Source organism: Physella acuta, unplaced genomic scaffold, assembly GCF_028476545.2.
Source record: "Physella acuta isolate Inbredline_101_S28 unplaced genomic scaffold, ASM2847654v3 ptg001465l, whole genome shotgun sequence".
Lineage (NCBI taxonomy): Eukaryota > Metazoa > Mollusca > Gastropoda > Physidae > Physella > Physella acuta.
This window is the reverse complement of record NW_026732980.1, coordinates 32,482-170,000: the sequence shown is the minus strand read 5'-3', so window position 1 is coordinate 170,000 and position 137,519 is coordinate 32,482. Positions and strand designations below refer to the sequence as shown.

At 34.4% G+C, this 137,519-nt stretch overlaps 8 protein-coding genes across 20 annotated transcripts in view; 5 read left to right on the top strand and 3 right to left on the bottom strand.

Annotated features, from left to right (window-relative positions):
* The window catches only part of LOC131928125 (uncharacterized), a 16,810-nt gene extending 14,048 nt beyond the window's left edge, over positions 1 to 2,762 (top strand). The window contains exons 17-19 of the mRNA XM_059284061.1: positions 20 to 190; positions 716 to 884; positions 1,773 to 2,762. Of these exons, the coding sequence (XP_059140044.1) occupies positions 20 to 190; positions 716 to 884; positions 1,773 to 1,918 (486 nt within the window). The 3' untranslated portion in view covers positions 1,919 to 2,762. The remainder of the gene's footprint in view (positions 1 to 19; positions 191 to 715; positions 885 to 1,772) is intronic.
* Positions 2,763 to 4,203: 1,441 nt separating this feature from the next.
* On the top strand, positions 4,204 to 12,292 carry LOC131928122 (ras-related protein Rab-11A). Of its 2 annotated transcripts, XM_059284055.1 has the most exons (8): positions 4,236 to 4,318; positions 5,840 to 6,008; positions 8,489 to 8,702; positions 8,923 to 9,034; positions 9,767 to 9,850; positions 10,463 to 10,656; positions 11,409 to 11,489; positions 11,653 to 12,292. In XM_059284055.1, the coding sequence occupies exons 3-8, from the start codon at positions 8,657 to 8,659 to the stop codon at positions 11,799 to 11,801; spliced, it is 666 nt and encodes a 221-aa protein (XP_059140038.1). In that variant the 5' UTR covers positions 4,236 to 4,318; positions 5,840 to 6,008; positions 8,489 to 8,656; the 3' UTR covers positions 11,802 to 12,292. The 2 variants fall into 2 exon arrangements, with proteins under 2 accessions (XP_059140039.1, XP_059140038.1); XM_059284056.1 differs by lacking the exon at positions 5,840 to 6,008 and having other exon boundaries at positions 4,204 to 4,318.
* Positions 12,293 to 16,240: 3,948 nt separating this feature from the next.
* Positions 16,241 to 22,606, bottom strand: LOC131928120 (dnaJ homolog subfamily A member 1). Of its 2 annotated transcripts, none has more exons than XM_059284050.1 (8): positions 22,516 to 22,606; positions 20,257 to 20,424; positions 18,965 to 19,183; positions 18,653 to 18,731; positions 18,273 to 18,500; positions 17,953 to 18,183; positions 17,645 to 17,820; positions 16,241 to 17,192 (listed from the first exon to the last, which is right to left on the bottom strand). In XM_059284050.1, the coding sequence occupies exons 2-8, from the start codon at positions 20,386 to 20,388 to the stop codon at positions 17,040 to 17,042; spliced, it is 1,218 nt and encodes a 405-aa protein (XP_059140033.1). In that variant the 5' UTR covers positions 20,389 to 20,424; positions 22,516 to 22,606; the 3' UTR covers positions 16,241 to 17,039. The 2 variants fall into 2 exon arrangements, with proteins under 2 accessions (XP_059140033.1, XP_059140032.1); XM_059284049.1 differs by lacking the exon at positions 22,516 to 22,606 and adding an exon at positions 22,350 to 22,509.
* Positions 22,607 to 29,758: 7,152 nt separating this feature from the next.
* Positions 29,759 to 45,357, top strand: LOC131928118 (uncharacterized). 5 transcript variants are annotated; one of them, XM_059284045.1, is made up of 21 exons: positions 29,759 to 29,785; positions 32,394 to 32,672; positions 33,024 to 33,404; positions 33,526 to 33,637; positions 34,076 to 34,172; positions 34,471 to 34,543; positions 34,730 to 34,760; positions 34,932 to 35,064; positions 35,607 to 35,698; positions 36,129 to 36,217; positions 36,330 to 36,500; positions 36,632 to 36,811; positions 37,041 to 37,160; positions 37,598 to 37,709; positions 37,962 to 38,169; positions 38,534 to 38,718; positions 39,234 to 39,308; positions 39,490 to 39,576; positions 40,094 to 40,245; positions 40,490 to 42,726; positions 43,356 to 45,357. In XM_059284045.1, exons 2-21 carry the CDS (start codon positions 32,418 to 32,420, stop codon positions 43,606 to 43,608), a joined length of 5,043 nt encoding a protein of 1,680 aa, XP_059140028.1. In that variant the 5' UTR covers positions 29,759 to 29,785; positions 32,394 to 32,417; the 3' UTR covers positions 43,609 to 45,357. The 5 variants fall into 5 exon arrangements, with proteins under 5 accessions (XP_059140028.1, XP_059140030.1, XP_059140031.1 ...); XM_059284047.1 differs by having other exon boundaries at positions 29,782 to 29,841; XM_059284048.1 differs by lacking the exon at positions 29,759 to 29,785 and adding an exon at positions 29,797 to 29,855 and having other exon boundaries at positions 40,118 to 40,245.
* A 456-nt stretch (positions 45,358 to 45,813) lies between these two features.
* On the top strand, positions 45,814 to 74,967 carry LOC131928124 (MYCBP-associated protein). Of its 4 annotated transcripts, XM_059284058.1 has the most exons (25): positions 60,867 to 60,883; positions 61,828 to 62,050; positions 62,233 to 62,378; positions 62,602 to 62,696; positions 63,576 to 63,643; positions 64,506 to 64,615; positions 65,564 to 65,726; positions 66,313 to 66,432; positions 66,828 to 66,891; positions 67,199 to 67,281; positions 67,744 to 67,865; positions 68,437 to 68,588; positions 68,771 to 68,888; positions 69,213 to 69,320; positions 69,507 to 69,579; positions 69,802 to 69,888; positions 70,081 to 70,181; positions 70,348 to 70,494; positions 70,792 to 70,905; positions 71,363 to 71,484; positions 71,579 to 71,685; positions 72,032 to 72,100; positions 73,469 to 73,548; positions 73,942 to 74,175; positions 74,685 to 74,966. In XM_059284058.1, the coding sequence occupies exons 2-25, from the start codon at positions 61,969 to 61,971 to the stop codon at positions 74,796 to 74,798; spliced, it is 2,679 nt and encodes an 892-aa protein (XP_059140041.1). In that variant the 5' UTR covers positions 60,867 to 60,883; positions 61,828 to 61,968; the 3' UTR covers positions 74,799 to 74,966. The 4 variants fall into 4 exon arrangements, with proteins under 4 accessions (XP_059140043.1, XP_059140040.1, XP_059140042.1 ...); XM_059284060.1 differs by lacking the exons at positions 60,867 to 60,883; positions 61,828 to 62,050 and adding an exon at positions 45,814 to 46,014 and having other exon boundaries at positions 74,685 to 74,965; XM_059284057.1 differs by lacking the exons at positions 60,867 to 60,883; positions 61,828 to 62,050 and adding an exon at positions 57,848 to 58,015.
* A 298-nt stretch (positions 74,968 to 75,265) lies between these two features.
* LOC131928121 (paired amphipathic helix protein Sin3b) lies at positions 75,266 to 93,969 on the bottom strand. 4 transcript variants are annotated; one of them, XM_059284051.1, is made up of 30 exons: positions 93,934 to 93,969; positions 90,847 to 90,895; positions 90,625 to 90,746; positions 90,158 to 90,320; positions 89,700 to 89,872; positions 89,119 to 89,320; positions 88,525 to 88,608; positions 87,673 to 87,909; positions 87,443 to 87,529; positions 87,166 to 87,321; positions 86,880 to 87,044; positions 86,649 to 86,729; positions 86,310 to 86,428; positions 86,072 to 86,202; positions 85,563 to 85,660; positions 85,321 to 85,437; positions 85,034 to 85,191; positions 84,608 to 84,688; positions 83,883 to 84,066; positions 83,356 to 83,473; positions 83,021 to 83,134; positions 82,492 to 82,706; positions 81,919 to 82,099; positions 81,344 to 81,513; positions 80,691 to 80,873; positions 79,689 to 79,861; positions 78,812 to 78,966; positions 78,272 to 78,580; positions 77,777 to 77,907; positions 75,266 to 77,663 (listed from the first exon to the last, which is right to left on the bottom strand). In XM_059284051.1, exons 2-30 carry the CDS (start codon positions 90,871 to 90,873, stop codon positions 77,403 to 77,405), a joined length of 4,395 nt encoding a protein of 1,464 aa, XP_059140034.1. In that variant the 5' UTR covers positions 90,874 to 90,895; positions 93,934 to 93,969; the 3' UTR covers positions 75,266 to 77,402. The 4 variants fall into 4 exon arrangements, with proteins under 4 accessions (XP_059140034.1, XP_059140037.1, XP_059140035.1 ...); XM_059284054.1 differs by having other exon boundaries at positions 88,525 to 88,560; XM_059284052.1 differs by lacking the exon at positions 93,934 to 93,969 and adding an exon at positions 93,577 to 93,596.
* A 29,278-nt stretch (positions 93,970 to 123,247) lies between these two features.
* On the bottom strand, positions 123,248 to 136,128 carry LOC131928126 (meiosis-specific nuclear structural protein 1). Its single transcript, XM_059284062.1, has 12 exons — positions 136,021 to 136,128; positions 132,696 to 132,845; positions 132,077 to 132,151; positions 129,395 to 129,522; positions 128,537 to 128,639; positions 128,262 to 128,357; positions 127,460 to 127,593; positions 126,782 to 126,998; positions 126,179 to 126,286; positions 125,708 to 125,830; positions 124,611 to 124,871; positions 123,248 to 124,118 (listed from the first exon to the last, which is right to left on the bottom strand). Exons 1-12 carry the CDS (start codon positions 136,021 to 136,023, stop codon positions 124,011 to 124,013), a joined length of 1,506 nt encoding a protein of 501 aa, XP_059140045.1. The 5' UTR covers positions 136,024 to 136,128; the 3' UTR covers positions 123,248 to 124,010.
* An 828-nt stretch (positions 136,129 to 136,956) lies between these two features.
* LOC131928127 (uncharacterized) overlaps positions 136,957 to 137,519 on the top strand; it is a 6,117-nt gene continuing 5,554 nt past the window's right edge. Inside the window, exon 1 of the mRNA XM_059284064.1 lies at positions 136,957 to 136,975. The gene's annotated coding sequence lies outside the window, so the exon portion shown is untranslated. The remainder of the gene's footprint in view (positions 136,976 to 137,519) is intronic.

Here is a 137,519-nt window from a genome sequence, read left to right as displayed (position 1 = left end):
GCCTATTTTTTCTATGTAGTTTTTGCCAGCTGACAACAATGAAATCTTGGTACAGTTCAAACTTTTAGACAAACCAGCTATATCTGGGGACGTACAGAACCCATTGCCTCAGTCACCCAACTCACAAATCTTTGCAGAGCTGACAAACAAGGCAAACACTGGCGCCTTCTACTTTGATGTTCCCAATGCTGTAAGCCTGACATGTTTTTTCTGGTGTTATCTAGTATTTAAGTTTTAAAATCTGATCAGAAAAGTGATTAAAACATATACCTGTGTAGACAAATTGGCACAACATCTGTAGTTTTCTCCAGAAGACTCAATCAGAAAAATAAGTGATAATTTTGTAACCCTTTTTACAATAATAAAATATTTTTTTATAGTCAGCACAAAGTTTTTTACATTCCATTTTAAAAATCATACTCATATTTAATTTGTTTTGAAGAAATTAATTTATTTTACACTGTGTGAAGTTCCTTTGTAAGTAGTAAAAAGTAATGCTCTTATATTATCCACATAAAATAATAAATATATTATTTTGGAATATATATTACAACATTATTAAAGAAAGGAAATTGCTGTGAAAAATTTACCTTTTAGAGTATTCCTATTAGTGTTTTAGTTTTATTCATCTAAGAGCTTTACATTATTTCTTTTTAAAGCTTTAGAGAAAAAAATTGTTTAAAAAGTGTTGCTTGTAAAAATTCATCCTTTTCAGCTTGGACAACCGGGGAAGGTGACTGTCACGGTCAAACAAAACTCAGTGGTCATCATCACTGTCCCACAAACCAACTCGGGGTCATCGAGGGCATTGTCCCGTTCTGACACAAGTGCTATACACATAGCCTTGAACACACAAAACAAAGGCTCTTCTGGCTATTCGTCTGGTAAATCTTTTAGACAAATACATAATATTTATTGGTAAGCAAGGGTCTGCGAGGAAGAGTCGATAAAGCTCATGGTTGCTAAACAGAAAAGTCTCGAGTTATAGAACCCTCAGGCAGATGAGGCTCGTTAGCTGGGGACAGACACTCTTCTAGGAGAGACAACTCCAAAATCAAACAACTGCTACCTTGTAGTTTGTTCTTGGTTGGAGGCAAATCCAAAAAGAAAAGCAGGCTGAAATCGGAGACAATGGCCTCAATGGCGCATAACCAGTTGACACGTATACTTAATTGTGTTGGATGGGATCCCTTCCAACACTAAAATTAAGAACAAAGAAGAAGAAGAAGATTGGTAAGCAACATGCTTACCAATAAGTATTATGTATTTATTTTAGCTCAACAAGAAGTACACATTTGTATTTATTATTTTGGGCATGGATGTGTATTAAGACATTGATACTTAAACCATATTGCCTGTGTGCTAAAAGTACTGAAACCCAACATGTGGGTTAATTAAAGTGACAAAAGTATTTTGGGAAGCTTGTTGAAATTTTACAAGCGACTTACCTACTTTTCATTTTAATATTGACAAGCTCATCGGAGTGTGTCTGTTTACACAGTGATGTATGAATGTGTGAAAAGGGTATTTGACTATTTAGACTGAGATTTATGTTCATGTAGATCTTTAAAGACTACAAATATAGTCATCATATAAAATGTTCGATCAAATCAAACAAGATTCAAATAAACAAAGTTTGACAATTTTATAAAGCTATTTGTTTATTTGAGTAAAGTATTCTTAAAATGTAATAAGTAGCCTATGTAATCTCTCTATAAAGATTATAGCCCTGACTTTTCCAGTATTTTCATATTTCTTGTTTTTCTCTCCAGGGTCTATGGCAGGTATTGGCATCGGCATGCTTGTGCTGGGAGTTGTGTTAGGTTTTCTGGGTATCTTCCTCTTCAAGAAGTTCAGGCGTGTTGGCGTTGACTCTGTGATGAGCATGCAGCAGCTGGAAAATGAGGCAGAGTCCTAGAACATTCTTTAGGGGATTATATAATAAGAGACATTGCATAGTACTTAGACTATGTAGGCCTACTGCGCTAAGATTTTACTTTGTGTGATTTTTATGTGCCATAATGCAAGTTTTAAAATTAAAACAAACTTCTGTTTAAACTACAATTACAAGTATCTTGTCTAAAAAAAAAGGTTTTTCATTTTATAAAATGTATCTTTGCTTTAGTTTCAAAAGGGAATAAAGAGCCTTTTTTTTAATATACTCACACAGCTTGACAATATTAACTCATAACTAAAGTATATTGTTTTATACTGATAATGTTGTAACAAGCATACTATGCATCTGTTTAAAAAGTTGTGTTGTTGTATTTATACATTTTTAAACTTACTGCTAATTTATCTAAACATCTTTTAATATAAATAAATTGTAAAATCATCAATAATTTTTATTATTGGTTAATGTTGGTTGTCTGACTACTGGTTAGATGTGTTTGTCAAATAAATTTTATGGGTTTATGAAATTAAATTATATGTTATAAAACTGATCCTTGTTAATTTGTTTTAATCTAATGCTTTAGGATGATCATAATACTGTTGTTGTAACGTTTTTAATTGTTTGAAATATATATTTAGGGGGTTCCCAGCCCACTAATGGCTAATATTGTAAAAAAGCAATTACTTTTGAAACAAATAAAAATTGTATTAAGAGGGTGGGAAGGCTGAATTGTGACATTATTTATGAATAATCCATATATGAAATTCAAATTTTATTAAGATGAAAGTATTATGAAAATGAAGTAGAATTTTGTAAACCACATAAGGGCTAGACCACAGTGTATTTTATTAAAAACAACATGCAATAGGGCTGGTAAGTAGGTCACCAACCAGTTCTATGGCTCATGCAGGTTTTATTGAGCCGTAGAACAGGTTGGTGACCTACTTACCAGCCCTATTGCAAGTCAATGCAAGATGCCTTTTCTTCTATAATAAAAGTTGTTTTAAATGTTCTTATTTGGACTTTTTTCTAAAGCTGTTAAAATGTGATTTACATACACAATAGTTAAGAATAGTCAAGACAACCTTGATAAACGAAAAAGGTAGGTTGATGTGCCAATGTGGTTCAATGACAGTAGAAGTAGATTTTACATGTTTCTTTAACCTCTGTGCTACACGTGAAGGGATAGTGTGGTCAGCACTTTATTGCCACACCACAGAGTTTCTTCAAGGCATTTCTTAATAGTGGGGGGGGGGGGGGGGCGAAGAAAGTCTACTGCCTGCCAAACAAAATGGAATTTATATAGAAAACATATGTTTTTACCAATATCCCACACCCCCCAGTGTTTCTTCCAGAGTTTTTTCTCCGGGGGAGGGGGGGCACTTGAAATTTTCGGGTGGGGCGGTAGACTTCCTTCGGTAGGGGGGGGGTGACACTGTTAAAAGTATATATGTTCTATATAATTTTCATTTCATTCGGGGGTGGGGGTCAGTAGACTTTCTGCCACCCCCCCCACCCCTAAAAATTTCAAGTGCTTCCCCCCCCCCCCCCAAGAAAAAAGTGCAAGAAAATAGACACTGATTACCCAGCTATTACTTTCCTTAACTTACTAAATTGAGTCACATACTCATCAGTGGAAATCAGGGATGCCCTCCTAATTCATGATGTAGCTGCCCAATTTATGATAAACACATTATATGAAAATCGTGATATTACTCAATTCACACTATGGTATAGACCTGCCTAACTCAAGCTACGTTCTGACGAGGACCAGAGTTTCTTCTAGACATCTCTTCCCCCTCCCCCCCCCCCCCCCGAAGAAAGTCTACCCCCAACCCCCCCCCCCCCCCCCCCCCCAATGAAATGGAATTTATACAGAGAATATATACTTTTAACATTGTCCGCCCCGAAACGTTTGGTTGGTTCGATTTACAAGTTGTTGTACCGTGAACATTGCGCCATGCAACTCCCCCTTACCCCCCCCCCCCCCAATACTTATTCAATTTATTCAAAAAACGCCCTTAAAACGGTAACAATTGTAGGCACGAAGGCCTTTTTTCACATTGGCCGTTTTATACTAGTATACATACTGAGATACTCCCCTTACACAGTTACACTTCACACCCCACATCATATATAAAAAAAAAATTTAATTATTGTGGACTTCTTGTTATGAATTGAGTCAGAGATGTCTGTCACTTAAGCTGGTTGTTGTTTTTTTTTTTTTTTTTTTTTATTAAATGTTTTGTTATTACATATTTTTTTAAATGTACGTTTTTTTAATTACCGAAACAATATAAAATGTTAGCCACTGTTCCTACCTTATTTGATTTCAGAACTATAAATAATCACTTCCGCCTCAATTTAATACATTAGATCATCATTTCCACAACAATCTTCCAACTTGGAGTTTCCAGTGAGTCAGTGAGTAAACTTAATTTGTTATTATTTTTAAAGATTGTAAAGAGATAACAGCAACTTTTCTTCTTGTAAAACTTAAAGTAAACAAAACTTTGTATTGTTGTAAAAATGAATGAAAACAATCCAGACGCAACAACTTGACTGAGTTGTTGACGGAAACTGAAGCACACTTTTTTACAGAACACCATTCTTAAATCTTATAACTTGCTTTGTTTACAGTTTACAGTTTGTTTTTAAGTGTAGGCCTATACATTTGATTTAGATAATTAGTTCAAGAGAATAGTTTTTAAGGTAGTCCCATGTCACTTTATCTGACTGATAGTGATAGAATGATGGATTTAATTTTAATTTAGAGTCAGGTTCTATTCCCAGTCGACTGTGAATAGCTTTATAATAATAATTATATTAATACGGCGTAAATAATTAATTAGGGCTATTCACAGTCGTAACTGTTTTTGATAGATTTAATGTAAAAAAAAAATTCCTGTATTAGCATGAAGATAGTGGACATGTGGGTGGCAATCGTGCCTGAAGGTGCAGGTTCAAACCCATCATTCATCATGTGACATATCGCTTTGACAATTAATGTATGCTCCTTACTATCAAAATATTGGTAATCTATCATTTTAGGTACGTAAAAATCGCCCGCGACTAGTAATGTACGAAAAAGTTACCTCATTGTCAAGGCTTTAACCCCTTTACCGTGAAAAAAAAAAAATTTTTGGAAACCGTGTAATTGTTTTTTTTTTTCATTATTTGATTTGTTATGTTGTCCTGACAAAATAAAACATTTTGACCTATTTTTATCATCTGCTGTTGAATTGGCTGTTAGATTAGCCTCCCTCTACATTGTTGTTGATTTCCAATGCTATTTTCGTATCAAGACGAGTTAACTCGGGACGCACGGCACACAGATGTCTTTTTTATCTGCAGACGAGTTAACTCGTGATGTACGGTTAAGCCCAAGATTTTATATGACGAGTTAACTCGTGACACACAGTAAAGGGGTTAATAGAAGTATATTATGATATATTTGTGTCAAATATTATAGATAAATGAATAATAAACCTAAATCAATGGCTAAGTATATCAATATAGGCAAGAAATTAACTTTAAACAGCAGTGTTTGCGAGCAGGATTTGCTATATAAAAAGCGGCCATCTATAAGTTAGAGTAGCTTCCCCTGAATCTTGCGCTATAAGTTAACAATATAAAAAAAATAAACAAGATGGCTGCTATAGTAAATGGTTGCATCTGTTTGAAACATCGCTAGTCTTCATTTATTACTGAAAAGTTTTAACTCAGTTGTTTAAAAACATATACATAAATGAAACAAGGAAATATTTTTGTATTTTTCAATACATAAATCCTCCTCAAAATGTGAAATAATTATTAAAATTTAAGGAGTCATCTGTTTTTCACATTACTAGTCGCGGGCGATTTTACGTACCTAAAACGATAGATTACCAAAATATCTTATCCCAGTTATTCATGGAAGGGTTACTTTTGATAATTTTTTTTCAGACATAATTGCTTGCATATATACACACAAAAAGAAACTGTCCCTTAGAGATTTTTGTTAAGAGAAAAAACAACTTTGGAAAAGTGTGATGGAAACTGTGAATGATAGCTGATTAAAAAGTACCTGCTATTTCACCTGATATTTAGGCCTATTATATGCGAAATTTAAATGGTAATTGATAACTGAATAGCAATATGAACAACCAACTAAACTGATGCATAATTAATATTATTTATTTAATCTTTACTAGGCTTATATCTATTAGTCTAGTATACTTTTAATTAGAGTGCATAATTAATCCTCTATGACCTACATAGCCTGTAGCAGATAAAAATATAACACAATAAAAATAGCACTGCTCTCTTAATCTATACCTCACACCCTAGTCACTATAAATGCTTTTATTAGTGTAAGATATTATTCCGTCGTATTTAGCAAGAAATGACAGCTGACTGGGAATAGCCGTATTGGGGCTATTCACCTTAGATAGGAATAGCCCCAATACAGCTATTCCCAACTGGCTGGGAATAGCCTTGGCCATCTGGAAAAGCTTGAGTTTTGCATTTTATTTTATTATTTTATTGTAATTGTTGAGTTTAGGGCCTAGCCAATGTAATATACACCTAAGTATAAATTAGATCTATTAACCTACAGACGATTCTAGCAGGAAAAAGATGAGCAAAATGCTACAATGACTTGGTTTTTCTTTGTCGTCCAAATGTTCTTCTCCTACTGAAGAGCTAAAACACTTATAATCATTAACAATGAAAAATTATAGGCGTAATTAGTAAGTATTTAACATGCAACTAAAATCAATCTATTCAACACTGGTTTTTTTTTTTAAATAGCTAAAATTGATAAGCAACGGTAAAAAGCACTTCCAACACTGTGTGAGTATAAACAACAAAATCTAAAGGTGACATACCAAACTGTCTAGACCAGGGGTTCTCAACCCTGTGCCCGCGGGCGCCATGGCGCCCGCTAAATGATGTGTATGTGCCCGCCTCTCACTATTCGACAGAGACAGAATTTTTTTCAAAAACATTTTTTTAAGATATGATTTATTTTTATTCATTTGTTACAGTTTTAATTTTTTTTTTGACTGCCTAGGTTTATTAAATATGTTCGATACTTGTCCCAACTTGTCTAGCGGCGAGCCAGACTGCACTAATTACATTTTGTAAATACATTTCGCTGTGTGTATGCATTTTGAAAAAAATGCCAAATAATTTTATTATTTTGAAACAGATTTGTTTATTATTTATTAATGCATTATGACTATAATATAATAAGAAAATAAATTATGGGAAAATGTTAAATGACAAGTTATGGAAGGAGTTTGTCGATTTAAAATTGGTGGTGCCCGCCACCCTACTGATATTTTAGAATGTGCTCTAGACAATAGTCACATTTAAATCAATAAGCTTTGTTAAAAAGTTGTATTACGTTACTGGTAGTAAACTATGAACTTATTTAATTCAATTAGGTGTATCTATAGATTCTCACTAAATTCCAAATTAAATTATTAGGCTATTTCCTACTTAAACTAGTTTTAACCTATCCATTGCAAAGCATATCCATTAGGTCAGACCAAATATAAGGCTGATTTAGACTGAATAAAAATCATTCTCTCTATCAAGTTTCAAAGTGTTTTTTATATTTAGCTCTAAATTATTTATCAACATATTTTAAAAACCATGTCATTGTTAAATATTCATATTTAAAAAGTTATTTGTAAAAACCAAATGTTAATAAAAATGTATCAGAATTATGAATAAGTATAGTAAAATAGACTTGACTTTACTAATAAAATATTTTTCTCAGCCACCATTAAGTATATTTTTTTATATTTATTGTAAGCTTCTCAGTTACAAAATCTAACATTATTGGCAATCATTAGGGAAGAAGTGCTGGTTAAATTATTATGGAGTTTATATAATTTAAATTTAATAGAAATAAATAATATATTTTTTTAGTAGCTGTAAAGCCTACTATTATATGACATGTCAGACAGATCATAGAGTCCATTTGACATAGAATCATTATACAATACATGGGTTAGAGACTGGTAGTTGATAGACAGAGTTCACTGTTTCTTTCTGACTGAACATAGTGCTGATCAAATTATTTTGCTGAAGTCCAAAAAAAGCAACAAATTATCGCTGTCTTCGCAACATCTGAAATGGAAATTTACTTAAAAAGATGGAAAAACCTCTACACTAAAAAAAGGCGTTTCCAAACTGTAATATGTCTTAAGCCTAGAAATGATAGTACAAAATCAATAATGTCTAGCTCTGTGGCTAGCAAAAATAAAAGAGAACAGAGTTTCTTCCCTTTCTTCCCTGTATGCTGTTGAGATACTTCAGTCATGTATAGCTTCTTTTTTCCTGTAATCCTTATGACAAGACAATTTTGGCAGGCTGATCAGGTTACTCAATAAGGAGGTGGGAGTGAGGTAGTGGTGGCTAATCCTGTACTAACACCTAGAATGTTGCTTTATTTTTCCAACTTCTTGCTTTATTCTTTGCAAGACTATTGACAGGAATTCCCTTCCAATTTGTGTGACTTTGGTAGGAGCATTTAGTTATTGTAACAACATGATAATTCACCTGCTGTAATATTTCTTACTGAATTTTTTTTTTTTTGCTTAGGTTCGGACGCTTCAAGTTATCAAGTCATGATTTGAAAGAGCAATTGTGAATTCATGAATTGTTTTGAAATGAGCTTTATATTATAAAACACATACATTATTTATCTGCATTGACTTCAGCAGTTGAATCAGTTGTTGTTGTTTTTTTTAATACTTCACAAAGTTTAAAATGGGCTCTACTGGGACTGATGATCAATATGATTATATTTGGAAAGGTGAGTGTCTTAACTTCTTCGCTAATTTACATAAACCTGTATGAATAAGCCTGGACCCATTCTGAACCAAGTCAAGTAAAGTGTTCCTGATTGTTAGTTTTTGTTTACTTATTATTTTTTTTTAATTTGTTACAAACAGCACTTGTGCAATAAGACTACAGTGCCTCCTGTTGTTACTAAACTACTGAAGAATAAAGATTATTTTATATATCCTTAACAGTTGTTCTAGTTGGGGACTCTGGTGTTGGTAAAACAAATCTCCTCTCACGTTTCACGAAGAATGAATTTAACAGTGAAAGTAAAAGTACCATAGGTGTTGAATTTGCCACAAGGTTTGTTTCTTCACTTTTTTTAAAGCCTAAACTCTTTATCTAGCTTCAGTGCATTAAATAGTGATTGGTTAAAAGTCTTAAGATTGATTCACAGAATTAACTTTAAAGTCATTGCTCGACACAGAGCCCACAGTTTTTTGAGGATATTTAACTGAGCTTATATGATCAGACAGACTTTAAAATTAGAGTAAACTTACCTAAAAATGTGTAAACATCTTAGACAAATTACAAATTAACTAAAATGACATCAAAAATGTATTTACCCTATGGTCGAGTCGGTAAAGCTCATGGTTGCTAAACCGAAAAAGTCTCGAGTTCGAACCCTCTGGCAGATGAGGCTCGTTAGCTGGGCACAGCCACTCTTCTAGGAGAGACAACTCCAAAATCAAACAACTGCTGCCTTGTAGTTTGTTCTTGGTTGGACAAAGGCTATGGAAGCAAATCCAAAAAGAAAAGCAGGCTGAAATCTGAGTCAATGGCCTCAATGACGCAAAACCAGTTGACACGTAATCCTTAATTGTGATGGAAGCATGGTCGAGTCGGCAAAGCTCATGGTTGATAAAGTCGAAAAAAAGCCTCGAGTTCAAACCCTCTGGCAGATAAGGCTCAATCCCTCCCAACACTATAAATTAAGAACGAAAAAGAAGAAAGAAGATAACTGCATGTCTGTGCTGTTGTTTAAATAAATAAGTAATGCATTTTTACCTTTTATTATTGTTATTATTATTCCAGGCATGTGACAATCAAAGGTAAAACTATCAGAGCCCAGATCTGGGACACCGCAGGTCAAGAACGATACAGAGCTATAACTGCTGTGTGAGTACACCACTGCGTACACACTTTTAGCATGTACAATGTATACACTTTTGTATTCTTTGTTGGAGTTTAGTCATCCTTCGTTACACAGTTTAATTGTATGTTTAATCATTTATATAAAATATGCTGCAATGGGATTTATGAGTTGCTGCTTACACACTTATGTCATGTACTCTATACACATTTAGCCTCTATCGATTTAGAGATTACTGCATATAAAAAAGTAAAGCAATGAATTGTAATCGCAAAATATTTTTCAGTGACATTTAGAAATTTAAAATGTACAATGGCATAATAATTAACCACCTTTTTTAATATTTTCATACATAAAGTTTATTAAAACATAAAATTGACATTTACTTTTAGTATAATACAGCGTTTGCACTTGCGACACACATACTACACATGTCTAGAAAAAAAAACTTCGCAATAAGTGAGTAGGCTCCCCTATTATCTTAGGCCCTGAAGCAAAGTTTTTCTTCTAGACATGTATAGTATACATGTCGCAAGTGTAAACGCAGTTTAATGCAACGACAGTTTGGTTGTGTGCTTTTTTTTGTCAGTTAGATTTGGCAGACTTTATAAAATTATTCATACAACTATTTCCAACAGATATTACAGAGGTGCTGTTGGGGCACTGGTGGTTTATGACATCACAAAGAGCCAGACGTTTGAGAACCTGGTCAAGTGGCTGCAAGAGCTGAAGGAGCACGCTGACACCTCGGCCAGAATAATGATCGTGGGCAACAAGTCAGACTTGAGGCACTTGAGAGCTGTCACGCAAGAGGAGGGGCGCTTGTTGGCAGGTACGGTTGGGTGGGTGGTTGGCCGGTTTGGTTGGGTGGTTGATGTGTAGGGTTGGGTGAATGGTTAGCAGGTTTGGTTGGGTGGTTGATGTGTAGGGTTGGGTGAATGGTTAGCAGGTTTGGTTGGGTGGTTGATGTGTAGGGTTGGGTGAATGGTTAGCAGGTTTGGTTGGGTGGTTGATGTGTAGGGTTGGGTGAATGGTTAGCAGGTAGGGGTGGGTGGTTGGCAGGTTTGGTTGGGTGGTTGATGTGTAGGGTTGGGTGAATGGTTAGCAGGTTTGGTTGGGTGGTTGATGTGTAGGGTTGGGTGAATGGTTAGCAGGTAGGGGTGGGTGGTTGGCAGGTTTGGTTGGGTGGTTGATGTGTAGGGTTGGGTGAATGGTTAGCAGGTAGGGGTGGGTGGTTGGCAGGTGGGTTGGGTGGGTAGGTGGCAGGTTGGGTAGTTGGTGGGTGGGTAGGTGGCCGGTAGGGTTGTATAAGCTATTGGTAGGTATAGGTGGTTGGCATGTAGGTAGCTAGTAGAAGATAGTGTTTATGGGTTATTAGGAGGTAGGGTTGTTGGAGGTATGGTTAAATTGCGCTGAAACTTTGTTTTAAGGTTATTTCATGGTTTAATAATTGAAACAACTTTTACATGATGGATATAGAAAGTCCTTACTTTTAAATACTTGTTCATTTTTTAAAAACAGCTATATGTATCCTTTATGATGTTTTTATATTTCTAATTATATTATGTTAATTTATTTTTTTAGAAAAACACAAGTTTTCATTCATTGAAACATCAGCATTGGATGCTACAAATGTTGGTGAAGCATTTAACAATCTCCTTGTTGGTGGGTGATATGTTATATGTTTACTCATAAAAAAGTGTATATTATTTTATTAATGCTTTAGCTTCATAACATAAGATACTAATTTATTTTTAATTTATATATATATATATATTATGACATTTCATTATTTTAAGATTTTGTTTCATTTATTAAACTTTTTCAGATATCTTTAAATCCCAAGTTGAGGACTCTAATGCCATCCCACCCTCCAATTCCTCCACCCCTAACCACAGTGTCCAGAACAGTAGCCGTGTACACCTGCCAAGAGAAGAAACAAGTTCAAATCAACCTGAACAACAATGTTCATGCTGAATTGATTTCATTAAACGATCTTTCAGTTGATTTAATCATATCATTTGTGTGTGTGCAGTTTTGATTGCAGTATGTAGGTTATCTGCATGGATGATATATCTTTTATTCTTATTTTAGGTTAAATTAAGAGTAATTTCAAACCCAAAGTGTTAAAAGAATATTGTATAACATTTCACTTTTTCCTTGCCACTCAATTTTTATTATACTAAACAAGACTTTTTAAGATTTCTTTAATGTAGCTCTATTTGTTTTATAAAGTTTCCTTTTTTAAAATACTATTTAAATTAATTCTACATTTTTTTCCTCGTCTTTACTCTGAATCAGTAAATTTTTTGTGTTTTATTAAGAAATAAAGCTATTGACGTTTACAAATTCATTTTTTAAGCAGCTACAAAATTCTTTTAAAAGATTATTTTTAATCTCAAAACCATTATGGCTTTGCCAAAATCAGTATGGCTTTATCATTGATTATGGCTTATTTTCTCTGCATAAATGCAGCTGTTTACTTGCCCTATTGATGCTGTTGTATACATTTTTATCTCTATATTTATTGTTTGGGACATGGTTACAACAAACAGGAGTAAGTGTGCAATTCCATTTGTACTGCTGGAGTTTTGCTGTTAGGTTGGGCTGGTTATTTGATGTCAGTCAAATCTGTTCTTTATCCATTCATCATGACATAATATTGAGAGAACTTTGGAAAACATTTATTACAAATCTAGTTAATTAACATTCTGAGATCTGTATTTATTTTTATAGATATAAAAAAAGGTTTAATATACAATCTTTTTAACATTTTGTCGTCCCCTATTCCCCCGTCCCCTTTTTATTTATTAAAATAAAGATACTTTTCTGTAAACAGAAAAGTAAGTTTTATTAATAAAAAAATAGTGATTACAAACTATCTTTAATATTGCTAATATTTGAACCAGTATAACTAATTCAGCCCTGGACAAGGGTTGCAAATTGTCTTTAAATTACTATTTGTCCAAAATATCATTATATAGGACTAGTATACAGACAGAAATGGGTTAAAAAAAAGTTATGTCCTGCACTGTAGGACATGCAGCAGAGGGTTAAGTATTTGACCTGAATGTTTCATGGAAATAAATTTTGGCTTGAAATGTTTTACAGTTTTATTTAAAAGCCAAAGGTACTTGAAGCTGTTTAACATTCAGTAAACTTTCCTCTCAGGAATTTAAAAGTTTGGATCTATTATTTGTTTATTGACTTGAAATAATGATCATGTTAATTTTTTTAACGCATGGTAATTGTGAATTTGTGTTTACCTTTCAGTCATTTAATTTATTTATCCACCACTAATTTGATTATTTTTATGATGGATAACAATTAGCATAGTGATTTATGGGTTGATGGTTATAATTATTTTTTTTATAATGTACTTAGTTGTTTATTCTATCTTTGTTGTAAATATTAGCTTTCATTTGCTTCGATTGTGTGCATTTCAAGATGTATTATGTAACAACTATTTAATGTAAATATTGTTCAAGGGAGATATTTAGACAAGAAAAGTTTATAAGTAGTAAGGGTCGTTTTTATTGGTAACTTCACCCTAAGACTAGATCAGAATTGCAGAAATTGTAACAGGTAACTAGAAATATTCTCTAAGTGTTTCAAACATGAAAGATAAGATATAACTATTTCTTGTTTCTAGGGAATAGACAATCATGTTAAATATATATATTCTTTTTTAATGAAATCCTAATATAACAATGGATTATCTGCTCCTGGTTTAAGATTGTGCCTTTTTAATTAAATATAAGCTTTCTAAGATATTTTCTGCATACCAAACAAAAATTTAAAATGCTGGTACTGTAAAAAAAAAAATTTATTTACTGTAACTTTTTTCTGTAATTTGTATTTCTTTTTTTTTTATATTAAAATGTCCACATTCATATATTGGTAAATTGAAAATTTTTTTTTAAAGTAAGGAACAATCAGGATACATGTACTCTCTGAGCATTGGTTTCTCAATCTATGATCAACATTTTATGATAATCAAGGTCTCCGTTAGTATGCTACAACATATCAATCATTGTTCTACCTAATGCTGTGTTGAATGCTCAATCATGGGAAGAAATTTTTAAACCAGTACCCGTCCAATTATATTTTGGCTACTTTTAGGTGTTGTGTAAAAAGCATTCTGTAATATTTTTTTCCTGTGTAAATCGGGTTATTTTATTGTTACCAAGGCTTTGCTTTTTATATTACTAATTAACATAACAGTGTATTTTTCAAAACGTTTCAAGTGAGCTTTTAAAACATTTTTACATCTGCTTCCACAATATTTTAATCAGAATGTTAACACTCCATACAGATCATTTTTACAGCTAATGGTTAGCTCTTTTATCACATACATTTTTTTCTTGAATTCTTTTGAAGACATCGTCCACTTTATTTTTAGTTTATACTGGATCACATATATTTATACTATTAAATGTTGAGTTAAAATACTAAAAGGATTTTTAAGTAAACCTAGTTAACCTAGACCTGACTCTACATGGTTCCTTTAAGCGAAACATTTGATTTTTTTATTGTTTTAATATTTTGTTATAAAATTAGAATCTCTAGTTTGATCTCTTATTAATTATTGCACCCGAAATATTTTTAACCCAGCCAAGTATAAAATTAAAAAAACAAGCCTTTTTCTTTTCTGCACTTTGTCCGATGACTTCCTTCAATGTGAAGAGGTACTGATCTTGCCCTTGCAGAAATTTTAGTACAAAATGTAATGAGTACATTTACTAAACCCTGTATCTGTGTTGTAAACTTATAACATTCTTTAAATTTGTTGTATTAACAATTCTTTTGTGTGGAGGTGATGGTTATTATATAATTTTCAACCAAATATCACAGGTTTACACCAGCAAAGGTGAATTTTTTTATAAAGTCCTACTGTTTGAACAACTCTACTTGCACTACACAGTATTCAGCTTATTGATGAAGCAACTACAAGTTTTTATTCTTTGATCTAATTCACCTCTGGTTAACGGGCCCTGATAAAGTCTTCCATAAAGAGTAATCTCTTCTGGGCTTTTTGAGTGCATGTTTATTCTTTACTGTTGTCATTTATCTTAATTGTAAAAGAATTATTCCACCAAATAGAATCCTTGGTTGTGATAGTACACTAATCAATTTTTTTTTAAATTAAAAATCTATTTTATAAAATGTACATATTGATTCATGTACACAAGATGCATCTGTTAAGTTTTGTGAATAAATTTCTTTCAAGCTAAACTCTACAGATTCATTTATTGTAATGAGAGATGTTACAGGTCACTGTATTTGGTCCAATCATATTTCTTTAAGGGGATCCAGACAAAAGGCCAACATCAAAATGGCCAGCTGGACATACGGCTGACAAGTTTTATAATCAACGCTTGAAGCATCCTACTTGTAGCATTGAGGGTGGGATTTTACAAATTTATTATATTTTAAGTATTTACCCTACTTCAAATTTTCTTACACCCAGTCTGAACATTAAAAATGTTAAAACTATACAAATTTAGTCTCTTTAGTATTGCCATTCTCCACACCCTAAAACAATGTAGCTTTGATTTTATATTTGATTCCACCCAAGGAGATGTCATGGTATTACAAATTTTTAAATGTTTATAGTTGTACTGGGACAAAGTAGTTGAATTTGAATCCAGTGTAAAGTCCCCCTGGTCTGATGGAACTAAAATTGCTGGGCTTAGTGCCAACCATACTAATTACTATCCCTTCATAACAGGTGAACTCTACTTCACTTGCCCCAAGGACCGTCAAATTTGGAAGAGAACTTAACTTACTGTGGTATACAAATTTTCTTAATATCAATATTCCTTTTTAATAAAAAAAAATACTACTTTATTTAACCTACTTCATTTGGTTTAGTTTCTTTCCTTCATTTCTTCACAAAATTTATTACCACCTTCCAGTTTTTCTTTGTAAAGACTAAATTGTTTACCTTATTCTAATAGCAGCTAGCATGGTCTTTTGGCATTCTACTGTATGTCCCCTCTTGGACGTTCATCTTTTCTTGCAAGTAGGTGGTGTCTTAGTTGTCTCATGTAGTCTAGAGAAGGCTGTGTATTTACCCACATTTTGTGGAATTACAATTTTTGTTTTTCAGCCTTATGGTCTGTTTGCCTAATATACACTCAGCCTTTTGATATACACCCTCTTAAAGTGACAAGATATTTTAATATTATCAGACAAATTGCCTGATTGGAGAGGATTGCTTTTATATCCAGGATGTTTTTCCATAATTAATGTTATATGCCCAAACCATCCTTCCTTCCAGTGGTCATTTAAAAAAATAAAGCACTAGAAATTGTAATGGAAAAAAAAAACATTTGTAAACAAGCCATTTTATTTATTTATAATACTAATTTTTCTATATCAAATACTAACACAAACATCAGATTCATTATACAATGATCAAGTTATATTTTAGATGGTACAAACACAAAAAGCTACTTGGATGGACTATTAAATTTTTTTTGGCCTGTTATAACTTCTTGGTCCACTGCTGACACTATCCTGTATAAGATGTCAAGATGTATGATAAGACATTTTCATGTCTTTAAAAAATTTAAAATTCGTGTATCAAACTGAATTTTTTTTTTCCCCATTGCATTATTACGTACAACTGATAAATTATTTTGAAAGACAAAATGTTGCATTTCCCAGCCACATTATATCTTGTCAAACATTGCTGAAAAATGCCATGTAATAACAGTTTACCATAAGGTCCTAAGACAAATCCCCTGTTGACTTAGCAAAGAAAGGGGGAAGACAAGCAATTAACCACATGGAAATCAGTGCACTAATTGCGTATGTACACAATGTAAGGTTTCTGCACAAATGCATTTATGTTAACATATTTGTGAATTCTGACCATTAAAAAATGTTTACTCAATGTGTGTATACAATTACAGACAGCTCCTGATTTTAAAAAAAAAAATGAAACATTGGAAAATCTAATCAAAAAGAAACCAGGATTCCTTTTATACACAACTTACAGGATGTTTGTTTAAATATATTTACACAGTGATGACAAGTATGTAAAATGTGATTTCTACTTTTAAAAAATGGGGTGGTGAACAATTTAGTTCAAAGTAATAAAACAAACATAAGGTCCTTACATACGTCAACAGTCAAACATTCAGTCAAAAATAGTCTGGATTGTTTTTTTATGGAAATTGAGTGTTAATTACAAAATAATTTTGCTTATTAATGAGAGGCACATTGTACTCTTTGACCTCCTTGATGCTCATCATCTGAATCATATGCTTCAAGATGATTTGAACTGTACCGACTCTGATCCTGAGTAGGGTCAAAATCTTGTAGAGCACATTCTTCAGCCCCATCTGGTACAATCACCTCCTGTACAGAACATATTTTTATTATTAGTGAAAACAAGTAGCTAAAATTTAAGTAAAAATTCCTATAAAGTTAAATGTAAATACACATCACATGTGACTGGCCAAAAAAGGAATCCTTTAAAATTTGTGCAGAAGGAAGTATATTGTCAAAATTTAAATTATTGAAGCTGAAATACAGCTTTTGAAAAATACTGGATTTACAAGAGAAAAAAACAGCAGACCTACAAATGTGAAAAAAAATTAAATACTTCAGTAATACTAGGTGTAACATGTACCCGTATGACAATTAGTCTAGTACAATTAATTTGAATTGCAAGTGTCCATTTGTCTCAAGACCGTGAACTATTCAACAAGAAATTACATGTGGAGATTTGGAGCCTTGAGCGGAATGCACAGAATAGAAATTAAACATGGACAAATACAATGCTTTAAAAAATGTACAAGGTTACAAACCTGTCTTGGCGGTAGAACTTTCTCTAGAGTTTCAATGGCTTGTGGAGTTAAGGAACCACTGGGTGGAAAATTAACCAAAAATTGTATAATGAGCCTTCCTTTTTCAAATGGATCACGGTACACAGGCATTCCCTCACCCATCACACATTTCACTGCTTCATTTTTTATTACTTCACCTTAAAGAAAAATAGAATTAATGAGATAACAAAGCTTTAGAAATAATGTAGGGTAATAAAAAACCTGTTAGTATTTTTCAGTAAAAAAGTTAATTAAGCTGATATGCCCATGACTTAGTATACTAAACCTACCAGGTAAACTAGTGATAACTAATGTTCGTGCATCCATTGTCTGGATAGTTTTCTGGAACCCACATAATGCTTCTACCAACTCAATGTGCATTGTCATAATCAGGTCATTTCCTCGTCTTTTAAATGTGCTGTTTTCTTGTTCATCTAATACTATAACAATGTCTCCAGGTTCAAGGTCAGGCTCCTGATCACCCTCACCAGAAAAACGTATCTGTTGGTTGTCTCTCATACCTTAAAAATTGTAAAATTTCAATTAAAAACCTCAAACCACCTCTTATAAAAAGACTAAAGAATGTCAATTATATTCTCATAACACTAACCTTTGTCTATATGGACTTCCAAAATTTTTCGTTCTTTAACTATTTTCTTTCCATTGCAGTTTTTACATCTGTGCTTTGGGTCAATCACCTCTCCTTCACCCCTACATTCACCACATACTGACTGGATTTGTTGCACCATGCCAGGACCTAACTGTTGAATGCGTACTTGCATGCCTGTACCACGGCAGTTTGTGCATTTCTGAACTGAACCTTCCTTTCCTCCTCTACCTAATTTGCAATATTTTAAAAAGCAATAAAATAAATTAAAAAACCTTGAAATAAACCATAGATATATACATCATATCAGACTTTTAAAAAAATTGATTACTAAAATAATGATCAATATGTATTAATTAAACAATGATTTATCCTTTCTTTACCTTCACATTTTGAACAAATGACATTTTTCTGTAGTGCAAGCTTCCTTGTAGCCCCTTGATATAAATCTTCTAAGGGAACCTGAAAATTGTTTTGTTTAAAAATGAATTGTGCAGTTTAGATGGATTATGCAGTATACAAAATTAACTGCATACTCCAAAAGCAAGGTTTTTAAATATTATAATATTTGCAATTGTCTTCCTTGAATAATAAGAAAAACAAAAGCCATACAAATATTTAAATAATCATTTGCAGGAAATAAATTGAAGATCTAAATATGTCTCCTCATTTAAAAAAAATTACTTAAATATTACCTTTAGCTGGTGAATTACATCCTTCCCCTTCCTAGGACCTCTTTGAGCTCCACGTCTACCACCACCACCAAAAAATATATCGAATATATCCATGGGTGAATGGAAATCAAAGCCACCACCTCCAGCTCCGCCTTTGATTGCTTCTTCACCACCTTTGTCATAGATTTCTCTTCTTTTAGGGTCTGAAAGGACCTCATATGCCATGCTGATTTGCTTGAACTGTGGACAGTTTTAAAATATTGTAAATTTTTTATAAAAACAAAGCCACTTTCCCCAAAGGTGTGATTTCTTGCTATCTCTGAATAAATTTAACCATTTTGGTTTAAGAACTAACTATCTATGATGTGAAATATGGAAATTACATTTACATGTTTACTAATAGCTTTCCATTATAATTGATTCAGGTTCTAACCAACTCTAGTGTGAAATCAAAAGTTTGTTTTCATATTTTATTTAAAATCACAAAAATATGTGATATAATGTAGTTTGATAAGTTCATACAACAGCATTTTTTTTTTACAGCGGGTTAGGTTAGTGGTGCAAGTATGTAGTTAGAGACTGCCACTTTAACAAGTGTTATAGCTGTCTTAACAACTTAAGTATCAAACTTTATAGAGAATCTCTTTAGGCCTACCTTTTATGTAAAAATAAAATACTGAAGCATGTGTTTACACAAAAATTAGCTCAAAATTTGTAAGAAATATAACAGAAAAAATGAAACCTCTAATAACTTACTTTTAAAATATCTTGCATGTATAGTAAAAGTGAAGCAATTTTTTTACTCAAAACAATATGGGTAACAGCTATAAGTTATTTATGGAAATATCTTGCATGTATAGTAAAAGTGAAGCATTTTTTTACTAAGAACAATATGGGTAATAGCTATAAGTTATTTATGGAAATTTGGTGTGGTCAAATGGCAGAGCTTTTAGCTTCTAGCCTGAATGTCTCAAGTTCGGACTTGTGACTGTAGGATGTCCCGAATCCATACAGCTCTGATGGGTAATTGACTTAAGTTGGGGAAAGTAAAGGCGGATGGGCATAGTGCTGACCAAACTATATGCCAAGGTTAAGTTAAATTGTACTTAAAAAATTGTCCAATTGATCACTAGGTCTAAAGAGCAATCTTTTTAATCGTGTTATGGCTCATTAGGCCCTCTATTTGTAGCAACAGGGTATGTTGCGTTTGCCCACATTAGCAACAAGTTAGTTAATTACAATTGTATGCAGCTGTCACACTGATCAAAGAGTTTACCAAAACTGTTCAAAATGGTAGACTGACTGATACTTACTTTATCACCTGCATCTGGATTTTTGTCAGGATGATATTTGAGTGCTAATTTTCTGTAAGCCTTCTTGAGTTCAGCATCTGTGGCATTTGGTTTTACTTCTAAAATATCATAATATCCTGTTTCTTTTACCATTTTGAATTATTTACTTCACTGGTAATTGTTTGATTCCTAAAGAAGAAAAGATATTCAGACAATCATTAAAACAATTTTTTTTAAAACTAGTTTCTCTAATTATTGCCCTAGAGATCTAGGCTTATATCTCTGGATCTAAAAGAAATAATCCTTTGTGAGGCCTTTGTCCTAATGAATTACTACACTGTTAGTCGTCTAGTTAAGTCTAGTCAGTAGGTAGAGCCTAACTAGAATCTAGATCTACTAACTATTACTAACTAATCTTAAAGTTTAAAGGCCTCCTACTACTAACCATAAAAATGTTAATGTAGGCCTAACTTTATCAGGCCTAAATACTAAATAATAAGAAAAATGCCGCCTATCTCATACTAGAAATCTAAATCTTCTAGTTCTAGACAGATATAAATTTATCTGTAATCTATCGTTTTAGGTACGTAAAATAGCCCACGGCTAGTAATGTACAAAAAAAGTTTACTCATTGTCAAGGCTGTAATAGAAGTGTATTGTGATACATTTGTGTCAAATATTATAGATAAATGAATATAAATCTAAATCAATGAACTAAATATATCAATATAGGCAAGAAATTATCCTTAAACAGCAGTGATTGCGAGCAGGATTTTGCTATATAAAAAGCAGCCATCTGTAAGTTAGAGTGGCTTCCCCTGAATCTTGCGCTATAAGTTTACTCAAATTTACTGTAAAAAAATAAGATGGCTGCTATAGACAGTAAATGAGCATGGTTGCATCTGTTGGAAACATCGCTAGTCTTCATTTATTACTGAAAAGTTTTAATTCAATTGTTTAAAAACAAGTACATAAATGAAACAAGGGAACATTTTTGTATTTTTCAAAACATAAATCCTCCTCAAAATGTAAAATAATTACTAAAATTTAAGGAGTCACCTGTTTTTCGCATTACAAGTCGCAGGCGATTTTTTATTTTACGTACGTAAAACAATAGATTACCAATTTATCTAGACTAGTTCACTAGACTCAACTACACTGACTGGAGTTGACTAGATCTAGATCTAGATCTAGACTTCTAGATCTACCTCAGTCCTCACTTTGACAACATACATGATAAATGATTAAATATTAAATTAAATAAGTCATGAGTTAAAGTTCTAGGTAAAATCACGATATAGCGTCGGAAATTATTGGGTAATGTTCGTTGAGTTTCGGTAACATTCGTTACTGTAAACCATACTTTATTTGACCGGTGAAAGAAAAATAAAGTCAAGTGCATTAAATTAATGTTTTAACTTAATTTAATGTTTAACTGACAAAAAATTAGCAACACTTAGTAAATCTAAATATTATTAATAAAGTCGAGTGTAGTAATTAATGGTTTTTTTTAAGAAACAGATAAAATCTGCAGAAGATTTGCGACAACCAGCTCTAGATCTAGTTCTGTTAGTAAATAAGACGATTAGGCTAGATTAACTAAAGTTAAAAGTAGTAAGAATAACTAGAATAATGTTTAGTAGCAGCAATAATTAGCACTTACACTTAAAATAGTTAGAAATACAAAATAATTAGGAAAACAGTATTTAAAATGCAACTAAAATCAATCCTTGCACATTTTTAAACATTATGTACTAAAAATAATATGGCGGCAAATAAATGATGGTTTACAGTATTTCCGGTGGTTTCCGGAACGGCTCGACAGACTACGCCATGGTTTTACTGTTTTTTACTGCTGTACAGTTCCGGAATAATAACCGACGCTATATCGTGATTTTACCAAGTTCTATAACACTACAACTCAGTAGACCTATTCTATACTATTGTCTACAACTACAATACTCAATACTTGAGTGTAGAAGAAGTAGAAATCTTAAACTTTTGTCACTAGACTAGGCCAGACTATTGACTTAGGCCAAATCTCCTGGAATTTTTCTCGGAATCTCTTGATTAGATTTCTATTTTTCTAGGCTAGCTCACTATGGAAACTTTACCTTGCGCCTTACAATACAATCAGTAAAAAATAAATCGTTGCAAGCTCGAATATATTTTATTAATCAGTGTTATCACAGTTATTGAAGCTTAAGTTCAGCCAGTGAGATTCGTTCGGTGCGAAGTTTTACGAAGCAAGTTTTACAATGAAATATCTGGTACCATTACCTTCCTATATTTGTTAGAGAGAACAGCCTAGAAATTTCTGGATCATGACTGCGCATGCTCGTAATTTGCCGATCGCATATTTTGATGACGGTTGGGTTTTTTTGTGTGTTAAAAAGTTTTATCTTTTTTTTTCGAGGGTTTTTTTTTTTAAACCTGTTCATGAATAAAATTCAGTAACTACAGACAACTTCTCGATGCTAAAATATTAAAATATAATAAATATTGTTTTATTACAATGCAGTTTCTTTTTAAGAAAAAACACTAAATTAGCATTTCACAACTAGCAGCGCCATTATGGCAAGTCTAATAAAGAGATGATCGCATTAGGCCTATCGGACTGCAGAGACATTTGCAAATAGATTCTAGGCCTAACTAGATCTAGATGATCTAGGAAAAAAAAGATATTGAAACATCAATTTACAAACTGAAGGCCTATTACTAAACAATAGCTTTTTTTAAAAAAAATAGGTTCTAGTTACATAGAACGACAGGGTTTCTTATATTATTCTCCGAGATGGGGCAGAGGCGTGCGAGGGCGGGATGCAGACAGAGTTTCTTCCAGGCATCTCTTCGGGGGGGCAAAGCCCCCCCGAAAAATTTTTACCGCCCCCCCCCCCCCCCCCCCCGAAAGAAATGAAATTTATATAGAAAATATATACTTTTAACAGTGTCCGCCCCCCCCCCCGAAGAAAGTTTACCGCCCCCCCCCCCGAAGATTTCAAGTGCCCCCCCCCCCCGGAGAAAAAAGTCTGGAAGAAACACTGGATGCAGACCGCACAGGTTGACACCATTTAGGGGTGATACCAAGGCAAAAAATAGCAAAATGTACTAAAAATGCTTTTTTGCCAGTTCCATTAATGACCAATTAAAGTTAAATAGTCTTTTAAGTAGAAATCGACAATTATTACAAGAGGATTGAGTTTTTTTGTCTTTATTTGTCTAATCTGTAATCACACTGTTGTGTGCTGACGAAGACCTTGGGTCGAAACGTCCATAGTACTTGTAACTGTCTTTAACTTGTGAGGTAACTAATACTATCTGTTTTATTACTAATTACATTAACCTCACTGCAGCTACCATTTGTTTTTTTTTTAGCAATAGAGAAAGCATTGTTACATTCAACTCTATTACTGAAAGACTAAAGATAAACATCGTTACTCGTACGTCTGCAGTGAATAAAGCTTATTATAGACTGATGTAGGCCAATATATATATATATATATATATATATATATATATATATATATATATATATATATATATATATACTTTGTTTCTTGAGGGGGGGTGACACCCGACATATCGACGCCACTGCGATTTCCGGGGACAGACACTGGTTAAAGTACATATTTTCTATATAATTTATAATTATAGGCCCTAATTTTTTTTCTATTTCGTCCGGAGTGAGGCAGTGGATGTGACAGAGAGAAATTAATAATAGGCTCATATTTTGTTCCACTGTAGGCCTATTCCGAAATGTATTATTTGCCTCAGAATATTTATAGGCGCAAAAGTGTGGAAAACAATGGATTGCTTGACTATAAATAATAGGCTATAAGCACAAAATTTTGTTAACACAACGAGCAAAATGTCACACTAAGCATTAATACAAGCAGAGGCGTAGCGACCCCTCCCGGCGCCCGGGGCGAACTTTCAGTTTGGCGCCCCCCCCCATATATATATATATATATATATATATATATATATATATATATATATATATATATATATATATATATATATATATATATATATATATATATATATATATATATATATATATATATATATATATATGCGTGTGTGTGTGTTTGTGTGTGCGACAGTCTGGAAAAAATTTAACAACATACGCTGATTGTCGTTTCCTAAAACTTCACTGGACGCCAATTAAATTCCCAAGAGCTTAGAACAGTGGGCTCCATCGAACCCGAGAGGTTCGGTAATTCAATCTCAGGGCTTCCGCGGAGGTCAAGACACACAGCCGACTCTTATGATTCACGATCGGATTTCGTCATTGTGGACGATACAACTATTAAGGAGGGTTCGATGATTGCGCATATGAAACTGGTGGGGTTCGGTACTCCAAAAAGTTAAGAACCACTGCTTTAGAATGTATTTTATAGAAGGCGCAAGCCTTATTTGGTCTACTTTTGGTCGTGTCTTTAGAACAATTTCGATAATAGTAGGCCAATTTTGAATTATCAGTTAGGTTGAACAAAGTAATAATTAGTACAATATACTAATTTTCTTCTCTCTTAAAATTTTGGCAAAGAGTGTCGCTTCCCATCCACCCGCTCCGACAGTGCTATTTTACTGATCGGATAGCGATACAAGAATCCGTTATATTTATTTCTCTTTAATGCAGTGATCCAGGCAAGATGTAATGCAATCAAGTAAAAGTATCTGATCTATCCCGATCAAGTTGAGAGAATCTTAAGAATCGTACAAAGAAGTAGTCGCATTATTACTTAGCAAAACTGGGTAGTGAAATCGTACATTTAGTGTTAATACAATTGATTTCTTTTCTAAGTGTTAAAAGAGTTATCTAGCAACCGATCCAGTACAAATCCTGCGATTTTTGTTAGAGAAAAAGTGCCCCACCATCTTGGACAAAAATGGTAGAGCTGATTTTAAACGTCACTAACTCTTTTTTATGTTACACAATCGTTGAAATGCGCTTTAGTTCAATGGGTTTCTTTTCTGAGTGATATCGGTTATTTATTCCTTAATCCGGTGTGAATTTTCCTATTTTAGTCTTCGAAAAAGCGCCCCCCCCCCCTCTCCATCTAGGAAAGCTGGAAAGCGGTTTTTTCAGGACACTGTTTCTTAAAGATATACGTTTTACAGTTACACAATCAAGGTAGAAAACAGTTAAATCAGTATGTAAAGGCTCTCAGCCGTTAAATTTCTTTACGTTGACTATTTATATATCAAAACTGCAGCTTAAAATGAGCTTTTAATTTTTTTTGGCGCCCCCTAGGGTCGGCGCCCGGGGCGGCCGCCCTCCCCGCCCTCCCCTAGCTACGCCTCTGAATACAAGTGGGGCGCATTTGCTGTCACTTTCTTAAAATAAAGAGGATAAAATTATTATAACTATAAACATTAGTTATCTAAATTTCAAAATACAAAACATTCGACATTTACGCTTCAACGAATTTGAATAGGCTAAGTACGAAAGCAACTATTGTAGCTTCCTACAATGGACATTACATGATTACCCCCCCCCCCCCCCCCCCACGGTCATAATTACCAAGCCACCGCTTAATTAAGAGTTTAATATTTACAACAAAATCAAAATTTAATTTTTACAAACATGAATAAAAATAAAGGTCAATCCTGAAGTTGATGTCTGCTTACATGTCACAAACAATTGTTAAAAATCCGATAACTGGTGTTCAACTGGCTGTCCGTCTGACCGATGCTCAATTTGTGGAAATGATGTCCTGAGAGAGAACATTGATACAGCGCCAATAAACAACTCTCAAATTTATCAAGAGTTGCTGCATTTCGTTGACATTTTCTGGTCACATTTTATTTTGAAGCAAAGACATAGCGAATAGCACGATCCCTTGTATTTATATATGACTGCGCTGAACATATTTCTGATCAAATCATATACCAGATACATCCCTAACCTTAAACCTACCCCAACCTACCCTTAAACTATCCCTGTCGTATCTCTAATCAAAGGAGCGGATGTCCTGCTATAGTTTCTTTGCGACGAGTATTTTGAAAGGAGGGTAATAGCTCCGAGTATTAATGACAGGGCTACATGGGGGGGGGGGGGGGGGGTTAATGTCCTATTCAGTGTTTCTTCCAGACCTTTTTCTCCGGGGGGGGGGACTTGAAATTTTCGGGGGGTGGGGGCGGTAGACTTTCTTCGGGGGGGGGGGGGGGGGGCGGACACTGTTAAAAGTATATATTTTCCATATAAATTATATAAATTTCATTTCGTTCGGGGGGGGGGGGGGGGCGGTAGAATTTTTTCGGCTCGCCCCTCCCCTCCCCCCCCCCCCCGAAGAGATGCCTGGAAGAAACTCTGGTCCTATTCCCAAGAATAGCGGATGCATTGCAAAAGTTATGTTAAACTTGTTTCAAAGATGTAGTCTGTCTTTTTATTTAGGCCCAAATAGATTGTTACAGTGGCGTAGAGAGGGGTGAGCTATAAGTTATAACTCCTCCAATTGAACACCCTTTATTAAACATTTTGAGTGTCATAATACTAAAAAAGTGCGTACGGGTTACCAAATAGGCTATATGTAGTAGATTGAGAAAGTAACAGCTGTATTACTGTTACTCTCTCAATCCTTTCCCCAGCTACAAGGCCTATTTGGTAACCCGTTCACACTTTTTTTTTTTAAAACGGCAAATAGGCTTTTATTTATTCTGATTCCTGTCTACTGGGTAGATTACATCAAAAAATCTTCCTCATTATTTTTTTTTCCATTTTTTTTTGTGTGGGTTTAAGTCTATTGTAAAAGTTCCCTTTTCTAACCTGACGGTCTATAGGGCAAGTGAAATAGAGTTCACTTGTTTCTGTGACCTCGGCATATGAAGAGATAGTCTAGTCATCACTATGCCCAGCCGCCTTTTCTTTCCCTAACGTGAGTTAGGTACCCGTCAGAGTTGGGTGGACGTTGAAGGGCTTTTTATTCTAGTATTTTCTTTACTGTATTCTTCGTATTTACAACGGTGGCGGTAAATATTTGATGTCGTATCTTTAACGTAGCAATGAGCTTTGAGAAATATTCGGTACGTGTCCTTGTTCACTATTGCTCCTTATATTCGCTTACAACCCCACCTAGATCGATTGATCTAGATAAAGCCTTTATATAATATATAATTGATTGATTAGTCCTCTTTGCTCCTTATGGAGCATAGGGCCTCCACCATTTCCTTCCATTTCTTCCTATCCTCGGCTATTAATTTTGACATCTCCCAAGACATCCCTATTGGCTTCAGTTCTTCAAGAAGGCTCCGCCTCCAGGTCTGTCTTGGGCGCCCTCTCATTATATTACATATTATATTTACATGTTCATAATATATAATAAATAGGCCCTATACATGCAAAAAAACTCGCACCTCTCCCATGACCTCCTGGCTACGTCACTGGGTTGTTGGTCTACATTTCTTGCACTGGTCCGGCTGGTCCACGTCTTTCTGGGAAGGCACCCCAGACAAATACGAGACTTTAATCCTACGTATCGGACTACTTCGACTAACAAAACAAGACAAGCATTTCTAAGGTCTGTAACTATTACAGGCATCCCGCCTGCTTACTAAAATAAACCGGGAGTGATCTCCCCTAAACTTTCTCGAATATTCTTATATAAAACAACAGGGGATGGGAACTCGGGATATAGATCTAGTTATGATTTTTAATCCATTTTAAATACTTAAACTTTTTAAAATAGAATAGAATCTCATAGAAAAAAAGTATTGCGCACCAAGCGAACGCCGAATAAAGATGTTCATAATGGTGCGCAATATTATTAGTACTTTATAAATTTAGATGCGTTTTTGAGAAATCGGAAATAGCGTAAATTAGTACTTCCCGTCAACGGAAATTACTCATAATTTAACAGAAGGTAGAGAATTCTGAAATAGTACTCAAGTTATAGGCTTTTGAAAAATTCAAAGTAGAAAAAGTACCACTTCCGGTTATCGGAAACCGCTCAAAAGTTGTTACGGATCTACGATTTTGATAAAATACTTATATATGAAATTTCATCAACCTAGCTGTAACGGTACTCAAGTTATCGTGTTTACACACACACACACACACACACACACACACACACACACACACACACACACACACACACACACACACACACAGACACACACGCACAGACACACAGACATACGGACAAGATTGCAAAATTATGTTTTTCCGTATCAGTGAGGTGTAAAACGTCGAGATTTGTAAAAATCTCGATTTTTTTTGCACGATTACAATACTTTCTCTATACTACGTATATACGAGAAAGTAAAAATTACAATTGGTCTGAATACATTACGGTATCACAGTACATGTTTTCCCAAATGTTCATACCAGGTCTGAGGGAGGTGGGGTGGGGATGGACTCATTCAAGTCCGACCATCGCCAGTCACCGTAGGTCAAACCAGGCGACCGTACTACTCTTCCCTGCACACAACTAGGTGTGACACTACGCAGGGGCGTAGCGAGGGGGGGCGGGGGGTGCGGACCGCACCGGGTGACACCATTTAGGGGGGTGACACCAAGGCATAAAAATAGCAAAATATATAGAGAAAAACTCGAGGGGGGGGGCAAATCGAAAGTTTGAGGGGTGGGGGTGCAAATCGAAAATTTGAAAGTTTGTCCCTGGGAAGGGTCTCCTATGCCTCGGGGGAGGGGGGGACACCCGACCTCGCTACGCCACTGACACTACGTCTTCATATCGAGTTACGGCCTAAGTTCATTGTAACAATCAACAACGAACGGCGAACTTTGACCTGATAACTAGCTTTTTCTAATATAATTCAGCTAAGAATTCCTTACCCCTCTGAGACCACAGCCCGGCAATGCAAAACTAAAGACTCTTTTGTAGGCCATGGCATATAACCCCCCTCTCTTCCGGCATGTCCCCCCCCCCAATGTTTCTTCCAGACTTTTTCCTCCGGGGGGGGGGGGGGTCTCTTGAAAAAAAATTGGGGGGGGGGGGGGGGCGGTAGACTTTCCTCGGGGGGGGGGGGGCGGACACTGTTAAAAGTAAATATTTTCTATATAAATTTCATTTCGTTCGGGGGGCCCGAAGAGATGCATGGAAGAAACTCTGCCCCCCCCCCCCAACTGTCTCCCCGCCCGGCAATTCCACCCATTAATACATTAGTTGCGTTTGTTGAGTCAGTCATTCCCTTGGATTTATCTGGTAAAAGCATAGATCTAAATTCCATTTCGTTTGGGGGGGGGGGCAGTAGACTTTCTTCGCCCTCCCCCCCCCCTCGAAGAGATGCCTGGAAGAAACTCTGGACACTGTCCATTTAGCATATTCTCTAGTCTACGCCTAGATATTACTCTTTTTCCCTTTATTACTTCAAACTTTTATTTTTCAAAAAGAAGACAACATAAAAAACAATGTATCCTTAAAAAATAAAACATTCGAAGAGATGTCATGGAAAGGCGCACATTTTATTTACCATTATTTTTAATTACTGGTGGCTTTAATGAAAATATAAAGGAAATAAAAAGGTCATTTATCTTCGGTACGTTTTCTGCTGAATATCACGTGACAAAATGTACGCCAAGGTAAGAGACAAAGGGTTATCTTCCCTAGAGAGCTTTAATTTTTATTGAATTTCCAGGTAGCTGCAATTCTGTATGTGTTAGCCAACAAACTATTATGTACACATCCCTTTTAATTACTCTAGGGTGTCTAGTTATTAATTTCTGCTCTATCTTTCTTTGTTTGCGATCGGTATTACACACATGCAGTCAAAGCTTTAGGCTATTGGCGCCATCTTTTTTTCAGGAACTGCAACTTTAGATATCACCTTATTAAAAATAAACACTAGATCTAGAATCTAGATCTAGATCTAGTACTCTAGGACTCTAGCTAGGAGTGTCTACTTTATCTAGATCTAGAATCTAGTAGTCTAGGTCTAGTTTAGGCTTAGTTAGGCCCGAGCAAATGTAAATTTAAAGGTAATTTGTAATATTCTAATCAATAGGCCTAACTGCAATTTTGAATTTATTATTTTTTGGTAATCTATCGTTTTGGGTACGTAAAATCGCCCGCGACTTGTAATGTGAAAAGCAGGTGACTCCTTAGATTTTAATAATTATTTCACATTTTGAGGAGGATTTATGTTTTTTTAAAATACTAAAATGACTAAAATGTTTCATTTATGTAGGCCTACCTGGTTTTAAACAATTGAATTAAAACTTTTTACTAATAAATGAAGACTGGCGATGTTTCCACCAGATGCAACCATACTCATTTACTATAGTTATAGCAGCCATCTTGTTTTATTTTTATAAACTTATAGCGCGAGATTCAGGGGGAAGCCACTCTATTTTACAAATGGCTGCTGTTTATATAGCAAATCTTGCTCGCTGACACTGCTGTTTAAAGTTAACTTCTGGCCTATATTGATATATTTAGCCATTGACTTAGGTTTATTATTCATTTATCTATAATATTTGACACAAACATATCACAATACACTTCTATTAAAGCCTTGACGATGAGGTAACGTTTTCGTACATTAATAGCCGCGGGCGATTTTACTTACCCAAAACAATAGATTACCTATTTTTTTTACTAAACAGATAGAATGATAGATGATAGAATTATTAGAATGATGGTAGATCTTAACTGAACTGGATTCTGGATCAATGGACACCAGCGAGTTAACCAGATTCCTTCCATAATGTTGTTGACATGGAATAAAAACATGCTTTTTATATTTAGACCATAAAAAAATAAAAACTTAGGCCTAAGCCTAAATATAATTTAGAAATTTTATATTTTTAGAATAAATGCTAGGCCTATAAAAGTTGCAAAGCCAGAGAACTTGAAAATAATTTCTATTTATTTTCATCAAGCCTAAGTTATAACAGAATGTTTCACTTTCGTAAGACAAATATTGATTGGCTGTACAGTAACTTAGTGATCGATAACTATTTGTTTACAAAACTTTGAAGATCAAGTTTTTAAATAACAATGCAAATTTAAACCCCATGACCTAGTTTTTCTATTTTAAGCTTACAATGTGTACGATAAAATTTATGGCGGCCTATCGAATAGCAGGATGCCATTGTTTATGTCGCCATTACACGTGAAAACCAAATTGTTTTTGCTATTTTTAAATTTTTATTTAGTTACCGAAAATATTAAAAACATCAGATACATCCAATCTTTAGTAAAGTCCGAAAAAAAACAGACAGGCAGGATTTTATAATCATATTAATTGTAACTACGCCGTGCATGATTTTTAAATTAATTTATGGACCTCTCAAATACCTTTGAGACTTTTCTTGCTGGCGTCCATTGATTCAATCAATCAATGGAGTTTAATAAACTTTAGGCCTAATCACTTTAATCAGTTTAATTAAAAAGTGTGAGTGTGTCTCACTTGTTTCAGTTGTTGCCTTTTGTTGGTGAGCGGTTAGTGAAGTTTTTGTGTACGTACAAACATTTTGTACTTAGCTTAAGTTTAAGGCTAGGGCTTAGGCTTACTGTCGGCTTAGTACTTGTAGATCTAGATCTAGATTTCTAGTAAGTTTAGTTTACTAAGTTTACTGTTGACATTTGTGTTATTAAAAAATTACTTATTTCATGTTCACTTCCCTCAATTTAGAGTTTTAAGTTACACTATAGACACTACTTAGCCTACATACTATACTAATTTTACTATGAAGTGCGTCTTAATAAAATTAGTATTAGTCCTACACCAAGACAAACAATATTATTACCTTTTTTGCAGCTTTTGGACCCATTTTGGTTTAGTTCAATTTTGAGTTTTTCTCCACGGTTAGACAAAATTATGTCACACACCTGTGGTGTTTGGAAATTTAGTGATGCTCTCAGTTTTCCAACATAGTGAATGGGTTCAAGTAGTATTACTTCTGAGTAGTATTACTTCTGGTACAGTCTCAGAGTGTTATTTTAAAACTACGTAAAACTGGTTGCTTTTTTGGGGGGGGAATGTTCAATGTTGGCATTTTTTGAGGGATTTTGTGACAAAGGATATTAAAAAAATAATTATACCAATCAAGATTTCTCTTGCTAATTTAGTAATATAAATAAGTGATTTAAAATTTTGTGTAAAATATTCTTATCTTTTAATAAAGATGGGTTTGATATTTTTGGCTTTAAAGTTGTTTGTATTAAAATATAAAATATTGATTTCAGGTAGTTTTTCATCCATGAAAAAACATGCCCAGAGAAATCAAAACTCCGCTGCGATATGTAACGGATATAACTTCACCACCTGTAGTACGAACAGGTAAAAGAGGTCGGCCGCGGACTGTAAATGTTGAACCTAAAGCAACCCCACCACCAAAGAAACCCACTGCAGATCCTCCTGTTGTGATTGTTGATGATGATGATGATGTTGAAATTCTTGAAACACAAAAACCCGGTAAACGGAAAAAAAGTGACGACGATCCTGACTGGGGATCTGGAAAAAGGGTTTGTACTTAATGTATAAAACATGTTAAAGTAGTTGTAATTAATATAATGCACAATGTCCTGTTGCATTTACTTTCCTTAACATAGGTTAGGTACCCATAAAAAATGGGTGGAATCAGGGTATTCTTTGTACTCTATGCCTGGTTCTGAACTCAAGACTTTCGGGCCAGCAGTTGTAGACTCTGCAATCCATCCTTAAGCTCTAGCACTGGCCTTAAGCCATGACTTGAGCTAAATTTTATCACAGAAAAACATAACGTTAACATCAGTTATTGTTGCTATTATTATTACATTATGATATGATAATAGAATTTAAATGTGTATCTTGTCTTTTTTATTTTGCTTACTTAGGCTGGACCAGGCAGACCCAAAAGCAAACCAAAACCAGTCACTCCTACTGCTCCAGGCAAACAGGAAACACCAAAAACACCAGTTATTTCATCTTTGAAAAAAAATCCCTCTACACCAGTTGTTTCATCTACCAAAAAAACTCCTGTTGCATCTACACCAGTCATTTCAACTACAAAAAGAACTCCTGTTGCATCTACACCAGTCATTTCAACTACAAAAAGAACTCCTGTTGCATCTACACCAGTCATTTCAACTACAAAAAGAACTCCTGTTGCATCCACTCCAGTTGTAGCATCTACAAAAAAAACTCCCTCTGTATCTGAGGCTACTATTGTTGAATTGTTTATGGAATGTCGAGATGAGCCTCTTAGTGCCATTCAGGTAAAAAGTAAACTTTTTTTTTCTGTTTAAATGTTAAATGTAAGTACAAGTTAAGAATTTACTAATATAATAAAATCACAACAACCGTTGTGTCATGCATAAGTTGTCATATGTATTGTAGGTTAAGACAGCCAAGAGAGAACAAGCTCTTTATGAACAGTCCCTAAATCTTGTTAAGGCAGCCAGAGAAGGTCGTCTTGTTTTCCTGCCAGATGGGGCCACCAAAATACTTGGTCTGTGTGATATTTTAATTCTTAATCAAAAATAAGTGTAGATCTCTAATTATTGAGTTATTGTAACATTGTTCAATTTAGATAAATGTATCAGATTCAAATACTAATGTTTTTAAAATATTGTATGTAAAATATAGTATCAGTTTAATAATTGGAAACTTGACAAAAATCAAAATTTTAAAACTGTGTTTAAAATAGTATCCTGTTTATACATGATTTGTTGATGGGGATATATAGATGGGTTCATCTGTTACTGTATCCATTCCATTAAATTAAAGCCTGAAGTGGCCTGAAATCTCCAACTTAAACCTTGTTTAAGGTTTAATTTGTTGGAAAAATCCAATAATTTTAAAAACAAATGTCTTCATTTTATTGCCAATGACTAATAAAATAAGTTCTAGGTTGATCTTATTTAAAACTTGAAATTTTATTTTGTAGACAAGCCTTTCTCGATGGTTCACACCCCCCAAACTCCAGCACCAATCGCTGTACCCTCACACGCTCATTTACCTCCTCAAATACATAGTCAAATCAGGTATGTCATCAAAACATGAGTTTCTGGCAAATTCTTATAAACACTGCATGCTGCTTTATCAGTTTTATGTGCTTGTTTGCTAAATCTCAGGCAGAACTGACAGACATCGACACTCTAAACCTAATCCTTAGTCTAACTATATATCTTTTCTGTCTTAGGCTGACTAGGAAGTGAACACATTTTCCATGTTAGATAGCATTTTGTTTTAATAACTCATTGTTAATAGCTTGCTTGTAAGTAAAATTAGTTTTTAGTATGCTAACAGCAGTTCTAAAATTCAATTCATTAACTATCACAGCAGTGCCAACCGTCCTGTATCGCCTGATGTTATAATTCTAGATGAACAACCACCACCCCGAATTCAGGACTCAGTAAGCTTACAAACTATCACTTATGACCTTTTAGAGAGACAGATAATGCACATTTTGTTAGTTTGCTTATTGTGCACTTTTTAGAAAGGCAAATAGAACACATTTTTAAAGTTAAAAGAAATAAACTGGCTGATTTAAAATTTATAATGTGATTACTGACTTAAAAATGTTTTTTTAAAATTTCAGCCTCATACTGGAAAGACTGCTCCACTTGCAGGTAAAGTATTAGAAATAATTTTTTTTATATCTGATCAGCATTATGTATTTTATGCTAATTAATATAGTCTGCATTAATGTTATTACTTTAACTTTTTAAAGAATATAATTGTTAGTAGTGTTTAACTTTGTTTTTATTAGGCCTTTTAGTAATGAAAAAAAATATTTACAGATTGGCAGAACTCAACACTGCAACAAAAGCTGTCTCAGCCTGTGAATACATTACGCAAAAGTACTCAGATTGTACCAAAGACAATGACCTCAGTCCATGCTAAAGCTCAGTCAGATGCCTTAGCTTATTTGAGGTAAATTATAGTGATAATTTATTGTTGTTAATCAGACTAACATTTTTTTTAACAATACTTTATTTTATTTGTGGTATATTGTAATGCCATTGTATTTTTGTGAACCGGACTAACTCTCTTTTTGAAAAATACTTAATTTTTTTTGGGGTATTATAGCGCCAAAGTATATTTATTTCGACTAAAATCTGTTTAAAAAAATATTTAAATTTAAGTGAACACAATATTATAAATTATATTTAGTCCACTTGAGTGTCATAATATTTTTGTATATTGGACTAATAGTTTGATTTAAATAATTATACTGAATGCAATCTTGAAAAATCTTTTTTTTTTGTTAGACAAAATCTAAAATTTTTTATCATTGATGATAGCTCCTTCACCTGCCATGTTTTTAATAAATTGATTGTCAAACCAACTTGTTATTGTACAGTACATATGTAATAATACAAAGAGCAGTTAGTATACACTTAGTAATAAAAAGTATTGAGTTATTATTTTCTGGCCTTTAAAGTGATTTTTCATCTGTTCATTTTTAACTTCAGGCAACAGATGCAGCAACAGGCTTTAGCTAGAGCTGAATCAGAGCCACTAAAAAAGAAGGCAAGAAAGCAAGCACAGCTAGAAGATGAAAGTGGTATGTTTCTTTTATTTTTTATTTTATTTTCCTTTCCACTTTCCTGCCCCATTTGTGCCCAAGTAGAGTTCATCTGCTCCAGAAACCTTCGCATATGAAGGGATAGTTTGGTCAGCAGTATGCCCAGCCGCCTTTGTTTCCCTAATGTGAGTTAGTTACCCATCAGAGCTGGGTGGACTCAGGGACGTTCCACTTATTTGATCCCGGATTTGAACTCGAGACTGTTGGGTTAGCAGTCTAGCTCTCTACCGTTAGGCCACGCTGTCCCCTAATGTTTATGATACCAATGTTTATCCTTTTAATATTGTAATTGTTACTATGTTAATATGCTTATTAAACACAAACATATTATCATACTTATCCTTAATGTTTATTATCAGAACTGAAAACTTTTTTTATAGATTATTTTTTGATTTAATTGGTTCAACAGGAAATTGGGTGCCACTGGATGAATATTATTATGGAAAGATGGAAGGTGATCCAACTTATCATGAGCAGAAAGGAGAACTTAGATTTAAAGTAGGTTTTTTTTTATTATTCTAAAAAAATACTCAAAATTTGCATATTAATTCAAATTTAAACCAAGACCGTCACTTTATAAGTAAAAATTAATTTTGTTTGTATCTTTCAGTGTTGGTATTGTAATAAAATGCTGTACAACAATGTGGCTGCCATGATGCATATACAAGGGCACATTGACTCTGAGAGACAGGTCAACCTTGACCTCAGTGACCTTACACAGTGTAAACACTGCTACAAACAGTTTGACACACCTTTTGAAATGCAGACCCACATAGAGAAGGTAAGCAAAAGTAATTAAACTATGATTATAAATATAATTTAGTGTTTATTTAATAAGTTAAAATAGATTGTGCTGGTCTTAAAATATCCTCATTTGGCTGCTTTAAAATTAAACATTTTTTGTTATACCAGGTTCATATGAATAACACCAATGTCCTGCTTTGCCGTATTTGTGAGAAAGACCATGACAACCGCCATGGTTTGACTGACCACATGAGGCGGCACCACAACGCCTGTGAGATGCCCTACATCTGTCAGCTGTGCAAGTTCAGATCCTCAATGTACAGTGATGTGGTTGATCACTTTAAAAAGGTACGTCATTATTTTAAATCAAACGGCAAATTTTTTTCTACAATAAAGCTAAATTATATGGATACTGTATCGTTAAAGTATTTTTTTTTAACAAATAAGATTGTATATAGTACCAAGGCTATAATTATTAGCCTTTAATTATTAGCTCAATAATTTAATATAATTTTTGGTACGCTTTGATAACCAAAGTTATTATCAATTACTTATCATTACATTTTTTTTTCAACAGAAACATAACAGCTCTGAGTCTCTGTTGTGCTTGTACTGTCTGCGGGTGTTCCGTGTACGATTTGTTAGTCAAGGCTGGGGTCAGACAACCATTTATTATAATCATCTCATGAAACATCAGGTGATTCACTGGGCCTTTTATTTGAATTGAGCAGCAAAGCCTGTATTTTCTAATTCTTTGGCTGCTTCATTTTACTTACTTGAGTTACAAACAGTCGTATATAGCCAATTATTTTAATAAGTATTAGCCAATTATTTTAAAGGGTATACTTTATGTCAAATATTTAAAAATTAATGAAATTATAATCAATGTTTTGAAATAAATCTAATTTTTTTAAAATGTTGATTGAAAGATAACTGTACAGAATCATTAAGCGTCCAGAAAAACTGAATAATACTGTTGAGTAGGTTGAATAATTTGTTTTTAATAAAATCACTGCCACAAAGAAGTTCAAAGTAAAAGTTTTTAGAGCCAATCAAGAATTTTAACATGTAAAGAATTTAAGCAATTTGAATCAATTTAGGAACTAATGGCTGACTTGTCATGGTTAATTTCAGATAAAAAATAGCATCAAGAAGTGTCAACTTTGCAAGCTTATTTTTGTGAATTCTGGTGATCTCAAAGTACATCGCAAGACTGATCATATGCCCAACCAGAAAGGTGTAATTGGTAAGAGCTTGAGTGTTTTTTTTTAATTATTTTACATTTTTTAAATGCTTGGGGCATTAACCATTCTACTGCCTCATGCAATCCCTCTGCTTTATAGTTTTATAATTTTTACCCTTGGCACAATTTTAAAAAAATGCCCTTGACTTGTTTATTGTTTTACTTCTAAAGTACCAAGATATAGTTGCCTGAATTTAACCAATGGCAAAGTTGTAAATAATCATCCCTGATGTATTACCTCTTTCTCTTACTCAGGAATTAACGCAAAATACACGACGCCTCACCAAGTGATGATTAAAGTAACAGAAAAGTCGGTCAACGACAGATTGACATGTGGCATCAAGTCACTGAATGTTCCAGCCGTGAAGAAGATCCTGGACCATAAGCTCAGCTTCCCTCAAAATGTCTACAAGGTGAAATGTATAGAATGCAAGATGCTTATGGGAATACCAGACCACTACAAGTAAGATATTGTTATCTGCTTCCTTATCTAAAATGGAATCACCAGTTTTTAACTATTATCTCATTATTATTGTACCATCTATATTTACCAGTTTTAACCTATCTTCCAAAATTTATCATATTATCTATATTTACCAGTTTGCCTAAAGAAAATTGTATCAATAACCATCCACTGTACTTGCCTAACATTCTAGAGTTATTAAAACAAAGTATGGCTTCTAAATCTTATTAAACTTTAAAGAACTCATTTAACCTTAAAATGATATTTATTAGAATTTACTACGAATAAAAAAATAAAATAAAACTATTTTTTCTTACACAAATCACAAAAACAACCAAGAAATAATTGTTTACCTTAATTTCAGGAAATTTATCCAGTGCTCAATGTGTAGATTTGCTACAAGCTGCTCATTTGCATATGCAAATCATATGATGGGATTTCACTCAGGACAGTTAACAGCAGCAGCCTCTCACACGCCAACTGAAGGAAAGCTAGACGAACCTCTATATTGTTTGTGTGGCTTTGTCAGTAGTTATGGCAATAGAATAGGTATGACACAAAAATAACCATATTTTTTTTTTACGGCTTGCTTTGTAACACACTCTGGCTACAATATTATGTATTGTTTCTTTCCTCTCTGAAAGAATTGTTTTATTTTTTTCTTAAAAATACACTGATATTGCAGCTAGGTTTTGGAAGTTTGGGTATTTGGGTAAATGCAAGAAAGTAGGGCCTGGGAGTAATATTATCAAGTACTCTTAATTTATATATGGCTTTTTTTTCTATAACTTATTGTAAAAGAGCCTTTTGCACATAAAATCCTTTTGCACATAAAATCCTTTTGCACATAAAATCCTTTTGGTGTGTGCAAAGATAAATACTTAAAATCTTTTATGATGCGTGTAAAGATAAATATTTATTTAGTGGAATTAAATCACCTAAGTCAAACAATCAGGTGAAACTGTGCCTACATATCTACTGCACATTATAGCATTTCTTTTTAATAAAGTTTTGTTTTAGAGTAATAAGCAGTTCATTGTAATGATGTCAATATAATCTTTCAGCAAATCATCTAGTCGCATGTTCCAAAAGCTCTTGTAGTAAAGATCAACCCCCACCTTCAGCAGCTGAGGAATTTGGTAATAATTTTTTCGATGTTGTGTTACCTTATTATATCATGTCCCAATTGTATTTTACACTAGTTTAGTTTATGTTGTGTTACTTTATTGTATCATGTACCATTGATATCGTACTTTAGATTAGTTAATGTACTTCACTGTAAAACTCATTGGTTGGTTTTCATATACTTGTATTTAATAGGGCAAGAGTTACAGGACCCTAGAAAAAAACCAGATGCATCATTGCTTGATGTCTTGGGTCTAATAAAAAAGGATTCTCTCCCTTCAAGTCAGTTCTATCACCATCTGGTTTATACTTTACCTCTGCATTTTTTTTACATTATAAAAATTGAGATACAGAAATTTAGAAGTTGTTTAAATTTCTGTATTGGGTTATGGTAAAAAAAAAAATTAACATTTAGTGCTTATAATTGTTATGTCTTTAGTGGAGCTTATCTTTATTTGCGCACATATCTTTTTGTTGTTCACTAAAAGATGGTGCTCTTTTTTGAAAAAAGATATTAGTCTTTATAATACGTGTCATCTAAATATAAATATACAAAACATATTTTAAGAAAATTTTGTTCCTCTAACTACCTTTTTATTTTTAACTTTACTTTGTTTTGTTTTTTTAAAATAACATTGGAAATAGTATTCAAAAAGGAATAATTTATTTTAATTATTATTTTTCCTATTATAAAGTTATTTATTTGCACTCTAGTTTATCTTTCATATTGAAAGCTAAATTAAAGTGCTTCAGCTATTCATTACTAGTAAGGATTTTTAAAACTCATAATAATTAAAAGGATTCCAACTTCTTTTAAACTTAGGGCAGCGCTATGATTCACCACCACCCGAGCCAGTTGACATGCCTGACGTGGCAGGGTTAGAATATCTACCAAAAAGACCATCATTACTGAAAGATGCCAAAAAGAAAACGTTCAAAAATATTTTAAAGGTAGAGTTTTCATGTGTGATTTTATTGGTATTAGAGGCTTATTTTTTGCTAATATTAACACTATCCCATACCCTACCCTAACTATAGCTTTACTGTTACCATAATCCTGAACCTGATAGTCATACACCGAGGACAGAACTACAAAATAGCGTAGTTTTGTATACAATTTTGCTACTTGTCCTTTTTTTATTGATTTATCATATAGTGTTTTGCTTATCTTAAATAAATTTACATTATTTTCCAGGAAGGAAATAATTTTGAAGAACAAGACAAAGCTGAATCTTCCTTTGAAGATAAAAAAGATGTATCAGTAGACAGCAGTATAGGGCAGGACTCTACTAGAGACGATAACTTTAATGAAGACTCTTTCCAGGGAGATAACTCTAATACCAGTATTTTAAGAAGCAGTTCACCGAAGGATGAAAAGACTAAAGATGAAAAAGATAGTGACTTGGTTAAACCTGATTGTACTATAGACAGTGATAATGTGCCGAGTAGGTTTAAAGACACTAGAGATGAATCTGAGCCAGATAAATTAAATTCAGAATCTTCACTTGATCAAGTTATACCACAAGATAGAATTGAAGATATAGATGACCAGTCTAGTAGTAGTTTTGTAGATAATGTTAAAACTTCTGATGATGTAGAAGAAAAGCCATTTACCTTGTCTATACCACCGTTGTCTGAGGTGGATGAAACCACTTCGACAAAGCCAGTAGAAAATGAACTTAATGTTTTGAAACCAAGGGAAACTACTCAAATCTTGGAAGTAACTCAGAAACATGATTTAGTTGAAAATAAAGCAGAGGGCATTGAGAAAAACAGGGGTGACTGTGATCTAGTCAGCTCACAAGAGGTGGTGCAGGTACAAGGTATTGCATTGGATGGGAGTGGAGATTCTAATTGGTGTGTTCAGCCAGGGAAGCAGGTAGACTCAGAACCTATGGACACGGCTGATGCTGTATTGGAGGCAAACACTGAGGATACACCCATCAGTAAAAACCAACCTGGACCAAGTGAAGTAGACAGCAGACAGTTTGACACAAGGGAAGATTTAGAGGACAGTGTCCAAGATGATCTGCCCCCTGTCCTGGAGGAAAACTCTACATACAATGTTGACACGGAGGACTTTGACTCGGAGGTGCCCGTACTTTCTCTGGAAGAAAACGTCAGCATTGGAAATTTAGACACACAGAGTTTTAAAGAAGCTGAGGACCTAGATTTGGAAGAAAATGAAAACCCAGCAAACCTTAATGCAGAGAGTGTCAATGATACTGATGAACCTGTAGTAGAAGAAAACATAAATAACACAAACTTTGCTAGTGTGAATGAAAACAATGAACAGACTTTGGAAAGCATGAATCAAAGCTTAGCTGATACTTCTGATAACTCCTCTGATAAGGAAGACGAACCTGAAAAGGACAATAATGGAGAAAAAGTGTGGGGAAAAGCTACCGGTGGCTTTGCAAACATTCCAATATCTCCTAAGGAAACAGATTTAGTCAAGGATGAGTTTGATGATGTCGCTGCGGGTAAACAAGAAAATGTTGTCCTAGGCCTCAGGAGTAGCAGCTGTGCTGCTCTCCCATTGGTCGGCGAGTACGACACTGACGACACACAGGTTGAGCTGGAGAAGGAGAAGCTGAGCCCGGAGGACAACACTAAGGACAGCAGCTCAGAGTCTAAAACCTCTGTGGACTTTTACGAGAGTGAGTCTTCTAGTTTTAAAACCTTGTTTGAAGCTGATCAAACGCAGGACAAGGACTTGGAGCTGGAGAAGGACATTCTACCGCTGGCAGCTACCAGTGAAGAGCTGGAATCTGTTCCCAGCGCCGGGGACGACTACCTCTCCTCCGACTCCAACCAAAAGCAAGACGTCGACCAGTCCGGCTTCTCAAACATCTTTGAGTCTTCACAGTCTCAGCAGATCACTGCCCCTGTGTCCCCATCAGCCTTCAACAACACCAACAACATTGACATGACCGTACCCATGACTGATTCCATTGGGGAGGGCAGCAGTGATGCTAGAGATTGGACTATCAACTACACATCTACCCAGGACACTCTGCCTGCCTCCAGCATCACTGAATCTGTTGAGGGTGAAAATCTTTTCTCCAGGCAGAGCTTTCTCTCTCAAGGTATTCCGGAAATGCCTGTAGTGGATTATCAAACCGAGGAAGCCGTTGTTGAAGAAACTCCACCTACTCATGATATGGAACTCAGCAGTCAGACATCTGAGTTACCTGTTACACCCGAGCTCACTGCTAGTCAGACAGAGCTTCAAGGTGTGCCGGCCACGTCGTCCAGTTCTAGAGAATCTAATGTCCAGGATAAAGACAGATCTGCTTCTTCAGGTGATCGGGACCGGAGGTCAAGGTCACGTGACCGCCACAGAGACCAGAGGTCCCGCTCTAGAGACAGGCACAGGGAGCGTGACAGACACAGGGACGATAGAGATCGTCAGCGTGATAGATATGACAGGTGGGTTGAGCTTAACATAACACTTGCTTGACTTAGTGATAGTGTAAAACCTGTTATAATAGTCAGGTTACATCATGTCAGCTAATTACTTTACTAAAATAAATCTTAATAACCTTATTGTTGGTATTTGTGGTTATCTTAAGCTAATCTTAAGATATGACAGGTGGGTTGAGCTTAACATAACACTTGCTTGACTTGGTGATAGTGTAAAGTAAATTATAGAAAACCTGTATGTATAAGTCAGGTTACATCATGTCAGCCTAATTACTTTACTAAAATAAATCTTAATAATCTTATTGTTGGTATTTGTGGTTATCTGTGGTTGTACCGCCTTAAGTTGTTAAGGTAAAAGTTCTATATCATTCCAACATGGTTAAATGTGTGTCTTAATATAACCCAGAGGCTAATCATGACTTACTAGGACAGATCAGTTTTGCCTGCTAACATGAAAAAACCTCACTTTGCATTACCAGAGCTAACATGAAAAGCCTCAGTTTGCATTACATTACATCCCTAGCTTTTTTGTTTACTTGCTGCTTAAAATAGGATATTTCAGTCAGTGGCATCTTACATGATTTTTTTCCATTAATACCCAACAGCTATTACATTAAAATAACTTTTTTTAATAGGGAACGAGACAGAGATCGCTATAGGGACAGAAGTCGTGAAAGAGATAGAAGCCGTGAGAGAGACCGATACAGAGATAGGAGTCGAGACAGAGATCGAGGGCGTGATCGAAGCAGAGACAGGGATCGTAGTAGAGACAGAGTGAGAAGCAGGGATAGAGACCAAGGCAGGAGCAGAGATAGAGACAGAAGAAGTAGAGACAGAAGCCGAGATAGAGATTACAAAAGATACAGAGATGATAGGAGATACAGATAAAACCAAGATTGAAAAAAAATATAATGAAGATATGATCAAAATATTTTTAGAACATGTTAGGATATACAGATAAAAAATGGCATGGAGATAAAAAAAAAATTACTGTTTTGTATATAGATTTACTGTGTATTGCATGTACATTTTTATTTCTTCAGTGATAACATGAACATCAAGTGATACCATACAGTAAAACTCTATTTACATAAATTTTTATGATGTGTGAACAATGACACATTTCAACCTTTCAAATTTCTGAGAAATGGCTTTTCTGGTTGAAAGGAAGCATTTTTTGTTTGCTTTTTTTTTAAATAATAAAATTGGTTTTTGTCCCCCCTTAACAAAGGAAATAAAATTTGCAATCTGCAACTTTTTTAGTTTGCAACATAAACAAAAATTGTAATTCATTAGTGGAATTTACAGCCCAGTCTTTTAATATTTAATGATAAATCATCTTTAAATTTTAAAATATTTTCCCAATTTATGTACATGAGAATTTTTTAAATTTCTCAAAACATGTACCCATAACTTTGGTCAGTATTAATGGACAGTCTATGCAGGTGAGTTGCTGTAAAAAATTATAAACAGTCATGATAATTAGCATACATTAACAAAATTACATTGAAAAAATGTTTTAAGCTGGTGCTTTTATTATAGATGATGCTGTTGTAGCCGTCTTGTGGCAAAATAAACAAATTTCTAAGCCTCAATTAAAGGTAAATGTTTGATCGTTAAATTGTTTTTATTGCCACTAAGATTACACTATCTGAACAATTTTTGCAGAGACCTGTGGAGTGATGCTGCAGTAATCTGTAGTATTGTAATACACAGGGGGTTAGGTCTAATTTGTTAGCAAATTATATTAGTTTGTAGTTAACTAAATAATAACGCCACTTTTTAAAGATTTTATTATTGGTATGGAAACATAAAGAATGCCGATTTTATACAATCATTTATATGTGTGTATACATACATATATATAATGTATATATATATAATGTCTTAAGTGTTAACAACACACATCACTCCCCAATTAAATGAATGTTGTAAAAAGTTGTAGTGATTCACATTGTAGTAATGCACTTTCTGCCAATGTGTACAAGGTGTCAGCGTGTGTCTGTTATTATCATCACCCTTTCTGAAATCAAACCACTCATTTTCAAGACACATAAATTTGTGCATATTCACTCATTTTTTTGTAACATGTTGTTATGAATACATATTTTTGTTAAGAAAAAAACTGATGTTCCTAGTTATGCTCTATCGTAGCTTCAAATAAATCATACCTACATTGGTGCGTTTTTTTTTTCAACTTTTCTAAAACTTGAATAGAATTCGTTTAATTTTTGGAAAATTATTTTTAAAAAATTATTTTTGAAATTATCATAATTGTTCATTCCCTTTTGTTTTATTATGCATATTTTTTTGTTTTATGAATATGTATCAGAGCTGTACAGACAATTGGATAATGTTTTAACCTACAATGTTGTGTATCTGGTCTAGGATGTACCATCCTCTGTGTTCACAGTTTCAAATGTCATAATCCTGTTGTCATTATTTTTACACACACGGTTTTTATTTAGTTGATTCATATACAACAGTGGCCTTCACAAGTTTGTGTGTCATGCTGTAAAAGCACATCAAGAAGTTCTCTTGATTTAGTTATTAAAACTATTGAATAGATGTTCATTGAATGATGATACGATAATACATGTTGAAATAAGGAGTGTACAATTAAAGTGATTATTGATGTTACTGCTTTTGTTTGTTTTCCTTAATTTGTGTTTATTGCTGTCATTAACATTTGTGCGCTGCTTTTAATTAAGCTAAATGCAAGCAGATAAGCTAAGCAAAATGTGAAGACATTTTCAAAATAAACAAAAAAATTAAAACTGCTTTTTGATAAATATATGATACATTTATTTTTATCCAACTAAATACTGAAGTCAAAAGTCAATACTTGTACAGCTGTATAAATTCATAGAATATCAAAAATAGCTTTATAAATATTGCCAATATTACTTTTAGCTAAAAACTTTGGTTTATTTTATAGCTATGTTTTGTTCATGAATAATAATAAAAGTAAAATATTTCTTTATTATTAATACAATTTAATGAGGTTAATTTTAACATAAGACAAAAGGGAGATAACAAACTATTGATTTCAGAAAAACATTTATTATAATCACCTCCCTTACATCGTCTCATAGCGACAGTTGTTAAGAAATAGCAAGATGGCGACTTTCTATTTTCATTTTCACGAGTAAGATGATACTTTTTATAATTGGTGCTTCTGAAACTTTACGAGGGTAATCAAACGTGACTTAGATCTAGACATATATCCTTCAACAATGAGTAGTAAATTGGCTGTTAAGCCTAAAGGAAAGGATTCACGTCCCAAATCTTCAGGTAAGTATTTAGTATTTAGTAATTAATTAGTATGTATTTATTAATTTATTTTAATAATTTAAATTATTAATAATATTGTTAGGCTATTCAATTTATAATATATTTAATATAATATATATATTAAAATATTAATAATTTGTGCTTTGTAGTTTTTATTTGGCCTAATATAAAAATTTGAAGTCTACAACTTATTATATAATTAAAAACAAAAATGTAGGCCCTAATCAATATTAATATTATTAACCAGAGCCGGCGTTAGGGGGTGGCGAACGGGGCGGTCGCCATAGGCCCCGCGCTTGAAGGGGCCCCGCGCTTCAGCAATGTCATTGTTTTCTGAATTAGTTCGTAAACTTAAAAAAAAATTGTTGCTGAATTCAATTGGGAAAAACTAAATGGTGGAATGCTGACGTTGTTGATTATTATAACTGAGGCCACGGTTGATGTTGGTGAGTCCCACCTGAACTGGGACAGGCCGTAATTCGATACAAAAATAGTGTCACGCCTACTCTTTGTGTAGGGTACGGTCGCCTGGCATTTGACCTGAGCTGACTGGAGATGGCGGTCGAGAATTAGCCCACGACATAAAGTGATACCCTATTGTATGTGGACCGATGAAGACGTCCTTTTAGTGAGCAGACGGGATGTCTATAGTAGACAGTTAGTGACCTGATGAACTCTAGTCCTGACTTTCTTGTTGTAGATGTCGTATAATGTCGTATATGTACAGTGTTTCTTCCAGACTTTTTTCTCCAAGGGGGGAGGGGGGGGGGCACTTGAAATTTTCGGGGAGGGGGGCGGTAGATTTTCTTCGGGGGGGGGGGGGGGGCGGACACTGTTAAAAGTATATATTTTCTCTATAAATTATATAAATTTCATTTCGTTTTCGGGGGGGGGGGGGGGGGGGGGCTACTCTATATGTAGGCCTACTTGTCTTAGTATAACAAAATTAACATTCAGCTGCGTGCAGAGGGGTGGGAGGAGGGCGACGAGGAGGGGGGGGGGGCTTAGGATCTATATCAGGCGGCATTAAACAGAGTGATTTATTATTATTTTTTGGAAGAAAGTTAAAACTGTTGTTATGTTGTGTCACCTTAAGGATTCACCCCTTCAATAATTAAGACAATAATGATTTTGGTTTTAAAATATTGTATGAATTCTAAACAAATTTTGAAGTCTATACTGTTTTGATACATCAGGCCGAGTTCGCTGTATTGTAAACTTTATTTTCCTAATTATGCGGCACGTGATTAAATTTTCTTAAGTGATTTGGTATGAATTACATAACTGTTAAAAGTGATTTAATATCTTAGTAAAGGAAAAAAAAAACTACGAACATTGGGTTAATACATGGAAGAGATAAAAATATGTTATTATAGTGGAAAGTTTGACATTAGCTTATAAACTCCAAAACATTGTACATCACATTATATAGGCCTTTATGTATGTATATATATATATATATATATATATATATATATATATATATATATATATATATATATATATACATATATATAATGGAAAGGCCCCGCGTGGATGGTTGGCCCTAGGCCCCACGTATTCCTAACGCCGGCACTGATATTAACTATTAACACAAGAATCAATTAGTATTTAATAATAATGTAAAAATATTTTTAAATAAGATAATAATTTTAAAATTATTAATTTAATTTAAAAACATGAAAATCAATTTGAATAATTTAATTAGGCCCATTGGTTGATTAAAGTTAAAAATTAAATTAAATCTCTAAATTTTAAAATACATTTTTAGTCTAATAATAAATAAGAATAATTTTTTTATTTAGCTAATAAACAGAAAAAATTATAAAATAGCAAAAATTTGTATTTATTTAAAAAATTAGGGCGGTGTAGCGAGTGTGGTCCTCAGAATGTCAGAAAGTGTGACAGCACACTTTTGCATCTTTGAAAATAATTTTAAACTAAATTTTTGCAGTTAATTTGTTTTTTAATTAGACTTTTTGTAAAATGTATTAAAAATTAATCAACATTCCAAAAAATATTTTAGCAAAACATGGCTTTACAAAATTGCAAAAATTGTAATTTAAAAGGAGAGGGGTCGTAAGACTGATGTGTTAAGTTATTTTGGGTGGCGAGTGTGGATCTAACATTTTGTATATTTGAACTGGAGGGTATGTAAAAATCATCCCAAAAAGGCATGTCATCATTTATCGGTGATCCCTAAACAGCAATTTTTGCTTAATCCTAACCTGTATAGTGACATTAGATAAAATAAATGCTCCTGGACCAAGAAATAGCACTTTTCTCATGTCAAGTTAAAGCAATATGGCATTATCATGCTAGTGTCACTTTCACTGCTCTTAGTTGCAAAATTGTGAATATTATAAAACCGCAATTGTTCTTCAATAAGTTATGGAGTAATGTATGTATGTGTATGCAAATGCCCACTAGGCCATGTTAAAATACCCGTAACCTCAAACTGCCTCAACATAGATGGTTACATTAAGTTTATTTTACAACATTGAAAAATTCCACTTTGGGAAACTAGTTTTTACTTTCTTGTATACTAAGTATAGCTGAAGTTTTACACCTCGACGTTTTACACCTCCCTGAGTCTGAAAGACACTGTTTTGCAATTTTGTCCGTATGTCTGTGTGTGTATGTATGTATGTGTGTATGTATGTCTGTGAACATGATAACTTGAATACCCTTATAGCTAGGTTGATCAAATTTCATATATAATAAAAAATTATATAAGGATAATAAAATATCAAATTTGTAGTTCTGTATCAACTTTTCAGTGATTTCCGGTACCCGTATGTGGAGCTTGAGTACTGTTTCAGATAGATAAACGAAATTTCACATATAAGTAAAAGATTTAATTCTCTGCCTACTGTCAAATTTTGAGTAATTTACGCTGACCAGAAGTGGTACTTTACGCTATTTCTGATTACTCAAAAAACACATGAATTTATAAAGTACTAATAATCTGCACTATTATGCACATATTGTTTGCTGTTCATTTGATGAACAATTTTTTTTACAAGATTCTATTCTATTTTAAAATGTTTAAGTATATAAAAACTGATTAAGAGCGTGTCTATATCCCAAATTACCATCCTGTAGTGTTATATAAGAATATGCCAGAATTTTTAGGGGAGATCACGCTTTATTTAATTTGACAATAAATTCAATAATTCAATGTTGTTTTTTCAAATTATTCATGGTACAACTTTTACTTTGATTTGCCAGATGTAAGCCTAGATTGAAAAGAAATACATGTGTGTAACGTCCCCTATCTATCAGCCAAATAGACGGTGAACGTCCCCGGATTCTTTTTTCGGGATCATATGCAAATGCCTTACGGCCTAAGTGGATGAACACTAACACAACGGCACACTAGGGCTCGAATTCTATGTCTAGGGTAAACTAGTGATACTATTGTAATTAACACTCATCCAATCTACATACAACTTTAATCAGCGAACACAGTTGTGGCAAAACACAAGGTTGAACTAGTTAAAATATTTAATGTATAAAATATCAAAACTCAACTTACAAAATGTAGGAAAAACACTATCACAGATTTCTACACTGTCTAAATAACTACAGGCCACACAACACTGCTATAGCTTCTGGAATAACTCAGCGACGAGTAATATTATACTAGAAGCCTAAATCAACTTAAGAAAGCAAGGCACACACAGGACTTAATTTCTCTCACGTTCAAATGGTCAGAGTCTATAGCCGGACAATATGGACGGCCTGGTCTGATCAAGGTAAAATCGCCCTGTAGACTGCCTCGTGTTGCGAGTGTGCGGGGCAATTAAAGACTTCTGCAACAGGGGAGATTATCCTCAACTCATGTAGCCATTGGTTGGGATAGTCATCTGACCAGAATCATTCAATCAGATCTTAATGGAAAATTTCTATATCTTAGACTCCTTAATAAGTCAGTGGAAATTTTCCGGTTGTTGCACAATCACTCCATATAAGGAATTATACAATGTCAAAATAAAAATAGAACCTGACTCGACCTAAGTAGGTCACATCCCCTCCCTTTTTGGAAGTGACAGATAGGTTCCACAAAAACATACATAAGGAACCAATCTGGCAATGAAATAAAAAAAATGTTTTACAAATGTAGGCAATCAAAATCATAATACCAGATGAAAATATCCCTGAACATAAAAGGGAAGTAACTCCAACTTTTACAATTGGTAAAAGGGAAGTAACCCTTCAAAAAGTAATTATACATCAAAATCCCTCAAAAAAGGGTATTACAATTTTTCCATGAGGATATTAAAAGTGGTAAACCCGCCAGGGTAAGACCTTTATTTCAATGACTAGCTACAATATCAATTGAGTCATAAGAGACATATTATTATAAAAGATTACATAGAATCAAAAACCACCTTTAATTAAGGTTCACCTGGAAATAAACAAAATATTCAATAGAATTGGAATTTTGTAAAAAATCAAAAATCATACCACTCATTTCCATGTTAAAACACAACACTTGTGTGTGGTCTTAATGAACCACAAAACATGTCACATGATTAATGTGTGCAATAAGATTTTACATCCTTGACAAACAATCAGCCACAACATTATCACTACCCTTAATGTGTGAAATTTCCAGATTAAAATTTTGGAAATATAAGCACCACCTCAATATTCTTTGATTTGTCTGTCCTAACTTAGAGGTAAATTTCAGGGGATCATGGTCAGAAAACACTCTGACTGGATTGGTTGAAGAAGAGACATAGACTTCAAAATGTTGTAATGACAAAACCAAAGCTAAAGCCTCTTTTTCAATAGTAGAAAAATTCTTTTGGTTTTCATTTAACTTCCTGGAAAAAAAGGCAATGGGATGGTCAATTCCCATGTTGTCTTCTTGAAATAGGACTGAGCCAATGGCTAAGTTGCTAGCATCAATGGCAAGTTTAAAGGGCTTGCTGAAATCTGGCGCAGCCATAACAGGAGCATTAGATAGGAATGACTTAATGGTTAAAAAAGCTTCTTGACATTTATTTGACCATTTAAACTCAACACCCTTTTTCAATAATGCAGTAAGAGGTTCAGCAATAGCTGAAAAGTTTTGACAGAACCGTCTATAGTAACCAGCCATCCCAAGGAACTTTTTGATCTCTTTACAATTTTTGGGAGGTGGTAACCTTACAATAGCATCTACTTTAGCTTCAATGGGCCGAACTTGGTTCGTTCCCACTTGATAACCCAAATAGGTAATTGAAGCTTTACAGAAATCACTTTTATGTAAGTTTACAGTAAAATTCACTTCAGACAATTTTCTAAAAAGGTTAGTCAACTGAACAATATGTTCTTCAAAAGTATTAGAAAATACAACTATATCATCTATGTAGGCCTCACATTGGTCTATGTCAGCAATGACAGAGTTAATGACTCTCTGGAAAGTTTGACCAGCATTTCGCATACCAAAGGGCATACGTTTGTATCTATAAAAACCATTAGGGGTTACAAAAGCAGATATTTCTTTTGCACGGTCAGATAAGGGGATTTGCCAGTATCCTGAAAGTAAATCAATTTTGGAAATTATCTTAGCCTGACCAACTTTATCAATAACGTCCTCTATCCGAGGTAATGGATAGGAATCAGCTTTGGTGAGCGCATTCACCTTCCTAAAGTCGGTCACAAACCTGAAAGATCCACCGTCTTTCGGTACTAGGAGACATGGGGAACTCCAGTTGCTGAAACTGGGCTCAATGATATCATTCTTGAGCATATAGTCAATTTCATCCTTTATCAAAGCAGCTTTTTCCGGGTTAACTCTATAGGGGTGTTGTTTAATGGGTTTTGCGTCACCTACGTCTACATCATGAGGTGGAACCTTCGCTTCTTTGGGGACATCCCCAAAAATAGAGGGAAATGTCTCAAATAACTGAGACAATCTATGGCTTTCCTCTGTGGACAAATGCATAAGGTGGACATTCAAATTATCTAAAAAGGAAGAATTTACCAATTTTGGGGGTTTCAATTTATCATGTATCACATCATCAGAAACATTTGAACATACAGGTAAAGTAATTTTAGCTGTGGAATGAAAATTGTTACAATTATCATAATACTTTTTCGGTGAGTTAACATGATACACTGTCTGTTTCTTTCTTCTGTCGGGCGTATTGACAACATAGTTCAAATCACTTAATTTTGAATGCACAGTAAAGGGTCCACAATATCTCAAGGATAACGCATTGTTCAGATTAGGCACTAGCACAAGAACTTTGTCGCCTGGATTGAATGTTCGTTTACAAGAACTCTTATCATACAGTCCTTTCATTCTCACTTGGGCCTTTCTTAAGTTCTTGTGAGCCATTTCGCACACGGCTTTCAGTCGAACGTGAAAATCGTCAAAGTTTTCCACAGGATGATCGCTGGTACCTGTCCACTGTTCGTGGATCAGCTTCAGGGGACCTCGGACAGAATGTCCAAACACAAGTTGAAAAGGCGAGTAGCCTAAAGAGTCCTGGACACAGTCCCTCGCAGCGAAAATAATCCAAGGAACCGTCTCATCCCATTGGGTGTTACTGTTAGCGAACGTTCTTAGCATGGTTTTGAGGGTTTGGTGGAACCTCTCAAGTACGCCTTGAGACTGAGGGTGGTAGGCTGAGCTGGTGATGTGGGTAACGCCTAGCTTGGCTAGTGCTTCCTGAAAATGGTGACTGGTGAAGTTGCTGCCTTGATCTGTTTGCACGATTCTAGGTAATCCAAAGGTAGTGAAGAACCGGGTCATGGCTCTGACTACAGTCTTTGCCTTAATGTTCCGTAAGGGAATCGCCTCGGGAAAACGGGTACTTGAACACATAAAGGTAAGTAGGTACTCGTTGCCCGCCTTGGTTTTAGGCAAGGGACCTACACAGTCCATGACGATTTTTGAAAAGGGTTCTTCTAATACAGGAATCGGACTCAAAGGGGCCCTAGGAATTGTCTGGTTTGGCTTTCCGGCCAACTGACAGTTCGAGCAACTTCTGCAGTAACGCGACACATCTTTTCTCATTCTGGGCCAAAAGAACAGTTCTTTGATCTTCGCCGTCGTTTTAGTGACTCCTGGGTGCGCTGACATTGGATGGTCATGTGCCAGCTTAAGTATTTCATGCCGATAAGGTGGAGGGACCCACAGCTGGTTTCTACCCAACCATGGTTCGGCTGGTGAGGCAATCACTGGTATAGCGCGACGAAAGAAGAGGCCGTTCTCGGAGAAATATTCTCCATCGTCAGATGATAGAGATTTTTCGACCGTTGCTTTGAGTTCTGCGTCGACTTGTTGAGCTTTAATGATGTCTTCCTGAGATATCCTCAGGGGTAAGCCCAGACTTGTGTTTTCTGGAAGCATAGACTCCAATTTGGGAGTCGAATTTCTTGACGATGATGGTAGGTGTGGTTCAGACGTTATGTCAGCCAATTGTTTGGTTTGGCTTCTTGTCACCGCGCATGCAGGATACAGTTCATTATCATTATCTGGAACTGTTGACAAAGGGTCTGAAACCGTACAGGGGTATACTTTGTTTCCCGCAAGGTCATTCCCTAGAAGTAGGTGTACTCCTGGGACAGGAATACTATCTATCACACCTAAAATGACCTCACCTTCGACGAGATGATGTTTCAGGGCAAACTTGTGTAGAGGGACTACAGTAGATTTTGTCCCCACTCCCTGGATAATGGAAATCCTTCCGGTGTTCGTCTCAGGTGTAATGTCCATTGAACTTTTCAAAAGGAGTTATTGTGACGCTCCTGTGTCTCTTAGGACGGTGATATTCCGCTGAGACAACGGATCACCTGGTTTGCTAATGATGGCTTCGGCAATAAAAGATGAAAAGTCAACTTTTCTCGATCCCTCGAGATCGGTAGACTCGGAAGAAACTGGATGGTGGCGAGAACAGTCAAAATGTGACTGCACATAATGTGTGGAGACTTGACTACCTTCTTGCGGACACTTAGGGTTAGAGTCCTTTAGAATTCTAGAGTTCATAGTTGAACTGGCTGCTTGAGGGGGTAGAGCATAGTGCGCAGAAGTACGCACCACCTCTCTGTTATATTGACGACGTTTGTAACAGTCCTTGACAAGATGACCAGGCCTTTTGCAGAACTGGCATACTGCTCGACGATTGAGAGTTGATCTTGGTTTCTCTCTGGACTGTAATGCCTTCACGTGTTGGCCAACAGGAGGATTGCTGCCAAAAAGGGGAAGCACAGGGTTGAGGCGGTTTCCTGACACTGGTGGTTTCTTATGCACCAACATATATGTGTCAGCCGACTCAGCAGCCTTCTGGATGTCAGTTATCTTGTTATCCAGTATGTGTAGTCGTATCTCTTCAGGCAGGGACGATAGGAATTCTTCCCTTAGGATAAGTGACCTGAGTTTCTCAAACTCAGAAACTTCCTCAGAGTGTAGCCACCTTGAGAATATTTTCTCCTTTTCAAAGAGAAATTCCACATATGATTGAGTGGGTGACTTGCGGAGTGTTCGGAATTTTGTCCGATAGGCCTCGGGCGTCAGTGCGTAGGCCTTCAAAATGGCAGTCTTGACCAAACTATAGTTATTTTGAACGTCGTGAGAGAGTGCCTGGTATGTTTTTGCAGCTTTCCCAGTAAGGACCGAACTCAATAAAGCAGTAATGGAAGTTTCGGGCCATTCACATGTCTTCGCTAAACTCTCAAATGAGTTAAAGAAAACGACCAAATCTGTTTCATCAAATTTAGGAACTAATTTCCCAAATTTGGCAATCACTTGCCCTACCGACAACTTTTTTGGATCTACCGGAGAAGTGACATCACTAACTTGACCAAACTCTAATTCCAACCTCCTCTTATCTAAAGCAATTTTAGCCTCTAACTCCTTTTCTTTTAATAAAAGCTCTCTCTCTTCTAGAGATTTCTCCTCGCGGAGTAATACATCCGCCAACAAACTTTCATCAAATACACCTTCATTAATGAAATGAACAACAATTTTATCTCTCAACACCTCTGACTTCTGCGTAACAGAATAATCCAATTTCAATTCCTTAACAACACTAACCAAAACTTTTCTACTCAACTTCTCTACATCTTCAACCGTGGGATTAGCCAAAAAAGATTCCATGACGCTAACTTTCAAATCACAACAAGCCTAGGTTCACTAATTTAACACGGTGCGTTGGGCCGTGTACTTGACCTCTTCAATCTAGGACGACACGTCTGGCTATTGACCTAGATACCTCTATGCTTGCGCGCGTTGTAAGAACACTGCGCTACTGGATATAAAAACAACTAAATCCAACTAACCTTAGTATTTAACTGATATGACCAACAACTGGAACGACAGATTAAATCTCGGCGAGCCCCCACTTTGTAACGTCCCCTATCTATCAGCCAAATAGACGGTGAACGTCCCCGGATTCTTTTTTCGGGATCATATGCAAATGCCTTACGGCCTAAGTGGATGAACACTAACACAACGGCACACTAGGGCTCGAATTCTATGTCTAGGGTAAACTAGTGATACTATTGTAATTAACACTCATCCAATCTACATACAACTTTAATCAGCGAACACAGTTGTGGCAAAACACAAGGTTGAACTAGTTAAAATATTTAATGTATAAAATATCAAAACTCAACTTACAAAATGTAGGAAAAACACTATCACAGATTTCTACACTGTCTAAATAACTACAGGCCACACAACACTGCTATAGCTTCTGGAATAACTCAGCGACGAGTAATATTATACTAGAAGCCTAAATCAACTTAAGAAAGCAAGGCACACACAGGACTTAATTTCTCTCACGTTCAAATGGTCAGAGTCTATAGCCGGACAATATGGACGGCCTGGTCTGATCAAGGTAAAATCGCCCTGTAGACTGCCTCGTGTTGCGAGTGTGCGGGGCAATTAAAGACTTCTGCAACAGGGGAGATTATCCTCAACTCATGTAGCCATTGGTTGGGATAGTCATCTGACCAGAATCATTCAATCAGATCTTAATGGAAAATTTCTATATCTTAGACTCCTTAATAAGTCAGTGGAAATTTTCCGGTTGTTGCACAATCACTCCATATAAGGAATTATACAATGTCAAAATAAAAATAGAACCTGACTCGACCTAAGTAGGTCACATGTGCATAGAAATGATTTCTGTGTTTAATAAAAATCATAACTTATCTAGATTTAGCCATTTTTATATTTAAGGCTGTTACCATAAAAATTTAATTTATGAAAAGTCTTACAACATAAAATGAGTTATCTACCTTAGTCAGTTTGCAATGAGTAAACTAAAAAAGGTGGATCAGATATTTAAAGTGTAGTGTTGAATAAAACAATGGTGCTATTCCTCTCTCAAATGTAAATTTAATCTGTTTCTGAAAATCTGAGCCTATAAAGAGATAGTGTGGTCAGTCAGCTCTATGCCCAGCCATCTTTACCTAACCCTAATGGAAGTCAGGTATTCATGAGAGCTGGGTGGACTCAGGGACTTCCTACTGACTGTAGGTTGGGTTTAAACTCACAACTTTAAGACTAGCAGTCATGTGCTCAACCACACAGGCTCAATGTTACTATTTTAAGGGGTAAACATTTTTTGACAAAAGATACAAAACAATATAATTAAGGAAAATCATTTATTTTTTCTTTTATAGTGCATTATTACATAAAAGCTTGTTACTAAAATGTTTTTATGCATTTCTTCTTACAGTGCATTTATTATAATCCATAAATATGAATAGTCAAAAAGGTCATGTGACAAATTGAACTGGTCAAACAAGGACCATGTCAAAATGGTGCATCACAAAAGAGCTACCTCCATCAATAAGACCTTCCATAAAAGCGCCCCCTCCCATTAACTGTGTAAACAAAAGACTTTCTAGCACACCATTGCCAGTTCACTTTGTTCTCCTTAAACATATAGTTATAGTTTCCAATACACCCTGCATTACACAAAGTCTAAAACAAATTCTTTGATCCCCTTTTCTAATCAATTTTCTGGACTCATGTGAATCCCCCTTTCCTCGATCTCTTTCCATATACCTACAATATTTTTATGTCCAAAATTATAAATTTCAAAACATATTTTAAACATCTAAAGACTTCAGCACAATACCACTTCATTATTCAGTCTTTTATCTTTTAATTACTTTCTCACACTGCACAATTTTAATATGCCTTGAAATCTAACACCTCTTTAGAGAAAAAAAAAAGAAACCTTCTTTCTTTATTGAAGCAAGCTTGCACAGGTTAGACCTAGCTATTGTTTTCATTCAGATTACAATTGCTCAGGAAGAAATTAAAAAGAAATAAGGAAATTACCTGGTGAAATTTTTTCTCTCTTTTGGGTTAAGGGAGGTGGGGCGGTTCTAGAGGGGACCCTGATAAGGTCCCAGTAATTGCAGACAATGCCGTTACAGTTGTCTGTTAATTCAACACAGATTTCAGTGACTCTAGATTTCTATTTGTTTCAGTGCAGTTAAATTAATGGATAGATTCTGTTTGGCCTTTTGTATAGTCTAAAAATTTAGTCAACTATCAGGAAATGTTTGTTGTTTTTCAAAAAAAGTTTTTAAGTACAAAATAAAGTTGACTTAATTAAGAGGTACACAGATACGCTATTAGTACTGTTACCTTTTTAAATAATTATATGTAAAAACTTTTAAAAACTGTTTTTAATTAATAAGTTCTAGAACATTTAATTTTAATTAAAACTATTTAAAAATTCTGATAAACATTATTTTATTTTTTATACAAAAGTGAAAAGGGAGTCTTTAAACTATTTAAAATATATATTTCTGTGTGGAATTTTAGTTATTTATTTTTTATAAAATGCAACTAAACCTAAAACATTAATTTTAATAAATTACAAAATTAGCTCTTCCTAATTTAATATGGATATTAAACGAAGTTCATCGGTTGAGCTAAACCTACCCCAAAATGTTAAAATATTTGAGAAAAGCAGAAGATATTCCATGTTTTCTGGAGAAACTTCAAAGAAGTTTGTTGTTGGAGGTAATCTTTTGGGTAAGTTATTGTTTGGAAGAGGTAATCTTTTGGGTAAGTTATTGTTTGGAAGAGGTAATCTTTTGGGTAAGTTATTGAAATTAGTATTGTTGGTGGAGGTAATCTTTTGGGTAAGTTACTGTTGTTGGAGGTAATCTTTTGGGTAAGTTATTGTTTGATGGAGGAGGTAATTTTTGGATAAGCTACCGTTGGGGAGGTAATCTTTTAGGTAAGTTATTGTTTAGTGGAGGTAATCTTTAGGGTAAGTTATTGTTTGGTGGAGGTAATCTTTTGGGTAAGTTATTGTTTGGTGGAGGTAATCTTTTGGGTAAGTTATTGTTTGGTGGAGGTAATCTTTTGGGTAAGTTATTGTTTGGAAGAGGTAATCTTTTGGGTAAGTTACTGTTGTTGGAGGTAATCTTTAGGGTAAGTTACTTTTGGGGGAGGTACTTTTGTGTGTGGGTAAGGTTATGTTGTCGGGGGTATGCGTTTGGGTAAGTGATTGCTGTTGAGGTTATTAAGTTTTTGAGTAAGTTATCGTTTGTGGAAGTGTAGTCTATATTACTAAAAAAAAGTCCCAAGACAAACTCATCCTTCCCCCACCCACAAAATATCCACGACATATCGGCCAGCCAAAAGTCTCACAAAAAATGGTTCTTGACAAAAAAAAAGTCATCAAACAAACAAACCCCCGACATACGGGCATATACATAGCATTCGATAAATCAGCTACGCTACCTGATTAGTTGGTCCACATAAACCATGTTCTCTATAATAGGAGCCAGTATGGCTCTTGAAGATATAGCTTCTAAAAACACCCGATATTTAAACAGGGTTTAAGTATGTCATAGGAGTTTGATACTGGACTTGCCTATTGTCAGGGGTTCTTGTTAGAAAAAGTCCTTTTGACGGTGGCTTTTTTTATCGCATATTAACGCGAACCTTTTTGTCGGCGCCTAAACGACAGGAACTGTTATGTCTCGTGCCTACATGATAGGAGCCTATTTGTCTGACGCGGCATTAGCCTAAGTGTCTAATCGTCGCGGTCTTAAAGCCGATTTTCTTTTGTCGTGTCCTTTTTGTCCTAAACCATTTTGATACGGTCGATGGGCCTTTTGTAACGGCCCATTTGGACGCTTCCCCTTCATGAGCAGATACATTTTTAAAAGAACCAAGTACATGTTTTCTCCTTTTATTTTCTTATTCAATTTCCTTTTTTTCCCATTTGTGTGTATGACTTTAGCCCTGGCCAATATGCCGCCTACTACAAAAGACCTTGAGTAAAAAAAAACAACATTTGTCGCTATATGAACGCTCGCCTTTCTGTTTTTGTTTATTCTTCTGTTTCTTTCTATTTGCCTGCCGTAGCACGCGCACCTGATTCAACCCACCAACTCCCCATATCCTTCACCAAACGTCCTCCACTTTACCTCACAAATAAAACGCCAAAGCCTACTTAATCCTTACAATGGAACCCCCCCGAGCTGTACTTGAAATACATAGCGGTTGTTATCAAATCTATACGGACGTCTGTTGTAGTCAATCCATATCAAGAATCCACATATCGACCGCCTCAGTACACCAGCTCTATACCTTACGGCTGCAGGGTTACATTTCTATTTGCTCTAACAGTGGTTCTAAAATACTACATTTACTTACCCAAGTATGTTGATTGTTCTATCAGAGTTTCTTCAGGCATCTTTTCCGGAAAGTCTACCCCCCCCCCCCCCGAAGACATGAAATTTATATAGAAAACATATACTTTTACTAGTGTCCGCCCCCGCCTCCCCGGAAGTTTTAGTCCGCCCCCTCCCCCTCCCCTAAAATATCAAGTGCCTCACGGAGAAAAAAAAGGCTGAAAGAAATACTTTGTTTTGTTTCCCAGCTAAGTAGAGTGGCCTTTTTCTATCAGCATCGTTGCTAGGTCTAGCTGAGTTTTCTAACATAACAGGGTTAAGTTTGTCATATCAGTAAATAAAAAAATACACAACATCAGTGAGAAAAAAACGCGCACGAAAAACTTAAGGTATGCAACTTATTTCCTAAAAAAGAAGTGTTATATATGCATAGACGCTCCACGCTGATTACATCGGATAATTAGCTACTGTTACCAAACGTAGTCTAATTTTGTTACTCTCAGTGTGCTACATCTAAATTTCACAAGAAAACAAAATTTTGACTCTTTACTATGCCTAGCTTATACATTATTCTTTTCGCTTGCTAAGTGCAAATGTCTTTTCCTACAAATGGATGGATGACAACACCCAGTGTTTCTTTCAGACTTTTTTCGCGGGGGGGGGGGGGGGGGCTAAATTTTTTTAGAGGGGTGGGGGCGGAATAAATTTTCCGACGGGCGGGGGGGGGGGGGGGGCGGCGGTCACTGGTAAAGTATATATTTTCTGTATAAATTCCATTTCGCTCGGGGAGGAAGACTTTCTTGGGGGGGGGGGGGGGGGGGCTGGAAGAAACTCTGACAACACCAAGCGTGTTATTTCATAAGTAGATTCCATGTAGCCTAGTCTACATATTTCACTTTTTGAAGACTTGCTATCTCGTCAGTTTATTCAATTCGAACTCGCCGATACAATGCTGATGTCATGTACGGAAAAGGATAGATAACACACACATGGCCATAAAAGCTAACGTGTTTGACAAACAGAAAGAAAGGTTGTAAATATTCTTCACTTAGCAACACACACACTTAGCCGGGAACCGCTGTTTCATTGTTATATTGACTTATAACTATCTGCCAAATCTGGACAGCTGTATTATGTTCTAGATCTAGAATCTACCCGCGTTACTGCTTTTAAAAAGTTGGAGCGAGCGAGTGCTTGAATAACATTTTTGTTATACAATCTAGATTCTGTGTGGGGATGTAGACAAACTGCAGTGGACTCGTATTCATTGTTATTGTTGTTCATTAAATCCATGGATAGACTAGATCTAGAACCTAGATCTATAATTAATAATTATATATAATAACTTAATAAGTCTGACGAACACATCGTGTTTATTCATGGCCGACTGTTTTTCTTCTGTTTATTCAACTGTTTCAATTCATTAAGATATAGATCTTGTAATTAAATATTTATAAAGTATAGGACAAAGCTAGATTTCTAGATCTACCCATTTTTTACTTTATCAACAAAGCATCGGATTTTTTTGTGTGTGGAATTGTATGGTTTTTAAATTTTACAAACAATCGGGATTTAGTATAATCATAAAAGTAATAATTATTAATTAGTATTAGGCCTATTGTATTAATATTATAATTGATATAATTGGCTTGTTGGTTTAGATGTATTACATTATTATTAAATTAATATTATTAATTATTATTAACAAAATAGGTACTGCCTTAAACTTTAAAGGGCACGCGCAGAGGGTTGTTATTTTAATTGATTATTTGCAAATTTAGATTTGATACCCAACCCACAGTATTGTATGCAGCTATTGTTTTCCTGTCCTCGGTAATTTGAGAATGTCCTATGTGTTGTCTTGGCTGAAGCAACTGCCGGTAACCTTACCAAGGGCAGTAATCACGGAGTTATCGTTATTGTTTTTATATTTAATGTATTTCTATATTCTAAAGGCAGTTATCTAATTTAAATAAAATACGAAAAAAAATTTGTAGGCTCATTGTGTCAATGATAATCAACTATTAAAATTGTATAAATATTTGAATTAAAAGTACTAAGCTTCTCTAAATAAACAGCTTGGTCAAAATGAATCACACTATGCATGATTGTGTTTAAATAACTTTTCTATCATAATCATAATAATTCAAAAATAAATTATAATATTTAATATTATTTATGCATAAATACTATTAGACTACATAGTAAATAAACAAAGTTCATGCATGAATATATTTATTGCCAAAATGAAAAGAACAGTTAAATAACAGATACCTGTCTGTTATAATTATTCTTCAAATGTAAATTAATGAGAAGTAAAAAATCAACTTGTACAAGATGTCTACCAAAGGCTCTGCAGCATCAAAACTACAGACAGCATCTTTAAAAGCCACAAAGATGTCTGTCTTTAATATAGCCAGTAAGACATTTGTTATTTTAAGCTTCATTTATTCAGTAACTAAAAAAAAGTATATATATTCTGAGGCCAACATATAATCACTGTAAGATTAAGAGATGAGATCAAGCAACAACAAATCAGGGAGTCCTACTTTTTTTAATTGCTTTTGTAGACAACCATTTTTAAATTTATTTTTTTCACAGATCGACTGAAGAAAAAAAGGGATGGAACTCCAGATAAATCAACCACGCCCACACAAGATTCAGATGACAGATTGACACCAGCTAAAAATGTCATCTGGAATGAAGAAATTGAGAAACTCCAGATTAAACAGGATGAGCTTATCAAGGTATTTAAATTTATTTAAATTTTTAAAACCTTTTTTCCAAAAACACTTTTTCAATAACATTTGTTTAAATTGCTGATTGTTTTATTTTAAGGATGTATACATTTTAGCGTCTGCTACTAAAAAAGCTTCTTCTTTGACTGTATCAAAGTTTTGTACCAGTATTCTTTAAGTTACTGTCTTGATATATTTGACATGGTTATCCCAAAACTTGTCTACTCTTAAGTTGCGACCACCACACCCTCCACCAGAGGAGAGAAAAATGGTGACCAGAAAAGTTCCTGTGAAAAAAGTGAAAATAGTTCCAGAGGAAGCTAAACCGTAAGTAGCAGAAGTTATTTATTTTAAAAACCTGGACAGTTTTCAAGGGAGATCACCGTAAGACAATTTTTTTTCTGATTTTATAACTTATTTAGTTATTTTGTACTTAGATGTGCTGATGGCCCAAAAACTTTGCAATAACCTTGTACTGTGGACTGTCAGCTCCTCCCTCTATAGACAGACAGCTCCTCCCACTGTCTACAGACAGCTCCTCCCACTTTTGTATCATCAGCTGATCACACTATAGACCAACAACTCCTCCCACTGTAGACAAGCAGCTCCTGTGACACATGTGTACAAACAACTCCTCCCACTGTGTACAAACAACTCCTACCACTGTGTACAAACAGCTCCTCCCACTGTGTACAAACAGCTCCTACCACTGTGTACAAAAAACTCCTACCACTGTGTACAAACAGCTCCTACCACTGTGTACAAACAACTCCTCCCACTGTGTACAAACAGCTCCTACCACTGTGTACAAACAGCTCCTCCCACTGTGTACAAACAGCTCCTCCCACTGTGTACAAACAGCTCCTCCCACTGTGTACAAACAACTCCTCCCACTGTGTACAAACAGCTCCTCCCACTGTGTACAAACAGCTCCTCCCACTGTGTACAAACAACTCCTACCACTGTGAACAGATAGCTCATCCTTAATATTTTTCCATACCATTAATATAAAATTATGTTGTGTATTCATGTCCACAATCAGACATTTTAAACTAAAAATTATTTAGATTTCTTAATAGATTTAAACATTAATGAATAAGAGGCTGCCGAAAGAATTATTATGTCTACAACTAATAATTTATATAATTTGATAGTTAATGAATGAAAACAACAGTTGACCATTTTGTTTATTTTAAACTCTACCAGTGCTACTCCGCCCAAGCCAAAATCTCCCAGTGGACATAACAGACCCATCAGCCCTGCTGATTACCTAGGTAAGATGCTTTCACTGTTTTAATACACTATAGCTTTGTGAATATATTATCAATGAAAATTACAATTTTTTTCCCCACAAAACATGGTTTTTACTTGTAGGGTATGCAGTTCTCATTAAACATGGTTTTTCTTGTGGCGGGTCCTCATTAAAACATTTTACTTGTAACATATGCAGTTCTTCATTAAACATGGTTTTTACTTGTAACATATGCAGTTCTTCATGAAACATGGTTTTTACTTGTGGTGGGTCCTCGTTAAACATGGTTTTTACTTGTAACATATGCAGTTCTTCATTAAACGTGGTTTTTACTTGTAACATATGCAGTTCTTCATTAAACATAGTTTTTACTTGTAACATATGCAGGCCCTCATTAAACATGGTTTTTACTTATGGCAAAGGTAGGTCATCAATAAATATGGTTTTTACATGTAACGTATGCAGTTCTATATTAAACATGGTTTTTACTTGTAGCATATGCAGGTCTTCAATAAATATGGTTTTTACTTGTAGGGTATGCGGTCCTCATTAAACATGGTTTTTACTAGTAATGAATGCAGTTCCTCATTAAACATGGTTTTTACTTGTAACGTATGCAGTTCTTCATTAAACATGGTTTTTATTTGCGGCATATGCAGGCCCTCATTAAACATGGTTTTTACTTATGGCATATGTAGGTACTCAATAAATATGGTTTTTACTTGTAGGGTATGCAGGTCCTCAATAAATATGGTTTTTACTTGTAGGGTATGCAGGTCCTTAATAAATATGGTCTTTACTTGCAGGGTATGCAGGTCCTCATTAAACATGGTTTTTACTAGTAATGAATGCAGTTCCTCAATAAATATGGTTTTTACTTACAGGGTATGCAGGCCCTCGTTATGATGAAAAAGGTAACGTCATCAATCACAGCCTTTTGGGGACGTATGAAGAATATCATCGCGAGGCAGTCAGAAGGGGAGATTTACTTGATGTAAGTTGACACTAAATGGGAATGTTTCTGTTTCCTTGGTAAAAAAGTTCCCTTTCAGAGCCATATTGCAGATGAAGTAGAGTTCATGTTTTTTAGCCTCGCCAAATGGAAATGGCTGTGGTTAGCTTTATAAAAAGTCACCAAACTTTACCTGACAACAAATACACATCAGAGTGGACTCTGCAAATTCCTATGGCTTCTTTCTCTTGTTTTCTTGATACTATTGCTGGCATGTAATTTTAACTGTAAAAAAATAATGATCTTAATTTCTTGAATGTGTAGGTAATTTCTTTTTCCATTCACATTTCCTGTACAAAACACTGCTTAAATAAAAGGCAAATTTTTAAAATTTAAGAAATTTATAAAATATAGATAGAAAATTGCAAGCAATGATGTTTAATTTCAATATACTATAGATCACCTGTACTTTTTAGCCATTATTGTTTTGTTTATGGGATTTGAAAAAAAAATACATTTTTTCTCAAATGTTTTTTGTTTATGCCACTGAAATTAGATAGAATTTTGAATTTAGTGTATCTGAAACAATTACAGATTAACAGCTAGGTCAGTATATATTTTGAAAATTTATTTTGTTCTGCTGGGTTAAGAAAACAAAACAGTTATTTGATTAGTTTTAAAATTATTTTCTTTATTTATCTGTTTGAAATTGTTACTTTTGTATTTATTTATGAGTTTATTTTCATTTAAGTGTTAAATTTATAATGTTAAAGCAGTTTATTTTAACTAAAAGTTTTCAATATTTAAAAGAAAAAAATTGTAATAACCATAGAATTTAAATATTTTAGAAATTAAAACCTGTAGCTTTTGAAATTTTAGTTGGAGTTGTTTCTTTATGGTAAATTCTTTTGCAATACTAATGCTTATAACAAAGAACAAAAAGTAGCTTTTAATATTTAACTATTAACTAGTTTTATAATTGTTGTCTAGATAATGCCTGTTCCAAAAGAAACAGACAGAAGACTGGATACACCATCTGTCAAGTATGAAAAGAAGAAAAAAACTGTAAAGCTGACTCATGATGAAAACAATGCCATCAATAATTGGAACCAGAAAATGAACGAAAGAAAACTACAACAGATTCACATCTCAAGTATGACATACCCTAACAAATAAAAAAAAATTGCATTAAAAACCCTTAATTCAGTTTACACATTTGAAAGTAGCTTATAGGTAATTTACATAAAAGAGCTGAACTACATGACGGCTAACTTCAGCTAACATGTAAAAAATAAATGAGAAAAATTCAGTTAGCCTGCCACCAGGAGATGTAACACTAATAAAAGCTTCCCATTTATTCTGTTTCACATTTTATTGTCATACCTTCAGTTTTGTTGGCCTATTTTCCTTTACCAAAATACTCCAAGTCATGGCTCCGATAACCCATAAGTCTCGAGTTTGAATCCTGGTTCATGTCAATAGACCGTCCCTGACTCCACCCAACTCTGATGGGTACCTGACTTACGTTAGGGAAAGTAAAGGCGGCTGGGCTTAGTGCTGACCACATTATCTCTTCATATGCCGAAGGTCACAGAAACAAGTGAACTCTACTTCACTTGCCCCATAAACCGTCAGGTTTGAAAGGAAACTTTACTTTACTTACTATGGCTCTGATACTAAACCAAAATTCCATGTAATGTGAAGAACACCCAGGTCATAAAGTGTTTATTTTTGTCGAGAGCTGCTCCAGAAACCAGTAGAAGATTTGGCCATGAACCAGGCAGACAACTACAGGGCCATTCAAGAGCAGAGGTACCTCATAGACAGGACCCTCCCTAAGGTGGATTATGGCAAAGGATGTAAGCTACTGCTCTAGTTGTTTGGTTTGATTTGTTAGTTCTTTATTCAACTTATGTTGAATAGCTGTGTAGTAGATTTTTATCACCTAATTATCACCTTAAAGTTAGGATTAAACTTTAGCATTTAAGAAATCAATTTCAGTGGTACTGACTAGCTATACAAGTATGATTTTCTACAGAGTAAACCCTTACAGCCAACAATAAAGCTCAGGTTTTGTCAACACTAAATGTCGTGAAATACAGTCAGCACTTATAATTCAACATTTAAAAAATGAAACACTTGTAATGAATTGAAAGGTTGAATTTACTTGTTATTTATGAACACATATCACTTTTAGTTGTTGTAGTATATCCTAACCCAACTATCAATCATATCAGTAACAATTTATTTTCAGATCGAATTGGAAGTGAATTCTGGAATCAACAAAGACTGTTGGGTGATGAAAATAATGGCATTCAGTAAGTCTTTATCCAAGTAAAATAACAACTTAAATATATTAGTAATTTAATTATGTTATATTTTTAACAACATTTAAGACTTAAACAAAATTGCCCAAACTTTATGTTTTCAAATTTTAAAGTGTTCAGAACTAAAGTTGATTTAATGAGAAAAGGGTTATGCTTTTCTTGATATGTAGATTTATTTACAATATTTGTCTCAACCCTCTAGTGCCAATCACATTTTTTTTAAAGCAACATCTATTAACAATTAGAAAACAATGATAAGCACTTTCATTTACTTATATTGATATTATTTTTATTTCAGCATGTCTTTAACTCAAGCTCAAAGAGGCTACCCACCCCCAGTGGAACATGTGGGTCTATCACAGCTAGGGAAGGCAGAGAAAGGTAAGTGATACAACATCTTGATTATGTCAACAGGGCAAGTATATCTGGTGTTGGGGTGACACGAAATTATAAACAGTTATTTGAAAAATAATGGAAAAATTAGCAATGTTATCGAAACAAAAAAAAGCTATTATCCATATCAAATTAACTAATGCTGATTCTAATCAACAACATATAGAGAAATAAAATAGAAAAAATTCAGAATTTAAAAATATTTAATTGAACTGACATTATCATCTGTACCTTGACACTGAATATCTTGCTACTGAGATTTTGTTGTATTATAATTGAAGATAAGAATCTATGGTCAACATTTAAACAATATAAAAGTAAAAAATTAATTTAAAAAAAAAAACAAAAAAACTGACAGTATAAAACTGACTACTGATAAAAGCAGGCATCAAACATAAAAACTTGAATTAAAAATAACAACCACTCACGTTTTTGCCTTCCACTGTACAGGTTGTGAGTGGCTTGGAAAGAAAAATTCCCATGTGAACTATCCCTGGCACAAGTCAGAGTTTCTCAACCAGAGACTCCAGCAGTTGCAGCCTTACATCCAGGAGCTTGACCCTTGGAAACCTGTATGTGTTTTTAATTAACATTTACCTCTTAGCTAAGGTATTAAAAGTTTATACATCATTAGGTACAGGGGGACACCACCTGGAATGTAGATGATACCAAATATTATATCATATATGTAGTAATTGGTATAGAAGGGTGACACACTGGGTTACTGCACTGCATGTATCACCCAACCCAGTGACCCTATTGTTTATTATACTTACACTCCGGTCTAAATGTGATAGATAGTAAAACTCAGTTCCTACCAGCTAAGTTATATACTGTTAAGCCAGCAACGTCCTTAGTCTAAGATACTAAGCAGATCAGTGGGGTAAAAACTCTAACTGGCTTAGAAGATATCTGTGTCATGGTTCACACAGTGCAGCATACTTTTAACACCTATTCCATGATGAGCATGTAAACAAACTAAATTACATCATGACAGTTTAGAGAGTATTTCAATCTTGCAAAACCTTGAGTATAATAGCTAGTACAAAATATTTTTTCTCCAAAACAGATATGCCTTTCAGATAACTACTTGTCATTATAGACTGTTGTCGTTATTAAATATATTTTTAAAATGATGTACAGGAGTTTGAATACCTGCAAATAGTGGGCAGCAACAAGCCGTATGAAAAGTCTATGGAGGAAGAGAAGTCTGAACAAGACTCCAGTGAAACTGACACATTTTTAGAAAGCTCAAAGCAAGAAACAGAAGGAGACAGTGATAAAAATCAGGAAAGGTTAATCAATTTTAAAAATAAAATAACAAAAAAGTTAATATTAATTTTATTAATCTAGAAGATTTTTAAAATTGTACAATCTATCTAATTTTAAAAGTAAAATGCTTTATTTTTCAAAAAAGTAGTCTTAACTACAAATGTAATAATGATCTAAACTAAAGTAAACAACAAATTATTTGCAGTATGGAAGATAACTCTTCTGGTCAAGATGAAAGTTTGCAAACAGTTTTTGGCCCTTCTCTTTTGTTTGCTGGTCAGCCTGCAAGGTGGATTGGAGACAGTAGCTCATTGAAGAATAAAGTAAGAATTATATCAATTTATACATTTAAATATAAAAAAAATACAAAAACAGAAGTATTTTTGTAACTATTTAAAATTTTTTTATTTAGATGTCATTGGTATTTTTAAAAATATTGATATATAATTTTTTAAATATCTCTATTAATATAAATTAACTATAGCATAACTGTACTTTTCCACATAATAAGGCCATTTTAAATAAACAACAAGTTAATATTTCTTGATTACAAAAGCATTTATTGTCTTAGTTCAAATATGTGATAACTATCACTTGGATTCTACAATTATGAAAAATTAAAACTCGTCTTTTTTTTCATCTTCTAGACAGCCATTGAAGCCAGGGTAACCTTTGAAGGCTTCACATGTGACAGGGTGACTTCCCTTCTGGAGCTCCACAATAATGGAACCACTGTCATTTACTATGACTGGAAGGTTTGTTTCACCAGTTTTGATCCAACCCAGCAACATTCATTGTTTTGTATTTCTTTTAATTTGTATGCTGTGTGACTTTCACAAAAATAATTTAAAGTGATTATTTCTCCCTTTAAAATATTTATTTCCGTAAATAGACCTAATTTGATTTTCATATTACATTTTCATTTTTAATTTTTTAAATAGAAAGTAGGGAAAGAGAACCCATTTGCTTTTGTTCAAAATGAAGTTCAAAGGTTTTACTTCAACACTGCTTCAGGTATGTTGATGAACAATTTTAAAAAGTTAAAAATCTTAATTCTTTACTTGTATAAAACTTATAAATGGCCTGTTGAGATTTATCTCCTAAAGTTTATGCAGTAGGCTATCTATGAAGCTTTTATATGTAAGTTAATGTTTGGGTTTAACAATATCTGTTTTTTTAATAATATAAATTACAACATTCAAGTAATTGTAATATTAATAAAAAATAATTCTGCAGGTGTAATATTACCTGGGGAATCTTTTAAATTCCCATTTGTTTTCAAGTCGCCTACTCCAGGGGTTTATACAGAACAATGGAAATTTGGTATTTGTTTTATTCTTCAGAGTTAAATATTTATGCTTTAAAATTTTAGAAGAATAGGATTAGTAAAAATGAGATAATAATTTAAATTAAATCTATGTAAATATATTAAAAAAGGAAATATTAGAATTTTTTTTTACAAAAAATGCTCAAATTGGTATTTGTAATTGAATACTTAATGGCCAACTTTTTTAGAAACTCGTCCATCTTTATGTGGAGGGGCAGCATTGTTGGTTACCCTACGTGGTGTTGCTATACAAGAAGACAAGTATAAGGAGCAAAGGGAAAAATTAGAAGTACAGAATTATTTAATGTTACTAATTAATTATAAATAACTTGATTGAATAATAATTTAATAAATATTTTAAATTTATTGTTTCGAGATTACATTTTTTTACTTATATTTTTTAATGTTGAGGCAAAACATTTATGATGCTAAGACTTGAATTTTCTGAAATTTAGAAAGAATTGCTTGAAAGACAAGCCAATGAGGCAGTCAAGCGTATCCTGTATGAGTTAGTGAATGGCATCAGAACTCCAGAAAGGTCACGGTCTCCTGTTGATGCCTACATTACTGAGGAGGAAATATTCAGCCGCAACAACCCAGCAGTAAGGAATTTTATAAAGAAAATAATTAAATGAAAAATAAAAAAATAAAAAGTGTTTAAATTCTTTAGGAAACAAATATTATGTTTAAATTTAAATAGATCCTCAATAGAATAAACGATAAGTTACATTAAAAACAGAAAAACACATCAAATTAAAGAACACTGAAGCAAATTGTGTCAACATTTTATTAATTTACAACTTTATAGTTATTTAGTATTTATAATTTGTAATGAGAACCCTTTTTGAACCACTAAATTGATTACATAATCTAAAGAATAATCACATTTACTTTACCAGTTGCAATACTCTCACGAGCTTGTTTCACAACTGAAAGATATTTATAGCCAGCTGTTTGATGAAGAGCTCCGTGCTGAAAATGTTTGGAGTTTAAGCATAGCAGATCTACAAGAGGTTTGTTTTTTCTGACTGCTTAAAAATGTGTGGGGATACACATTTGTTTTTTTGTAAAACATAAAGACCTGTAAAATATGATTATCTTGATAATCGAAGTTTTTTTTTAATCCATTAAAATAATTATTCCTCTTTTAAAAAAAAAATTTAATTAAAGATTACCCATAATTTTTCGTATGACCCAAAAAGTTATTAAAAACAAAGTATTCCACTGCTAAAAATAAAAATTCTTTATAGATTAAGCATAATTTCATATGGCCCAACTAGTGATTAAAAACTGGGACTTCAACTCACATCTCATATACTTTGTGAGTAAAGCAGAATTTTGAACAAGAAACATAACTCAAAGCATATGAGTTATTGTTCTTTCCTATACTTTGTTAAACCAAATGCGTAGGCCTACAACATGTTTCATTAATACAGTTTATAGGTTCTAATGGACAATTTTCCTCCCCAGAGTGTTATGGAATTAGAGGATGATGAGAAAAGAGAGAATTTATTGCAGCAGATGAACTTAATCGTTGGAAAATTAACTTACATTCCAGCAAAGCCGCTCCCTCAACAGACCTACGGCATAGGGTATAAAAAATATTTTAAAGTAGGGCCTATAAAAAAATTTAGAAGATTAAGAAACATAGATAAACGAAGGCCTACATTAATGTAATGTTTTCAGATATCGGATTCTCCAGGAAGCTATAGATAAAATAGTTAAAGAGTCTTCACATTTGAGACAAACCCTGGGACTCCCAGGTAGAGAGGATGACACAGGCAAAGATGGAAGTAAGAAGACTCGTTTAACTTTCATATTTTACACTCTGTGCTGTAAAAATGTATCTGGTTACTTTAACTGCGAAGATAAAATCAATTAAGTGAAGCTAATTGCAAAAGTTTGAATGTGCGTTGTTGTTTGGCACTGAATTCACTTTTTAAAAATGCATGATGCCAACTAAATGCTTAACAGTGTTCAATTTTCTCTACTCTGTTTTGAATAATTATTTACACTGTACACTTGAATAATTAAAAATCATTTATTGTTAAAATAAAATAAACTATTGACGTAAGAACTTTACAGTTTATAACATATTTTAAAATATTGTTCATAAATATGCTGTATTTCTGCGAGTAGTTCAAACACCAAGTGGAGCTAATCCAGATCATTTACATGAAGATAATAATCCACCTCCACCACCTGCTGGTAGGATCTGTAGAACAGGCTAGCTAGAGATAACTCTAAACTTCCTTTAAAAAAAAGTAGCTCTCCTTAATCAAAAGTAGAAAATCAAATATCCTTAATATTATCCCAAAACTAACCCAACCTAAATCAGAATTTCATGAAATATTCTTAGAATTTATTTCTTTCCTGCTTTTTTTTCTATCTCGTCTGCTAATAACATTTTCCTCCAAAATTTCCTGCTATAATCTATCAACTATCCAAAATTTTATCCTGTGTGTATTGCTACTTCAGTTGGAATTGCTTAAAAATAGCAACATTTATTACTTTATAAAGGTTTTACATAGTAAAAGTATATGTATTAAAACATCTTTATTCAAAGTTTATTTAAAAAAAAATAATTTCGTTAACCACATTAATAATTTAAGTTGACTCAAATACACCTATATTTCTTCAAAGTATTAAGATCTATATTTCATTAGCAGATTTATATAATTTCAAAACTTTACTTAAATAAAACAATAGGTTACTTATAGCTTAACAGTATTGTATATGTAATCCATTCTTTTCCTTTTATAGAATTTATTGTTCAGTTTTCTTTAGTGAAACAGTACTATGTAAAACAACTTGAGTAAATGCTTATAACATAACTAAGCCAATCTTTCAATTTTCTTAACATTTTAAAAACAGAACGTCTGAGAAAGAGTGAGTTCACTTCTTTCATGTTTTTTAAATGTTTATTAACACTTGAGCACAAAATACAACAACCAGAACTGAAGCTGCTTTAATACTGGTGTTGTATTTTATCAACATTTATTATATTTTTGTCTCACGTATGGTTTTATAAAACACTGCACTTGCTAAAACAGGCGGAAACTATTTCTTAAAGAGTAGTGTTGTAAATAAAATACATTATTATAATTTGTATAAAACACATGTTAATCAGTAATTATTATCAATGGATTTAATAGTTATGTGAATTTAAAAATCTACTAATTTTCATTTAAATATTTTTTTAATGTAATTTATGTAGTCCACTTTTTTGGTTTGTATTTCTATTTATTTTTCAGTATATTTGCCAAATATTTTTCCTTTAATTATTTGCAACCTTTAGTTAAAATATAACACTGCTTTCTATTAAGCTACCAATGTTTGTATTTTATCCACTATTCAGCATTATCCAATATTTAGCATCAGCAATATTAAGCATTCCATTTTTCTTCGCTATAATTACTTAATTAAAAGATTGTTTTTTAGAATTATAAACTAGGCCTACTGTTGTTTATGTTCTTAAATCCCATATAATATTCTTGGTAAAATAATATATAATTACTGTAATGTCCTCGCATGATTATATGAAACGAGAATAAACTTTTAACACTTGGTTGCCAGATGATGGTCGTAAAAAGGGTTCTAGCAAGGCCTCACAAGGTAAAGCAGCAGGAAAAGATGTGAAAACTTCTAAAACACCTGTAAGTCAACATTTTGTAAAAAAGGGACCACAGACAAATAACTTAACGTTTAATTTAATAATTTAGGGGTTTATACCCCTTCCCCTAAACCTGCAATGCCTACATCATTGTTAGTATGGTTTTCCATAGCCATGTTTCAACATCCTACCATGCTTCTCATAACAGTGTGAAATAATAGCATGAAAAATTTGAAGTCATTTTTGTTTGACATGGCATTTCAAATTCTGTCCTGGTTAAGTGCTCAATGAAAGTTCAATCCTGGACCTGAGTCCTTAGAACATATCTGAATCTACCCAACTTTAATGGGTACCTGGCTGTTCAAAAGCATACCTCTAAATAATAAAAATACCAAAGAAAAAATATGAAAATTAACTCTAAGAATCTTGTCCTCAGACTGGGAAAACTGACCCTAAAGGTAAAACCCCACCATCACCTGCACCACCTGGAAAGAAAGCTCAAACACCTGTTAAAGTAACCCCACCAGCACAAGCCCCACCTCAGACACCTCAAGCAGTACCGGGGACGCCCCCTGGTGGAAACCTTGACCCCATTCCTGCCAATGGAACACCTGCTGTTGCAGAGTTATCTCCAGTAGAGAAACTGTATAAAGAAATTTTTGCTTCCCAGGTAAATCTTTCCATTTCTTAAAGATTTTAAAAATATTTTTTGGTATTTTATCACAGTTTTTATCAGTTTCCCATAAAACTGTCTTTAAGGCAATTTTTGAGGACTTTTTCAGGGATATTATATTATATAAATTAATGTAAAATTAGTTTTGAAGAATGATCAAATTAAATTTGGTGAAACATTTAAGAAAATAATATATTTAATGAAAAAATAAATAAAAAACAAAGGTAATTATAGAGCCAAAGCCTAATGTTATACTTTTGTAAAAACTTTTAAAAGCTGGCATGTAATCCTTAATATCAATTTTTTGTGTGAAAATATCAAATTTTTCATTCTTTACCAATACTACTCATTCCAAATTCTTCAAAATTTAAAAAACAATTAAATAAAAATAAAACCAACTGAAATATAAAGTTTTCTATATTTGCTTTTGAGTATAGAACTAAATAATTCATGTAAATCATCACTGTAGTGCATGAAATATCTTTTTTCTCACATAAAACTTGTAGGTTTACAACATACTAGGAGATACGCTAGACAGGATGGATGTGATGTTGAAAGCTTTTAGAGAAGTCAACCAGGAAGAGCTTGAGTCCTACAGTAAACACCTCTATGCCCACTAAACACAAAACTTACTGAGGCTATCAAGATTTTTATGAAGTTACTGTATACAAGATTTATAAAAACTTTTTTTTTTCAGTTGGTGTAAATTACCTATTGTAAGACAAATATTAAATGCATAGGTTTTAGTTTTTGAAAGACATTTTATCAGTGACATTGAATGTAATTTTTGCTTATCCAATTTTATCTGTAAAAAAATAAATTATCTTATTCAATTATGTTTCTTTCTTTGACTATTAATCATTAACAATCCTAAGGAATCCATCATGGGAAGATTTTTGGGCTTTCGGAGCAGTACCCAATATTATCTCTCACAATGCCAAGATATTACTATTATTTAACTTCAAGCTTTAAGGGTTTGACAGATTTGTTAATTTGACTGTAAATAAGTTGACAATGTGAATAATGGAACAGATATTTGGACCATTCAACAAAAACAGCAGTATGGAAAAAAAAACCCAAGAAAATAAATGGTGACATTTTTATTTTATGTTTCAGACTAAATCTATTATGATGACAAAAGACACACAAATAACAAACATTTTAACAGTAAATCATATTGAGAAAAATGTATCATGAATTTGTACAGTGTCATTTTAAATACATGTTTAAATTTAAGGAGGAAAAAAAAACATGAATGAGCTAAGTATGGTGATCATCAAATATGAAGAACAGAATGCAGATAAATGTACTTACAAAAATAAAACACTTAAAGCAAAACAAAACAATTCCCAATAGTGATTTTAGATTAAATAGTCTAAATACCATCGCAGCATAAAATTTACTTTGCTATAATGATAAATGTTAGGCATTTTAAAATGTAACAGTGATTCCCAAAGTGCAGTACATTTATAGTATTTTTTATTTTATTTATAAAATATATTCAGTCCAATGACTTGAAAAAGTAAATGAAATTGCTAAAATGACCTAATTTAAGTCATGGGAACAGCTACACCAGGGAACCACTGTTAGGATAAATGTACATATAAATGTTCATAAAAACAAAAAAAATGACCTTATAGAAGAAACAATGATAAATAAATGTTTTAGATCAGGTTATTCACAAATGTATAAAATATAGTTGCCACATTAGAACAGTGATGATAGTAGAAGATGGGTATTTCAAGAATAGAAAAAATTACTGTGTAGAAAATGTAACAGATTTTGGATTGCTATTTATATATTTAATGTAAAGAAAGATGATTTAAAAAATTTCTCAGCCCTCCCCAGTTTGACATTGATAATTAAATGTATTTTCTAGTTTATGAACAAATTTTACATCTAGGCAATACTTCCAGTAGCAGAAATGCCACTAAAATATACCACCAAGCATCTTTCTTTGTTTTGTACAATGGTTTTGTATCTCAGCTTTAGCGCAATAGACAAAAAATAATTCAGAATATGTACTTTGATGAGAGCGTAAACCAATATACAGTTGCTAAAACATAATCAACATTATAGACAGTTTAAAAAAAAAAGCTAAGCTTAATAAGTTGAAAGTGAGGAAGATATTTGTTTTGAAAAAATTTTGAATTGTGTCTTAACCCTTGTTCTGGCAAATTACTCAACCATGGGGCATCCAAATGAGCCAGGATAACTGTACAAGAAAGGGTTAATTAGATTTTTTTAAAAATCAACAAATCCATGTTATGATACCTAGAGGCAGTGCTTTCCAAGAAACTGCTGTTTAATAAAAACAAATTAAAACTTAATAACAGATACAACTTTCTAAGATTTAAGAAAAAAATTCCCCAGGATACGTGCCATAAGTAGAAGTTTGATCAAAATTTATAAACCCAGATTTAGCTCCCTTAAGATGCTTAAATTCAAGTTTTTTTACTTCATTATTCACACACTTTACAAGCTATTAAACACCATAAGCTGGGAAATGTAATGACTTAATACCTTATCTGTTAGCCCACCAAAAGAGTTTACATTACAAAGTTAATAAATAGCTTCAGAATAAGAACCATCAGATCTAATGAAAGATTTAAGAAAAGAAGTTAACAGAATAACAAATGCATCGGCTAAATGTTTAAAATACTGATATTTGTTTCATTAAATTTTAGTATTTAATGGCCCACTCTAAAGTTTAAAAAACTATATGTACAATGTGCTAATTCATTTCATGACAATTTTATGTAATAAAATGCCTTATTTACTTTAAACATTGGATAACTTTTAAAACTAATGTATAGAATTTCAACAGTTTGGATTCATAACATTTCTTATCAAATGAAAACACTGCATGATGAGCTTGTAGGCCCATGAGTATGTCTATTGACTGTAGAACCATTACAATGGACTGCCGTAGATAAATTCTTTCACTTCTCTGATTTCGCCAGATCAGAAGTTGTTTCAGTTACCATTAACAAATGTCAACCATGGGCGGATCCAGGGGAGGTGCAGTGGGGTGGTTACCCCCTCCCATTAAAAAAATAACAGGCGCATAGTCCAAAACAAGTTCACACTGTTTTGGATATGCTAACTAAATTTCCTACCAACAAGTATGTATATATATATATAAATATATAATTATTTATACATATAAAACCATATAAATTTGCCACTAGTACTTTATTCCAGATCCGCCCCTGAGATCAGATTCAGTTGTTAGAAGACGGCGATGTCCGTCCTGACCCCGGGACCACCCAGTCTACGGAATATTTCTTGAAGACTCTGTAGGGAGTCTTGTCGTACTGCTCAATTTCCACAACAGAGGTGTTGTTGGACCTGCTCTCTGTGGCCAGACCCATCAGCCACCTCTTGCAGTCTTCTACCTGGGCAGTGGTCACATTTCGACTAAGCCAAGGCTCTGTCCAGTTCTGCATGTTCTTATATTTTCTCTGAGTCACTTGTTTATGACACTGCAAAGATACAAAGAAAAAAAAACTATCAATAACTGTCAATGAAATTTGCAATTAATTGAAATTTCAAAACCCCGTAAAGAAAAATTACATAAGATAGCAATAAGTCTTACAGCATTTGTCCGAGCCAAACGCCCTTGCTTGTACATGACTTGGCCAGTGTTCTTGACAAACATATGGTGGTAAGAATTGTGTGGGAACTTGATGCTTGTGTTATCTACACTGTGGACACGTCTTGCTAAACCTGAAACATAACAAGAAATTTACTTTAGAACTTCATAAGAAAGGTATTAAAAATTGTTTTTGCTACCAACTTAATTGTTTTTAAGTTTACAGCTAAATTTGTCTCCATTTATAACAATCAATAAAAAATTTGTTATCACCAGAACAGCATGTTTTGCAAGAAGAATATTAAATTTATCAATTTAAGAAAAGATTAAAATTTTTACTTTTGACTTAAATTATTAACTAACTGAGAAGTATATTTTGGAGAGATAAGCCACCATGAGTATTTGTTTTAAATCCTCTAAAAGTAAAACTTTTTTTTTTTTTTGTTTTTAACAAGTGGACTGTAAATTTTTTTTCAAGTGTAAAAAAATAATAATTACCATCTGGCGAAGCACCAATTTTTTTCCTTTTACTTGAACTTTCCAAGCCCTTCTCATCATCATCCTCGTCATCACCCAAACCTCCATCGCTCTCTGCGCCTCCTCTTTTATCATCATCATCGTCATCATCATCTCCACCATTGGGTGTTCTGTTGGCCCTGGCTAAGGCTGCAGCATCATCTATATTTTCATCATCATCCTCATCCCCTCTGTCCGCAGGTTTCTCAGAGCCAGCCTCAGCAGGTGCCTTGAGTTTTGCCTCATCTCCTATTCCAAATATTTGTTTCTCTACTTTCTCTTTCAGGCTTTCTGATTTTTTTATAAACAATGAAAGCATTTTAGAAACAATAAAATTTTTTTTATTCCAAATAATTTTAATTAGAATAGGTGATTACTCTCGTGATTCGGTTTTTGAGTAGTGACATGGAGAAGCCAGCATTTATTTTAATACAAAAAAAAAAAAAAAATAAACCCCACAAAAAAACAACAACCCAACAGCAAAAAACCAAGAATTCCTCAATATCAAAAACTGAACTGTACCTTTTACTCCATTCTCTCGTTTCCTTTTATCCTTATTATCCCCTTTCTCTCCTCTCTTATTTCCCTCAGCATCTTCCTCATCTTCATCTTCCATTTCCTGTTTGATTTTATGATGCTTTTTAAAGTCATCCCAGTCAGGGTTCCTCTTTTTGTTTCTGTAGAAACAAATATTAAATATATTTCAAACGCAATACATTTTTTCTACAACTAGCATCACCTTTATGTGGGTATCTGAGATGGCTAAAGATGTTTTGTTCTCAACTGAGAAACTAAAGGTAGATGATCAATACAACTGATTGTCAGAATCACAGAGTTTATTTTACAACAGAAACATTATAGCTCTATCTTACCAATTATAATAACTGGTAACTCTTTAAAAAAAAACAGTTGATGGTATAAAGAGACTTTGGCCTACCAATAAATCACAAGTTCTTTAATTTGTTGAGTATAGTTAATCTCAATCAACATGCTCTATGTGTGGCTTAGAGTATGTGAAGAGTTATAGTGATGAGTATTTGCTTGTAAATTAGGGTCAGCTGACCAAAAGTGATGTGATAGATCAGTGGTTACCAAACTTTGAGTGGTGACCCCCTTTAACAAAAATTAAGTGACCCGCGACCCCCAAGGAATTAAAAAATCGAAATTATAAGGAAATTTATAAGGACTAAAGTAAGGTTTTCTTGTAGACTTTCTCTATACTTTCAGTCACTAGCTGAGTTAGTTCAAGTCAGAAGTTTATTAGCTGTGCCAGATAAAGCAGGTTGCGAGTCAGTTCAAATAGGGTATTGTAAGATTAAATTGTATTTTTCTGTGGCACATCAGACATCCCCCCCCCAACACACTCATAGTCACACTAACTACAAGACAAATGACATACCTGATGAGATAGATTGGTCTACTGTGGCCAACTCTATGGATGAACTCTTCATTCTTTTTGGTAGCAGAGTACTCATGTAAATAAGAGGACCAGGCACTTGTTTCTTTCACAGAGTCATTGGACTCTGGTGGAGGGTCTAGCATATCTATTTCCATTTGCGCTGTTAAGCTTCTCTGTATGGCAAGTTAAAGAAACAAGACAAATATTTTTACAAGTATATATGATAACATCCTGAGGAATTTTTTTTCTAGCTTAAAACAAATTTTACTTTATTATTTATTAATATGCACAATTTATGTATGCATGCTAAGTAATAGTATTGTGTAAGTAGAAATTGAACTGTATTAACTATTCAAATAAAATATTTAAAAATAAAATAGTGAGTTCAGTTCACTGCATCTGAATTCATATTTTAAAGAAAATGTTTTGCTAGTTGGCATGAGCATTTCTTAACTAGCAGTACATTTGGGTGACTAGTTTGAATAGATTTTTTCCTTATAGCAATTTGTGTAATACACAGCTTGTATATATTTATACCAGATGTTAAAATATTGTTTTATTTAATTCTAACATATACAAAATGTATCTGTTGTACCACTTAGAAATGGTCAATATTTGATATAAACATTGTTTTGTTAGTTCCTTTCTAAAAATTTCCATCTGCTTTTATTTTCTAATTTGCATAATATTTACATTTTTAAAAATTTGATTTGTCTCTATAAGATAATTTAAGTTTTTTTTCCTGCTTTAGTTTTAAGTTTGAATGTACTCAATCTCTGAGATAAAAAATACCTATAGCATAAGAACCAATCAGTTACTAAAATGTAATTTTTAAAAAGATATATTGAAGATATAAACATTTAATTTATTCCATGCCTCGTTCATATTCACTTGCAATTTAACTTTAAAAGCTATTCATGCCATTTCTGTGTGACTGCAACTTGTAAATCAAGCAACATTTTTGTTTTACTCAAAATTAAATAACATTTAAAGACAACTTACAATGATGAACTGGAAGGGGTTGTCATCCAGTAGAATGACCTCTGCCTGTCTAAGATAGGCCTGCTCAAGTGTGTTTCTCTGGTGTCTGGTTGCCCAGCGTCCACCGGCGCCACCTTTGTCTTTCTGTTCATCAAACAGTTTGGCCAGTCTGGAGGGCATGTCATCTATCACCAGGTGCTGGACCTGGTCAAATCAGTTGGTGATAATCAAAGCAGCAAACAGAAACAAGGCAAACTGGCTAGTTAATATAAACCTGAACGCTAAAGTAACTCATTTAAACCTGGCAGTCCAAGGGACATAAAGTAGAACTCACCAGTTTCAGTGACATCGACATATAAAGGGATAGTGTGGTCAGTTCTATTGCTCAACCTCCTTTACTTTCCCTAACATGAGTCAGGTACACATCAGAGCTGGGTAGGCTCAGGGACATCCTACATACCACCCAAGCCAGGGATCCGAACTTAAGACATATGGGTTAGCAGTCGTGCACTCTAATATCAGACGCTGCCGTCCACAAACATGAAGACAGCACACTAACAAAAAGACAAACTACAAACACAAGAAGAAAAAAAAATGGCATACTAAAACTGACAGAGGTTAACAACAAAACAAGCACTGTAAGACTGAAAAATAATAAAGACAATGAACAGTACCTGTCTAACAATATTCTGTACAACTTTGTCCATAGTAAACAACTGATATGCCTCTATGCCAAACATCTCTCTCATGGTATCTTCATACTGGCTGGACTCCATGTTACCATCTAAGACAGCTCGAATCATTTCAAGGAAGTAGGAATAATAATCTTCCACTTCAACTTCCACTGAAAAAAAAAAGACATGCAAATTTCCAAATGTACTTCTCAATAAATAAAAATATTTAAAAAAAAAAGATTACAATATTCAGCAACTAAATGTTTTCTTGTGCCCACACTGAAATTTCGACCAAGGGAAATAACCTTTTCTTAAACATACTTTTATCTCAATTATATTTTGCCAACTCACCCAGAATCAGCTATTTATTTAAAAATTTTTTTTAATTTGATTTAGTGTTAGTTAATTTTAAATGTTAATTTTCAAACAATTACAGATATCTAGCAAACTAGCTAAAGCTCAAACACTTTTTGCTCCAAATATAACATGATGATCTCACAAAACATGCTGTGGTTTATCATCCCCTTAGAATATTCAAAACAAAAACTGAAAAAATAAAAATCAAGTGAACTCACATGGTGATCGTAAACGCAGAGCTAAAGCTACTGACTCTTTTCTCTCCTTCTTTGTTATTGCCTCCTCCTGGATCAATTTTTGCGTCAAGGAATAGGCTTTTAGCAGACGAGCACACAAAATTTGATGCAAACGTAAAAATATATACCAAGTTGAATTGCAGTAAAACAATGTGTAGCGGTCCTGAAAAGGAAAAAATAAAAGTTAATATACATATGAAAATATTTTAAGAAACTCAATTTTTTTCTTATTGATAATTTAGGCCTACATGCCAGCAATTAAAGGAAGGAAGAAGTAATAATTTTGAAAGAAAAAAAAAACAAATGATTTATCAGCAAATAAAAAGTTTGAAAATGTTTAGCAAGTAGTGTTACAGGCTTAAACTTTAAACAATGGTATACAAGGACAAGCACATTATTCACTTCAATTGTTATCTAGTTACAAACAACCTATTGTAAATTGGAAACGAGTGGTTTAAATTAATGATCATCAGGTATGTTATCATTAGTCAGTCTTGGAACACCAATATAGACCAACTTTAACATTTGGCTAAGTGAAAGTTTTTACATTCTTACATTGTCATCCTCATTTTCAGTTCCAGGTTTCTCAGCTTTCTCATCATCATCATCCTCTTTCTTTCCACCTTTGCTGTTCTCTTCTGGTTCATGCTTTATTCCATTCATTTTTTTCTTTTTGTTGTCATCTTCCTCAGGAGCTGCCTTATCTTTTGCCCTTTTGCTTGTCTCTGATGTACGCTGTACATTTACTTCATCCTCGTCAATATCCATCTCTGAAACAATTACATTTGATAACATTATTTTTAAGCTTTAAATTAAAGACATAAAAGAATATCCCCTAGTATTTTAATGTTGAAAAAAGCGACAAATAGTAAAATTCCCTTTTCGAACTTGAAGGTCGATAGGGCAAGTGGAGTTCACTGTGACCATGGCATATGAAGGTCAGCACTTAGCCAGCCGTCTTTATTTTCAAGACTTTCAAGTTAGCAGTCTAGTGCGCTACTGCTAGGCCACTCTCTCCCCAAAGTGACAAATAGGCCCCCAGTAAACAATAGGTAATTTTAACAAATGCGAATATTTTACATACCCTCATTGACATCCCCATCGTCATCACTCAGTTCTCCTCTGGGTGCAAAGAATAAATCAGGAACAAAATGTTTAACAAGCTGCTTGATACGACTTTTGGCTTCTTTATCTACACCTGGTTGGGGGTTAAGAAAATACATTAATAAACAAGCTGTTCTTAAATATCTTACAGGTAATCAAGGGAAATAACAAACTTCAGTCATTAGAATAATCTGAAGGAAAATTTCACACAACAAAACTACACCTAAATATTTCCTTACACAATATTTCTTTTAACAGAATTATTATAATTTAGTTTTATAGCATTCATTAAATTTATATAAAACTTTTTCTAACCTGTCTGTCGTTTAACATGATGAATAATGAGATTGCCAGCATCTTCAATCAATGAACGATCTTCATAAACAAATGTAAGCATAGGGCCTTGTGGAGGGGTCTCTTCACTATCAGCTCTCTAATTTATAATGAACAAAAAATCAGTTTCTGTACAATATGAGAAATAGTTCAGTAGTTCAGCGAGTAAAGAGAAATGGTTTCTCTGCATGAAGTATGCTTCAAGTGTATTAGCTTCAAAATATGTTAGCAGCTATAGTACTATAATGCATTTTAAATTACGTTGAAAAGACTCATTGTTAAACAAAAAGCAATGTATAACAACATTTTATCAAGCAGCTAAAACAAAAGATTATGTGACTGAAAATAGCATCACCAAAGACCTTTGTTAGGCAGACTATATACTGTGTTGTTTGACCTTTCACCCCAGAAATCACAATGATCCATATCAGAGCTTAAATATCCTTAAAACCTGTGGTTACACTGAACCATGTAATGAAAAGTACTCAATAATTGAGAAGAGCACTCACTTCATCATATATAGTCTCAATCTGGTTCAGGAGTGATTTCCCCCTGATGGCCTTTATATCATGTTGTTTGAAGTTAGCACACTGGTGGTCAAGAGACTTGAGGTAGAATTTCTCATTCTGTTCTTTCCACAATTTGTTGAACTGTTTCTGTGCTTCTCGCCACTCTTCATCTTTTGCCTTTAACCTGCAATAAACAAAAAAGTGCTCTCTATTTACAAGTAAACAAGAAAGTAAAATAATTTTATAGTTATTGAGTTTCTATGGCATTTTATGGCTAGTTCAATAGGCAGCCAGATTTATTTTCGGTAATTTAGGCAAGGTACCCATTAGAGCTGTGGGAGGAGATCAGAAATGTCTTACATAAAATGAACTGCAATCTACAAGTTGACAAAGTCCTAATTTAAAAAAAATAAAACTTGATGCAAATTTTCTAAATACAGAGAATTTTACAAGATAAACAGCAGACTGTTTTGAATATTTTAAGGCAGTGGTTCTTAACCTGGATCGCTCAAACTCCAGGGGTTTGGTGAGTCAGTCTCAGGGGTTCTGAAGTCAAGACACACACCCGACTCATAAGATTCACGAGTGGACTTTGTCAGTGCAGACGATTTAACTATTAATAAGGGTTCAACGAATGTGCATATGAAACTGGTGGAGTTTGGTACCTTCAAAAAGGTTGAGAACCACTGTTTTAAAGAATAAATTTAATAAGAAAAATAGCTCACCTTCTTAGCACCAAAGGCACAGCCACCACGGGGTTTTTCTTCAGACCTTCAATTATATCTTGGGCTTTGTCACCATAGATTCTGTTCAAAGCAGGAGTATAATCATCATTAATTGTAAGAAAACAATAAAAAAAAAACCCATAGATTCTAATCAATACTGAAATATTGTCATCATAAATTGTATAAAAACAATACTGAACACTATTATATCTTGCACTTTGTCACCGTAGATTCTGTTCAAGCAAAAATATAGTCATTAACTTTATGAAAACAATACACAACACAAAACTATTATATCTTGTGCTTAGTCACAGCAAGTCCTACTCAATGCAGAAATATAGTCTATTTTTACTCTGCAACCTGACTACACTGTCATCTGTTCTTAAAACAGCCAAAATTTCACTATTTAAAAAAAAAAGAACTAACCTATGAATAGAATTTCTGTTAATGCAATCAGATGTGCCACCAAGGGTGTTGTCTAGTCTAAACTTTGCAGCTTCTTCTTGAGGCATTCTGTTCATCTTTTTGAGTACAGCTTCCAATGATTTGATGGTAGAGAAGTTGGTTTCAATAACATAATCAAGCTGTTTGAGAGATATAGATTCTTTTTAGTAAAATAGCTCTAAAAAAACCATGTAACAAATGGAAAAAAAAGCTTCAGTTTAAAACTCTAAAAGGGAAATCTTTTTTTTTTGTAGTTTGAGCAGACCAACCTCAAATCTTTCATCTTCACATTTGTAAATGTTTTCTTCATACTGTGTTTTACGTGATGTGACAAACGAGGAGTCTTCAGACCAAGTGGGAAATGATACCCACGTGTCATTAAGTACCTAGAAAATAACAACACAAAATAAATTGACCTAAGCATGAATTCATAAACTACTATATGGATTAATCCATTGTCAGGGTTAATAAATAGCATTTATTTTAAGCTAAAATCCAGATAATAACTTACCTCTTTACATAGAGAAGTGCGACCACTACATTTAGGGGGCACAAATTTGCTGGGAATGCCTCTGTAACTTGCTCCATATCTTTTACAGGTAGTAAAATCTGAAATTCAGAAATAAACATTGTAGTTGGGGGCATTCTAATTTTAAAAAAATAAATCTTGAGGTACATGTTAAACTTATTCTCATTTGAAAGCATGTGATAATTGGTACCAATTCTGATTTCAAATTTTAAAGCTGTAAAAATATTATTATCCATATTACAAACACAAAAAATAAAAATCAATAGATTTGTATAACTTTATAATTTTTACATTTAATTATTTTATGCTGGTCAGAAACAATAAAATAAGTTGATTAACAACAACATTTTTAAAATACAAACAAGACAAAAATAATTCGACTTCAAATGTTACTAAATTTACTTATCTTTTTGTTTTAATTGTACATTTTTTTAAACATCTTTATTTTTTTTAAAAATAGGGTGTAAAAGAGCAAAATGTGAACTACTGACCAATTTCCATAGCTAGCTCTCCACTTATCCTCTCTTTCTGAGCTGCACCATGTGGCACGGTCTCCACACCTCCTCCTTGCTCATTGACACCTAATAAATCTTTAAACTCTCTAAATAAATCAGGGAATTTTCTGGAGAAAAACAAATTATTCAAATTTTTACAATAATACTGAAACTAATTAAATTTTTTTTATACTAAGCAACATAATAAAAAACCTACAGAATTTCTGAGACTTACGATAAGAAAAAGCTGATGAGAGTAACCAGCTCCTGCTTTGTAACAATCTCATGGTTGAACAATACAATTGAGCGCAGAAAATTGTCATAAACTTCTTGGTGACGCAAAGCTTTCCGCACCTTATAAATGATATTAAAAATCAAAACTGTATTTTCTTGAAGGAATTAGTTATTTATGCAGAATAATTTTGGAGGCTTAGTAACTAACAAACACTAAAGCCTCAATTCTATTTCATTTCACAGGCTCGGCTCTAAATAAACACGTTAAAATATTTACAGTAATATAAATGTATACTGCAGTTATTACAAATTTTTAAATTTTACACAGTAGGCAACTTACCTTGTCAAAGAAAGCATACTCTGTAAGAGTTCCAGTTTTACTTGCATCAGCCAAACTGAAATCTTTGGGTACTCCTTTTTTCTGTATAAAAATAAATGTAACCAAAATCAACCCCCAAATAGCTTTGATGTAAAATATGCAAATCTAAGGTGCCAAATAGCAACAAGGGACCTAACCCAAAATCTAAACTGCATAATACTCTCCCCTTAAAGTTATAGTCATGGTACCAACCTTCACTGGGGGCTGGAAAGATGAAGCAGCCGCGGCAGTTGAAGCACTAGCTGGTCGCTTAACACCAGCTCCAGATTTGTTGGTCTGGGTTTTCCCGCTCGGATAGCCTCCAGGTTTCTTGACAGTTGAAGAGTGGTCGTTACGAACTCCAAGAGCTGAATCAGCCTAAAACAAAGATAACATTTCAGTGTTATTATTCATCAATAGTTCTCTTCAATTTATTACTATGATGCTAGTAATAACCAAAATGTTTCTTTTAAAAACATAAATAGGTCTATATACTCACAAATGAAGCAACCCCATAGTTGGAAGCTCCATTAGCATCAGGAAGAAACTGTCCAAATTCAGCTAACAAATCTTCTTGATGTTTAAACAAATTGGCAACTTGCTGGTACACCTCACTCTCTGTTAAAGGCTTGCTTGGGCCAACAGCGCCTCCTTGCTGTTAAATAACATGAATAAAGAGTTTTTAAATTTTACACAACATTTTTAAGGTAAATTTTGCAGAAAATCTGAAAAATAAATGTCTAAAATTGAATTGTTTTAAAACTAAAGAGACTTACATCTCTTGTTAACCTCTGTTCTTTTTGATAAGTGTGCAAAATCTCCAGGAATTGTTTGTAAATGTCTGGTTGTCCTTGGAAACGGTTCTGTAACAATTTTTAAATAACTATAAAAACTTGATTAAAAAATTGTTAAGTTTATGCTGACAAAAAGAAACTAGGATCTTGAAAGAACCAAATATAAAACTTTAGGAATCCTCACTTAGAGAAAATTTAAAATCAGCACACACCTTAATCTTATTAACATAATTGATTGCATGGTTAAACTCTACAGGCTGTCCTCCTTGCTGTTGTTGTTGCTGCTGTTGTTGCTGCTGCTGTTGTTGTGGCTGTTGAGGAATAGCTGGTCCTGATGGAGCAACTGGCTCAGCTTGTGGTCTTGGTGACTGGTGGTATGATCTATGGTCAGCAGCAGGAGAAGCCGACTGCGCTGTCAGGGCTGGATGATGGACTGGGTTTACTTTTTGCTGAAGATTTAAATCGTGTTCATTCAATGTTTAATGATGTGAATATTTACTCACACACAGAAATACAATTTTACAATGTTTAGATGGAAAAAAAAAACAACATTCTAGGAAGCCAAAAGCAAATTAAATGACATGGAACAATATGAATGAAAATACTTAATATGATTACTATAAAAAAAAAAACCACCCCATGTCAGTGCAGTATGATGACAAATATGTTTATACAGAACCAGGGTTGGAAAACAAACGAGCACTAAGTGGATAACAAAGGAATTAAACTTGTAAACCAGTATTATTAATAAAGGTAACATAATTTACTTAATTAGTGTGAAGTAGCAGTTGTTTTTCATCAAGAAATAATTTCTAATAAAACTTACGTTTCATTTTAGGTTCACAAAGCAGTTTGTGAACTATTAAAAGTTATCAATTAAATCCAAACTTGTATTTTTATCATCTGTCTTCCCAACAAAAACTACAGCTAAGGGAAATTCATGCTTCAAAATACTTTTGATGAGTCCATTGCATTTAATGCCAAACCAGCAAACAAAATAATTAAATAAATTGCTCGTGCCATAACATAATGGTTTAAAAAAATCCAATAAAAAACATACTTACCAAAGCTACATCCCAAATTGACATTCCTTGCTTTTGCTGTTGAAGTGAAGGAAAGGTGGGGGGAAAAATCATCTTTTTAGTTTTCTTGGTGTATAGAATGGCCAATGTTGTATTTTTACTTTATAAACCGTGATTAGGTGTTTCTCTTATTAGTAATGGCATACAAACATTTTTTGATAAAAGAATTTGTTTAATAAATTTTAAAAAGCCAAATTAATAAAAAGCCATTTAAAATGTTAAGAGAAACAACTGATTCATTTGGCACTTTAGCAAAATTTAAAGAAACTCAACATCATCTGTATCATATAAAATGAATTATTTACTTTTAGTAATAAAAAATATAACAATTTTAACTGGAATAAACAACATTAAATACTTCACAATAAACATGTACAAAACTTAATTCTTTTCTAAACAGTCACACAACATTTAAATGAAACTCCATGAATTAGGGGGGGCATGTGAAATAAAGGAGTGCTTTACTATTGAAGCAATCCCTCACCTTTCCCTCTTCAATCATACACATAAAAAGCACTACTTATACACATCAAACACTAAAATAATTTGTAAAAAAGCATTCACAAGTGCACTCACTCTATTTACACTGGACACTGCCTGGGACTGGGCCAAGGCTGCAATGGACATGACTTGTTGGCCAGGCTGATGAACATTAATGGTCTCACACTGGACTTCAATCTTGTACCCAGGAGGTAGGAAAGTGTTGAATCCTACAATCAGGTCACGGTGGCCATTGAATAGGTTTGAAACTCTATTGATGACACCTGGAGTATCAATGCTGTTAAAAAAAGAAAAAAGTGCTTGATTATTTTATACACGGCTAAAAAATAATTTTTATTTTGACTTTTTCAAACTTTTCCATATAAAATATTAAATAAACAATGTAGGCCCCTATGTACTTAAATTTCTTAATACTTAAACAATGGTCAATTTTAAGATAATTTATAAGGTGATCCCAATAGAAAGTTTTTTCCACCTAAAATGGTATTTGTTCAAGAAACATACCTTTTCTAAAACAGATAATTGAAAAACAATCAATTATACATGAAAAATAACTTTCATCTTTATATAATCATCAGTATGAAGTTATCCAAGAAATTGAATATTTCTAACAAAAGAAAAAGTTATGTCAAATATTCTAAAGAAAAACAACTCACGTTTGTGACTTGAATTCTTTCATAATATCCAAAAAGTCATTGTAAACTTGAGGCTGATTACCAAACTGAAGCTTCACCTGGTCTAGATAAGAGAGGGCGTCCTCTACTTTAAGACGCTGGCACTGCTGCTGTTGCTGTTGTTGTCCACCAGACATTGGTGGTCCTAGCATTGACTAGTAGTGAAAATAAAAAACATTTCTAAAATTATCCCTAAAAAACAAAATTGTTTCCAAAATGAATTGAAGGTATGAGCACAGGTTAGCAGTTTTGTTCAAATAAGTTCATAATATATTTTTGAAAATTAAAAAAATAAATACCAAGAAATCACTTAAAAATGTAGTTCATGGTTGATAAATTCGAACAAAGTCTCGAGTTCAAAACTAATAATTAAGAACGAAGAAGAAGAAAGAAGACTTAAAAATGTAAGCTTTAAAACTTGTTAGATTAAAAGAAATTACCTGGTTTACTTGGCTGGCAGAAATACCAGATTGATGGCCAGGTCCTGTCTGTGTGTGCAGTGACTGTGGCGTGGCGCCACCTACAGGCCCAGAGGCTCCTAAGCCTACTGCATGTGTTAGTGTGCCTGGCACTGTGCCATGATGGGCTCCAGGCTGATTTATCCTGTAAAGTAAAACAAGTGTATATTTAAACCAATGGAAGGAGAAACTTTTTATTTTTTCATACTCATTGAACTGACACAGCAAATGCAAACTTTAAATTCCAAAACATGCCATAACTATGTAAACTAAAATTAAGCCAGTGAAATTGTAAAATATTTACAGCCATTAAGCAAAGTTACAATTTACTTAATATTTTAAAATAAAACTCATTTATCCATCAGAAAAAAACAAAAATTGGATCTATAAAATCACACTGAGAAAACAAACTTAATTATTTAATACATAAATTCAGTTTATATACTTACTGATATCCAGGTATTGCATAAGGCATTCCAGTAGCTATTCCACTATCACTTACATCACCAAAGCGCTGGGCACTAGCAGGTATAACTCGAGATGGATATTGTTCACTGGGATTCACCCTTCGCTATAAAAGTTATTTTATGTGTATAATCATATGACATCAGACAAAATAACTTTTTTAAACTAACAATAACATTAAAAAGAAAGAGAAAAAAACTACTAACTTGAGTTTCTTCAATACGCCTTTGCATTTTATTTCCCAAATTTAATCACCTGAAAAGTATTTTTTTACAAATTTGAATTTTTGTGGCAAATTTTAAAAATTTCGAAATCATAATTATAAAATGTAAAAGTTGGTAAAGCTTTGGCCTATATTGAAAACTCTCATAAGCTGTAATGATTATTAAATTCCTACAGGACTAATAGGTGACCAAAGCCCTTATTTTTATTAAGCTTTCAGGTCAGATCATTGACATATCTCTGGTGAGGCAAACAGGTGACATTTTGAGTGGTAGTCTTGGACCCTGTCTAACAATACTGTTGCAGTCTTTACATTAACTATTTATCTGTATTCTCATTAAGGCTGTGAAATAACACTATGTTAAATATTGCAACTTCAGACCAATACCCTTGTAATGAGCAATGTTTCAATTTATAATCACCTAAGTTTAAATTGTAACCTATAGCTATTACTGAATACAGGAAATATAAAAAAAAACTTTATAACAACAAGCTAATAAAATTAAGTTAGCTTTCTTTCATAGAAACTTTGGTCACTCATGAGACCGTTTACATATTTTACTAACAAAAGCTTTTATGAAAGAAAGCAGTTTAGTTTTATTATCTTATTTTCAGTGCATTTAAAAGCTTGTTAAGGGGTTGGCGTGGTCGAGTTGGTTAAAGCTCATGGTTGCTAAACTGACAAGTCTTGAATTTGAACCCTCTAGCAGATAAGGCTCGCTAGCTGGGGACAGCCACTCTTCTAGGAGAGATAACTCCAAAATCAAACAACTGCTTGCTTGTAGTTTGTTCTAGGTTGGACAAATACTATGGAAGCAAATCCAAAAAGAAAAGCAGGCTGAAATCGGAGTCAATGGCCTCAATGGCACATAACCAGTTGACATGTATACTTAATTGTGTTGGAGGGGATCCCTTTCAACACTAAAATTAAGAATGAAGAAGAAGAGAAGCTTGTTGCTATAAAGGTTTTTTATATTTGTTTTATTTTCTGCTATTTAGTGATTCCTAATTTATGACCTCAACACAATAAAAAATATTTGCTTTAAAACACCATCAGTAGCTAACGATATCGGAAAGACGATTATCTGCCTGTGAAAGTAGCCGTCCGTGACCATATTTTACAGACAACTGCAAGTTCTTGTTACCTCCCCTTAGTTTCAAATAATTTACAAACTTTATTTCTGCCCCTGATAGAGTTCACTAGATCGTGATTGTAAACTTTCTCATAAACCACAGCTCACCAGAAAGTTTAACGAAATCGCTACATTAGAAGTGGGTCAAAATTGAGTTACAACATTTGCCACAATCACAATCAAACGTTGGGAACTAAATAAAAGCTTGTAAAAAAATTTAAAAGGTATTTTGGACTACACATTAAACTCTGCAGAAATTATAGATTTTTAAATTACCGTGCAATGTGTTTTTATCATCTTTCTGATTTACCATTCTGATAAAAATATTTTTTTTGTTTTAATTTGAGGTTAATAATTTTTCAACATTGTTTGTAAGTAAGATTGTCTTCAATTTGTAGCTTATACAAAATCCAGTAAAATGGTTGAAACATATGGTAAAAGAAATAAATCAATTATTTTTCTGTTTATTGATAAAAAAACCAAACTAACACACAAGATGAACCTTTGAGGTGTTAAAAATATGCATGTTTTAAAATGTTTTTATCTCACTGAAATGCTGGGAATTGGCTGGTATTTTTAGTGAGTGTAGTATGTAATGCCTTTGCAAATATTAGTAGTATGGCTGGTTGCCAACAACAATACGACGTCCAGACCGACGTCCAGACCGGATGCATGATTTCCGACAATTTTTTGTCTTAGTTCCAGTGACCTTCTTAGAATTACTTTTTAAAATGTTTACCAGGAGCAAAATGGCGGGTTTTCATGATATAAAAACAAGCTATAGGCTGCAGGGCTAAATATGTCAGAAAAGCATTTTAAAATTTGCTTTGGAGAATGAAGGCTAAATTTAAAAAGTTAGTGTCATAAAAAATAATAGAACTTAGAAAATATCAACCTGGGGAGTACAAAAATGAATTGGAGGTTGTAGACTATGAAAAAATAAATCAAATAGGCCTATTGCATGCACTTTTTTTTTATAAGACAGTCTACATATGAATGACAACCACAATTTTTTAAAAAACATGACAGCTATTTGGTTCATTACTAGTGAGGAACTCGGTGCATAGCCAATTAAAAAGTCGAACCGATTTGTGGTTTGCCGTGGCCTCAAACGTAAGAGTGATATAACTTGTTGTTATGGAAGGGTGTGTTGTGCCCCAGCTGTGAGTGACAAATATTAAATCAAGTAATTTAGTTTAAAGCTAACTAAAAACCTCAAAAATTAGTGCCTAATGGATTAAATATGGGTGTTGTTTATTATTCAGTGGTCATGTTTAAATTGAAAATGGAGTTGAAATTTTAGATTTAGCGAGAAAAACTAGTGTTAGTTATGTTGGGCAGTTTGCAGCTTTTATTGACAGTAGCAGGTAGCTTCTTGACAATTTATAGACCAGGCCTATGTATCTGATAAAAAAAATAATAGGCCTAATAATTAGCCTAGATATCTAATAAATGAAAATTGGGTTGGTAAGCTAAGCTAAATTTTACAATTTTTAATCTAGAGTTAGCCTGTTAGAGTAGAATGGGTGACATTTGTAGAACCAAGCAGTTGGTTTTTAAATTAGATCTAGATCTACTAACCACTTAAATTACAATCTTTAAAAAGTTAAGACTAGATAGAACGAATCTAGTAGATATCTAAACATCTGAAGCTGGTGAAACTAAAACTAGACAAGAAGACTAAAAAGTTAAAAACTAACTAAAAAGACGTCCCGCTCTGTCTCTTTTCTTGAACTAACTGATGATGATAAGTGATTAGACAACGCTATTTCGCGAGGCATTATTGACTAGTTCCTAACAAGTAAAAACTGACTAATAGTCATTATTTTGAACACGTGATAGTTAAAAATATAAACTGGGTGTTTATATAAAAATTAAAATGAATTCAGATATCAAAATACTCGACTAAATCACCCAAAGCAGTCTACAAAATATTACCTTTCCGCCATACTTCTGAAAAATAAAGCTATTGGTACGTGCTAACTTTGAACTATTTTTAAAGAAATATGCAATTTATTTATTTTAAATACCATGGATAGTGTATAGACAGAAAGATAATGTCATAAAGTTAACAAATTGTAAAATAAAATTTGCTGTATTCTGTTTTATTAATTGATATTTTAATAAATGTATCATTCAAAGCCACAATATATGTGAAAATAAATCAAGCTTTGACCTATGACCTGAATTACTTATGACGCATTAACCATTGAGGGGAGACTATGCAAACGATTCTGGGTTCCACTCTAGCGTAAAGAACAAGATCTAATCAAGATCTCTAGATAGTAGATAGAATCTAGGTCTAGAATCTAGATCTAGCTAGGGCAAAGTCAAGAATTTTGTTTAATCTATCCATAATGATTTTCCGTAAGAAAAGGGAAATTACAGATGTCAAGCAAGGTCCAATTGTATAAGCCTGTAATAATGTACAATTGAACAAACAAGAAGCCTCCCCCCCCCTCCCCCACAACAAACAAGCAACTAAGTTTATAGACAAAAGCAATCGATAGATCTCTACGTTCTTAGCTACTAACTAGACTCGAGATCTAGACTAGATCTAGATCTAGAGACTACTAGTAACATCTAGATTTTGATCTAAAATATACCGCATAATATACGCATATTAACATAAATTATTTAGTATCCTATCCATGATTAGGCCTACTAAATTAGTAAAATTACTGTTAATACTGTTATTGTAAGTGTAATGAACTAATAATTATATTATAAGACTAAGACATTCCCATGACTAGATCCATAAAAACTATATTTAATTTATTTTATATTATAAAGCTAGTTACTGATTACTGTAATCAACTGTTATCCATTACTCACTGTTAGTATAACTAAAAAAACTATAAATTTATACTAGATCTATACAGGATCTACAAACAGTGTTTCTTCCAGACTTTTTTCTCCCGGGGGGGGGGGGGGGGGGGGGCGGTAAACTTTCTTCGGGGGGGGGGGGGGCGGACACTGTTAAAAGTATATATTTTCCATATAATTTATATAAATTTCATATCGGTCGGGGGGCGGTAAACATTTTTCGGGGGGGGGGGGGGGGGGGGGGGGGGGGCGAACTGGAAGAAACTCTGTCTACAAACCTAAGACATGATCATAACTGGAATTTTTTGCCCTCTTAATAACTCTTATTACTACTTTTGAACCATTGTATTCCTCATTGTTATTTTAGAACTAGAGCTATTCAATATTACAATATTTTACTTCAGGGGTGTAGTGTTTCCATGCATATTGACTGTTATAGACCTAGACTTCCAGATCAAACAGCACCAGGTGTACATGCTGACGCCACCACAATTGGGTGGGTGTTTGCACCCCTGACTCTCCCATGAACACTATGGTGCCTTTGTTAGTTTTATAGAGTGCCATACACTATGGATACCTTGGGCTACTGTCATCAACTAAATCAAATCAGATGCATCTGCTGGAGATCTGGTCCAGAGGCGTAGCGACCCTTCCCGGCGCCCGGGGACATACTTTCAATTTGGCGCCCCCCTCGGGAGCAAATTTTCGATTTGCACCCCCCCTCGAACTTTTCATTTGCACCCCCCCTCAAACTTTCGATTTGGCGCCCCCCCTAAGGTCGGCGCCCGGGGACATATGTCCCCCCCCCCCCGCCCCCCCTCGCTACGCCTCTGATCTGGTCACCCGGAACACCCTGGGCTCCTCATTAGCACTATCACTAAGGTGCCTACATTCGTGTTAAAGGGCATTACTGACACAAATGGGCCACTACATTCAATAACTAAACTGAACCAGTTGCACCTGTCACCTCTGCACTAATGTAACCTGTGGCTCCCAACAGAGGCAAGCGATGGGGGGGTGGGGGAGGGGGGGTTACATATGTCCCCGGGCGCCGACCTTAGTGGGCGCCAAAGTGGGTTGTAAAAACAAATTAAAATATCATTTTAGCTGCATTTTTGCAGTTTGAGGGGTGCAACTTGAAAGTTTGACGGGAGGGGGGTGGTGCAAATTGAAAATTTGCTCCTGAGGGGGCGCCAAATTAAAGTTTGTCCCCGGGCGCCGGGAAGGGTCGCTACGCCTCTGGCTCCCAAGAACACCAGCAATGACATCTGGGCAGTCAACGAGTTGTGTTCTACCTTACCCTTGCAGGGGATGATTAACGAGGTACACTGAAGGTCTGGTTTTTTCCCCTGATGCTATATGTGTCTGATATTACAACATTAGCAAGATGTGAATGCAAGGAAGCATACAGAAAAAGACAATACATATTCTGTTAGATGACATATAAATATGTAACCTTTCAGACCAGGCCATCCATAGTGCAGATAAAATAGAGTTCACCTGTTTCTGTGACCATAACAAATGTAGGGATAGTCAGCACTATAACCAGCCTTCTTTACTTTCCTTAAAGCTTGTCAGGTATTATCAGAGCTGGGTGGACTCAGGGATGATCTACGGACATGAACCTGAGATCCGAACTCGACACTTTTGAATGGACAGTTGTGCGCTCTACCACACGACCACACTGCCTGATAAAATTGCTTACAATCTGACACACATATTCAAAAATCATACTTTTTCATAACCCAATATGTGTTGTAGTTGGAATTTTCAGTCAACTCAGTTGCCTAGGTTACTACATTGATATTGGGTTATGAACTGGATCATCTTTTACTGGAAGAAAATATTTTTGCAAACAAGTACATACTCTTTTGAAGTAAAAGTATAGAGAAGGATGACCTTTGAACTTGTTTGAGAATCTTTTTGCATGGTGATCAATGAGTGGCATGTAATTTCTGATATAGAATCATCACAGGCCAGATTATTTTATGGAAGAAAAAGTGAAACCCAAACAAGGATCTGGCCAGTGGCTTGCTAAAAATATTATCAAAAATATCTTCCTCTGCATGTTTCAAAACCCTGATGTCCTTTGAACTATCTACATATATTATATAGACATTTTGAAAAACACATTATTAAAGTTTACATGCGATCATGCACGAAAAAATGTTCTATAACTTTTAGTGTTGACAAATATTGAGAGCAAGCTGCATCTAAATAGGAATATCTCATTCAAAATAATAGGCTACACCCAGAAACATCTGAAAAATATTGTCTATAAAGCTCTTATTTTTAGTTTTCTTCAACATCTTTAACTGTCTATAAAATTGCTAACTATTTTGATGTATTTTGTTTTATATTATCTGAATTAGAAAAAAATTGTCTTCTGATTTGCAATAGATTATGCAGTATTGTAACTTCCGTTTCCTTGTGATTCTTAAATGATTAAATTGTAAACTATATTTTTTTAAGTAAAATAAAATTTAGAAACATATTTATTCCAAGTATTTTATTTTTATCTTTCCAATGTGTACTACATTGGTGTATGGTTAAATTAGGGGAGTTAACTGCTGAACATGTCATTGATGTCATAAATATCAATTAATGATACAAAATTCAATTTATTTCCAGCTGTGTTCTACAACAGGCCTATGAAAAAAGTGAGACCCTTGCTGTCTATCAAGAGTGGTATGATATGATGTACAAACAGGACTGCAGGATCAACATCACTAGATCTTCTGGTCTGATGGAGGTTAAAGCAGCCAAGACCATGTGGAAACGATCCAAGGATAAAGGTCAGCGCTATGTAACTTTTGCAATCACTGCAAGACCTAATGACATACCAATAAATGAATAGTGCACCAATCAACTGTCCTAAAGACAAGGAGCAGCACTGAGGTACCTGAAGCAAAAATGGCAGGAAACTTGGAGGATGCAAAACTGGAAGCCTAATACAAGCTGGTACATTTTTCAAATATCGTCAAAATATCAAGTTTAATTTTTCTTACTGAAATAACAATTAATTTTGTAACAAAATATATTTAAAAAAATATAAATTCCTTAATTTGCAGGCAAAATGCACTTTCTGCAGAGTTTATATAGAAATTCAGAGCCAGCAAATGTTCCAGTACACATGAGTTCAGAATAATGAGTTTCAAACACGCTGCATCTTCAGATGAAGTGCCCAACCACCAACTGCCCTGCTGGAATAAAGTTCCCAACTACCAATACAACCCTGCATGAGTAGAGTCTTCTGTGCCTGGCAAAGAGCTATTGCTCTCAAGCAAACTCCCTCCCCCCACACACTGACTAGTAAGAGCAGCTCTGGCTTAGAATTTAAAGCCAAAATATGTAAGCTTCACCTCTGACTGTTTGTTTGAATGTTGCTTGTTTGGCTTGAAACAAAATGCTTATGAGAGCATACATGTAAAGATTTGAGCGTACATACAAAAACATATCTTTGTATAAAGATAAATGAGTGGAATTGTGAAATTCATTCTCAATTGCAGATTTTAATTCTGGGAGTGTTGGCACTCACTAGTTTTTGAAAATGTTGGCTGTAAAATTGTAGAACAATAATTATAAAATTGATGGGGGGGGGGGGGGGGTGTGTGTTGTAAGTGTAAAAGCTATAGTGTAGAAAATTTTATAAATTTATTATTTGATAGGGTGTGTCATAGTTCAAATAATTTTTTAAATAGAATTTTTTATTATTTAAGTGATGCATTGTTTTGTCTATCGATACAGGTATATAAAAAATATTGTCATTAAATTTTTAATTTGTGTTTTTTTCCATTTTGTCAGTTTTAATGTAGTGGTGGTGTCAGGGGGAATGGATGTAAATCAAATTGCGTTTGTCAGAATCACTTCCCACTTACACTCTAGTAGTAAAAAAGTTTTTGTCTTTTTAAAACTTGGAGGTGGTTCATCATGTCAGATGCAGAACCCTCTTGTGATGGTTACCTCACTCTTCTGAGAAAATAAGTCACTGACCGCACTAATTCTCAGACCTGAAAGATTATTTTCTTTACCTTTTCTAATTTATAATTATATGCAGTTACATAAAGGAGATGATTGTGTTATGTTGTCTACTTTATCATGTGGCACCAGTCTTGTTATAAAGATATGTCTACTAGTTTAAATTTAGTTTTAAATACATATATATATATATATATATATGTATATATATATATATATGTATATGTATATATATATATATATATATATATATATGTATATGTATATATATATATATATATGTATATGTATATATATATATATATATATATATATATATATATATATATATATATATATATATATATATATATGTATATGTATATATATATATATATATGTAAATGTATATATATATATATACATATATATATATATGTATATGTATATATATATATATATACATATATATATATATATATATATATATATATATATATATATATATACATATATATATATATATATATATATATATATATATATATATATATATATATATATATATATATATGTATGTATGTATTTGTATTTTATCTTGTGAAAATGTCCATCCTAATGAACCCATACAACATTAGTGAAATTCATATATTAGGATTAAGTAAAGATCCATCAGACAAACAAAAACATCACTAAAACACTACTGTTAAAAATTAGTAATATTTCATGTAAACAATAACATTTCAATTATTATCAAAAATTGTAATTTTTCAGGTAAAAAAAAATTCCACTATTATTTTTGTCAAAAACTAAAGTAAGTAAAAAAACCACTACTATTGTGAAAGTATAGTATTGTTTCAGGTAAATAAATTCTTCTGTCATAAAATTAAATGCATATAAAGCAAACTTGACCTATTGTTTCACTGAATTTTGTTTTATTCTCTTCACAATTCAAAATTTTACAGCAACAAAATTGATTCCTATAAGTCAATATTGGACACTGCTATAGAGATCACACACACACATAAAAAACCTATGAAGACGCAGCACAACTGTATGCTGATATCTCTGATATGTGTTCATTTGGTTTTGGTACCCAATTATGGCTGAATGGACAACTAATGTACATGTAGTGTCATATATGGTATTGCTTCTGTCATAGCTTATATAGGTGGAAAATATATTTTTTTTATAGTTGAGAGGTTAAATAGTCGTTTTCATTTTTTCTTACTGAAACAACTGATTGTTAAGACTACTGATAATAGTTAAAGATTTTCCTTCATTTTCTTACTAAGACAACCGAAAATGAAAAAAAGCAAGATGAAAGACGAAGATTAAGAATATTTCTTCTCTACTTAGTCAAGCTCTTACTTGTGTTGTTCTTTGTAAAAAAACCCCTCAAGAACTTGCACAATTTTTTCATCTTCTATGTAGCCTTTACAGTGTTTTCTAATTAATATGTGTATGCTTATTGAAAAAATACTACATATATTATAATAATTGATAACAGCAATCTGTAATTAACAGTTATGGAGATAACAGAACAATTCCATACATTCTATATAGAGGTGTTACATTTTTACCAGGGTGCCCATTTAAAAAAAAAAGTAATTACGACACAGCAAAAATATTAGAACTTTATTATGAATGATTACCATGTATATATATTTTTATATATACCTGGGTACTATACATAAATATTTATTATAAAGTTACAATGCTATTTTCAAACATAAAATCATTAATGTAACATGAAAAACATTTAATCGGCAAAAGATATGAACTTCTGTGCTCTGTCTTTAAAAATCTACACCCATTTTATAAGTTCATTAGGTGGGTGTGTAGTTGAACAGAAAATATACCATCAATTTAAAAACAAAGTATATCTCAGTACTACAAAACAAGTTAAATGAGGTAAATTATCCACTGAGAGTTTAGGCCTTGTAGCTGCCAATTTCCTTCCGGAGTTGGATAAGCTCAGGAATTGGCTTATAGTTTGCTTTATTCATATCAATCAGCTGAATAAAAAAAAAAAAAGCATCAGTAATATTTTTTTTACCATAGTTAGATATATTAGTTAAAAGAAAATATGTACTTAAAAATCTGCATAAATAAGTTATTTTTACCATAGTTATAGTTTAAAGTTAAAGAAAATATGTAATAAAAAAAACTGCATCAATAATATTTTTTTACCATAGTTTTTAGTTGAAAGAAAATTTGTACTATAATTGATGTATTACTTTTTCATAGTTTTGTTTTTTTAAAGTAAAATGGTAGAGATAAAGATTTAAGTAATTGGTAAAAGATTAATTTTATTATTTCATGTAGTTACATTTATCTGTAGATATCAAAATAAAAAATTAAAATTATTAAATGTTCAGCACATTCCACTTTACTTTGAAAATTATTTTTCCGTTGACTGAAAGTGTTAAAAAAATGTTTACAGTGCAGATCTTACTTTTCTATAGACTGACAGTGTTAAAGAAACATTAAAGTATAATGGATCTTACTTTTCTTGATTCTGTTGGTCCAACATCTTCATGAGCTGGTCCTCTTGATTTGACCACCCTGAAAATTAGTAGACACATGATAACCACTACTAGTTTTACCTAAATTCTATATGGTTGAGCTACTTAGCTATGAGGACTGTTTTACAATTTAATACATCTACCCCGTGTATTAATCATAATTTTAAGCTGATTCAACACATTTATTCAAACTTTTTTCCAAATCAAATTGCTCTAACTTTTGATTAAATTTTTTAACGTAAAATATTTTACATTTCTATTCAGTTTTTAACCTATCCATTCAGTTTACCCTATCCATTCATGCAGTTTTAACATGGATTAAAACTGTTTTAACCTATCAATACAAACAGTTTTAACTTATCCATATTAACTGTTTTAACCTATCCATTTAAACTGTTTTAACCTATCCATTTGAACTGTTTTAACCTATCTATTTAAACTGTTTTAACCTATCCAACCTATCCATTTAAACTGTTTTAACCTATCTATTTAAACTGTTTTAACCTATATTTAAACTGTTTTAACCTATCTATGTAAACTGTTTTAACCTATCCATTTAAACAGTTTTAACCTATCTATTTAAACTGTTTTAACCTATCCATTTAAACAGTTTTAACTTATCCATATTAACTGTTTTAACCTATCCATTTAAACAGTGTCACCCTGTCCCATCAAACAAAAAGTTTTATATATTGTATTGAATATTTGTATTGAATAACTTAGTGTTAGCTCACCTGACGTCTGGTTTAGTGGCCAGGGCGTAACCCATGAAAGCCACGCAGCCAACACAAGCTGTGCCGATGATGCTCACCAAGGGAATTAACTGTGGATATAAAAAACAGCACCAATAGTCATTCAAAAGTTATCTCCTTTTAACTTATGTGATTTAAAACCCCGCTCAACCCATTCTGAGTTTTATTCTTAAAACATCGGCAAAAAAAAAAAATCATCATTAATTAAAATAATTATTGTGATAATAGACTTTTAAAAAGTTAAGCAAGATTAAAAATGCTTCTAATTGATAAATCTTATAACAGTACAAGCAGTGGCGTAGCCAGGATCGTCTCAAGGGGGGGGGGGGGTTCCAATTTTTACCCGGGGACAAGCTTTCGATTTGCACCCCCCTCAGACTTTTGATTTGCACCCCCATTCAAACTTTCGATTTGCACCCCCCTCATACTTTATAATATACCGGGGGGTCTATGGGGGGGGGGGGGATTATGACACCCCCTTAACCCCCCCCCCTCCCTGCCTACGCCACAGAGTACAAGGTATTTGTTTGCCAGAATGTAACATTACCCCTTCTACGGTATCTAACCCCCTTGTGATCGGTTTTCAATGAACTCGATTTGCTAATCGATATTCTATTATGAATTGACTAGTTAGCTATTTTATTTTGTTAACAATTAATACGCCGTTTCCAATCAATACAGGACACGTTCAGCCTAATTGAGGAGAACCTTTATTGATATAATCGAAACATAGGTTGTCTTGCCAAATCCCTAATCTTACAGGAAAACAACCGAACGTGTTAAATAGCGTTTAAGGACTTAATGATGCGTGTAATTTAATTATTTTTTACTAGGACGGAGTTTTAGCTAAAGGAAAGATATTAAGTCTAATATGTGGGGAAGATGGGATGATGCGAATGAAACATGGACACAACACACTTCCCATAGATCGATCGATGATGGAAATTAAATAAAAAGCCAGGTATTCTTGTCCGTATGTCTTCTTCTTCGTTCTTAATTTTTAGTGTTGGAAGGGATCGAGAATTATCTGCCAAAGCTTTTGCCGACTCGACCACGCGTCCATCACAATTAAGGATACGTGTCAACTGGTTATGCGCCATTGACGCCATTGACTCCGATTTCAGCCTGCTTTTCTTTTTGGATTTGCTTCCATAGCCTTTGTCCAACCAAGAACTAACTACAAGGCAGCAGTTGTTTGATTTTGGAGTTGTCTCTCCTAGAAGAGTGGCTGTCCCCAGCTAACAAGCCTCATCTGTCCGTATGTGTTTACTCAGGTTTCCATAGAGTATCTTCTCTCTCTACCCTTTACACCCAATCGATGACTTCCCCCCCCCCTCCCCAACTCCAAAAAGTCGAAAACTTATCCAGACAACTGATAGATCTATTCCATCCAACGCAATATCTCAATTTCCTCCCTTAGATTAAAACATAATAAAACGTTTAAGGTAAAGCACAACTATGACAAGGAGAAGAAAAAAAAATCAGGTTGCTGAATTCTGCACACACCCCTACGCAACACCTAAAAACCACCACCGCACACATATACGCAAGTGCATTTGTGTGTGTAAACATTCTCTAATTCTAATTTTTTTAAAAAAATGCACCATTCTCTCCCCTAACAAGGTAGCGATATCTACGGGGGAAAAAAAAGTGAAATTGTGTCCCTTACCTCGGGGTATTTCTTGAAGGCCCTGAGACCAAATCCGAAAGTTCGAGACATTATATATCTGTGAACACATTAAACAAATATGAAAACAAAAGATCGAGCAAAATCTATTAAATAATAATGTGTATATAGCTAAGTACAATAACAGTAGGTTTATAAAAATGCTGTACTAAAAAGAATAATAGGAGTAGTCTCGGTACTAAAGCTTTTTTACAAAATATTATTAATAATTAAAAAAAACAATTACTATTAAATTAGCTTTTAATTTTAACAAAAGACAATTAAATTAATTAATTAATAATACGATTCCTTTACTAATTATATTGATGAAAAAATCCTGCAATTAAGTTACATCTTTAGATTTACAACGACATTAACCCACTACAAACTAGAATCTAGAAGAGATATTAAAAAAAAACCTTCACTTAAACACACTTTAATCAGACTCAAGGATGTAGCGATGAATAATTAAATTCGTGATTCACGCTCTGTTTGTATTACATTTTCCCAGCTTTCGACCTCGTCTACGTGACGATAGTAGATCTACATCCTTTTTCTAGACCATTCGCAAAAAACAAACCAAAATAGACGGAAAAATCGCTCCTGCGTTGACGGGATATTTTTATTCACCAATAAAAGCAGAGCTCACATTCCAAGGGACGTAACCGTTTAAATATTTATCAAATAAAACGTACGGAAAATATAACGTGAATATATTTAACTTTGAATTGATCACCAAACAGATTAATGAAAAATCAGTTTCAAAAGTAAGTAATTAAAAACACTAGTTTTTAACGCGAATGGGTTTGGTTTAACGTAAATATCGGAAATTTCTATCGGCTACGAAATACGTGATGTTTACCAAAAGGCCAAGGTCAACTGGGAAGAATGTTACCGCGTTTATTTTAAGCCCTCATTAATTGCGTCAATCCTTTATAGGTATACAGCGAGCTATGTTGAAATTATACATTTAACTCACTCAATCACGTGTTAAGATAATTTTAAAAATAAAATAAAACTCGTAAGAGTAATTAAAATTAATCAGGGCTACGATTAGATTATAAAATTATTAAGGTTATTCAGACTTAGTTAATAATGGATTTATGTTTAGTTCAAAAATATTTATTTTAAAAAAGTTGCGTATTGTTTACTAATGTATAGTATCGTAAACTTGTAGTTAGAAGCTAAGCATGCGAGTATAAACACAGTAGTATTGATTTTTTCTTTTTCATAACACATCTCCCCCTTCTTTCACGCACGCGCAATCGTACTTTTACATGTTGATATTTCCTGCATTGGCAATTTGTCTATTTGTCTATTTGACAAATTCAAAAGGGTGATTATGTACATGTTGATGTAGTGACTATGGAGTGATGATGTGCGTGTTTCTGGTGGTGGTTAAGGTGTGTCAGGGTGTATGATGGTGTGGTGCATATGGTGTGTTAATGCATGTGTTGTGGTTTATAGGGTGTGTTGATGTATGTGTTTTGGTGGTGTTAAGTGTGTCTGGGTGTATGTGTTATGGCGTTGGTAGCGTGTGTGTTCACGTTTACAAGAGTGAGCTGGAGGGGGTCCAATTAATTATCACGCACAAAAAGACGGTGTATCGATCCCTTTGAGCTCTTAGACTGTATCCCGCTGAGGTAGTTGTTTTGTGTGATTGTGTGCCCATGTTTTGTGTGACTATATATATATATATATATATATATATATATATATATATATATATATATATATATATATATATATATATATATATATATATATATATAGATATAGATATATATATATATATATATATAGATATAGATATATATATAGACATATATATATAGATATATATAGATATACCTATATAATATAGATATACCCAGTGGCGTAGTCAGGATCGTCTCAAGGGGGGGGGGTTCCAAATTTGCACCCCCCTCAAACTTTCGATTTGCACCCCCCCCTCATACTTTTTATATATATACCGAGGGGTCTATGGGGGGGGTTATGACCCCCCTAACCCCCCCCCCCCCCCTGCCTACGCCACTGGATATACCTATATACACACATTGATGTGTCGGTGTAGATCTTTGTACATCCTTGTAAATTGTATTAACTCCAGCTGTGCTATGACCAGAGATACATTTTTTTAACCCCCATCTAACCCAAACATGGCAGACCCAACACACACGTATCCGGCTAACACACATGTATCCGGCTAACACACATGTATCCGGCTATGACGGCAGTTTCAAGGTAACGACCAGGTAGAAAAGTAAACACCACCGTGGCCCCGCCTTCTGCTAGCAAGTGCACCTTATCTCAGCTGTCTCTTATAGTATAAAAAACCGTGGGTTAAATACGGTGTGTTTGTATACAGAGGCAGTTAATCAAGGCTATCTACACATTTCTTTGTTAAATAGAAACATGTTTGAAATAAGGCCACCTGAATGTTGTTATTTATAGCGTACAATAAAATGTAAATATACCGTGACGGTGTGTTGTGTTTACATTAGATATTTATGAGCTGAGGCATATGTGGACATAGATGACTAAGATGAGGATCTCAGTAGTAGCTAAATAGTTTGGCATACGCAGAGGCGTAGCGAGGGCGGGGCTGGGGGTGCGGACCTCACCGGGTGATACCATTTAGGGGGGTGACACCCCAGCAAAAAATTGCAAAATATGCAGAAAAAAATGCCTTTTTACCAGCCCAATTAATGTTTAATTAAAGTTAAATAGTCTGTTAAGTGCAAATCGACAACTATTACAAGAGGGTGGCAGTGTTTCTTACAGACTTTTTTCTTGGGGGGGGGGGGGGCTTTTGAAATTTTCGGGGGGGGGGGGGGTCAACATTTGTGGGGGGGGGGGGGGTGGACACTAGTAAAAGTGTATGTTTACTATATAAAATCCATCTCGTTCGGGGGGGGGGGGCCGAAGAGATGCCTGGAAGAAACTCTGGAGGGTGGGGGTGACACCATGAAGTAGACGTGCTAACTATAGAGAAAACAATGCTACATCCAACTGTATTATAAAGAGACTATAGGTAAACGTCGTTACTACACGTACGCGCATGTGGCATATATTTAAATTATAGGTCGACACAGACATAGAGCCCATATATATACTTTGTTTCTTGGGGGGGGGGGGTGAAACCACGAAGTACCGCACCGGGTGTCACCCGACCTAGCGACGCCACTGGGCATACGTTAAACAGACTCAAATTTCAAATGTACCTTTACAAACGTCAACTTGTTTCAGAAACAAACACCATATGGGAGACCCAATTCACAGTAACAGATGTATCATATGCAGAACTTAAAACCAGCATGACATTGGGAATACATATTAATAAAGTTTATCATGATTATGGTTGGTTAGGCCTTGAATTTACTATATAATAAAATTCATAAAATAACCATTGTCTATTCTGTACCTAAATTTGCTTAACGTAGTTGCTGAGCTATAAAAATTACCATATTTATCTTTAACACACCTAGACAGTTTTCCCCAAAACGGAATTACCTTCCCGAACCCCTCCCTCCCCCGCCCACTCCATAGTATGTTCCGCCCTCTATCCAGAAATCCATTTTCTCAGAATAGCAAGAATAAATTAGTGACGCAGCCGTGCGCGTTGTCGCCGTTTCGAAATTTCATGGCCATCACCGGCAATCCAGTACCTTGCGTGGCGCGCATGGAGTCGACTAAAAATAGGAATTCAATGAAGGAAACAAAACTGTCTACGTGATATTAGACAGGTGCATGACACAACCCACGACTGTGGTGCTAATATAGAGGACAGCCTGAGGATTCGATGTCGTAAAACTGTGTGTTGTGTTTGTTTTGTTTTGTTTGTAAATGGTAATTTAAAAGTTTATTGACGGTGTTTTTATGTACGGGGTTTACTGTCGTTTGGAGGACAACTTTTGGTGTCACGACTACATTTGTTGGTTTGGTTTGGTCTAGGGGTAGGTTAGTTAGACGGTTAGGCTAGGTATACGGTTAGATTTGGTGTACGGTAGGTTAGGTAGACGGTTAGGTTAAGTATACGGTTAGATTTGGTATACGGTTAGGTATACGGTTAGGTTAGGTATACAGCTAGGGCTAAGTCTAAGGCTAGTTCAAGTCTATGGTTAGATTAGTAGGTCTATGGCTGAGCTGGTCTATGGATCGAATCCACCGGAAACCAAGAGCCACTTATAATATTTTAACCCCCAGACTAACGTATACCCTAACACTACATCTAGTCCTGAAAGGGTTAGTTATCAGCTATTACATTTCCACGAATGTATAATCATGATTAATGAACAATACAAGACAACCTTGAATCGTTGTAGAATTTAAAGTGCCCTTAAAATTCAAGGACATGTCCAGAAAATACTCCACCTTCATACAAGTTGCAAAAAAAGCTCAGTTCGCATCACCGGACAAGTATAGTGGTGGCTTTACAAACATGCGGGTAGGGGCGAAATCAGATTCCTGGGGCAGAGGGAAGGACGAGTGTTTAAATAGGTGACATCTTTTAACTTTATTATGCCAATATGGACACATTTTTAAAAGTCTCAGTTGGTTTTAATATTAAACTCAGTAAATTTACAATAAATAAACAAATATGCGCAGCTTTAGTGAAAATGATCTCGGGGGGGGGGGGGGGGGGCTGCTACAGTAGCGTAGCGATGGGGGGGGGGGGGGGCGGGGGGGGGGGACATATGTCCCCGGGCGCCGACCATAGGGGGCGCCCAAATGGGTTGGAAAGATAAATTGAAAGGTTGAGGGGGGTGCAAATTGAAAGTTTGAGGGGGGGGGGGGAGTGCAAATCGAAATCTCGAGGGGGGGGGGGGGGGTGCAAATCGAAAAGTTTGTCCCCGGGCGTCGGGAAGGGTCGCTACGCCTCTGGGCTGCTACTCCCTTCGCTCCCCTACTGCTTACGCCACAGACACAAAATACATTAAGCGGTCACATGTTTATACATATTTTGGTCACCTTTTAAGCTATACCAACGTATTTGATCTTTCTCGTGTGAACATTCATAATACAGACAACGAAAAACAATTTTTCATACTCGTACAATAGACATAAACTGTTGGAGCAGATACAAGTTTTTGGCCTGACGGGGATGAGATCTTACCGATTCAATAGACTTGAATAGACATTTGGTCTTGGCTCAGTCTAAAACCATACCCCACATCAACATATTCTTCTCTTTATACACCCCCACTCCCCCCACTCACATACACAGATACATACACAACCATATATTAAACATGAACGTTTTCCAATAATTTATTGCCTCCTCTCTTTTGGTTAACCCTTTATGTGCGGACGCATACCGCTCTCAGCAAATAACTCGATATCCCGCCACGGTCCGGGAACTGTTTTTATACACGCCAAAAACGGTTCAATTCACAACCTGATCCCGACCAAACAAACCACGACCGGTTTGTTTTGTTACAGATGAACGGACGTATCTGTTTTCTAGGCCTTGGATCAATTACATTTTTATAGGTCGTTATTTTATCTATCACCGCTGTAGGTTAACAGATACTCAGAGATATGAAGTGGGGTGTGTAGTCTAGTGTACACACTACATATAGTAGGTGGCGTGCTCGTTTGTACACACGTGTACACACTTGTATATATCATAGATCAAACTTGTTAAATTAGTTAAACTATTTTTATAAGTAGGCCCTATATACTGTTAACAAACAGCTAACAATTTTAGAACCGCTGTGCAACTAGAAATTTCACTCAGTGTTTACTATTGCAGGTGTCATTGGTCACGTGATGTCACTGATCACGTGGCGTCAAGTTAGTTCTATATTTACTTGCCCTAGCCAATTTCCTTGATCCAACACAATCTCTATAAACCTCTTTTAAAAGAAATGCCATCATTAAGTTAACTTCGTAAGGTTTGAACACACTGTCCAATAGCTTGCAACCTTAAGGCTGTACAACCAAAGAGTTTAGACATATCTGCTCACTTCTTCATCCAAGTTTGGACTTGGAAGGTCCATCTCCACATCGCCTATTCATCTAGATCCCCTCTTTAGGCCTAACGATCCATTGGGCAAATGCAGTAGAGTTCATCCATTCCTAGACCTCGACAATGCCCAGCCCCCTTTATTTTCCCCCAACGTAAATCAGGTACCAACCAGAGCTGAGTTCGTACCGATATCCGAACCCGAGATCATAAATTCCCAGCCCAGTTTTCTTTTTATGCATGTCATCGTTTGTTATTATATTATTTTATACACAAGTATTACTCCCCCCCCCCCCCCCGCCTTTCCATGTCGAACCTCCCCCTCCCACCCCCTTCCTTTGATTTCTCAACTTCCACCATATGCACTGCACATGAAAGGTGCATAACTACCAATAATTAAAGACGTTCGCGAAGAAAAGGGCAGATTACTCTGGAGCCGATGATCGCGACCATCTGCAACTCCCGTGGTGAAAAGTCAAGGACTATTTTTAAACCGAAGGTTACCTCCCTGTTTTTGAGTACGTGCGGGTTACGTCCCTTTACAGTTGCGCAAGGTACCGTTGAAAGTGCCAATAATTTTTTTTTTACACTATCGGTAACGTTTCGCAATATCTAAACTACATAGTAGGCGATCATAGGCTGATAAGGTTTCCCACATGTCTGTACATAGTTATATATTCTTTATGTTGTTGTGAATATGTCCTTTATGTAATGGTAGATATGATACGTATTGAAGATGCCCTTTATTGCCTAAACTTTCATCCTTAATCCACATACTCAGTTCAATTGTAGACATTCCATGCTTAAAAAATTTCTAATTTTCAAAGATTAGGGTTAGGTTTAGGGCTTTACATATAGCTAGATTTAGTGAAAGCTAGGGTTTGGCGATACTAGCCATACGAATATACAGGAGTGGCTTATTAAATATTCTTTTTTTTTTATCATGGACATACCAAAACTAACCATACAAAAAAATAAATATCAACCCAAGCGGGCGGTGTTTGCTAGTTTACTGCATGTGACCTTGAAACAAAAGCGATACCCTGGAATTATCGACAACGGCAAAAAATCGATACCGCCCAATCCGACGTCAAGGGCAATATCACCGCCCCTGATCAAACCTGACGCCAGGGCCGACGTGAAATTGACCGGTGCAGACCACGTGGTCCTGATGGGGACACTCCAGATAAATCACGTGGTGGATCTGATCGGAGTGAAACACTTCCGGTAAGGGAAGTAACTTAATGCGATTGAAGTGTTGAGGTATATAGTGTTGTTCCAGAGAGTAAGGGGAAAAAATGCTGGAGAAAGAACGTAAACTAATCTCCTCTAGTGATTGATTTGTTTACGGGTCGTACTTGGGCTTACATTTGCTAGTATCTCCAGGCTAATCTTGACTGGTTTACACTAGCTTAACTATCACTCAAGTTTTCATTTTAACCCTAATTCTAACTCAGTAAAGTCATATTACAGAGGCCGTTGGTGCGATCCACATCAGGTGACACAATTTGAGAGTGGGGGTGGACGACACAGGTGGGGGGGGGGGTGTCACCAGTTTAAAAAAAAAGTGAACAACCAATGTTTCATCCAGTTAAACAATAAATTAACAAGGAGAGAGGGATAACTCCAAAGACAAAATCCTAGTATTGATTCTCTATATAATCTATTAGTCTATTAGTCATCCAAAAGATTTTGCTCATTGTCCCTCGCCCCCACCCCCCACCCCCCCCCCCCCAAAATAAAAGAGAAAAAACAACGTTATTACAGATGTCAAAAAATAAAATAGTCAATCTTAAGTCAAGTTACTTTTGTGCTAGCCGTGAACGCATAACTCTAAAAAAATATACACAACAAATTTTTAACATGGTTTTTATAACAGTATATGAATGTATGTTGCGAGTATGTGTCAGAATACGGCGAGATAAATTTAAAAGATAGTGTGGGTGTACACATGCGCGAGAGGAAGGGAAGAGGGATAGAGAGGCGAAAAAACATGGCGAAGTCTGGAGGTGAACACGATGCTTGTATGAACCAATAAAATATGAAAATTGTAGAAACAAGGCTTGATTTTTGGTTTTGTGTGTGTGTTATAGAAAGGTAGGAGAAAAGCCTGTGATAGTTTTAACAAACCGCTAGTAATATTGCCAAGATACTTTACATTTCTAGACATTACTCTGCGACATTACACGTTTCAACTATTATCATATTTTACAAATACCCTATATTTGAAAACCAAACGAACCCTTACACCATGAACAACTCAAGTTAATCAGCGTCACTACCTGTCTGCAGTAAAAAACCACACGACCAGCTGATAACAGTAACAAATCAACACATCTGTTATCTGGGTATAACTTTAGGTGCCGGCTCTATTTATAACACACTGTGTACCTTTATCTGGTTGGACAGTGTCAGGAAAATGTTGATAGTTCACAGACTTACTTATGGCGCAGTTTATTGAGTCATTTGAGGGTATAAATATAGTCTTTAAAGAACGGTTGTATCAATGGTCAGAACAAGTCATTTCAGGGTATCTGCAGATACTTAAGCCAGCGTACTTTCTTATGCTTACTACAACCACACACACATCCTAAGTCAAACAAACCCACAAGCACACGCAACTCAGTGGCGTAGCCAGGATCGTCTCAAGGGGGGGGGGGGTCCAATTTTTACCCGGGGACAAACTTTCGATTTGCACCCCCCCCCCCCTCAAACTTTCGATTTGCACCCCCCTCAAACTTTCGATTTGCACCCCCCTCATACTTTATATATATATATACCGAGGGGTCCATAGGGGGGTATGACCCCCCCCCCCTAACCCCCCCCCTGCCTACGCCACTGACGCAACTATACACACACATACTACCCACTAGCACGTAGGCACACATTCATGTGCTCTTACGCAGGAGCACACACACATACATACACACACACACATTAGCCTCTTAATTTGAAAAATCCGTAGTCGAGTAAAAAAATATCCTAGATGACAAACAACAGGATAAGCACAGGATAAGTAGAGTCTCATTAGTAACATGTTCCAATTTCATCCGTTTACAATTTCCTTGTATTCACACCAATGACTGGTACTTTATGTTACGTCATTTCCGGACTCCCATTACATCAACAAGGCATTCGCGTTAGGTAAAAGTTAAACTATTTTGGTCTATAGTCTTGCTGCGCGCTAAAAAAATCTATTCGCAGAAAGTTCTCGTTGGCATGTTTTGATTCTAGAATTGTACATACCACAATGTATACTATTTATACCTCCCCCCCCCCAAATAAAATAAAAAAAAAACAAAATAAACAACAATAATTTGAAGCCTAGCGTAATAGCTTGCTCAAGTGAGGTTCTTGAAAGGGGAAGTAATTCCCACAGTTTAAAATGTAAAAAATATCAGACGCTCTAGTCATCTGTTAAGACTACCCCCCCCCCCCCCCCCCTTACTCCTGGCGGGTTTTATTTATAGATTTTCCAAACTTCCGGCTGTGAGCAGAAGACAAACTCAAAACAAGATTACTCGGGAACTGGCGGGAATTGGCGGGAACTGGCGGGAACCTTTGAGTCCAAAAAATTCCAGATTTTCGCACGCACGTAGGCGGATAGCGTGAAACACCACCATTTTGTCATATCCCACGCAAACAGCATGAAATACTACACCAACTTGAAACATATTAATACGTGAACTGTTTTAACCTACAACTAAATGGCGAACAATACATTTTGTTAAAAGATATAAAGATATTATCAGGTAGGAAGATAGACTTACACATATATCTGTGACAAGGATTTATGGCATTGAACATAAGGAGAGTGGTCTTTGTAGTAGTACTGTTTGTAAAAATAGTACCATGATTTTTACAAAAAAATAAAAAAAAAACAACCCAAACATTCATAGACTATTGATACTTATCCAAAGAATGTATTCGAACCCGCACGTACCCCAAAAAGTGTAAACCAATTACTAAATAGCTACAACTTTCTTCTAGATTTCCCTACACGGAGCTTCTTTTATAGCCGTCATGGATAGACCGCAGTTATCTTTTATTGGTACCGATACCCTGACCCCTAATCCTGACTCAGATCCTGACCCTAACCTTCACCTTGGACACCTACGATTCCATGACGTCTGTGCGGCGAAGTCAAAACATACCCAATGTACTATTCACGGTATCACCCCCCCCCCCCCATTCTCCCCATTCTCCCCTTCCACCCCCACCCCCCCTATCGGAAGTTTGAATCCATGCCAAGACGTCTATTAATAATAAAAACCCCGTGTTCAATTCGAGTGTCACACAGTCACGCAAACAAACGTGATCCTCCCAGTCTACAGACGTGATCTTCTCACCCTATAGACGTGGGCTTGGATCACACGATCACATTTTGCCATGATCTTTCTGCGCTCGCTGGCTGGCGATGACGTCATGAGACGCTTTATTTTTCAATAAAACAAAAACCGGAAGACATTCCTTTGGCCTATGACTAAACTCTTAAAAATCTTAAACCAGAGTTAGATTGGAGTTTTAAACGAAACAAATAAAAAACGAATGGTTTGAAAACTATTCCTAAAGAACAAAAAACATCAATATAAATTTATAAATCAAGAGACTTTTGAAAAAAAAAAGAGTAGGAGTGTTTTTCTGAAAAAAAAAAATGAAATGACAAACACATGTTATGTAATCACAGTTTTAAACCAACATATGTGGGAATGTACGGTGGAGAGGGAGTAGACGCACACGTTAGTATCAAAGAGGTGTACGTAGCTATTGCTGGAATTACCTCCAGCCTAGGCCATCTGGTATTCTGTACTGTGAGGATAGTCACGTAGTTACTAGGGATCACGTACAGAACTAACAGAGATCACGTACTGCCTGTTGCAGGGATCACGTAGTGAATAGAACAGGGGAACGTAGTTACTGGAGTAGGGATCACGTACAATCTAGTGCAGGGATCACGTACTGACTAGTGCAGGGATCGCGAAGTAACTAGTGCAGGGATCACGTACTGTCTAGTGCATGGATCACGTACTGACTAGTGCAGGGATCACGTACTATCTAGTACTATCGTGTAGTACCCTCAGTACTCAGATAAAGTGAGTGCATGACTACAGCACAACTTTTTCACTGATAAAAGTAAAGATGCTAGCGACTGTTCTTTAAACACATATGTAGCCACCACTCCACCCAGTCCCCCCCTCCCCCAAAACTTCCCAACAGAAAATCGAAAACTTTAATACCCCGCTGCTCCAAAAGATCATTTGATCTCAGCAGAAAAGATTGAGTTCTGTTTCCGGCACTGTTCCTTTGAACCTCTTCCCCTCCTCCCACCTTACAGTTTAGACCTGATATGTACGTTACAGCCAGCGAGATTCAAGTCAGCTTAGCATTGCAAAGCCGAAAAGTTTGTTTCTAGAACAATGTCACATGATCAGAGGCGTAGCGAACCTTCCCGGCGCCCGGGGACAAACTTTCAATTCGGCGCCCCCCCCCTCAAACTTTGATTTGCACCCCCCCCCTCAAACTTTTTATAATGCAAAAATGCAGCTAAAATAACATTTTAATTTGTTTTTACAACCCATTTTGGCGCCCCTAAGGTCGGCGCCAGGGACATATGTACACCCCTGCCCCACCCCCCCCATCGCTACGCCTCTGAACATGATCAAGTAAACTCTACTTTAATAGGTCTTTTGTACTAAGAAATGGTTCTTGTTTTTTTAAACTCTCTAAATTTTTTATTACAAAAATTTAAATATGTGCGACAGTGACAAACAGGAAAAGACTTGATTACGACATCTGTGAGTTAAAACCACTAGGTGGCGTCAATATCAGCTGCATGAGCTACCCTCTATAGGTGGCGCCACCTAATGTTGTATCACAACCAGGAGAATTAATAGCCATAACCCCAATCTGACGTTAAATTCCGCCATATCGTTTAGACATCATCAATTTATAACGAGCTTTTCAATGAGGGCCGAGTTAACCCAGACATCACTCCCCCCACCCCCACACCCACCCCACAAGAAAATCAATATAATTGTGTTTGACCAGTCTATCACCTCGGGGACGTGTAGGAACATGTCCATTCATATGATCACCTGCTTTCATTGACGTCAGCACACCGGTCTCTTCCTGTTCGGCCTTTAGCCACGTCTACAATAACAGCCTTTCCATAACTATTTACTAATCACCTACAATAAAATGAACACCACCAAACACAAATGCTGCAAAACAAAATACTTTCACCCGTGACCCACACAGCGATGTAACAGGATCATCGAAGCGTACCTTTACTTCACCTGAACTTTTATGCTATACTTCAGCACTACACATTTTATACCTATACATATACACACATATCAGTGCACCCCAATACCCTTGACTTTCTCTACACCTCAGTAGCGTAGCCAGGGGGGGGGGGGGGAGATATGTCCCCGGGCGCCGACCTTAGGGGGCGCCAAAATGGGTTGGAAAAATAAATTGAAAGGTTGAGGGGCTGCAAATTGAAAGTTTGAGGGGGGGGGGGGGGGGGGTGCAAATCGAAATCTTGAGAGGGGGGGGGGGGTGCAAATCGAAAAGTTTGTCCCCGGGCGCCTGGAAGGGTCGCTACGCCTCTGCTACACCTTACAGTTACTGCGACTACATAACAGAAACATTTGATGTAGCGGGTAACTCGTCAAAACAAACCACCAAACAAACAAACAAACATACAAACTACCAAATAAGGAAACAAAAAAAGCAAACAAACAAAATAATTAAACGAACATAAAAAATAACCAACAACCAACCATCTAATCAACCAAACAAGCAAGCAAGTAATTAAGCAAACAAACAGCCAATGCTTACAGCACATATGTTAACGTTAACTTAACATACATTGTCCTCTTTTTAATGACTTTATCAGTTAATTGTAATTAATTATCAGACCAAGGTTTACAACACGTGAACTCACAAGATAGCTGACCGCGATCTCCTACAAAACAATTCATCAATGTCTTCAGAAGATAAAACTAGTTTAGTCTTAGAAATTTAAAAAATGGAAGTTAAAAATATCCTCCTCAAATTATTCATAAAAAAAAAAAAAAAAAAAAAAAAAAAAAAAAAAAAGAAACAACAAAACAAATACACAAAACAAACAAGAAAACAAAACAAAAACTCAAATGTTACTTTAAAGAACCCACGTACAATAAATCTCATAGGGACTATCAAAACAAGCCTTAGCCGTAGCTAGAACTTAAACCATAAAAACATATCCTAGTCTTAGGCTAACACTCAACATCAATGAATGGTGGGTACAGCTAAACCTTTTCTATTAAAATACTTTGTATCATGGATGTCCAAACACACCCACCAGCATCAGACCATCTATCAATATTTTAAACGAGGCAATCAAATTACCAAAAAAAAGATCGATCAATAACTAGCCTATCGATTGGCACACTGAACAGAAAGAGCACAGCTAAATGAAATGTCATGGATAACGTAGTAACAGACAACAATTCAGCATATAACACATCTAGAGGATGAGGTACAACTATGAGCAGGCTGGGTTATTAGTCTAATTAATAATCTAAGTATGAAAGGAAAATGATACTGTAGTTAAAGTAATGATTCCTCTGCGGTCCAATTGGTATATGAAGTTAAAGGTCATGTTTCTTTACATCAGCATATGAAATGTTAATGTGGTCAGCAATAAGCACAGCCGCATTTACTTTCCCTAAAGTGGACTCAGGCACCGACTTGAACCCGGATTCGAACTCCAAGCTTTCGAGTTAGCAGTCTAGCGCTCTACCGCTAGGCCACGCAGTCGAATGAAAACTGTAACTAAGGCACTCGAATATAGTTTATACGCAAAGCTATCTTTGTTCCGTTTAAACAAGAAATGGTGGTTTCATATCATGTACAATGGGCACTGCCTTTAAAAAAATGTCTGGGAAATTCTCGGGGAAAAACTGGTGTCCATGTTTTAAGGTGTCACTCAAAACTCTAATGACCTGGCTAGCAAAATCTCCGACGTTACCCACATGGTCGGCGTATATCACTTTACACATGTCTGGTCAGTTTCAGTGCTACTCTCAGGGATCTCACGGAGGAGACATAGACCCCCCCCCTCTCCCCTCCAAGCACGTCCACCTTCCCCCTGGACGAAATTGTATTTCAATTATATAGAAAATATAAAGGCTTACTTTAACCGGTGTCCGCCCCATGGAAAATTTTAAGTGCCCCCCCCCCCCCTCCCTTGAGAAAAATGTCTAAGAAAACACCGATCTGAAGCTACCAGTAAACATGCAAATAAGGAAGTCAAGCAATCAAGCTAATGACCAATTACACATAAAACATTCACTCACGCACACGCACTCACCTACTCACACTTTCTTTTAAACGTACACCTCCCCCCTCCCCACTAATACTTACACTCTACCTTGCTATTTTAATTTCAACCCTCACAAGACTAGCACACAAAAAAAGAACAAATACATCTTGTACCATACTAATTTGGCCCATACTCTAGAAAATAGTGTTACCTTGCCAAGTCAGGTAATTAGTGATTGCATTTTATTTATTTTCCTCTCATTAAATAAAGTCAATTTTGCATTCAAAATGAAAAATCAACAAATGAAAAGAAATATTAATCCAAACATGTATACCAGGTTTTTCTATTTGTTTTGATCATGTGACAATAATATTTACACCACGTGTAGGATAAGTAAACAAAGACAACGGAAGGTCATTGAGGGTGAGCAAGTCCAGCTGTAGGTACGCTCTACTCAGCATGCATCACGTGCCACGCGTCAAGACCTGCATTTCGTCAGCGAGGTAAAAAAATAAAAATACCAACGACGGGGCATAATAAGGGGAGAAAACTCTACAGGGGAAATAACCCCTAGCCTTGTATTGGATATTATTGGCAACGAACGAGTGCAGGGACCAAAATATACATTGTGTGACATTGGCTTCGTGATTACAAGGTCGCTGTACCAAGGTCGGAGGAGCCGAACATTTCCGGTTTTGGCATCGATTTGGACCTGGCTAGGCGCATGTTCACAAGAAGTGACTTTAAACAATGGTACATTGGTTCTTTATCTACAGGTCTTTGTTTAGCTGGGTTTAAAATAACACAACATTGTTTTAGCAGTTTTAGTAAGAGTCATGTCAATTATTTAAATAACACGGTATCCATGTCATTAAGAATCGATTATTGAAATGTATTTTAACAGGCGACAGTAATATATTTAATTATTATTGATAATAATATTTTTAAAAATATAATCAAAACCTGCTATTCTTTTTAAAAAGTTTTTGTATTGTTGTAATTGGAAGACCATTGTTTTAGAAAATTAAGAGGCTATCGAATATATTTTTAATTATTTTCATCACAGTCAGTGAAAGGTAAATATGGCAAAATACTGAGACTTAAACGTATTTACCATGGGAGGTGTGTGTGTGTGTGGGGGGGGGGGGCATTCCTAATTATAGAATACAGACAGAACACAGATGTAAGCCGGACTGGTAGATTACATAGATGTAAGCAGGAACTATTGATTATTTACGGAGTTGTGTCAAGCGGGATTGATCAAATAATTTCTTTTAGAAAAAAAAATGAGCTGCAAAAAAGGAAGCTTAAATGACCTAATCTCTGTTGTGGTAAGATCAGTCACAAACATTAGCCTCTAATGAAAATGTTTCAGAAACCAATGGACTTCCAATGTTGAACCCTAACCAGCAGGATTTGAGATTATTCGTTGGGTGTGAAATACAAGGCTTAATTAAATACAAGGGGAGGGATAGGGCAAGGGCGACGAAAATAAGCACGGATAGTCTATGTATCTCTATATATACTGTATATATATGTATAAATATATGCGTATATCGGCCTATATAGGGCATATATATATATATATATATATATATATATATATATATATATATATATATATATATATATATATATATATATATATATATATATATATATATATATATATATTTTTTTTTTTTTTTTCTTATTTAGAAATGCACTTTCCCTCGCCCCTGTGATTATTTAACAAGGTCACCCGGAGAAGGTAGGAGGTAGGTAGATCAAGGTTTTTTTCAGTCTATAAATAACCACCCGTTTTAATTCCATTCAAACGTAACGTTTAGCTTCCCCCAGCGTTGATCTTAACGTCCCTTTAGCGTCTAGCCCGCGAGCTACCGTCGCGTTTCTTTAGAGAGCGACACAGAAAAAAGACATGGGGGGTTAAAGTTGATCTAACCCGCACAATGTCACTATGACAAAAAGCACCCTCGCTTTCCCAATGAGTAATGTGTACTTTGATTTTTCTATTTGGAAGGCGCGCGGCATTCAGGAAGTCAACACAGGACCGCCCGAGTAACTTGATTAGCAGGTTTTAGTCGTTCGAATGATCGTGGTTTTTTTTTTTCGTTTCGTTTCTTTTTGCTCAACTGACTATAGTTCGTGGGTTAGTGCTAAAAATATAACTGTGTTAAGCCTAGGTTGAATAAGTAATTAGCGATAACACCGATTCGAATATCAGAATAATATTAAACCTGGTCTAACGCAGATTTTTTTTTTATACTCAGGATAATCCCATCAAATTTCGGATTTAAATAGGGGAAAAGGGAGAAAAATATTTTTTAAGCAGAGAAAAAAGTAACAAGAAATAGAAACGTTTAAGCGAGACATCACAAAGAAACAATTAATGTGTAAATACATAAATGATTAAACAAATAAATACTCTGATACAGTAAAACACACAACACAGGACGATAAAACGATACCACTTGACAACCAAAACCCACTTCAAGCGACTCCAGCACAACCAATAGAAAAACGTCATACATCGCTGATCAAATCGCTCGTACTTTAGTCACAGGAACAAGTTAAAAACTCGAACTGCCAGAATGCACGTACGCGCTGTGAATCAACCAGGATACACGAACAGTTGCTATTGATTGTACTATAACATCTAGTTTAGAACAATAACATTGGGGACAATCAAAAGACGGAGACGGGATTGTACTTGGTATTAAAGAAATAATAGAGCGAGATTATTTATAAGTTGTTTTAAACAGGATTTGAATCTTAGATTGTCCTTGAATCAATTAAAAAAAGATGTCACACGCTCGAAGAATGCACACAGATAAAACAGGAGGGAGTGGGGTTTGTATAAATGACTAGCTAAGTGAAAAAAAAGAATCTATTTCAAAGATTTATAGAATTTAAGTATGTGGACCATGCAGAGGCGTAGCGACCCTTCCCGGCGCCCGGGGACAAACTTTCGATTTGCACCCCCTTCGAACTTTTCATGTGCACCCCCCCTCCCTCAAACTTACAATTTGCACCCCCCCTCGAACTTTTCATTTGCACCCCCCCCCCTCAAACTTTCAATTTGGCGCCCCCCTAAGGTCAGCGCCCGGGGACATATGCCCCCCCCCCCCCCCCAGCTACGCCTCTGGGACCATGTCGTTGTATATAATAACGTCAGCTAACTGCTAACCTAGCCATGAATGACAGAGTGGATTCCCCTTGAGCGCCCATAGCTGCCCTTCTTATGCCAATATCATCATGGACTTTAATAACATGTTGTATATAGGCTATATTTTAAATAATGGCTTTTTTAATTATTAAAAAATCATTACAGCAAAATTAAATTAAAAATAATTTTAAAAGTGTGCGAATAGAATTATTAAACATTGCTATTCTAGTCGAAAAAACAGTTAAAAAAATAATTAGCAAAAGGGTTAAGTACTGTACACCTATAATTGAGTGTTACTCAACTTGTAGGTAAAACGTTGCACTGCCACTTTAAACAAGCATATTTTATTCAATCTACCATATGCAACTTACCAAACAGACGTAGATCTAATTCAAATCCCAACAAATTAAAATTTAAATATGCGCTCTTTTATTATTTGAGTTGTCGTTAATCCGAAAATTAAGCTTAACAGCAAAGTTGAAGATTGAAAAAAAGATTGACACCCTTCTGGCTTGTAGTAGCTATAACTAAGGTCACCTTCCACTGAAAATCTATAATTTATTATATCTTTTGGACCTTATCTCACCAATGATTTTATCAACTACTTTTTTCCTTGGACGAAACAGCCGCTGATACGTCCGCGTGCTTCCCTAATTCTTTTTATAGGTGCGCGCATGAAACGAGGGACGCCGTCGTCGTCACGTACGCCAGTGTTTGTGACGTCATGCACTTTCTAAATTATTATTGGTCCGCTCGCGAGTTTCTATATTTAAGCTGGTGAAATTTGATTCCGTGTTCCAATGTTGCACCTAAACCGGTTGTAAATAAACAAATACAATGTAAAACAATAATAGATCTATATCCCTTTAAAAAAACCCTACCAATACATAAAGTAAACACTGTGATAGCTATTTTAGTAGCAAAAGTAAAATACTCATTCCTGATGCCAATGCTATAAATAACATTGAGGTCACGCACATCAAACGGGAAATTCCCTTGTTCAAGACAGTAATCGTGGCTCAAACAAAAACACCACAAAACACTATCCTTTAGTGACTGGGAGTAGAGCAGAGGAAAGATAGCCCAAGCTCACATTTAGACTATTGATTTATTGATCAGATATATCGATTAGCCGTTTTACGTTCTAGCCCAGCGGAGTGGATTCTGTTAATGAAATAAAATATAACAATGCGACAACTTTAGCAGACTAATCGGAACCAGCTTTAGGCCTTTAAAAAAATAAAAAAAAAAAAATAAACCCCAAATGTTTGTGTAGTTTTCATTGATAATTTCGATGACTGAGAGAAGAAACTCTCATTTTCTCGGGAACTTTAAAACACTTTATTATTTAAGTGAATAAACCGTTTCAGTAAAAAAAAAAAAAAAAAAAAAAAACAAAAGAAACAAAACCATCTAGATCTATAATGATGTATTTAATGGAAGCGCCACCCAGACAAGTGAAATGACCAGGTATTTTATTTTATTTACAAAATGCATTTTTGAAAATTTGGACGTGTTCATCAACTTACATTGAAACAGCGAGCAGAATTGATATACACAACCAACTAAAGTGTTATAAGTAAAAGCAGATTAATGCATATGGATACAAGATATTAATGATAAAATTCATTTTAAATAAAATTGTTTAAAAACTGGATATTTAGTTCTACTGTTATTATGATCGATTACATACCTTAGTTCACCAAGGGCCAGAATAACTTTAAGACAATTCTACGGTAATCAAAACAGGTAGTCTCCCTTGACTTTGTAGAGTACTCCATGTAAAAATAATTTGAAAATCAGTTTTTAGACTCACAAAATGTGTGAAAATTTCTCATAAATATATTTCAAGATATTTGTAAAGAATAAACAATAAAACCCATTGTTATCATATTATGTATAAATTTTCAAATTATTGACATATTTTCTCAATAGAAAATAGAAACAAATGTTATTAGATCTGGTAGATCTAGTGCTAAATATAAAACACACAATTTTTAAGATAATAAATAGAAAGTTTGTTGTATAATTTAAAGACATTAGTGTAATGTTTACAAATAAATGAGCCAACACCAATAGGTTTTGTCAATGTTTATTTGTTCAGTGATAAACTTCAGAATGAAACATATCACCCTCATAATGTACACAAATGTGATTCAGCTGTGAGCTTTTTCATTCAGATCCATTCTAATATTTACACACACTCTAAAAAAATAAATAAATAGAACCAAACAAGTCCTATAAGTTCATGTAAAAAATAGTAGCATTATAAATTAATTTTCTTTTTTGAATAATAACCAATTTTTATTTTTATGGTAGGAAACAAATATTTTTTTAAACTTCTGTAGTCCTACACCTTCAAAACAATTTCCTAAATATAGGGCAAAATATTTGCTACTTTTATTCAATAAACCAATTTCAAGTGGTAACAAAAACCAATCGTAGTTTTTACAAAACAATAAAAATTATATAAAACTGAATGTCTAAAAAATTAAGTCTATCTATGTACAAAACGTATAAGAATTATATATTTAAAAATTTGTAAGCAACAGATTCATTATCTCATATTCATTTTTTATATATCACATATTAATGCAGACGAAATTCTGTCATAATTTAAGGTGTCAAAAAGGGAAAATATGCAAAACAAATTCACAATAGGTTTCCTTGGCACTGTAAAAACAATTTGATTTTATATTATAGATAACTAATAATACTTAAATCAACATTACACGACCTTGAAAAAACGTGTTTGCATTTACTTTTTAAAATACTTAATATGAACATTTCCCACCAATCACTCCAAAATTTGAGATAAGGTATTCTATTATTTCCCTTTATTTATTTTGACCAGGCAGTATCATCAAAGGGATCTATCTGTCGCTGTGAATAAGCTTCTTTGAATTCTGGTCCCAGCATTTCAAGATCTTTCACATCTCTTATCACACCCTAGAAATGGAAAAAAAATTGTGAGTTACAATTTTGAATTAGTTGGGCATTTAACAAAACAAATGTTAACAAAAAATGTAACAAGACTGAAAATATTAGTTTTATCTTTTAAAATTCTAATTTTAATAAATGTAAAGGTAAATAGTGTGAAAATATTCAACTAAACTTAGCAAACACGTTCCTAGTTTTTTTTTTAAAATGTACATGTTAAACTAAAATGTTAAAAAAAATAACATACAATAGGCATAATCCTAAATAGGTCTGAATGTGTGACTTTTAATTACTCTATGCAAATATCTTATTCAAATTTTGGCAACCAGATTTACAATAGTAAAAATATTTTTTTAAACAACCACATGACTCTAGACATGTCTGTGTAACTCTCCTTACTCTTGGCAAATATCTTTTTCATATTTCGCTAACCAGATCTACATTAGTATAAATAAATAACTTTTTGAACAACCATATGACTCTCTGTGTAACTCAACTTACCCTCGGCAAATATCCTATCAATTTTTTAGCATGCTCTTTCAACAACTTCTGCCTCTCCTCCTCAATGATCTGTTTGCGGATGTGCTCAAGTTTGGCCTCCTCCAGCCTGGCCTCAGCCTCCGCCTCCCTCTCGCGGGCAAACTGAGTCCTCCTGTCCTCCAGCAGCTGCTCCACCGCCCTCTGGTGCTCCAGCTGCTTCATGCGGCGACGCTGGGCGTTCATTTGTTCTATGCGGTCATCTTCAGCAAACTTGGCCAACATCTGTCATAATTTAAAAACTTCAATCATAAAAACAAAGCATTTGATTTTAAGTTAGTAGGATTAGAATTATTCACAAATGTATTATATCTATCTGCTAAACTATCAATAAATATATTTATATGTATATATTTATATATATATATATATATATATATATATATATATATATAAAATTCTCTTCTTGGAGACGCTAGAAAACAAGCTGTAAACGCGCTCTCTACCACCCCACCCCTACATGGTCTGGTGAGCTGTGGTTCACGCTAAATGTTTATAATCGTAGAGCCGGGTTTAGTGACGGCTATTAGGGGCAGATAATTTATTTAGAAACGATTTTAAACTTAGGGGAGGTAGCGAAGAGGAGGCTGCTTTCACGGGGGGAGGGGGGGGGGTTGTAGGGTAGGGTTGGGGGAAAGGAGGGTGGGGGTAGTATCGTTCTGAACAACCTACTGGTAGTGTTTTAAAGCAAATATTTTCAGTGGCAGCATTGGTACTGTCGAATTCACAAATTATGAATTACTGAAAAGTAGAAAATAAAACAACTAAATAGCGGCGTATGATATGCCGCGGGTCGGCTCGCATGTTTATATATATATATATATATGTTTAAAAAAAATATAAATATGTATGTATGCATGTATTCAGTGAGTTAAGTAACAGTAAAATATCCATTCAGTTTATGTGACGTATGAAGAATTTATCTCTTTCTCTGATATCAGCATAGAAAGTGTGGTCTGCTCGATGCCCTGCTGCTTTTATTTTACTTTTACTGACTCAACACAAGTACACAAACAATTGTTGAGCAAAGTGACATCCTACTGACTTAGTGAACAACAGACCTGTTTCTTAAACTCCTCCTCTTCTTCTTTTTCAGCCTCCATTCTAAGTGCCTTGAACTGCATCTGTTGGGCGTGTGTGACTTGGAGGTCAATCTTCTGTCTGATCTGTCGCTCAATGTCAGCCTGTTAGGGAAGTACAACATGTTTTTAGAACTTCAGTGTGGGAAATCAAATACTGCTTGAGTGCTTAACACATTAAATCGGAAACACATATTTTATGTTTAATGTTAAAAAACAAATTGCAGTCTGCTTGTGGGTTTCTCGCTAATATATTAATTTCATTGTTTTTAAGAAGAATTTTTTTGTCCTATTGGCTTTTTAAGTCAAATATGTTAACTGTTTATTTCTAAGCAAAAATAATTGTACTTTTTGCGTTTTAGTATAACTTCATTATTTACTGAAAAAAAAAGAAAAAAAAATGCTTTTGTCTTTAAGGTAATTAGTGTGAGTTTTCAAAAGAAAAAGATTTACCATCTCCCTTTGCCTTTCCCTTTCTTCTGTCTCTTCAATAACCAGTTCCAGCCTGATCCTCTCCATTTCTGCTCGCTCTGCTTCTTTCCTGGCAATCTCCTGGGCTAACTGGTAAAAAATAATGGAATATTTCAATGACAACAATACTTGACTGCACTGGTGCAGTATACTTCATTTTAATGTTACTGTATTTTCAATTATCCGTTTGACATAACTGATGATTTATTAGCAGCATAAGAATTTTTAAAAAATGTAATAGCTTTAATAATTATTTTAAATTATTTTTAAACCCAGGTAAGAATCTAAACAAAAAGGAACCTTTTACATAAATGAAAACATAAAGTAGCGCATAACAAAAAAATCTTTCTCTATTGTCAAATTACAAAATATTTTGTAAAATCAATCATCTATTTGGAAAGCTAATAATTCTTAATTTTGTACTGGGGAATCTGATTAGAACTTAGGTAATCAATTGTGAAGGTTTTATCCTTTTGCTAATAATAAGAGTTATTTTCCTTAGATAATGCTGTATGTTGTTTACAATCACCTGCAATATGGCCTCTAGTTTAGTGACAACATAGGGAAAATCAAGTTCATACTTACTGCTTCCTGTACTTTGCCCATTGCAACATCCTTCTCTTTCTTCTGAGACTTGACGTAGTCTTCCCTCTCCTGCATCTCTTTGGCAAACCTGAGAATTCTCTGATTCTCTTCATCCATCTTCTTCTTCTCCTGCACCTTCCAGGCTTCCCTAGCCTTTTGGAACTCTTCAATGTATTGCTGGGTGACTTTTCTTTTCATCATCTGTCTCTCTATTTCCCTGGAGCCAAAAGAAATAATTATATATTAAATGCTTTACAACAAGCAATGACGTACCTAAAGGTTTAGTGGACTAAACTAGGAATTAAGCTTAATTAAACATTTTCAATTTTTAAAAATTACTGATTATAAAATAATTATTAATAAAAAAAATCTATAATAAAAGCTAATCTATAACTGAAACCATGTTAATGATTATGATTTTCAAAACCGGTCCTGATTAGGCTAGCTCAATATAACTACCTACATTTAGAAAAACTTACTGAACTAGTGTACAAAGCGAAACTAAAAGTTCTAACCTTTGAGCAACTAACGACAAACCTTATTTAACAGCTCTGTTAGAACAACTAGAATCAACTTCCCTAAACACTAAAAGTGATAACAATAGATTGCTAAAAAGTATAATTTAAAAAAAAATGTTGATAGGAAAGAAGAATAGGGGAAAAAAAAATCATGTCCAACTTCTGATCCTCTTCGTAAATCTTGCGAACAATTTCATCAATCATGAGTTTCTCCTTGAGGAACTCCTCATAAGCTTGTTGTTTCTGGGCTTCCTGCTCTTCCAGCTGTCGCTCCAACTCTTGTTGATAGCGCACCTAAGGATAAATAAATACACTGTTTTATATGGGTTTATAATATTACCAGCTGCTTCACAGCTCATTTATAGAACGTCCAAGATATAAATAAGTACACTGGTTTATATGGGTTTATAATATTTTATTGTGCTAGAGTCCACAGGATGTCTTTGAGTCCATATAATGTTAATTATAAAATTAATATTATTTGGACTCAAAGACATCCTGTGGACTCTAGCACAATAAATTCATGTTATGCTGGGGTTTGCACTGGGTCCAAAAAAATCTGATGGGCAAAAGATAGAGCTAGTGGAAGTAAATCTGGCTAGACATGTTGCTGAAAACAGAAACACTTCACCATCAGCAACAGATTTAATGGATTATTTGGACCTGTATTTGGACCTAAACATTTTATTCATATTTGTAAAAATGTATTAAAAAATTCTAAATAACAATGAAAAAAATAATGTAAAAAAATAATTTTTTTAACAAGCAGCAGATTTGTATTAAGCATGAAACAAATTATATTTGATGTAATCCCCATAACCCCATTAATAAAAACAAACACAGTAGAAGAAAATAACAAAAGCCAGCTAAAAATAATTACACAAAAATATCCCCCTTTATCTGGATTATGTTTTTTTAAATAAAGAAAGATAATTAAATAAAAACAAATATGCATATCTTACCATCTCTTTGTATCTAAGAAGCTCCCTTTGATGTTCTGCTTCCTCTGCCCTCTCATTCTGTTCCTTCATTTGTCTAGCTATTTCTGAGTCACGTTTCTGTACAAAAAGTAGTTATGAATTAAATCTAATTAATAGACAAATCAGCAGTAATAAAATTTTGATTTTAATGAACAGGGTATTGTGATACAAAGGGAAGTAACAAAAATATTCCTTTTGAAAATTATATATGAAAATATTGAGAGAAAAATAAAAAACAATTTTTTTTTTCTTCCTACCATATCATCATATTTCAGAGCTTCTTTCTCTGCCATCTGAGCAGCCCTCTCCTTGTTCATGTAGGCAGCCCGAAGTTTTCCTTCTAGTTCCCGAAGTTCTAAGCTTAAATGATATATACATTTTCAAAATAAGCAAGGCAAACTACACAGGTACATCATTGCATGTAAAAAAAAATGTACTACTATAACATAATTCTTAATAATTATGGTTTATATTTGATCTACCCTAACTTTGAGTTTTTAAATTGTGAAAATTAAATTTAGTTATGACTTTAAATAACATAAAGCAAACATCTCTTCTCACATAAGAATAGGACCTAATTTGTCTTCCCTTCAAATAGGCTAATCCCCACAGATCACTAAAAAGTTGGCAACTGAACAAGTACAAATTGAATATTTTATTTTGCAATAAGTTACAATTTGTGGTGCTATAAACTATCTTTTATTATTTTAATGACAAGTATTTTTTAAGGTTATAATTTTAAGTTTAATGATACTTTTTTTAGTAAATGTAATTCTTAAATAACTAAACCTAAATCACTCCAATGGTAAAGATTTCTCTTTAGATCTAGCAATCCAGTAGGCAGATGAAGTTGAGTTCATGTTTTTTGGCATATGAAGGGATAATGCGGTCAGAGCTATGCCCAGCCACCCTTTACTTTCCCTAACGTGAGTTAGGTAACCCATCAGAGCTAGGAGGAGTCAAAGACGTTCCACTGACTTGAAACCAGATTCAAAATCAAGACTTTTAGGTTATCAGTCTAGCCCTCTATCGCTAGGCCACGCCCTCCCACAAATCACAACAATAAGAGTATTATGATTGGTCAGTATGAGATAACCAATCAGGGCTTCACACACCTGGTTTCTCTAATCTGCTGTCTCATCTTCTCATCCCTCAGCTGCTCAAACTTGACACGCTCCAGCTCCCTGGCCAGATTTTCATCTTGCTCCATCTGCTGCTGCTTCAGCATCCTGTCTCTCTCTGCCTGGAGCACAAGACATAAGACAATAGAAGGAGCAACTCAAAGAACTTAGGCCTGATACTAAATGGTTCATGACATTTTATTCTTGGAGACAAAAAAACTTTCATACACAAGATCAAGTGTACAACATAAGACAATACAAGGAGCAACTCAAACAACATAGGCCTGATACTAAATGGTTCATGACATTTTATTCTTGGAGACAAAAAAACTTTCATACACAAGACCAAGTGTACAACATAAGACAATAGAAGGAACAACTCAAAGAAATTAGGCCTGATACTAAATGGTTCATGACATTTTATTCTTGGAGACAAAAAAACTTTCATACACAAGACCAAGTGTACAACATAAGACAATACAAGGAGCAACTCAAACAACATAGGCCTGATACTAAATGGTTCATGACATTTTATTCTTGGAGACAAAAAAACTTTCATACACAAGACCAACTGTACAACATAAGACAATAGAAGGAACAACTCAAAGAAATTAGGCCTGATACTAAATGGTTCATGACATTTTATTCTTGGAGACAAAAAAACTTTCATACACAAGACCAAGTGTACAACATAAGACAATACAAGGAGCAACTCAAACAACATAGGCCTGATACTAAATGGTTCATGACATTTTATTCTTGGAGACAAAAAAACTTTCATACACAAGACCAACTGTACAACATAAGACAATAGAAGGAACAACTCAAAGACCAAGTGTACAACATAAGACAATACAAGGAGCAACTCAAACAACATAGGCCTGATACTAAATGGTTCATGACATTTTATTCTTGGAGACAAAAAAACTTTCATACACAAGACCAAGTGTACAACATAAGACAATGGAAGGAGCAACTCAAAGACCAAGTGTACAACATAAGACAATGGAAGGAGCAACTCAAAGACCAAGTGTACAACATAAGACAATAGAAGGAGCAACTCAAAGACCAAGTATACAACATAAGACAATAGAAGGAGCAACTCAAAGACCAAGTGTACAACATAAGACAATAGAAGGAACAACTCAAAGACCAAGTGTACAACATAAGACAATAGAAGGAGCAACTCAAAGACCAAGTGTACAACATAAGACAATAGAAGGAACAACTCAAAGACCAAGTGTACAACATAAGACAATAGAAGGAGCAACTCAAAGACCAAGTGTACAACATAAGACAATAGAAGGAACAACTCAAACACCAAGTGTACAACATAAGACAATAGAAGGAGCAACACAAGACCAAGTGTACAACATAAGACAATAGAAGGAGCAACTCAAAGACCAAGTGTACAACATAAGACAATAGAAGGAGCAACTCAAAGACCAAGTGTACAACATAAGACAATAGAAGGAGCAACTCAAAGACCAAGTGTACAACATAAGACAATAGAAGGAGCAACTCAAAGACCAAGTGTACAACATAAGACAATAGAAGGAACAACTCAAAGACCAAGTGTACAACATAAGACAATAGAAGGAGCAACTCAAAGACCAAGTGTACAACATAAGACAATAGAAGGAGCAACACAAGACCAAGTGTACAACATAAGTCAATAGAAGGAGCAACACAAGACCAAGTGTACAACATTAGACAATATAAGGAGCAACTCAAAGACCAAGTGTACAACATTAGACAATAGAAGGAGCAACTCAAAGACCAAGTGTGCAACATAAGACAATAGAAGGAACAACTCAAAGACCAAGTGTACAACATAAGACAATAGAAGGAGCAACTCAAAGACCAAGTGTACAACATAAGACAATAGAAGGAACAACTCAAAGACCAAGTGTACAACATAAGACAATAGAAGGAGCAACTCAAAGACCAAGTGTACAACATAAGACAATAGAAGGAGCAACTCAAAGACCAAGTGTGCAACATAAGACAATAGAAGGAACAACTCAAAGACCAAGTGTACAACATAAGACAATAGAAGGAGCAACTCAAAGACCAAGTGTACAACATAAGACAATAGAAGGAGCACCTCAAAGACCAAGTGTGCAACATAAGACAATAGAAGGAGCAACTCAAAGAACATAGGCCTGATACTAAATGGTTCATGACATTTTATTCTTGGAGACAAAAAAAAAACTTTCATACACAAGACCATAAATTTGTTATATAAGTAAAGTTCCCACTTTGAACCTAATGGTTCATAGGGCAGGTGAAGTAAAGTTTACCAGTTTCTGTGACCTCAGCATATGAAGGGATAGTGCGGTCAGCACTATGCCCAGCGACCTTTAATTTCTCTAATGTTAGTTAGGTACCCATTATAGCTGGGTGGACTAAGGGACATTCTACTCATTTGAACCAGGCTTCGAACTCCAAACAGGATAGCAGTAAAGCCCTCTACCCATAGGCATCGCCATTCCACCTATTCTATATCGCATATATAAAACACTGCCTCCTACTCAAACAACAAGTATTATATAAAAATATATACTATACATATTGCACATTACTTTACTTGTTGATTACTTTTAACAAACTGGTCTGAAATAAACAAGAAGATAAAAATGTATAATGTAAAAACAAAGAAATATAAACACTTACCTTTAAGATAGCATCATTCATTTCAATTTCTTTATTCATTATTAACTGTTGTCTTAAGCTCCTCTTCTGTTGTAGCTGTGGGCAACAGATTTATAATTATTAAAATGTATTTTAAGCATCTCTTTAAAGCCTACAGTTTACACAATAAGTAACATAGGAACTTGCCCTACATCATGGTTATCCCTAGTGAAAGTCCTTGTGTTAAAATGCAGCAATTGGTTAAGGAGTGCTAGTATGGCTTTATGTTTACTATCCAACATTTAGAATATCAAAAAAACAAATTTTTTACAAAACTAGTGCTATCTGGGTGGGTTGATGTGTCCACTGGATGGTTATTTGGGTACTAACTGTGGGGCTTGTGTAAAAAACAACAAAAAAAACAACATTTTAGAATGTTTAAAAAGATCAGCACGTTTGATAATGAAAGGGAGGAGGGGTTGGATGTAACTCTGCGCCACCATTCAGGAATGACCCATATTTACTAGATTTTAGTAGAAAAATAAAAAAAATAAAAAGGTTCCTTTTATAGAGAACATAAATATTGAGTTAACCTTTATTGAAATCTGGAATAGTTACTCAAAATTTTAAAACGAAAACATCTAAATTTAAAAAAAAGTACCTTTTCCTCTTTCTGAATGTTTTCTCCAAAATAATTTGCCATTTTACGTTCTTGTTCTAAAACTTTTATGTCCATCTCCCTCTGACGATTCTTCTCCAACTCCTTTAGGTACCTGACCTGGTCCTGGCGATCTGCTCTTCTTGCCATAGCCTTTTAAAACAATTTTAAAAGAACATATTTTTATAAGCTACACCTTTAATATTTTAATGCCAGTATATTATGTAAACATCATTCTTTCATATACGTTAAACTCTAAGCACATAATCTTGAAAATAAAATATAATAAATCAAGACATTTTAGAAATGATTGAATATTACTAATTACCATGCACAAGCATTAGCTAACTTTAAAGAAACATATTTTCACCATAAACATGCAGTTTTGGCCTATCAAATTTATTTTTATTTAGAAAACTTATATGAAGGAATAGAGTGGTCAGCACTATGCCCAGCAGCATTTACTTTCCCTAACACGAATTAGGCTTTATTAGGTACCAGTCAAAGCTGGCTGGACTCAGGGACATTCTACTGACTAGAACTAGGGTGTGGGGAAATTGCGAGACGCGAAAAGCGAAATGGCGAGACGGGAAAATGCGAGAAGGTAATGCGAGACATACCTGCGGAATTAAGGGTAAATAGCGAGACAATTTTTGCGAAAAAAAAGTTTTTTTCATGCTTATTTCATCTTTATTTATTTAAATTATTTTTTTGTTTGTTTTAAAATAAACTAGCATGTAGCCATACCCTTTAACACGAGTGTTGTATGTTGTTATTTTTTATCTAGATTTTATTATATATATATATATATAGATAGATACTAAGAAGATAGATAGATCTATATCTAGATCTAGATCTATTAAAAAATCCTAACATTGTTGCTGTGCTACTGTCATCGCCCGCTCTCGTTAGCGAGAGGAAAATCCCGTCTCAGTCGGCATTAATTTTAAAAATCTTGCCCGCTCATGTTTATACAAACGTGAACTGTGTAATTGTGGATTGGTATAATCTTGTCAGCTGGAGAGATATTCTGCAACATCTATTTATGGATTTTTGTACTTGCAAAAAGTGTAAAAGTATAAACAATTCTAAAAAGTGTAATTTATTTTTTATTAAGTAATTTTAATTACAAACAAAATTTACAAACAAAATCTTCTGAAACAGTCCTAGCACTAATCAAACAAACCTCGTCACACCATCTTTCACACATAGTACATCCAACCCAGTTCATTAGACTCCCATTTATACTGTGCTAACGCAGAACACAAATATGAACATAATGGAAAAAAATGTGCGTCTGTAGATAATCTGAATAAAGTCCGCAATGGACAAAACTACCATTTAATAGCTAAAAGGGGTCATTCATAAATGACGATTTTTCCCCCCTCCCCTCCATCACACATTTTCACAAAAATCCAGACCCCCCCCTCCCACTAAAATGACGTCACACCTCAGTCTACAACCCCCCTCCAAATTGCAGTTGAATTTTTTTTAAAACATAGATATTTTCCCAAAATCTTGTCTAATTTCTGTCAAAATAGAGTATTTTAATCAATTCCTATTACAATTTATGAAAACAGTTTTCTAAAACGCGAAAAATGTCTAAAATTCTTTTTCTAACATTGCTTTTTTATAGTGTGACGGCACACATTTCTATGCAACAATACAAAATATGTTTGCGGCGGCACAGCGATCTTCAAAGACGGTAAATCAGGTGGCTTTGGCGTTCCACACAAAAGACAGAAGTTGATATATCGTCGGCGGTATTTCCGTCAGTTTTGAACAAGGTGGTATTCTAAGTCGACACAAAGACACAAAAGATGGGGGGGGGGGGGGGGGGGGGGAGTTGACAAATCATCAGTATGTCTAGCGACGGAAAAATCGGAAGTTTTAACAATGTAAACGAAACGTCTTTGAAGTCTGGACCAAATACCACTGAAAATCGGGTGCGGTAAATTTTTCGCAGAAATCTTCGCATTTCAACACCACCCAGCGTAAGTATCGGGTTGTGGTAAAATGCGAGACAAAAAAGTCACGTGACCGACCGTTTTCGCGCCCTTTTCGCATTTTCCCGCCTCGCCATTTCGCTTTTCGCGTCTCGCAATTTCCCCACACCCCTAGAACTAGAACCTGGTTTCCAACTAAAGACTTTTGGGTTGGCAGTCAAAACTCTTTACAAGACTAGACTACTAGACTAGGCAACGCTGTCCCATAAAATTTTTATGATTATTTTAGTAGGCCTACTATGTAATACTATGTATTTTAAGTTTAATTAGTAGGCCCTAATTAGTTAGCCTAGATCAAGTAATAGTTGAAATATAGTTAAGTAAGTTTAAGTAGTTTTAAGTTTAGATAGGCATAATATTTAATAATTTAATAAATAAATATTAGACAGTTATTAGGCCTATTAATTTAATATTAGTATTAAAAATAATAAATACTAGATCTAGATCTAGATGGTGTGTGGGGGGGTGGGTTGGTTTCAGTGTTTCTTTCAGACTTTTTCCTCCCCGGAGAGGGGTGGGGGTACTTGAAATTTTCGGGGGCGGGGGTAGAATTTTCTGGGAGGGGGCGGACACTGGAAAAAGTATATAATTATATTTCGTTGAATGGGACGGTAGACATGGTTTTTTTTTGGGGGGGGTGGGGGGGTGGGGGGGGCGGTGTGTGGAGGGGGTGGGGGGTGTGGGTGGTGTAGGGGGGTGGTGTGTGGTGGGGGGGGGGGTGTGGGGGGTGGGGTGGGGGTGGTGTGTGGGGGGGTGGGTTGGTTTTAGTTTAGAGAAAAGAGACAGCAATATCAGCCTAGCGCCCGTTGTACCCTTCCTCAACGGGCCATTTTTCTCGTGGCTAAATACATCAATATAGGCCAGAAATTAACTTTAAACAGCAGTGTCTGCAAGCAAGATTTGCTATATAAACAGCAGCCATTTATAAAATAGAGTGACTTCCGCCTGAATCTTGCGCTTTAAGTCTATAAAAATAAAACTTTAACAAGATGGCTGCTATAGTAAATGAGCATGGTTGCATCTGTTGGAAACATCGCTAGTCTTCATTTATTACTGAAAAGTTTTAATTCAATTGTTTAAAAACAGGTACATAAATGAAACATTTTTGTATTTTTAAAACATAAATCCTCCTCAAAATATGTAATAATTATTAAAATGTAAGGAGTCACCTGTTTTTCACATTACTAGTTAGTCGCGGGCGATTTTACGTACCCAAAACGATAGATTACCATCTAGATTGTCTATTATGTTTAAGTAAGTAGGCCTAGATCTAGATCTAGGCAAATATGAATAAATCTGAACGACAAAAATGAAAAAAGTACCATGTTTGTGGTCTATGTGATGCTAAACAACACAATGGTGAACTTTAAAAATCACAAACTAGTGGCCGCCAAGGTTTTGGCATGGAAAACAAAGATGGCGGAAATGTTGTAGTGATTGGGTCATTCCATTCGGTTGCTAAGGGTAGGAAGCTTACGCTTTTAAAAATAATTTTGTGTAAAAGATAGTCTTGATGAAGCCCAACGCAAATCTAACGCATTTTCTTTCCTTATGTTTTTACATTACAATTATTAAATGTCAAACAGTTGCATGTTCGTGAACGCAGTACTAATTTACCGAGGAGGAGGTTTAGTCTACCTTAAAAAAATTAAAAGCTTTTCATAGTCATAGATCTAGATTCAAATAAATAGTAGGCCTAAACAATTAATAAATAAGCCTATGCTTCTAGTATGCATTTATAGTTTTGCTTGACAATTTTAGAACAATTAAGTCACAGATGTTAAAATTAAATTAGAATAAGGCACATATGGACAGCACTATAAAAAAATAAGTGACAGTTGATAATTTTATTAATCAAACACTTGTGCCCAGAACTACAAGATGAGGTTTTTAACTCTTAAACATAGTAGCTTTAAGCACTAGACCTATAATTTATATTCATGTATAAATATTAGATGACTAATTTCATATCTAATAATTTGTTTTTTATTTCATCAAATGCTTCTTTGATTACTTGTGCGTTAAATTTCTTTTCTGTCTCAACTAATTGTATAGGCCTATTTGGCAAAATTAGGCCTACAAAAAGTTGAATTATTAGCCCTGATCTGAAAGAATTTTGTAGTTACCGTTCCTTGTTTCAGCAGACGTCTTATTTTCATTAGGACAGCCTTTATTTACTTTTTATTATGAATAGAAATGGTCTAGCTAGATCTAGATCTAGATCTAGACTAGGGATCTAGAGTCTAGAGGTCTAGACCTATCTGTAGTTTACTTAAAGTAATTTAAACTAATAAACTTGAGTGCCTTTCCACTAAAAAATCATTTTGTTTTTGATAGTTTAATTGATTAATTGTCAGTAAGCTTAATTTAGGGCTAGGCCTATTCCTATTAATTAATAAAATAGTAGGTAGGCTATATATAGTATAGGCCTATATAGTAGTATATAGTATATATTTAATAATTACTGATTAGTTAGTAATTAGTGATTATAAATTAGGCTTAATATTATAAATTATAATAATAAAATAAAACGAGCTGACCCCTTGCATATCAATCATCATACGCCATGATACGCCGCTAACTATTATAATATATATAATTTAGTATTTAGTTAGACTATTTAGACTTAGTTTTTTTTTTGTTTTCTACTTTTCAGTTCTTCATAGTTACTAGTTAGTGAATTCAACACTACCCTCCCTTCCATTTCCCCTCCCCCCATCCCCCACCACCATGAAAGCAGTAGTCCATGACGACAGTTTACGGACGACAATGAAAAAAATCAAGCAGGACTTCTTACCTCTCCTTAGTTTCAAATGGTTTA

Excerpts from the sequence above, each read along its gene's own strand:
- LOC131928122 (XM_059284056.1), top strand. The coding sequence starts at position 8,657 with ATGGGCTCTACTGGGACTGATGATCAATATGATTATATTTGGAAAG. Across the intron at positions 8,703-8,922 it reads ATATGATTATATTTGGAAAG|TTGTTCTAGTTGGGGACTCT; the intron begins GTGAGTGTCTTA and ends TATCCTTAACAG. Across the intron at positions 9,035-9,766 it reads GGTGTTGAATTTGCCACAAG|GCATGTGACAATCAAAGGTA; the intron begins GTTTGTTTCTTC and ends TTATTATTCCAG.
- LOC131928120 (XM_059284050.1), bottom strand. The coding sequence starts at position 20,388 with ATGGTAAAAGAAACAGGATATTATGATATTTTAGAAGTAAAACCAAAT. Across the intron at positions 18,501-18,652 it reads CATTTGTTCAAAATGTGAAG|GTAGAGGAGGAAAGGAAGGT; the intron begins GTAAAGAAAGGA and ends ATTGCAAATTAG. Across the intron at positions 17,193-17,644 it reads AAGTTCTACCGCCAAGACAG|GAGGTGATTGTACCAGATGG; the intron begins GTTTGTAACCTT and ends TGTTCTGTACAG.
- LOC131928118 (XM_059284045.1), top strand. The coding sequence starts at position 32,418 with ATGCCCAGAGAAATCAAAACTCCGCTGCGATATGTAACGGATATAACT. Across the intron at positions 36,501-36,631 it reads TGCAGACCCACATAGAGAAG|GTTCATATGAATAACACCAA; the intron begins GTAAGCAAAAGT and ends TTGTTATACCAG. Across the intron at positions 37,161-37,597 it reads ATCATCTCATGAAACATCAG|ATAAAAAATAGCATCAAGAA; the intron begins GTGATTCACTGG and ends GGTTAATTTCAG.
- LOC131928124 (XM_059284057.1), top strand. The coding sequence starts at position 57,883 with ATGGATATTAAACGAAGTTCATCGGTTGAGCTAAACCTACCCCAAAAT. Across the intron at positions 70,182-70,347 it reads AGCAAAGGGAAAAATTAGAA|AAAGAATTGCTTGAAAGACA; the intron begins GTACAGAATTAT and ends TCTGAAATTTAG. Across the intron at positions 71,686-72,031 it reads TGACACAGGCAAAGATGGAA|TTCAAACACCAAGTGGAGCT; the intron begins GTAAGAAGACTC and ends TTCTGCGAGTAG.
- LOC131928121 (XM_059284051.1), bottom strand. The coding sequence starts at position 90,873 with ATGCAAAGGCGTATTGAAGAAACTCAA. Across the intron at positions 85,438-85,562 it reads GCACTTCTCTATGTAAAGAG|GTACTTAATGACACGTGGGT; the intron begins GTAAGTTATTAT and ends GTTATTTTCTAG. Across the intron at positions 84,067-84,607 it reads GTGCCTTTGGTGCTAAGAAG|GTTAAAGGCAAAAGATGAAG; the intron begins GTGAGCTATTTT and ends TGTTTATTGCAG.
- LOC131928126 (XM_059284062.1), bottom strand. Across the intron at positions 125,831-126,178 it reads GGGAAAGGCAAAGGGAGATG|GCTGACATTGAGCGACAGAT; the intron begins GTAAATCTTTTT and ends CTTCCCTAACAG. Across the intron at positions 124,119-124,610 it reads TGATAGGATATTTGCCGAGG|GGTGTGATAAGAGATGTGAA; the intron begins GTAAGTTGAGTT and ends TTCCATTTCTAG.